This window comes from Prionailurus bengalensis, chromosome B1 (assembly GCF_016509475.1).
Source record: "Prionailurus bengalensis isolate Pbe53 chromosome B1, Fcat_Pben_1.1_paternal_pri, whole genome shotgun sequence".
Classification (NCBI taxonomy): Eukaryota; Metazoa; Chordata; class Mammalia; order Carnivora; family Felidae; genus Prionailurus; species Prionailurus bengalensis.
Genome location: NC_057344.1, coordinates 115,798,025 through 115,942,203, shown reverse-complemented (window position 1 = coordinate 115,942,203; position 144,179 = coordinate 115,798,025). Strand labels below are relative to the sequence as shown.

The window sequence follows — 144,179 nt, the reverse complement described above, 5'->3', positions numbered from 1 at the left end:
CTTCACTCTGCAAGAAGCTGTTGCATTTATTCTATCTGAAAAGCTGATTTTGAGGAAGAAGAGTTTGGTGAGTTCATTAATTCGTCTTTTCTCTTACCTAGGCATCTTTGCCGTTCAGATCCTTCCTGCATGCTGAAGTAGTTTCTATCTCTGATAATGACAGCATCACAACCCATGTGGCATACAGACATGGTCACCTTCTGCTTCAAGGACAGAGGGCAAGAGATGAAGAAAGCATTTCACAGGCCCTGGACCCTGAGTCATGCTGTAACTGCACTGAGCTCCAGAACTCGGGGGGCAGAGGTGCCCAGCCACTTTTAAATAAATCTACTTTGTGTGTGTGCATTTATGGTAAACAGGGTCTTCCAGAGCATGAGGTTTAGTCCAGCGTCCCCTTTTGCTCTCATCCCCTACATGTTCCTCGTCTCTTTCAACTCAGTCAAGTTTGGCCAGAGGACAGTGCTCATGAGTAAATACCAAAGCCATTGGAGTTTGCAGAACACTTGTAAAAATCAGAGAAATTTCCCAGAGCAAAGAAAACATATCGGGATTTGAGGGCTGAAACTAGAAGTCTGCAGAAAGAGGAACAGGGATGAGATAGACAGAGAGAGAGCAAGAGGGTGGAGAGGGGTGCTCAAAGGGATTACTCTTCTACTGAATGCCTAAATCTGTAGGCCTTGGTGGCACAGGGGTGATCAGTAAGTTATAGGCTTGCCTCACTCTTCTCTGCACCACTGTTTTTGAGGTACAGCTGACCTGTTAGTAAAATCACTACGCTCACATCAGTCAAATAGAGATTTGCTCCTGAAAACCTGCAAGAAATGCTGTTCAGTGCCAGTTCTTCACTTCATCCTTGGTCCTTATAGTTACATGCTCAGTTCTCCCTACATACGCACAGGTGAGTACAAGTAACAAAATCTCGGGATGCACTATTCTTATTCTGGGCTAGGCTGGAGGACCCTGGACATTAAGGAAAACAGAAATAGAAATGGAACTCACACCCTTATGAAATGGCACCTGCAGGTCTGCAAGGTAAAATGGCTATTCCTATAGACCTCTCAATGATAGTAAACATTCAAAGGTCAGAACATAACTGATTAATAACTCTGCAATTAAGGGGGCGCCTGGCTGGCTCAGTCAGTTAAGCATCCGACTTCAGCTCAGGTCATAATCTCACAGTCCGTGAGTTTGAGCCCTGTATGGGGCTCTGTGCTAACAGGTCAGAGCCTGGAGCCTGCTTCGGATTCTGTGTCTCCCTTTCTCTCTGCCCCTCCCCCACTCACTCTCTGTCTCTCTCACTCTCAAAACTGAATACATGTTTTAAAAAAAATTTTTTTAAATAGAGTCTTGTACAGTCATATGCCACAGAACATCTCCCTAGCTAATGTTTTACGGTGGAACATCTTTTGGTTCTCAATACGTAACTCATGGAACACATATATATACCTCTCAGCACAACTCATTTTGGCTGGTGTTTACGTAAAAAAGATTTATATTTGTATCTCTAAAACTAATTGTATTTGGGTTCTTCATAGAAAGAGAACCAATAGGATATATATAGATGTACATAAGAGGAAATTTATTCTCAGATTGGCTCATAAGATTATGGCAGGCCAGAAATCAGCTGATCTGCTGGCTGCCTGCTGGAGGCCCAGGAAAGCTGGTGGTGTCCAGTCTGAGTCTGGAAGCCCAAGAACCAGGGAAACCAATGGTGTAAGTCCCAGTCCAAAGACTCAAGAATCAGGATCACTGATGTCAGAGGGCAGGAGAAGATGGATGTCTCAGCTCAAACGGCAAATTTGCCCTTCCTCTGCCTTTTTGTTCTATTCAGGCCCTCAAGGGATTGGACGATGCCCAGTTGCATTGGTGGGGTCGATCTTCTTTACTCAGTCCACCAACTCAAATGCTAATTTCTTCCAGAAATGTGCTCACAGGCACACCCAGAAATAATGTTTTGCCAGCTATCTGGGCATCCCTTAGCCCAGTCAAGTTGACACATAAAATTAACCATCACATTCATTACAACATATTAAACAAAATGATGTATAGGAAAATTCTGCAATTCCAAATACAACTAACTGTTAAAATGTCAGACTCTATACAAATGTTTTTAAAAGGTGAAGAATACTCACACAGGGGAAACTCGACATGTTGCAGCATGCAAAGCGATTATTTATCAATGACTATTTTTGTTGTTTGGTGATGAGGACACAATACGGTAAGCATTTATTACTTATACACATAAGTAATATATATAATTACTGGTTTAGTTCCACTTAAGGAAATTGGTGGAGAGGGAGTGGTATATCATACTTATATTTCCTATTTAAAGTGATAAGAAGTGAGCTCCAAGTCAGCATTTGTTGTACAGAATATCAGAGTTTCAAAAATGATTTTCTGATTTTAACACCAGCTTTTTTTTAACAAAAGTTACATTTCATTTTATTTCAGTAACTCGGGTGGCAAGGAGGACTCATTGGTCACCCTGTCTTAGGGGAACATAAAGTACCCATGTCCATTCTTTTTTTTTCTAAGTTTTAGTTATTATTTATTTTGAGAGAAAGGGAGCATGCATGAACAAGCATGAACAGGTGAGGAGCAGAGAGAGAGAGGAAGAGAGAGAATCCCAAGAAGCCTCCACGCTGTCAGCACAGAACCCGACATGGGGCTCAAACCCACAAACTGTGAGATCATGACCTGAGCCCAAATCAAGAGTCGGAGGCTTAATTGACTGAGCCACTGGGGCACCCCACCATGTCCATTCTTACACCCTGAGAAATTAGCAAGCTTTAACTGCTTCTCATTTTGGGACGTGTTCATTGGATAAACAAGGTCAGAAGATTGCTTTTCCTCTCCATGTCAGCAAATACCATGGTGGCAAGAAGGCCTTTGTAATGTTGCAAAAGCTATCAAAGGTTGTGGATGCTGTAACAAATGCTGTTTGCACAGGCACTGGCTACCAGAATTCAGTAGCCTAGAGTAACACCATCCAAATATTTCCTGAGGGCTCTCCATGTACCGAGATTATGTTAATTGTTTAAACACAGGTAACAAATGGAAAGTCCTAATTCATCTTCCCTTGGAGTCAAAAATGAACACACGAAAGTGCTAAGGCAGCTTTTCACAAGTGGACGCGGTAGCCGATGAAGAGCCTGCAAGACCTTTGTTTCACTACAAAAGGCATATCCACAACTCCGTGACTGAGTAAGTTCACTTTGGTGAACCGTGAGCTGGAAATGTGCTCAGAGTTGCTGGGACCTCGTGTTGTGACCCCTCCGATTTAGACCTTAGTGCTGTCAAAGATACAAAAAATCATTCTTCATAAATAATGAGAGAATGATAACAGAGGTGCTGTTGTTTCTGAAACCCCATCGTGTCTTCAGTTGCAAACGTATGAGCCAAATTCTATTTTTAAACGAATCAGTATATAAAGATGGGTCTGCTCAAGGCATGTACAAGACAAGGAGGTCATCCGCTTCAAAAATCTCTGTACTTTATAAATGTGAAAGCTCTGTGTGTCTCTGTTTTTAACTCAAATATATACAATTGGATGAATTTTATCAAGGAAAGATCATAACTTTTGGTCTAAGCTTGTAACAAAGCAAATTCCTATTAATACTACAAGTATATTGGGACGCCTGGGTGGCTCAGTCGGTTGAGCGTCCGACTTCAGCTCAGGTCATGATCTCGCGGTTCGTGGGTTCGAGACCCGCGTGGGGCTCTGTGCTGACAGCTCAGAGCCTGGAGCCTGCTTCGGATTCTGTGTCTCCCTCTCTCTCTGCCCCTCCCCTGCTCATGCTGTGTCTGTATCTGTCTCTCAACAATAAACAAATGTTTAAAAAAAAAAATACTACAAGTATATTAAGGTATCTAAATACAGAAATATTCATCACACTTTCAAAAGGGGCTGACAATCAACTTCTGAAAAAAACATTTTTTTCTTTCCACGCACAAAAAAGAGGTTTTCTCTTTTTTTAAGTTTATTTATATATTTCGAGAGAGAGAGAGAATGCATGCGTCAAGTGGGGGAGGGGCAGAGAGAGAGAGAGAGAGAAAGAGAGGAGAGGAGAGAGAGAGAATCCCAAGCAGTCTCCACACGGTCCATGTAGAGCCCAATGTGGGGCTCAAATTTATGAATCACGAGATTATGACTTGCACCAAAGTCGGTCGGATGCTTAACTGACTGAGCCACCCAGGTGCCCCCAAAAAAGAGGTTTTCATAGATACTCAAGTAAATGCACACACACATGCATGTATGATTTTGTGTTTTCAAACTAAGGAGCAAGTATTTGGATCCGAGATTATCTTTCACGTGTTGTATATTAGTTATGTCCCTTATTGAACACTCCCCAAATAAAAACTGAAGCGCAAATACGTAACATTCGCTCTCTTCTCCCACAAACATTCAGATTTATGGTGTCTAACCTAAAGTAGATACTCAAATTTTTGTTTTCTTTCCTTTCTTTATAAAGAAATACAAAAATATAAAATCACTTCAGGTATTGTAATGGGATGAGGGTAGACCTCAGCTCATAATTGTGACCCAGACTGGGAGACTTTACGGCAATGAAAATAAATAACTTAACCAGCTACAGGTAAAAACCAGGATGAATTTCACAAACACAAAAGCAAGCATTAGACTCCAGACAAAAGAAGGCATACCATATGACAGCATATATATACAGTTTTTAAAAAGCAGGCAAACCAAACTCGGATACTTAGGGATGATAAAACTATAAATAAAAGCAAGGAAGTGACCTCCCAAAAAAGAATGTGGTTTGCTTTGTGAAGGAAGGAGAAATAATGACTGGAAGGGGGCATTCAGGGCATTTCTGGAGCAATGGCAACATAAGTTTCAGGGAGTTCATGAAATCTATGAAGCCTATCCATATACCCCTGGTTTTAAACATGAACATGAATTCCAGAGGGCAATAGTATCTGAGTATCTGACTGGCAGGAAAAGATACAGCTTAATTACACAAAAAGGAGCCAGAACAAATTTTTTTCTCCTCAAGCTTCAGTAAAACTCTATAATGTAGACGGTAGAAATTGCACCATTGATCGTCCACTACGAAATTTTCAAGTATAGCATCTCTTACTTTTTCTTTTTTTTTCTCTCTTATTCTTTCTCATATCCAGAAAAATGGCAGTCTTATGAAGAACTCAAGACTAATACATAATCCTGACTTCCCCTCTAAATTGTTAAAAAGAGAAGCTAAAGGCTTTCTTTGCAATTACTTCTTCCCTGTGTATAGTCCTGACCCAGATGGATGAAAATAGAAATGTAGTAAAGCAAAGCTGATGAGACAGCTCCAGGCATGGGACCAACCTCTCTCGCTCAGCTCTTCCCTGGCAAATGGATCTGAGACACTTGAACAAGAAAGAGAACAAAGAAGACCCTCAGAGCTCTGACATGCTCCATGCTGTGCTTGCCAGGAAGCCCCCACCACATCACACTGAACCAGATCATCATTCATAGATATATGGCCATATTCTCTCATCTTAGCTCCTCATCCCAAAATATACTCATCGGATTATAACTATAAGCCTATTTATGCCGCCCCCTAACCCACCATTCTTTCCCCCACTCCCACAAGACTGAAAGGCTCACTTAAAACTTGATGATTTTTAAGGTTATAAATACAAATATCTGGAATCCCACACGTCACAAAACAAGCTGGCTACTACGTGCTGTAGCACAGAGTTGGAGGAGCAGGTTTGAGTGCTTAAACTGGTGTTTGTTCCCTCTGCCTCCATGTCCTCATTGCCCACCCAAGTGCCACATCAGAGAGGGAGGCAGGCTCTGCCTAGAAAATATGGGAAGACCAAAATAAAATACAGAATGAAAATTTATGAATCCCTTATTATGTGCCAAGAACTTTGAGTTAGCCACTTTCAAATATTTTAGCTTATCAACCCCAAAATTCCTGTGAGATTTTCATGTTATAGGTGAGAAAACTGAGGCTCAGAGAAGTGAAGTAACTTCCCCAAAGACATACTTGGCTTTGACTCTTGTCAGAGAAAGAAAACATTTGGCTCAGAGTCATATTGAAATAACTGTTTAACCGTAGCCAACCGTGAGCTACAATCAAGGACACGGTCAGTTTATGAGCTTAAAATCACGATCCCTCAACAATACTTTGCTAAGGATCCCTTCCAGGGCCACCTTCAATCTGTCTTGGGAACTTAAACATTGTGACAATTCCTTGCATGACAATCTTACCTAAGGCTTCTATGCCTCCATTTTATATGAAATGGGGAAGTTGCAATAACTGACTCTTTCCTACTTCCTAGGCAAATATCAAGAGCCAAAACAGGTTCTGTGGGTGGGGCTAATTAAACAGAACTTCCATTTTGATGCCTCGTTTTGCTCAGGCACAGGGACATTGATCTGGAGTATGAATTCTAAGCAGGTACAATGAAGGACGGAAAAGCAACTTTGGTTGTACGATAAATAAGGAAAAGGAATTCAAGCTCATAAAATACAAATGCCAGTACAAGATATCTCTCACTTTCATTTTCTCATTGTGCTAATTTTCTCACCCAGTTATTATTTTATCATGTTTTCCCATATGAATACTCATCATATATCTTAAGTATTTTTAGAAAAAAAAATCAAGAAAAAATTTAATGTCCATCCAAACTACCCAAAGCGATCTACAAATTCAACGCACTTCCTATCAAAATATCAATAGCATTTCTCACAGAGCTAGGACAAATAATACTAAAATTTGTATGGAATCACAAAATACCCCAAATCCTCAAAGAAATCTTTAAAAAGAAGAACAAGGCTGGAGGTGTCACAATCCCAAATTTCAAGATCTGCTACCAAGCTGTAGTAATCAAACCAGTATGCTACTGGCAGAAAAACATACACATAGATCAATGGAACAGAATAGAAAGCCCAGAAATAAGTCCACTTTTATACGGTCAGTCAATCTATGACAGAGGAGGCAGGAATATACAATGGGGGAAAATAGTCTCTTCCATAAATGGCACTGGGAAAACTGGACAGCTACGTGCAAAAGAATGACAATAGACCACTTTCTCACACTACACACAATCATAAACTCAAAATGGATTCAAGATCTAAATGTGAGATCTGAAACCATAAAACTCCTAGAAGAAAACATAGACAATAATTTTTTGATATTGGCCATAGCAACATTTTTCTAGATATGTCTCATAAGGCAAGAGAAACAAAAGCAAAACCAAACTATTAGGACTACATCAAAATAAAAAGTTTTGCACAGCAAAACAAAATAAATCAACAAAATGAAAAGGCAACCTACTCAATGAGAAAAGATGTTTGCAAATGATATATCTAATAAGGGGTTAATATCCAAAATATATAAAGAATTTCTACAACTCAACACCAAAAAAATAATAATAGTAATAATTTGATTAAAAAATGAGCATAGGACCTGAATAGACATTTTTCCAAAGAAGACACACAGATGGCCAACAGACACATGAAAAGATGTTCAGCATCACTAATCATCAGAGAAATGCAAATCAAAACCACAGTAAAATATCACGTTACACCTGTCAGAATGGCTAGAATCAAAAAGACAAGAAACAAGTGTTGACAAGGATGTAGAGAAAAAGGAACGCTTGTGCACCATTGGTGGGAATGGAAATTGGTATAACCACTGTATAAAACAGTATAAAATCTCCTCAAAATATTAAAAATAGAAGTATCATATGATCCAGTAATTCCACTACTGGGTATTTACCCACAGGTAATGAAACACTAATTTAAAAAGATATGTGCCCCCTGTGTTTATTGTAGCATAATTTACAATAGCTACAAGTGTCCATCAATAAATAAATGGATAAACAAGATGTGGTATATATATACAATGGAATATTACTCAGCCATAAAAATAATGAGATCTTGCCATTTGCAACAATGGATGGACCTAGACAGTATTATGTTAAGTGAAATAAGTCAGGACAGAGAAAGACAAATACCGTATCATTTCACTTATACGTGGAATCTGAAAAACAAAACAAATGAACAAAAAGCAGAATCAGACACATAAATACAGAGGACAAACTGATGGTTGCCAGAGGGAAGGGTATAGGGGATGGCTACAATGGGTGAAGGAGAGTAGGAGACACGGCTTCCAGTTATGGAATGAATAAGTCACAGGAATAAAAGGCACATCATTAGGAATATCATCAATGGTATTGTGATAATGTTACATGGTGACAGATGGTAGCTACACTTACGATGAACATAGCATAATGTATAGACTTATCAAATCACTACATTATACACCTGAAAGCTAATGTAACACTGTGTGTCAACTATGCTTCAAAAGAAAAAAAAAGAGAGAGAAGTTTTTTTAAGTTGTGACAGATACTAGCTAAATGCTCAATAATCTCTTTAATTATGCCCAGGAATTCAGGGAAATACATTTCCTTAAATTTGGAATGACGTGACCAATCCTGAACAGTAGAATGTAGAAAGGAAGCCATAAAGACCCCTTTCAGGCTTAGCCCTAAAACCTTTGCACGATCATCTCTGCTCTGCTCTTCCACAGTGACCAAGGAAATCACACATTGAAAGCAACAGTGTCAAAAAATATAATGATATACATGTTACCTGCAGACTGTGTTAAGTGCAAGCAAGAAACTGTTTTTGTATTAAGTACCAAGATTTTGAGATTGATATACCAGTTAGTATTGCTTATTGTGATTATGTGTTAAGTAAGCTCCTATTGTTCTACCTTTCAATACTGGCAAAACAAAAGGTAGAAAAAAATAATTTTTGAAGCCCTAGCAAAGAATTATACAAACTCATTATAGATCATGAAGCTCCAGGATCTATTTCAGGTTCTAGCAGAATTCCTGACATGACCCTCTGTTACTCATTTTCTTGTTCCATACATTTAGCTCTTTCTTTTCAGAAGCTGCCACATCATGTTAATATCTTGAGATTTTTAGTTGGTTGAATGGGAACTATTTCTCACCCCACACCCCAAGAAAGGCATGTTCACAACCTATTCCTCAGAGACTGTGAATGTGAACTTATGCAGAAAAGGGGTCTTTGCCGATATCATTAAATTAAAGATCTTAGGATAAGATTTCTCTGGATTACCCAAATGGATCCTAAATCCAATGGCAAGGATGCTTATGAAATGTAAAAGACACAAACACACAGGAGAAGGCCATGTGAAGTGGGAGGTAGAGATTGGAGTTGTGCATCTGTAAACCAAGGAACACCTGGAGCCACCAGAAACAGGAGGAGGCAAGGAAGGATTGTCTGCTGGAGACTGCAGCAGGAGCATGGTCCTACCAGCACCTTGATTTCAGACTTCTGGCCTCCACGATTATGAAAGGACAATATTTTGCTGTTTTAATTTTTTTTTAATGTTTATTTATTTTTGGCAGAGAGAGAGAGAGACAGAGCATGAGCCGGGGAGGGGCAGAGAGAGAGGGAGACACAGAATCTGAAACAGGCTCCAGGCTCTGAACTGTCAGCACAGAGCCCGACGCGGATCTCAAACTCACAGACCGCGAGATCATGACCTGAGCCGAAGTCAGATGCTCAACCGACTGAGCCACCCAGGTGCCCCAATATTTTGCCGTTTTAAAGTGCCATTTGTAGTAATTTGTGATGCCAGCCTTAGAAAATGAATACAGGCTTCACCTTCCCTACAGATTGACCAAAGAGTATGATGCAGGGCCCCCAGTTGCCCCAACCTTCTTCTAAGGAAAATATCATGGGCTCCATTGTCCAAATGGATTTTTACTGTTCATTACTATTGGAAATAAGCCAGCGATGACCAAAGTAGTAACTTGGAGAAATTACAAAGAAATCTTTAAAAAGCTTTTTTGGTGACTATTCAACTCTGTGCTCTTGACATCCCTGATTGTATGACACCCAGAAGCCAGGGTGAACCTCTGCTCTCTACATTTATTTATAAGAGTCAAGCTCACCAAGCTCACCAAACAGCCCCTTCCCTCAGCGATCTCCAATTTCTTTTTTTTTTTTTTTTAATCGTACGTTTGTAGTTACTGGTAGTTTTTGAACACACACCCCCATAAATGTGTATCTTTTTTATATTTTTGTGATGAAACACATAACATAAATTTTACCATCTTAACTATCTTTAAGTGTACAATGGGGTGACATTAAGTACATTCACAATGTTGTGCAACAACTTCCAGAATGTTCTCATCATCCCAAAGGGAAATTCTATAGCTATTAAGCAATAACTCCCCATTCTCCGTTCCACTCAGCCTCTGGTAACTTCTATTATACTTTCTGCCTCTGCACTTGTCTGTTCTAGGTACCGCATATAGGTGGGGTCATACAATATTTGTCCTTTTGTATCTGGCATATTACTCAGCATGTTTTCCCGGTTCATCCCTATCGTAGCATGTTTTTGAGGAACCGTCATGCTATTTTCCACCGCTGTGGTCTCACTTTACATTCCCACCAGCATTGCACAGGTTGCAGTTTCTCTACAACCTCACCAACACTTATTTTCTGTTTTTTGGATAACAGCCAACCTAATGGATGTGGTCATTTATTTTTAATGCATGTATCCATTTTACTATAAGTCTTTGTTATTTATGAAATATAAAACTAGAAAATCTGAATTTTAAACTTGAAGAAGATAAATATAATCTATAGTTTTAAACAAATTTAAATTTTATTTCTTAATGCTTCTTAGAACATTGTTCATACTTCAAACTTAACATTCATATTAATGATTTTACTGTACACAGGTGATTAAATATAACTTGTTCTATTTTTTAGACCTCAGTTCAACATTGTGTGATATCACTAAGTTTTAATGGCTATCATCTGAAAAAAAGCCCCCTATGCAGATATTTATACCCACATGGAAAAACTATATAATTGGTTATAAACCCAGAAGTTTAATTTTCAATGTTTTCCTGTTAAAATGCCACTGATGTTAGTCTGTTTCTTTGTAAATTAATCTGAAAATATTGCATTTTCTTATTATTATCAAATAGTTTCAAAACTCGCTAACACTCTCTATTTTGAAGGATGTTTTTCAACAGAAAAATTGGATTCCAATTTTCCAAGTTTGAGAGAAGAAAATTTGTATGTGACACATTTACATTGTTTTTGACAATAAAATCACATAACAGTGGGAACATTTCCAAACATCCAATTTCAATATGCTTTGTTCATAGCAGGAGTTTCTTTTGAAAAGCAATTACTTTCTTTTTCATTGTTAAAACATCACTTTAAACTTGGAGGATAGATTAAGTATGTTTATATTTTCAAAAAACGTCTGCTGGGTAGCATACTATTGACCAACACTTGTCAGCACAGAAAAGGACAGCAAATTTAGAACACTTGTCTTTTTGTTTAAAAAAAAATGCAAAATTCATCTTTAAGTTAAACAACTCTTTAGTGTTTTGCCATGAGAAATGTAGTACAACTGTTAGGATACAAAAGGATTTCCACAGCCTCTCTCCACCTCATTACAAAAGCCACTATTTTATTTTGTTTCTGTAAAACTAAGTGTACCAGTATTCTCTGTATCATGGAAAAGGCAATGCTTCAGGACAGGATTATTGCAAATGAAAGAGTGAGGGGGCCAAGTCAAGCTCACTACTTGGTGGGATTTGTGCTTAATAGTCCAAAACTATCTCCCTCCTAGCCCCATAATGTGGCCTTGCAATTTAACTTTGCAGCTCCTTTCATCAAGAGACAGAGACTACAAGGGTGCCTGGGTGGCTCAGTAGGTTGGGCGACCGACTTCGGCTCAGTTCTTGATCTCACAGCTCCTGAGCTCAAGCCCCACGTCAGGGTCTATGCTGTCAGCTCCGAGCCTGGAGCCTGCTTCGGATTCTGTGTCTCCCTCTCTCTGTCACACACTGTCCCTCTCTGTCTCTCTCAAAAATAAATATATATATATACATATATATGTATATATAAAGAGATAGAGACTACAGGGGACCCTCAAACAACATGGAGGTTAGGCATGCCCGCCCACCCCCTGCCCACCAGCCAAAACTCCACTTACAACTTTGGACTCACCCAGAACTTAACCAGTAATAGCCTTGCTGTTGACTAGAAGCCTTACTGATAACATAAAAGAGATGATTAACACATATGTTGTATATGTATTATATACTGTATTCTTAAAACAAAGTAAGCTAGGGAGAAAATGTTATTAAGAAAATCATTAGGAAAAGGGGTGCCTGAGTGGCTCAGTCAATTGAGCATCCGATTTAGGCTCAGGTCATGATTTCACAGTTCGTGAGTTTGAGCCCCACGTTGGGTTCTGTGCTGATAGCGTGGAGCCTGGAGCCTGCTTCAGATTCTGTGTCTCCATCTCTCTCTGCCCCTCCCCCACTTGTGCTCTCTCACTCTCTCTCTCAAAACTAAATACACACTTAAAAAATTTAAAAAAAGAAAAAAATCATAAGGAAGAGAAAATACATTTACGGTACTTTAGTGTATTTATCAAAAAAAAAAAAAACACTTGCATAGCTCAAACCCATGTTGTTCAAGGGTCAACTGTATTTCCCCTCCCCTTGGATCTGGGCATCCTTGTGACTTGTTTTGGCCAATGGACTATGGCAGGAACACCAGAGGGCAAGTTTCAAGTATGGGTCCCTAGACACCGAGTGCTTCTGCTCTTGCTCTTGGAATTCAGCTACGAGGTGATCAAGTAGAGGCTTCTTAGAAATGCAAATCTCTCAGCCTTTTCCCCCAGAGATTCTGCTTCAGTGGGTCTAAGGATACACATTTAAAAAAAATTTTTTTTAATGTTTATTTATTTTTGAGAAAGAGACAGAGCATGAACAGGGGAGGGGAAGAGAGAAAGGGAGACACAGAATCCGAAGTAGGCTCCAGGCTCTGAGCTGCCAGCACAGAACCCCATGCGGGGCTTGAACCCACCAACCCTGAGATCATGACCTGAGCCGAAGTCGGACGTTCAACCAACTGAGCCACCCAGACGCCCCTAAGGGTACACATTTTTATCAAGCATCAGAAGCAATTCTGATTCAGGAAGTCTTCAGATAACACTTCAGAAAACCTGTGGATCTTGATTGTGGAACTGAAGTCTAAGCATATTATAAGAACCAGAAAATACATAAGAACTCACAAGGCTCACTTAGAGCCTAAAATGTGTGCCAACTTTGCAAAATTCTTGAGCTGGAATCTAGTCCTGACTTTGCATTTTACTAGCTCCCTGATCTTCAATAATTTCCCTAACCTCTTTAAGCTTCAGTTTTCCTAAATATAAAATGGGAATTTTATTTAGCTCTTAAGTCTATTGCAAGAATGAAATGAGATAAGCACTCAACACATAACCTGGTGCACAGATGTTTAACTATTTATTATTCTTGTCTCATTCTTATACTGCTACCTTTAAATAGCTACTCCTCAGGGCGCCTGGGTGGCTCAGTCAGTTAAGCATCCAACTTCAGCTCAGATTATGATCTCACAGTTCATGGGTTCAAGCCCCACGTCAGGCTCTGTGCTGACAGCTCAGGACCTGAAGCCTACTTCAGATTCTGTCTCTGCACTTCCCCCACTCATGCTCTGCCTCTCTCTCCTTCAAAATAAATAAACATCAAAAGAAATTTAAAAATATAAATAAATAAATAAATAAATAAATAAATGGCTAGCTTCTCCTCTCAAAGGGCTAATTTGCATTTCTAGACACCTTCAAACCCCTCAACAGAAACCCTGTGTCACACAAAGTTAGGCTCTGGAATCAGTCATACCCTGGTTCCTGTTCCAAACCCCACATCTATTAGCATGTGACGACTTAACCCAAGTGTCAGTTTTTGCATCTGTGAAACGGGAACAAGGGTATGACCTTACACCACAGGGTTGTAAAGATTAGAAGAGTTAATGTATGAAGATGGCGGCTTAGGAGGACGCTGGGCTCACCGCACGTCCTGCTGATCACTTAGATTCCATCTACACCTGCCTAAATAACCCAGAAAACCGCCAGAGGATTAGCAGAACAGAGTCGCCGGAGCCAAACGCAGATGAGAGGCCCACGGAAGAGGGTAGGAAGGGCGGCGAGGCGGTGCGCGCTCCACGGACTGGCGGGAGGGAGCCGGGGCGGAGGGGCGGCTCGCTGGCCAAGCAGAGCCCGCGAGTCGGGCTTGCAAAAGCGGAGGGGCCGGGCGGACTGTGTTCCGACAGCAAGCGCGACTTAGCGTCTGGGAGGTCAGAAATTAACAGCTCTGCTCGGAAAGCGGGAAGGCTGGAGGACAAAGGGAGGGAGAGCTGCTGAGCCCCCTGACAACAGAGCTCAGTTTGGTGGGGAACAAAGGCGTTCGCCAGCGCCATTTCCCCCGCCCATCCCCCAGCCAAAATCCCAAAGGGAACTGGTTCCTGCCAGGGAACTTGCTCGCTCCACGCAAACACCCAACTCTGCGCTTCGGCGGAGCCAAACCTCCGGCAGCGGATCTGACTCCCTCCCGCTGCCACAGGGCCCCTCCTGAAGTGGATCACCTAAGGAGAAGCGATCTAAGCCTGCCCCTCCTGCCCCCGAGCACCTTGCCTACCCACCCCAGCTAATACGCCAGATCCCCAGCATCACAAGCCTGGCAGGGTGCAAGTAGCCCAGACGAGCCACACCACCCCACAGTGAATCCCGCCCCTAGGAGAGGGGAAGAGAAGGCACACACCAGTCTGACTGTGGCCCCAGCGGTGGGCTGGGGGCAGACATCAGGTCTGACTGCGGCCCCGCCCACCAACTCCAGGTATACACCACAGCACAGGGGAAGTGCCCTGCAGGTCCTCACCACGCCAGGGACTATCCAAAATGACCAAGCGGAAGAACTCCCCTCAGAAGAATCTCCAGGAAATAACAACAGCTAATGAGCTGATCAAAAAGGATTTAAATAATATAACAGAAAGTGAATTTAGAATAATAGTCATAAAATTAATCGCTGGGCTTGAAAACAGTATACAGGACAGCAGAGAATCTCTTGCTACAGAGATCAAGGGACTAAGGAACAGTCACGAGGAGCTGAAAAACGCTTTAAACGAAATGCATAACAAAATGGAAACCACCACAGCTCGGCTTGAAGAGGCAGAGGAGAGAATAGGTGAACTAGAAGATAAAGTTATGGAAAAAGAGGAAGCTGAGAAAAAGAGAGATAAAAAAATCCAGGAGTATGAGGGGAAAATTAGAGAATTAAGTGATACACTAAAAAGAAATAATATACGCATAATTGGTATCCCAGAGGAGGAAGAGAGAGGGAAAGGTGCTGAAGGGGTACTTGAAGAAATCATAGCTGAGAACTTCCCTGAACTGGGGAAGGAAAAAGGCATTGAAATCCAAGAGGCACAGAGAACTCCCTTCAGACGTAACTTGAATCGATCTTCTGCACGACATATCATAGTGAAACTGGCAAAATACAAGGATAAAGAGAAAATTCTGAAAGCAGCAAGGGGTAAACGTGCCCTCACATATAAAGGGAGACCTATAAGACTCGTGACTGATCTCTCTTTTGAAACTTGGCAGGCCAGAAAGAATTGGCAAGAGATTTTCAGGGTGCTAGACAGAAAAAATATGCAGCCAAGAATCCTTTATCCAGCAAGTCTGTCATTTAGAATAGAAGGAGAGATAAAGGTCTTCCCAAACAAACAAAAACTGAAGGAATTTGTCACCACTAAACCAGCCCTACAAGAGATCCTAAGGGGGACCCTGTGAGACAAAGTCCCAGAGACATCACTATAAGCATAAAACATACAGACATCACAATGACTCTAAACCCGTATCTTTCTATAATAACACTGAATGTAAATGGATTAAATGCGCCAACCAAAAGACATAGGGTATCAGAATGGATAAAAAAACAAGACCCATCTATTTGCTGTCTACAAGAGACTCATTTTAGACCTGAGGACACCTTTAGATTGAGAGTGAGGGGATGGAGAACTATTTATCATGCGACTGGAAGCCAAAAGAAAGCTGGAGTAGCCATACTTATATCAGACAAACTAGACTTTAAATTAAAGGCTGTAACAAGAGATGAAGAAGGACATTATATAATAGTTACAGGGTCTATCCATCAGGAAGAGCTAACAATTATCAATGTCTATGCACCGAATACCGGAGCCCCCAAATATATAAAACAATTACTCATAAACATAAGCAACCTTATTGAGAAGAATGTGGTAATTGCAGGGGACTTTAATACACCACTTACAGAAATGGATAGATCATCTAGACACACGGTCAATAAAGAAACAAGGGCCCTGAATGAGACATTGGATGAGATGGACTTGACAGATATATTTAGAACTCTGCATCCCAAAGCAACAGAATATACTTTCTTCTCGAGTGCACATGGAACATTCTCCAAGATAGATCATATACTGGGTCACAAAACAGCCCTTCATAAGTTTACAAGAATTGAAATTATACCATGCTTACTTTCAGACCACAATGCCATGAAGCTTGAAATCAACCACAGGAAAAAGTCTGGAAAACCTCCAAAAGCATGGAGGTTAAAGAACACCCTACTAACGAATGAGTGGGTCAACCAGGCAATTAGAGAAGAAATTAAAAAATATATGGAAACAAACGAAAATGAAAATACAACAATCCAAACGCTTTGGGACGCAGCAAAGGCAGTCCTGAGAGGAAAATACATTGCAATCCAGGCCTATCTCAAGAAACAAGAAAAATCCCAAATACAAAATCTAACAGCACACCTAAAGGAACTAGAAGCAGAACAGCAAAGGCAGCCTAAGCCCAGCAGAAGAAGAGAAATAATAAAGATCAGAGCAGAAATAAACAATATAGAAACTAAAAAAACTGTAGAGCAGATCAACGAAACCAAGAGTTGGTTTTTTGAAAAAATAAACAAAATTGACAAACCTCTAGCCAGGCTTCTCAAAAAGAAAAGGGAGATGACCCAAATAGATAAAATCATGAATGAAAATGGAATTATTACAACCAATCCCTCAGAGATACAAACAATTATCAGGGAATACTATGAAAACTTATATGCCAACAAATTGGACAACCTGGAAGAAATGGACGAATTCCTGAACACCCACACGCTTCCAAAACTCAATCAGGAGGAAATAGAAAGCTTGAACAGACCCATAACCAGCGAAGAAATTGAATCGGTTATCAAAAATCTCCCAACAAATAAGAGTCCAGGACCAGATGGCTTCCCAGGGGAGTTCTACCAGACGTTTAAAGCAGAGATAATACCTATCCTTCTCAAGCTATTCCAAGAAATAGAAAGGGAAGGAAAACTTCCAGACTCATTCTATGAAGCCAGTATTACTTTGATTCCTAAACCAGACAGAGACCCAGTAAAAAAAGAGAACTACAGGCCAATATCCCTGATGAATATGGATGCAAAAATTCTCAATAAGATACTAGCAAATCGAATTCAACGGCATATAAAAAGAATTATTCACCATGATCAAGTGGGATTCATTCCTGGGATGCAGGGCTGGTTCAACATTCGCAAATCAATCAACGTGATACATCACATTAACAAAAAAAGAGAGAAGAACCATATGATCCTGTCAATCGATGCAGAAAAGGCCTTTGACAAAATCCAGCACCCTTTCTTAATAAAAACCCTTGAGAAAGTCGGGATAGAAGGAACATACTTAAAGATCATAAAAGCCATTTATGAAAAGCCCACAGCTAACATCATCCTCAACGGGGAAAAACTGAGAGCTTTTTCCCTGAGATCAGGAACACGACAAGGATGCCCACTCTCACCGCTGCTGTTTAACATAGTGCTGGAAGTTCTAGCATCAGCAATCAGACAACAAAAGGAAATCAAAGGCATCAAAATTGGCAAAGATGAAGTCAAGCTTTCGCTTTTTGCAGATGACATGATATTATACATGGAAAATCCGATAGACTCCACCAAAAGTCTGCTAGAACTGATACAGGAATTCAGCAAAGTTGCAGGATACAAAATCAATGTACAGAAATCAGTTGCATTCTTATACACTAACAATGAAGCAACAGAAAGACAAATAAAGAAACTGATCCCATTCACAATTGCACCAAGAAGCATAAAATACCTAGGAATAAATCTAACCAAAGATGTAAAGGATCTGTATGCTGAAAACTATAGAAAGCTTCTGAAGGAAATTGAAGAAGATTTAAAGAAATGGAAAGACATTCCCTGCTCATGGATTGGAAAAATAAATATTGTCAAAATGTCAATACTACCCAAAGCTATCTACACATTCAATGCAATCCCAATCAAAATTGCACCAGCATTCTTCTCGAAACTAGAACAAGCAATCCTAAAATTCATATGGAACCACAAAAGGCCCCGAATAGCCAAAGGAATTTTGAAGAAGAAGACCAAAGCAGGAGGCATCACAATCCCAGACTTTAGCCTCTACTACAAAGCTGTCATCATCAAGACAGCATGGTATTGGCACCAAAACAGACACATAGACCAATGGAATAGAATAGAAACCCCAGAACTAGACCCACAAACGTATGGCCAACTCATCTTTGACAAAGCAGGAAAGAACATCCAATGGAAAAAAGACAGCCTCTTTAACAAATGGTGCTGGGAGAACTGGACAGCAACATGCAGAAGGTTGAAACTAGACCACTTTCTCACACCATTCACAAAAATAAACTCAAAATGGATAAAGGACCTCAATGTGAGACAGGAAACCATCAAAACCTTAGAGGAGAAAGCAGGAAAAGACCTCTCTGACCTCAGCCGTAGCAATCTCTTACTCGACACATCCCCAAAGGCAAGGGAATTAAAAGCAAAAGTGAATTACTGGGACCTTATGAAGATAAAAAGCTTCTGCACAGCAAAGGAAACAACCAACAAAACTAAAAGGCAACCAACGGAATGGGAAAAGATATTCGCAAATGACATATCGGACAAAGGGCTAGTATCCAAAATCTATAAAGAGCTCACCAAACTCCACACCCGAAAAACAAATAACCCAGTGAAGAAATGGGCAGAAAACATGAATAGACACTTCTCTAAAGAAGACATCCGGATGGCCAACAGGCACATGAAAAGATGTTCAGCGTCGCTCCTTATCAGGGAAATACAAATCAAAACCACACTCAGGTATCACCTCACGCCAGTCAGAGTGGCCAAAATGAACAAATCAGGAGACTATAGATACTGGAGAGGATGTGGAGAAACGGGAACCCTCTTGCACGGTTGGTGGGAATGCAAATTGGTGCAGCCGCTCTGGAAAGCAGTGTGGAGGTTCCTCAGAAAATTAAAAATAGACCTACCCTATGACCCAGGAATAGCACTGCTAGGAATTTATCCAAGGGATACAGGAGCACTGATGCATAGGGCCACTTGTACCCCAATGTTCATAGCAGCACTCTCAACAATAGCCAAATTATGGAAAGAGCCTAAATGTCCATCAACTGATGAATGGATAAAGAAATTGTGGTTTATATACACAATGGAATATTACATGGCAATGAGAAAAAATGAAATATGGCCTTTTGTAGCAACGTGGATGGAACTGGAGAGTGTGATGCTAAGTGAAATAAGCCATACAGAGAAAGACAGATACCATATGGTCTCACTCTTATGTGGATCCTGAGAAACTGAACAGGAACCCATGGGGGAGGGGAAGGAAAAAAAAAAAAAAGAGGTTAGAATGGGAGAGAGCCAAAGCATAAGAGACTGTTAAAAACTGAGAACAAACTGAGGGTTGATGGGGGGTGGGAGGGAGGAGAGGGTGGGTGATGGGTATTGAGGAGGGCACCTTTTGGGATGAGCACTGGGTGTTGTATGGAAACCAATTTGTCAATAAATTTCAGAAAAAAAAAAATAAATATAAAAAAAAAAAAAAAAAAAAGAAGAGTTAATGTATGAAAAGCCCTTCACCCATTGCTTAGCACGTTGTAAACCAGAGCAAATATTGCCTATTAGCTTTATTTCCTCAAGGCTCATCCTCACACACCCTGAAATTTCAATCAAGAAAAGAACACCTGCAGTTTTCCAAGAAACAACCTAGAAATTCAATGGTAAGGCTGCATCACAAGTGTTCTTAGAATTTGGTGGGATTATCCTGTCACATGACAGTGTTAATAGAACGATTAGAGGCAGGACCACTGGAGGAAAGGAAAAAGAGGACCCTTCCCTAGAGGTTTTGCTGAGGCACCAACTCTCAAAGCAGACACATCTAGTATTTGGAGCTGCACCAAAAGGAACAAACTTAGTTTTGCTGGCCTTGCATTGCCCAAAGCTCGCCTGTGAGAACACTGAATGCAAAGCATTTGTGGCCACCGCAGACCAGGTCAGAGCTGCGAGGCCCAGGGAGTTATTTGGGTTAATGGTAGAGGCATCCTCTCTTCTCCATGACTTCTTTCAAACCTAAGCCAGGCCCTCCAAGCCTGCCATCTGAAAAAGCTCTTTACCGGGTCCTTCTGCCCCTTGTTCTTCAGTCCCTCCTCTCCACTCAGCTCAGCGTGGCACAGTTATTTACCAAACCCTGCTTGCCTCCTTTTACACTTGTGGGTAAAAAGCTATAGTGGCTGCTCCTATTGGGTCTGATATAAATGTATCATTCTTACTGCAGTAGGCTTTATCCCTCCACATGTATGAAATTCCTCTCAGACACAACATCAGCAATTCCCCGACTACCAGAGGTGTGTGAAGGTGGTGCTCTCTCGAACATGCAGGTGGCCCAAGTAGACGACTTGGAGTCCAGCAAAACTTCCCCATGCCCTGACACCTGACATCTTATCTCATTGCATTCTAGCCAGAAGATAACAAGATCCTTTAGGTTGTTTTATTTTTTATTTTTTTTTTAATTTTTTTTTTTAACGTTTATTTATTTTTGGGACAGAGAGAGACAGAGCATGAACGGGGGAGGGGCAGAGAGAGAGGGAGACACAGAATCGGAAACAGGCTCCAGGCTCTGAGCCATCAGCCCAGAGCCCGACGCAGGGCTCGAACTCACGGACTGCGAGATCGTGACCTGGCTGAAGTCGGACGCTTAACCGACTGCGCCACCCAGGCGCCCCCCTTTAGGTTGTTTTAATATGCATTAATAATAAATCTAGCATATCCAATCATTTTCCAATTTTTTGGTTTTCTCACTGCTTACATTTTATTACTTTTTGTGGCAAGATATTCTCTCTCTCTCCCTTTCTCTCTCTCTCTCTCTCTCTCTCTATATATATATATATATATGTATGTATTTAATGTTTATTTATTTTTGAGAGAGGAAGACAGAGTGTGAGTGGGGGAGGGGCAGAGAGAGAAGGAGACACAGAACCCAAAGCAGGCTCCAAGTTCTGAGCTGTCAGCACAGAGCCTGATGCAGGGATCGAACCCATGAACCGTGAGATCATGACTTGAGCCAAAGTTGGACACTTAACCAACTGAGCCACCCAGGTGACCTCAATTTTCTCTATTTTAAATCAATTTCAGCTTTTAAGTATGTTCCCCTGGTTATTGCAAAAAGTCACTTGCTTGGATAGATTCTCCCATAATCATGTCCTGTGTCTTACTTCAGGATTATAGGGTGGGAATCCTCCACAAGTGATCCTTGGCAGTGAGCTGTCTCTAATGGTAAGGGGATGCCCAGGCTCCATGAAGTGTGACAAAGTCGCCTTGCATTTCTCAGAGCATGAAGAAAACTCAAAACAACAACAGCAACAAACAAACAAATAACAACAACAACAAAACTAAAAAGACATAACTATAAACACTGAAAAGCTTGCCTACTGGCCTTTGGTGCTGAGTATTTTTCTGAGAATTATTTACGGGCAAGCAAATATGTTTTAACCTTTTAGCAAAGGAGAAAGACTTCTCAAAGCCTTGGTTCAGGAGAGGATCCAGGTTCCACCTCTGGCTCTAGCTGAAAATATGAAAGTTTCTTTCTTTTTTTTAATGTTTATTTTATTTTGGAGAGAGGGAGAGACAGCATAAGCAGGGGAGGGGCAGAGAGAGAGGAAGACACAGAATCTGAAGCAGGCTCCAGGCTCTGAGCTGTCAGGACAAAGGCTGATGCAGGGCTTGAACTCACGAGCTGTGAGATCGGGACCTGAGCCTAAATAGCACGCTCAACCAACTGAGCCACCCAGGTGCCCCATAAGTTTCTTTCAACTCAAATATTTCTCAACGTGTCCAAAGAGCCAGGGTTTTATTATGTGATTCTAAACAATATTTTCTCCATAAACCACACTTCTGAAGCTGATAATCAATTCCAACGCTTAATAAAGCCTTTAATTAGAATACATACCCACGTCAAAATATATAACCTTTTAAACAAACCAATTCAAAAGAACTATCCTCCTCAACTTATTGAATCCAGATATCAAAGTGTAGGGTACACAAGAATGACACAAAACACATATTCAAAATTCATTTTCTGGGGCACCTGAGTGACTCAGTTGGTTAAGCATCCAAGTCTTAATTTCAGCTCTGGTCATGATCTCATGGTCATTGAGTTCAAGCCCCATGCAAGGCTCTGTGCTGACAGTGTGGAGACTCTCTTTCTCTCTCTCTTTCTCTCCCTCTCTCTCCCTCTCTGCCCCTCCCCTGCTCATACTCTCTCTTGCTCTCACTCTCACTCTCTCTCTCTCAAAATAAATAAACATTATAAAATAAAATAAAAATAAAATGTGTTTTTCCAGCTTCAAACCAGAAATATTAACCTAGGTGACTTTAATACAGATGAGTCAAGGCTACAATTTGAAAAACATTTCTTTAGACGTTAGACAACTGAACAGAAATTGCTAAATACCATCCATCCTATCTTGTTATGGAGCTTGCCAAGGAAGCTTTCCTGTCTGCTTACCAGACAGGAAAGAAAAAAAAAGAAATTTTGTGTGGCTAGCTGTGTCCTCTCTCTTATGAGGCAAGCAAAGCCCCCACCCCAGCAGAACTTCTCTTATGGCTCCTTGGCCCAAATTTGGTCCTTGTGGCAATGATAGCTACAAGGGAGTCTAAGAAGCCTAGCAACAAGACTGTCAATGATCATTCTAGGTGCTTCATGACCCGTCCTCTAGGGCTTAGCACATTGCCACCCTCAATACAATCAGAACCCTGTCTGAAAAGAAGATGGAATGAAGATTAAACGACTCATAGTGTCTACCTCAAAAGGGAAGGAAGCAAACATGTTGAATACCTACTACATGGAAAGTTCTGGAATAAGTACTTAGACTTTTTTAAAAAAATATCATTGAGGAGGGGCTGGGATGGCAGAACAGCATGAAAGTTTCTTTTTGCATCTCTCATCCCTGAAATGTAGCCAGATCAACATTAAACCATCTTGCACACCTAGAAAACTGATTTGAGGATTAACACAACAACCTGCACAATCTGAACCAGAGAACTGGGCAGGCACATGGCATGGAAAGGTGAACTGGGAGAGAGAGGGTAGAGAGCTGTTTTTGCTTGTGGAGAGAGGATGGAGATGGAGGGAGAGTACAGGAAAGCACCCCACACACACAAAGCAGCTAGAGAGAAAAGAAAGAGTAAGCAAGGGACTGAAAAAAAAAAAAGGGAGAAAGGAGAAAGAGGAGAGTTTAAATTCCATTAAGACTCTATAACATGGGGAGCACAGAGTCTGAAACTCCACAGCCTGATACCTGGCAGTGCTGTGGTGGGAAGGGCGAATCCCCAGGAGCAGAGAGTGAGGTCCAAGGGGTCCTCTGGCCACACGGGGAGAGGTGGTTCCCCTGCTGGAAGAACATTTGGTATAGGCTGTGCGGCCCCCGGCCCCCCCCCCACAGGCAAAGGTCCCAGCAGACCCTAAAGAACAACCACATTTGCTGGTGTTGGAACAGGGACGTTAAGGTGGAACTGATACCAGACGTTTGTTGAGATCTTCCATAATCCCTGAAATGCTGCTGCTTTACAATCACGTGAACTTTTTCTGGAGCAAGCTGGCACCCAGCCGCAGTCTCTGGGCAACGGCAACAACACGGTCCCACGAACATTCCTGGGTGCAGCCAGCACCTGGACATGGCTTGGTGAGACCCTCTCCCAGAAAGTCTGAGTGGAACAAAGCACAGTCTGTCAGAAGTGAGGGGTTGGGAAACAGCCGCATCTGAGATAAAACTTAGGAGGGACGTGCCACTTGGCAACTTGTTGGCTTGGTCATGGACAGAGTAAAAGTGGGAAGTGGATGGAAGCCGGAGACAAAGGAGGGGTGCTTGTTGCCATTCAGGGAGAGCACAGAGTTCTGATACTAAGACTGGGTAGCTAGGTGACACCATTTTCACCCCTCCCATGCATGTGCATACATGCCTACAGGTGCCACAGCAATCCATGCAAGTAAGCTAAGCAACACCACGTAGTGGAGAACAGAGCCATTCCACTGCGCCCTGCCCAACTGGGCCAACCTTGCTCTTCAGGAACACCACAAGTCTCTCCACCTGCTTAGTTTATGGACTATAAAGCACTTCATAGTGTGACTTCTAAGGGAAACCAATGTAATTTCAATTGTATTAAAGTCTCTTCTCTCATTCACCTTTTCAATTTTTTTTTCTTTTCTTATTCTTGAATACAGAAAGAGAAAAACCATTTTTTTATTTTCTACTTTTACTAAAAATATTTTTCATTACTTTTTTCTACAATATTTTTACTTTTTTGTAAAAATTTTAAATTGTATTTTACTTCCATCCTTTCATCTTATTCGATTTTATTGTATTCATTTTTTCAAATTGTCAAGTTTTCCTTCTTTTTTTTTTCTTTTCTTGTCTTTCCATTTTTTCCCCTAATCTATCAAGCTCCTTTCAACAACCAGACCAAACACACCTAAGATCTAGTATATTTTATTTGAATTTTGTGGTGTTTTTTCATTTTTTAATTTTAATTTTTACCTTAATAATCCCTTTTCTTCCTTCAAAATGACAAAATGAAGGAATTCACCCCAAAAGAAAGAGCAGGAAGAAATGACAGCCAGGGACCTACTCAACACACATAGAAGCAAGACGTCTGAACCAGAATTTAGAATCATGATAACAAGAGTACTAGCTGGGATTGAAGATAGAAGAATCGCTCTCTGCAGAGATAAAAGAAGTAAAAGCTAGTCAGGATGAAATAAAAAATGCTATAACTGAGATGCAATCTCAAATGGATGCCACAGCAGCAAAGATGGATGATGCAAAGCAGCAGAATCAGTGATATAGAGGAAAAACTTACAGAGAACAGTGAAGCAGAAGAAAAGAGGGAAACTAAGGCAAAAGAGCATGATTTAAGAATTAGAGAAATCAGTGACTCATTAAAAAGGAACGACATTAAAATCATAGAGGAGTCTCAGAAGATGAAGAGAGAGAAAAAGGGGTAGAAGGTTTATGTGAGCAAATCATAGCAGAAAACCTTCCTAACTTGGGGAAAGACAGACATCAAAATCCAGGAAGCACATAGGACTCCCATTAGATTCAACAAAAACCAACCATCAACAAGGCATATCATAGTCAAATTCGCAAAATACTCAGGCAAGGAAAGAATCATGAAAGCAGCAAGGGAAAAGAAGTCCTTAACCTACAAGGGAAGACAGATCAGGTTTGTAGCAGACCTATTCACAGAAACATGGCAGGCTAGAAAGGAGTGGCAGGATATATTCAATGTACTGAACTGGCAAAATATGCAGCCAAGAATTCTTTATCCAGCAAGGCTGCCACTCAAAATAGAAGGAGAGATTAAAAGTTTCCCAGAAAAACAAAAATTAAAGGAGTTCATAACCACTAAACCAGTCCTGCAAGAAATTTAAAGGGGGACTCTCTGAAGGGAGAAAAGATGAGAAAAAACAAATAAACAAAAAAGACCAAAAGCAACAAAGACTAGAAAGGACCAGAGAATACCACCAGAAACTCCAACTTTACAGGCAACATAATGGCAATAAATTCATATCTTTCAGTACTCCCGCTAAATGTCAATGGACTAAATGCTCTAATCAAAAGACATAGGGTAACAGAATGGATAAGAAAACAAGATCCATCTATATGCTAGAGTTTACAAGAGACCCAGTTTAGATGTAAAGACACCTTCAGATTGAAAGTAAGGGGATGGAAAACCATCTATCATGCTAATGGTCAACAAAAGAAAGCCGGAGTAGCCATACTTATATCAGACAATCTAGACTTTAAAATAAAGACTGTAACAAGAGATGAAGATGGGCATTATGTCATAATTGAGGGGTCCATCCACCAAGAATATCTAACAATTGTAAACATTTATGCTCCAAATGTGAGAGCACCCAAATATATAAATCAATTAATCACAAACATAAAGAAACTCATTAATAATAATACCATACTAGTAGGGGACTTCAACACCCCACTCACAGCAATGGACAGATCATCTAAACAGGAATCAACAAGGAAACAATGGCTTTGAATGACACACTGGGCTGGATGGACTTAACAGATGTATTCAGAACATTTCATTCTAAAGCAGCAGAACACACATTCTTCTCCAGTCCACCTGGAACATTCTCCACAACAGATTACATACTGGGACACAAATCAGCCCTCAGTAAGTACAAAAAGATCAAGATTATACCATGCATACTTTCAGACCACAACGGTATGAAACACGAAATCAACCACAAGAAAAAAAGAAGTTAAAGAGGAAAGTAAAAAGTACAAGGAAGCCAATGAAAATAACACCACAGCGCAAAACCTCTGGGACGCAGCAAAGGTGGTCATAGGAGGGAAATACATAGCAATCCAGGCCTTTCTAAAGAAGGAAGAAAGGTCTCAGATACACAACCTAATCTTACACCTTAAAGACCTGGAAAAAGAACAGCAAATAAAACCCCAAAACAGCAGAAGACAGAAATCAATAAATATTAGAGCAGAAATCAATGCTATCAAAACCAAAACCAAACCAAACCAAAACAAAACAAAACAGTAGAACAGATCAATGACACCAGAAGCTTGTTCTTTGAAAGAATTAACAAAACTCATAAACCCCTCGACAGTTTGATCAAAAAGAAAAAGGAAAGGACCCAAATAAATAAAATCAAGAATGAAAGAGGAGAGGTCACAACCAACACAGCAGAAATACAAACAATAATAAGAGAATATTATGAGCAATTATACGCCAGTAAAATGGGCAATCTGGAAGAAATGGACAAATCCCTGGAGACATATACACTACCAAAACTGAAACAGGAAGAAATAGAAAATTTGAACAGACCCATAACCACTAAAGAAATCAAATTAGTAATCAAGCATCTCACAAAAAACAAGAGTCCAGGGCCAGATGGCTTTCCGGGGGAATTCTACCAAACATTTAAAGAAGAATAAACACCTATTCCTTTGAAGCTGTTCCAAAATACAGAAATAGAAGGAAAACTTCCAAACTCTTTCTATGAAGCCAGTATTAACTTGATTCCAAAACAAGACAAAGACCCCACTAAAAAGGAGAACTACAGACCAATTTCCCTGATCAACATGGATGTAATAACCCTCAACAAGATATTAGCCAACTGGATCCAACAATACATTAAGAAAATTATTCACCACGACCAAGTGGGATTTATACTGGGGAGGCAGGTCTGGTTCAATATCCACGAAACAAACAATGTGATTCATCACATCAATAAAAGAAAGGACAAGAACCATATGATCCTCTCAATAGATGCAGAGACAACATTTGACAAAATACAGTATCATTTCTTGATAAAAGCCCTCAAGAAAGTAAGGATAGAAGGATCATGCCTTGAGATCATAAAAGCCATATACGAAAGACCCACCATTAATATCATCCTCAATGGGGAAAACCTGAGAGCTTTCCCCCTAAGCTCAGGAACAAGACAGGGATGTCCACTCTCACCACTGCTATTCAACATAGTATTGGAAGTCTTAGCCTCAGCAATCAGACAACACAAAGAAATAAAAGGCATCCCAATAGGTCAGGAGGAGGTCAAACTTTCAATCTTCACAGATGACATAATACTCTATACGGAAAAGCCTAAAGATTCCACAAAAAAACTGCTAGAACTGATTCATGAATTCAGCAAAATTGCAGGATATAAAATCAATGCACAGAAATCAGTTGCATTCCTATACACCAACAATGAAGCAACAGAAAGAGAAATCAAGGAATCAATCCCATTTACAATTGCACCAAAACCCATAAAATACCTACGAATAAATCTAACCAAAGAGGTGAAAAGTTTATATACTGAAAACGATAGAAAGCTTATGAAAGAAATTGAAGAAGACACAAAAAAATGGAAAAATATTCCAAGCTCCTGGATAGGAAGAAAAAGTTTGTTAAAATGTCAATATTACCCAAAGCAATCTATATATTCAATGCAATACCTGTCAAAATAACACCAGCATTCTTCACAGAGCTAGAACAAACAATTCTAAAATTTGTATGGAACCAGAAAAGACCCCGAATAGCCAAAGCAATCTTGAAAAAGAAAACCAAAGCTGGAGGCATCACAATCCCAGACTTCAAACTGTATTACAAAGCTGTAATCATCAAGACAGCATGGTACGGGCACAAAAACAGACAGATCAATGGAACAGAGAACCCAGAAATGGACCCACAAACGTATGGCCAAGTAATCTTTCAGAAAGCAGGAAAGAATATCCAATGGAATAAAGACAGTCTCTTCAGCAAATGGTGCTGGGAAAACTGGACAGTGACATGCAGAAAAATGAACCTGGAGCACTTTCTTACACCATACACAAAAATGAACTCAAAATGGATGAAAGACCTAAACATAAGACAGGAAGGTTTCAAAATCCCAGAGGAGAAAGCAGGCAAAAACCTCTTTGACCTTGGCTGCAACAACTTCTTACTCAACACATCTCCAGAGGCAAGGGAAACAAAAGCAAAAATGAACTATTGGGACATCATCAAAATGAAAATCTTCTGCACAGCGAAGGAAACAATCAGCAAAACTAAAAGGCAACCAACAGAATGGGAGAAGGTAGTTGCAAATGATATATTAGATAAAGGGTTAATATCCAAAATCTATAAAGATCTCATCAAACTCAACACCCAAAAAACAAATAATCCACTGAAGAAATGGGCAAAAGACATGAATAGACACTTCTCCAAAGAAGACATCCAGATGGCCAACTGACACATGAAAAAATGCTCAACATCACTCATCATCAGGGAAATACAAATCAAAACCACAATGAGATACCACCTTACCCCTGTCAGAATGGCTAACATTAACAACTCAGGCAACAACAGATGTTGGCAAGGATGCGGAGAAAGAGGATCTCTTTTGCATTGTTGGTGGAAATGCAAGCTGGTGCAGCCACTTTGGAAAACAGTATGGAGGTTCCTCAAAAAATTAAGAATAGAACTACCCTACAACCCAGCAACTGCACTACTAGGTATTATCCAAGGAATACAGGTATGCTGTTTCAAAGGGACACATGTACCCCAATGTTTATAGCAATGCTATTGACAATAGCCAAAGTATGGAAAGAGCCCAAATTTCCATCATTGGATGAATGGATAAAGAAGATCTGGTACATATATACAATGGAGTATTACTTGGCAATCAAAAAGAATGAAATCTTGCCATTTGCAACTACATGGATGGAACTGGAGGGTATTATGCTGAACAAAATTAAAGAAAAACAAGTATCATATGATGCCACTCATTTGAGGAATTTTAGATACAGAACAGGTGAATATAAGGGAAGAGAAGCAAAAATGATATAAAAACAGGGAGGGGGACAAAACAAGAGATTCTTAAATATAGAGAACAAACAAGGTTGCTAGAGGTGTTGTGGGAGGGGGGATGGGCTAAATGGGTAAGGGGCATCAAGTAATCTACTCCTGAAATCATTGTTGCACTATATGCTAACTTGGATGTAAATTTAAAAAATAATAAATTATAAAAAAATCTCATTTAATGTAATACCCCCAACTCCCCTATAAATGAAGCTCTTTGCTTTTACCATATCACCTCTGCTCTCTTTCAGAGTTACCCAAGTATAAGTCCTCACTCTAGAGCCCTTTCTAAAAAGATTGCCTTTTAAAACTTTCCATTTAATATAATTTTAATCAGTCAAAATGGAGTTTTCAAGTTTGTCTCTAAGCTATATTTTCTTTTATTGAAGTTCTTTGTTCTCTTTTATTTATCTCTGGTAGTAATAGAAAACTTTTCATGAAAACCTTGAGCACAATATTTTTAATCCATTAGAGATATGAATAAAAGGAACCAAATCCCTTCCCTATTGTTCCAAAGATGTAAAAATATAAAGAACTTAAGACCCCCAGTACAGCCATTATTCACTATATGGTGACTGCCTTGAGAGATTGGGACATTAAAATTTTTCTTTTGTTCTCATTTTTTATAAGGAAACTAAATGCAAAGAAAAGTGTTAATACAATGCACAGGATACAGATTAAAACATCAAAGTCAGGAAATGCAGAGGTGAATGATTTCATAGGAAACTTAGCTCGTGTCCACTGACCACAGGCATAATAATCATCTGTCAGCCCTACTCATCTGGTGTTTCTGCTGCTAAGTTGACCTTCTGGCCACCAACCTTTATGAATCTGTATTTTCCTAGGCAGTTGTTATAAGTACAGAAGTGAACAAACTACTATTGGAATTATTGCTTATTAAAATTCATATTTATTTTTACTCTCTGCAATTTATCTACTTTAAAAATTTAATTATTTGTAATCACAAATTTTTAGTTTCTATGACCAGAAGAAATGTTGCTGAATCAACAAGATGCTAAAAACTCTGGTCTATTCAGTAAACAGTTCAGTTAACATAGCGCTGAACTGAGTCAGATTGAATGTCTGACAGTTGAATTATTTGGACATTTAAGTGTCATAAACAACCAATCTCACTCCCGTAATAGGAAACAATTGAACATACATCACCCTGATTTATTTGACTTTGTGGGGTTAAATCTGCTGAAGGTCTTGGATGCCCTCCCCTTAGCCATCTCCCCCTACCTTCCTATTCCCCTCCAAGTCAGAGAAGGGAATGGAAAGGTGAGAGATAGAGACTAAATATGGTGTGGATTGCTCCATTTCCCAAGCCTGTCCCCTCTTCTAGTAGAAACTCTGCCATCAGAACCCCATCAGTCTAGAGCAGAGGTTGGCAAACTCCTTCCAAATAAGGGCCAGCAAATATATTCAGCTTTTCAAGCCAAAATGTATCTGATTCAACTACTCAACTCTGCTTTTAGAGCACAAGAGCAGCCACAGACAATAAACAAACGTGTGTAGCTATGTTCCAGCACAACTTTATTTACAAACACAGGCAGTGAGCCAGGTCATAGTTTGCCATCTCCTGATCTGGGGAACTAGGCTTATCTGTTTCATTTTGGTGTTTTTTTCATATTTTATCAAGACTATGGTCCATTTTATAGCTCGGTAACTCAACTTTTTTTTTTTTTTTACTATATATACACTGTTGCCTAATTCTATTTTATATCTTGTCACCACTATTCAAATTGATTCTATCATTTATCCTCATCATAAAGTTTCTAACCCCTAGTCCAGATGCCTTTATTTCTCTTTACCTTTAACCACAACTCCAATTTCCCCAGCCATTGTCCACTGGGGAGTACAATTGAGTCAGGATACTTGAGCTGTAATACTTGTATTAATCAGTGATTTCTGGAGGTGTCTGGGTGTCTCAGTCAGTTGAGTTTCAGATTCTTGGTTTTCGGCTCAGGTCATGATCTCATGGTTCGTGGAGTAGGCTCTGCCTAGGATTCTCTCTCTTCCTCCCCCTCTACCCCTGCCCACTCTCACACACACTCACTCTGTCCCAAAATAAATAAACTTTTTTTAAAAATTAGTGGTTGCTATTTAACAAAGCACCCCAAAACTCAGTGGCTTAAAACAATCACTTATTTTTCATGAGTCTCTGGGTGAGCTGCTGAGTTACGTCTACCCTCACTTCTCCTAATTTTCTCACTTATTCCTGGTATTATTCCAAATGAACTGATAAAACTATTTCATCTAACTCACCCCTCAAAAATTCATTGAGGTTTTAATTGCCTCAAACACTTAATTGTGAGAAGATTAACATTTCTATGATATTACTACGATATAACATACTACGATACTAGTACCATAGTATACCGCTCCCATTTTTTAAGGTCCTGCTTCATAGCTTTTCATAACATTTTATAGTTTTATTCAACTAGACCTGTTTCTTTTCTTTTTAATTTTGTTGCCAAGTATTTTACAGGTTATGTGGCTACCATCTGGGACAGGTTACGTGGCTATCATCTGGGACTGGGACATTTTGGGTTCACAAACTTGAGAATTTCCCTGTGAAATGTGAAACCGGCCCCCATATCCGGAGGGCAAGGAGAGAGGGAAGAAAGAGACTAGGCACTCTACATTGGGAGGTGGCAAGCTTAAGAAGCAAGGGAACTTACCTAGGAAGCTTCTCTTTGGCAGCCGGAGGACGAGATCTCCCCCATCAGCCCACCGAAATTTGAAAAGATTACATAACAGCCTTAACAGGATTCATTCACACATACTGTCCAGGTGGTCCCCCTAACACATAGCTCTCCCAGGTCCGCAACCGTGGAAACGCGAAGCGCAGGGGAGGGGTGAGGAGCCTCCAGCTGCTGGCCCGCCCACGGTCAGTTCCTGGGTCATTTGGCGGTCACGCTCACCCGATGACCTCCTCCGACAGACATTTTCATTTGTAGTCAAGTATTATTAATACAGAAATTTTTGGTTTTGCACATTTTGGGTGATTTCGGCTTTTGCACATTTATCTTACACCCAACCTCTTTACCAAAGTTAACTTTTAAATTCTCGTCTAGCAAAATCATGTTATACTCAATTTTTATTTCAATTCTCATTTTTAAACTTTTGTTTTCCCCTTCTCCTTTCTTAATATTCTTTACTATGTCAGTTACTGTTATAAGCATTAAACAAAATAATACATGTAAAGCACTTAGCAGTTTCTTGAAAATAAAATAGTAAGTACTCAGGGGTGTCTGGGTGGTTCAATTGGCTAAGCATCCGACTCCGGCTCAGGTCGTGATCTCGAGGTTTGTGGATTTCAGCCGTGCTTCAGGCTCTGTGCTGACAGCTGAGAGTTCTGGAGACTGCTTCAGATTGTGTCTCCCTCTCTCTCTGCCCCTCTCCTGCTAGTGCACTCTCTCTCTCTCAAAATAAGTAAAAATATTTTAAAAAAAAATAGTAAGCACTCAGTAAACATTAGCTATTAAGATTTCAATGATTTAAATTTTTTGCTATTCTTTATTCATCACCCTACTCTTAGCTATGAGATCTTTTGACTATGAGCAGGAAAAGAATCCCTATGTGGAAAAGTCTGGGCAACAGTATATAATTTTGTACCTCATATTCCTAATACCATAATACCTGTTATATCCCCAGGAGATGCAAATAATTAGCTAGTAAATGACACACCACTTACATAGTTCAATTCTAAAAGTCAAATATATTTAAGATTTTATGCTTTAATCAAAGGTGTCAAACAAGCTGAACTCAGCTTTTATCTGAAGTGTAATGCTTGTAAAATGCAGCTTTAATATAACTGATGTTAATTAAAGCAGACCTTCCTCATTAAACTTAATGGTGAGAATAAACTTTCTTTCTAATCCTGATCTACCACTCCTCATATTTTAAAATATATTTCATTGATCTCATTTTTCAAAGTGCCACCATTTTTTCAACGATTCCTTTCTTTTGCATTTGAATTAGTCTATGCTTGTTTTAGACAAATGTGTGTATTTTTCTGCATTTTCCCCTTGCAAAAATGTACTTGTTTTCTTAATCTAGAAAACACAGAAGTTAGACACAAGGAAAATGCAAGGGAAAAAAGCATGGCTGAACCAGGAATAGTGTTTGGATAGTCTTAGATTTGTTGGTTGCTTTTTTTTTTTTTTTTTAACGGTTATTTATTTCTGAGAGAGACAGACAGGCGGAGAGACAGGGAAACAGAGGAACTGAAGCAGGCTCTGAGCTGACAGCACTGAGCCCAGTGTGGGGCTTGCACTCACAAACCTTGATATCATGACCTAAGGTGAAATTGGACCCTTAACCAACTGAGCTACCCAGGTGTCCCTTAGATTTGTTATCTAACATGTATCTGTATTTAGTCACTTTGTGAAGTGGGCTAGAGAACAGTGTTACTATGCACATATTACAAGGTCTTGTCTCAAAGATATTGGTATCACTGTATTTCTTGGCCAAAAGACTACATCTTTAAATATGATGATAAAGGATTACTTTACACACACTGCCTCATAATTCCTGACTATGACCTTCACAGGTAAGGAAACAGGCTTCATGAAGCTGCAGGTCACAACCAACAAGGAATTGGTCAAATTTTATTTCCAAGCCTGAATTCTTAAATCACAAAACTGTACTCTCTCTTAAGCTTGTTCCTTGGCTTAAGCCAAAACATCTAAATATCTAAGCTTTTAACTTTTTTCTTACTCAAATTTCTATAACGGCTGTATGAGTAGCTCATTGGAATTAGCCCACAACATGTCGAAAATCAAATTTCTATTTCTGCACCTATGTAGAACACTTATATATGCATGCCCCTAGATCACACAAGATGACACTAACCACACTGAAGATGAAAGTCTTGTAGGGCAAACTCTGGGCAGCCAGGCAGTGAATCCAGACATGTTGACATTAACTCCTCTTGCTTGAAGCGGCTGTTTTCTTGGGGAACTGATTGCGCAGCAAGGCCTCAGTATGCTTACTTTTAACAGATGCCTATGTTCTTTTGGGCAATTGGAGTGGTTGTGCTGCTGGGGAAAACAAACACTTTTCAAAGAGTTTAAGCCAGAGCTGTTGTGAGGAATGCAGTGAGGGAGCTCATATTCTAATTCACTTCAATGCAGAGAAGACAGATCATTACAGATGCTCAGTGCTGGTGCAGGTCTGGGAGATAGAGGTCCGTGATGAAATTTTCCATGTTTCATATTTCCTCAAATCTAGGCCCTCAATTCTTGTGCCATTTTCCTTGGGAATTTGGGGAAGCAGGAAGTCAGGATAAGAAGGAGGCTTCAATCTTAACACACCCCTGCTTAGTCACTCCTCAAGTACATATCTTTAGGGAAGCCAGCTTTTTACCTCAGTCCAGAAAACACTCGCTCGGAGTTAAGTGGGCAGGATGTTCCTTGTGCCATTTTTATATAATTATATTCAAGACAATAATGTGTGGATCAGGGAATGGAATCCAGCAGAAATATAACCCAAGAGGTTTGCAGGCCCTCCAAGAAATATACCACACACAGAAAAGAGGCCCAGTGGCCAAATACTTCCTTACTTTGTGAGCCAACCAACCCCTGGATACATATGTGCTAATAAAAATAGACCATGTGTAAGAACCATGACTTCCGAATTTTTCTTGATAAAGTATCTGAATGCTGACTTCCAAGAGACAGACATAATTGCTCCCCTCTTAAATGAAAATAAAACTCAAATATGTGGTCTGGATTACCAGAGTAGAACAGACAATTGACAGATTTAAAACATTTTAGCCAAGATGATTGCACTTTCTTTTCCTCCTTTCTTTAAAAAGGAGTATTTTTCCATTCTCTTTTCAAGCTGATGGATAAAAAAAATGGCACTGAGATTTCCAAGACCACTTGGCAGGAGAGGTTGAATGTAAAAAGGTTGAATGTTTTAAAGATTGGTTTGGGCTCATTTTTATGGACTGGGAAGAGGAAAAATTAAATTTGTGTGTATCAGATTTTTTGATTAAAGATACACATACCAACATGTGAACTAGTGGAAATCATTGGGTGCTTCTATTTTCTTCCCCATTTCTCTGCAACACACAAGTGGGTGGCCAATCCCAAGGGCCCAGGGGCATAGAATTACGTTTTCATCATGTCTCTCTTTGGCAGGCTGGAGGCCAGGGGGTACAGTGGGGACCAGATTCAGGAAAGGACAATTACAGATAGAATAGAAATCTACTTTTTAGAACACATTTCATCCTAATGCTATTAATCGTAACTTCTTTTCTTCATGATCTCATCTTGATTTTATGAGTATAAAGGACAAGTTTCCTAAGTGCCAAGTTTTTAAAGATGTTTTTCTTCTGTATTTTTAACTCTTAAATACACAGCTGACAGTAAAAATCATCTTGAAATTTAGCAGTATCAAGATTTTTATGTGAAATACACATTTTCCTCACATGCTTATGTTATGATCAGGGAGCTTGATGGCAAACAAGAGAAACTCCAGATAATTTTGGTAGCAAAGAAATTTATAGGAAGACTATTGGGTATCTTCAAGAATTGATGGAAAATGCAAGAGAATGAGGCTCAGAAAATGGTATGGAATGAAATGAAGCTGATGTGGAGGACTGACCCAAGGTCACACCAGTGGAATGTTGTAGACGGGATACTACTTCTGCACAGGAGACCCCATCCCCACGGGCTCCATTTCCACTTGACATCACAGTCCCCAGAATCTCAACTCTACCGCTGCCACCATGAATCCATGATTCGTTTTGTCTCTATATCTTTGCATCACTTCCTACACATTTTCAACACTTTAGGTAGGAGTTTCTAAATTAGCTGAGGTGCTATGTTATACCTTAGCTGTTTGCAGTTGGAGAGGGAAAATCTATGGTGCCCTTCAACCTATGTAGACTTATATAAAGGAGTTCTCCCTTAAAAAAGAGATCTAGAATATGTGGCACCAAAATAATACCAACTGTCACTTCTAATTGTTCCCGTAAACATATCCATCCATATAACTCTCTACATCACCTAATGAATATTTTTATTCAGTATTCATGAGTGAATAAATCTATCCACTAGAAAATATCTACTCATAGCCTCCATTTTTTTCTATTTACCAACTTTCTCACTGATTCCTTCCATAATCCAATTTTACTGTTTTTGCATTTTTCCTTCTATCTCTTTGCCTAGTGATATTTTATCCTCATTTACCTTAATGACAATACACTATCTCCATGTATACTCTGCCATCTCATTTTAATGCTAAATTTTTAAAGAGTAGATCATGATTATTTCACAGAAAGTATGCTTGCAAATCAAAAATGCTGGCATCTCAACCAAAATTGTATATCCAGCTCCTAAATAAACATCTCCACTTGAATAGTCTACTTGAGGATATCCTACAAAAGCAAACTGGATACGATGCCCCCTCCCCAAATGGACCATCATCTCCCTAGCTCTATGGCTAGTACCACCACCTTAGGGTGTTTAAGAATATTAGAGACATTTGGGGAATCTGGTTGAATTTTTGGACAGGATGCATTATCATTTTTCCATTTAAAAATTCACTACGAAAAACAGGAGCTAATTATTAGATTCAAGGAACGGAAAGATGCCTGTATTTTCCCTCCTCTGTCAGAAACTTTTCACAAGAAGGAAAGGTTAAGTGTAAACAAAACAAAACACATCATATAAATAAGAAGCCAAAAAGTTTAATGTTATTGAATAGATCGAAAGTTCATTCAGGGCTTACACAGATCATAAGAATAGATTATAACAGCTAAGAGATCAATAGCTTCCTGGAAGGAAGGAAGGAAGCAGTTTATATTTTTCAATGTAGAAAAAGAAAACCTAATTGCTACAGATGTCTTGTAAAATTCCCCAAACGAAGTCTAGCCAAGTTTATTGTTTAGTGGACGTTTTCTTTTTCCAAGGGATGAAAAATGAGATTCAATGTGTATACTATTGGTTACAACTAATATAACAGCTTGAAAAAATCATAAGACAGAAGCATAAATATAATATAAAAAGACAAGATTTTAAAATTGCACTGTAAGAATATTAACTATAATAAGTGGAAAAGATACATTAAAACCAGCAGTGTATTACACTAGTTCAAAACAAAACTCGTAAGGCAGACCAAAACTGACGCTAGTTAAGGAAAGTGGTCTGTGTTGAGGAAGCGTGTCCAGACAGACACCACCACAAAGAAATGCCAACAGGAACTACGTGGTCCCCTCGTTACTCAGTTAAGTGTCAAAGGTGGAGTGACAGGGTCAACAGCTTAAGCTTTCTCCAAGGATTTGTAGTATTCCATCAGCACAGTCCAGGCTTTGGGAGCCATAAAGCCTTCCGGAGGTTTCTGGCCTTCTCGGGCAAGTTTGCGCATTCGTGTTCCTGAGATAAATTCAAAGTCTTCATGGCTGAAACAGGAAAAAAAAAAAAAAAAAAAAAAAAAAAAAAGAAAGAAAGAAAGAAAATTACATCCCATTTCTAGAATCTTAGGGATAGTGAAACTTAAAAATTTTTTTTTCATGTTTATTTAATTTTTTTGAGAGTGAGGGAGACAGTGCAAGCAGGGGAAGGGCAGAGAGAGAAAGAGAGAGAGAGAGAGAGAGAGAGAGAGAGAGAGAGAACGAATGAATATCCAAAGCAGGCTCCAGTCTCTGAGCTGTCAGCGCAGAGCCCAACACAGGGCTTGAATCCACAAACCTCAAGAATGCCCTGAGCCAAAAAGTCAGACTCTCAACTGATGAACCACCCAGGTGCCCCAGTGACACTGCAATTTTAAAAAGCATTTCTCGGGGCGCCTGGGTGGCGCAGTCGGTTGAGCGTCCGACTTCAGCCAGGTCACGATCTCGCGGTCCGTGAGTTCGAGCCCCGCGTCGGGCTCTGGGCTGATGGCTCAGAGCCTGGAGCCTGTTTCCGATTCTGTGTCTCCCTCTCTCTCTGCCCCTCCCCCGTTCGTGCTCTGTCTCTCTCTGTCCCAAAAATAAATAAACGTTGGAAAAAAAAATTAAAAAAAAAAAAAAAAAAAAGCATTTCTTCTTCTGTTCATGGTAGATAAGCTTAATGGAAACAAAAAGATCTGGATAAAACATAGTACTGTACTTGTAAATGAATGCTCAATCTGATTTCAAATCTGTCATTGAACAAAAACCACCATACTATCAAAATACCCATTTTTAGAACTAGGAAACAAATTTTAATTGAAATATCTACTGAGATCACTGAAGATTCACATGTAATTGTAAGATATAATACAGCAAGCTCTCATCTATCCTTTATCCAGTTTTCCCCAATGGTAGCATCTTGCCAAACTATAGCATAATATCACAATCAGGTTATCAGTATGAATACAATTTACCAATCTTATTCAGATTTCCCCAGTTTTACTTGTACTCAATTCTCTGTGTATTTAGTTCTGTACAATTAAAAAAATTTTTTTTAATGTTTTTATTTATTTTTGAGAGAGAGACAGAGCATGAGCAGGGGAGGGGCAGAGAGAGGGGGAGACACAGAATCCGAAGCAAGCTCCAGGCTCCAAGCTGTCAGCACAGAGCCTGACACAGAGCTTGAACTCACGGACTGTGAGATCATGACTTGAGCCAAAGTCGGATGCTCAACCAACTGAGCCACCCAGGCACCCCTAGTTCTGTACAATTTTATCACATATGTAGGTTCACGTATCCACCACAGTTAAGATGCATTAACAGTTCCAAAACCTTGAAGATCCCTTGGGGTGTCCTTTTATAGCCATACCCATCTCCCTCCCTCACTTCTTCTTCCTCAGCCCATGGGAACTACTAATTTAGAACTAGAAATTAAAAACAAACAAACAGGGGCACCCGGGTGGTTCAGTCGGTTGAACGTCCGACTTTGGCCCAGGTCATGATCTCACAGTTCGTGAGTTTGAGCCCCGCGTCGGGCTCTGTGCTGACAGCTCAGAGCCCGGAGCCTGCTTCAGATTCTGTGTCTTCCTCTCTCTCTGCCCCATCCCCACTCGTGCTCTGTCTCTCTCTGTCTTAAAAATAAATAAAACATTAAAAAAAATGAAAAACAAACAAACAAAAAACCCATTAAATCCAATTTAGTTATGCAGGCAGAAAGCTCTTTAGGAAGTCTGACTCTGAAAGGTTAAATGTATACTGGAACATTAAAAGAAAACTAATTTTTTAATAGCAAAAACAGGTAAGTAGCAATAAATGATACTCTTCCACTGATACCACCAAAGTATTGTTAGTTTTTCTCATCTTCTTATATTCAAAAACACACAAAGGCCCTTAAACCATTAAGCACTGAGCATGTATGGCTATGGCACAGATGGTCCACTAGTAATTTTATCCTCTTCCCCCAAACAAAAAGAACCAACCTAGATAGCAGACCAGGACCCAGCAAGAGCTCTGGATGACTCGGGTCACCAGATCACAGGCTATGTTTGCTCCTAGCTAACAGCTGTATGTTCCCTCCCACTTCATTATTTGTGGAACATAAATCATAAACTGCCACGTGCTTCTAGAGGGATGCCAAGTATATTTTCTAACCAATAATTACACTTCTAGGAACCTATGTTAAGGAAAAAATCAGATGCACACAACATCTATGCACAACATCTTTATGTTATGCATAAAGATAGCTAAGTGGAAGTTGTTTTAGGATAGTAAAATACTGTAAATGACCTGAAGGTTAAAGTTTCTAAATAAATTATGGTTTAGCCCTGAGTAAAAGAATCAGGACACAAAACTTTCTATGCAATACAACTACAATTCTGTTAAAAATACAGAGGGTGTGGAGAGAAGGCTATTAACAAATATACCCAAGGGGCGCCTGGGTGGCTCGGTAAGCTGTCCAACTGTTGATTTAAGCTCAGGTCATGATCTCAGCTGTGAGCTTGAGTCCTGTGTTTGGCTCTGCTCTGAGTGTGGAGGCTGCTTCCGATTCTCTTTCTCCCTCTTCCTCTGCCCCTTCCCCACTCAAGCTCTTGCTCTCTCTCTCAAAGTGGGGAAGGAGGGAAGGAACGAAGGAACTAAGGAACGAAGGAACAAAGGAAGGAGAAATATATGCAAACTGTTTTGTTTTGGAGAGAGAGACAGAGAAAGAGAGCTCCAGCAGAGGAATGGAGCAGAGGGGAAGGGGGGAAGACAGAAGGAGGGAGAGAATATCTTAAGTAGGTTCCATGCTCAGTGCAGAGCCCAACGCAGAACTTAATCCCACGACCCTGGGATCACGACCTGAACTGAAATCAAGAGTTGAAAGTTCAACCAACTGAACCACCCAGGCGCCCCTACCTAAATATTACAGTGGTTATCTCCATACAGTATTACCACAGTGCTATTAATTTTGCTCATGTTTTCTGTAGTTTTCTAAAAATGGTTTTTATCAATTATCAAAATCAAAAAATATCAAATAATTTTTATAACGAGTTAAAAGTTTATTTAAAATAATCTCCAGCCATTTGATTTTAAGTAATTTTTAAAAATTTAACCTTAAATTAACCTGAAACCTCAATACTGCCCCTGATGAAAGCAGATAAATAAGGTCCTGCTATACCATTATGCTTCCTATATTGGTCTCAAAGTAGTTATAATGGCTATTAACTCACACTTATGTACCAGGCATTAACAGTAAAGAGTGTATCTGGATGGTGCTAGCTACACAGAACACATTCAAAACTATTTCTAATTAGGAACTCAATAAATATTTGGTGAAATATAAAAGAATGCAAAAGTGTATGCATAGAAAAATTTTACTGGTTCAATATAGAACGGTGCATATCTGGTCTTAAATGAGTCCCTACTCTTCATCTTCTGGCAAAAAAAAGGGAAATGTAGGATTTCTGATTGCTGTGGTTAATTTAAGCTACTTGTATATTCCCTTTTATCTAGTTGTTCCCACTAGAAATTTCTCCATAACTTTCACAACAATCTCTTCCATAATCATCTGCACATCTACCTTCTCTCTGACCTTGCTCACCTCCACTTCAGACAGGGGAACCCACATACACCTTCCTAACCTGGCTCACTGTCTACCTATGAGCCCTCAGATTGTGGACTCTAGACCAAGAAAGAAATACTGTGATTTCCTCATGATCCAAACTGTGCATTGGTTTCTGGTCTCTCCTTCTGCTTTTCTGATTCTGTCTGCGTGCTCAATGACCCCACTGCTCACTGGGCTTCTAAACCTTGGAACTGGTTTTATCACCACCAGGCTCTGTGCACCTCTTTCATCTGGCCTGGCTCTATGCCTGATCACAACTGTTAGTTCCTAAGATCAACATGACTCTTGGTCCTGAATCTAGTTTTACCTCTTAGGATTTGCTGCTGGCCCCAGTTCTGGCCTTTCCAACTCCAGACTGAGATACTCAGACTTTAGTAATTGCCCCAACCCCCTTTGAAACATATCTAAGAATTTTACTGTGGAATATTATACATATAGGACATCAATACAAAATAGTATGACTCGGGCATCTGGGTGGCTCAGTCGGTTGAGCGTCTGACTTCAGCTCAGGTCATGATCTCGCGGTCTGTGAGTTTGAGCCCCGCATCGTGCTCTGTGCTGACAGCCCAGAGCCTGGAGCCTGCTTCAGATTCTGTATCTCCTTCTCTCCCTACCTCTTGCCCAATCACATTCTATCTCTCTCTCTCACTCTCAAAAATAAACATTAAAAAAAAACACAACAACCATTCAAAATAGTGTGACTCATTTCATCAGTCATAGGAAAAGCATCTCTAACTATTAGGCAGAAAGGCACTACTTTAATTCAGGCATGCAACATCTTCCCCTAGTCACCCTGTGTGCTCTACCTATTCCCTCAACTACAAGAAAGACAGGAAGATATACCTATGCATTCAACTCAATATATAAAGAGCTCTCATCTGCTTAGGTAAAACATATTTTAAAAGTCTATATAAATTTTCAGAGATGATCAATAAAAATGAAAGGCTAACAGACATTGCTTAAAAGATGGATTCAAACTAGTTTAAATTTAGGGGTCTCTCTCACTTCTATCATCTGTTCAATGTGTCAGACAAGTCAGATCTACTATAATAAACTGGCCCATGCAGATGGGCTGGTTACCACAGGGAAATAAGCCAACCCCTTTCTCTCATACACATGACAACCTGAGGGGAGAAAAGAAATTGACTGCATGTGAGATGGGCCTAGACAAGAAGCAAGACTGGGAGACAAGATTCCAAAAAATTCAGTAAGGTTGGGGTTAGAAACATAATTTGTAAATTTATCAACACTAAAATGAAGACTGTGTTAGAGAAAACAGGTAAGTAAGCTCTCCAAAAAAAGATGACTCAGCAAAAGGAAAAGCATTTGTCAAAGGAGTAGGAAGAAAACCAAGATGATATGGAGGTCACAGGAGAAGAGAAATCCTAATGTGTTAAGGCCACAGAGAGGCTGAGAAAAGGACCATGAGGGGAAAAAAATAACTACTGGATTTACAAATTGGAATTTAAATCTTCTTAACTGAAGAGTTTTAGTAGATGGCGAAGGAAAGAGATGTGGTGGTAAGCTGGCAGAGATACAGAGTGGAAAAAGAGATGAGATTTTTTTTTTTTTAAAGGAAATGGGAGGTTTCAGCAAGTGTATAGGTGGAAGAAAATAAACGGCAAGACTGAGAAAAGGAAGGAAGATGAAAGCCAGGAGAAAAATGAAACATGAAGAAGAAAAGTCTAACATGAAGAACACAGGAAGTGGGGCTTTGACACGGAGGAGCAGCAGGAGTGAAGGAAGGTAGAAACAGGGATGGTTTGGGGTGAGAAAAAGACGAGGCAGTCAATGCAGCACACTCCCAACCTTCTCAATAAAGATGTTGAGACTGCCCTCAAGAAGAACAAGAAGCTGTGTGAGAATGGATTAATAATAGAATCCATCAACACTATGGACTTTCTCTCCAGGCCAGCCTGAGGTCAGAGAGGAAGCCAAGAGGGTGGAGGGGTCCAGAGAGCTTTCCAATTGTATCTAAACATCCTCACTCCAATCTGATGTAAAATCAGTTAGTTTAGCTAGAATCTACCCAACAAAACACTGGTTGAATGTTGCAGGTCCTCAGAAGGTTCACTGATCAGCTCCCTATATAAGCTTCACTAAGGAAAATTATGACCCTGGAGATTTATGGCCACGTAAATCTTAAACTTTGATTTCAACAAAGGAAATCTTGTGCCCCATGCATCAAGTGCTTGCTCGTGATGGCAATGAGAACGAAGTGAGAGCACAGCTTTCTGGATGACTGTCTTGACTATTTGATTAAAGGAAAAACGCCAGACCAATTACAGCCCTTTCTTTCCCCTAGAATGCCAAACTGTCTGGAATCCAGAAGTCTGCTTGCATTCTTTCTGAAATTGCGTTTTAAAACCAAGGTCCCTGGGTACCTCTTTTCCTGACTCTATTTCACACTCCATCTGCCCCGCATGCCACAAGCATTTCTTCATCACATGAAATGGGAGTTTCTGTTCCCACATGGTGGCGGTTCCACTCCACCCTGGCTACAGAAAACACATTTATTTTCCTCTGCCTCATACTTGTACTGTCACATAAGGATTTTACTTTTTATAAGAAGTCAGGTGCAAGGACTTCGTACAAGAGTCACATTATCTAGAATCAAATCATATTTTTCACAATTCATCTTTAATTAGACATGACCTTACAGAAATAACTGAGTCAAGTAAAAACTCAGGCATTTGGGGAATAATCTAAATTTAGCTCTCAACTTTACCTGGGAGTAATCAGGAATCTGCCACAACAGAAAGGCTACCAAATAAATGACCCTGAGGGCTTTCACTACAAAGCAATTCTAATAAGCCATCTAATTACACTAGTTAACCCATCTCCCATGGTGCCTGGAAAAACAACAACAACAACAACAACACACAAACACACAACTATGTTTGATTTTTTTTCCTTCTCAAAACCACTTGGTCATAGCTTCTTACAGTCCACATCTCTTAAAGAAAGAAAAGGGATGGAATGGCAGGGAGAAGGAAAAACACGCCATCTAGCAAGCTATGCGGGGACCCTGTGGACCAGCATCCTGTCCCACGTGGGATATACTAACTACATGTGGCCAGCATCTTGACTAACTCCGAAGTACAATGACTCTTGGCCACTTGTTGAAGATTTTAAATCTTTACAACCATCTGCTGTCTCTTAGTCCACATATGTGGTCATCAGAGCCACCAGCAGCATGAGTTGTTCAAATGGACAAGAGCTAGGGTCAACAGATGGCCCATCAAGTGTACCTTTTGAGGGTTCGTTATTCAATTAGTATGGGCTTTGTAAAAAAAGGTAACTAGATGATAAGCAAGCAGAGGAGCAAAGGGGAATTTCTTCTCTGATGGAACTAAAAATCATAGTGGTAATTTCTAAGTGAATCAAATGAACTATTTGGGGTCTAACTTTTCATCCAACTTGAAAGAAGCTCATATATGACACTGTGTAGATCAAAACACTAAGAATTCTTAGGCGTGAGGTCAAAAAGTCACCTCTCCAAAACCAGATAAACAGTTATTTATGGATTTCTTTCTCAGAACCAAAAAAACCACTGGCTGGCAATGTACGTGACAAATTTAACAATGTTTAGTTTCAAACCAAAGACCAACTGAAATACACAAAAAATTCAACTATCTAGAACCTACCTAACCAAAATCCTTAATTCATCATACTTCCCTCCCAACACCCCAATCTTTTAAGTAAAAGCTAGAGAACAGTTCCTATCAAACACTCAGACAGGTAACAAATTTCTAGGGGTGCCTGGGTGGCTCAGTTGGTTAAGCATCTTGACATGGGCTCAGGTCATGATCTCACAGCTATGAGTTCAAGCCCTGTGTCAGATTCTCCCTCTCAGCACAGAGCTCACTTCAGATCCTCTGTCTCCCTCCCTCTCTGTCCTTCCCCCACTCTCGCACACGCTTTCTCTCAAAAATAAACATTAAAAAAAAAAAAAACCAACAAATTTCAAGGACCGTCCTGAAGTGCACTGCAGTCAAGTCAATTTTCTTTACCAAAAAGAGTCATGAAGACCAAAATCTACCACAGTGTAGACAAACAGAGGTTTTGAACTGAGTGCCAATGGACAGGTTTCAAAAGGATCCATAAATACCTTAATGGCCAAAATGGGGCTTCTGTGCTGGGAAAGAGCATATCAACTTTCACCTGGTTCTGAAAGAAGCCTCTGATTACTCAAGAGTGGATGGTGGATCTCAATTTTTTGAAAGCTGAACTCAGAAGCTCTCAGGTGCCCATCATCCAAATAAAATTGTCTGGTATGAGGTACATGGCTGAAATCCCATTGTATGAAAACTTCCTCTCAGCAGACTGTAGTGACCTCTTCTGAGCACACGCTGATGTCCCTGAGTGCTGCTCTCTGTATACAGCCTGTTTAGTTGCAGTAGGTTATAGAGACCGAAATAATACATTTTCAAAGGGTTTTCAAAATTAGTAACTCAAGCAGCTTAAGCATCCATGAGTTAACCAGAAAATTAGGTAAACCCAGGACACTGCTAGATGGCAAGGACACTGCTTTGACTACATTAAATAATTTCCTTTATATCTGTCACCAGGATTTCTTCATCTTGTTATTTGCTTTCTACTTTTAAGAAACATGTGAATATCCTCATTTACTTAGAAACCAGGATATCTATTACTCTCAAAACATCTAGATCAGCTCCAAATACAAAAGTAAAAAGAAGTCTCTGGAGTAAAAAACAAAAACAAAAACAAACCCATATTTTTGACTTGTGACTAATGACAAAATAATTAAAGTGAAAATAAGTACCCAAACATGCCAATATTGTTACAAACCTCTGATTCTCAAGAGAGGTGATTTTGCAACCTCACTTCCTCCTCCCCAGGGCACACATTCTAGAATGCCCCGGATGGCACCCCTTCCCAACCAATTATCTGGTCCCAATGTCAATAATGCCAAGGTTGAGAAAGCCTGTCTGCTAAATGGCATGTTGTTAAGAAAGAAATTGATTTGATATTGTTATACTAAGTAAATCCCAGTCATACCCCAAAAGGGCAGAAAGCATAAGAAAAATGAGGAGACCCCAAAAGTCACGGGAAAAAAGCAAAGCAGAGAGAAAACAAAAAATCAAGACATCAGACATGATGATTTGTGGCTCTTTCCTCCTGGAACTCTTTGTTTGCAGTAAGACCAGTGACAACACAGCACAGCTCCACAGTCTGAGGAGAGATCACGACCAGGTCTCAGTAGAGCAGCATTTGAAAGTACAGATATGGAAAAACTCTGTTCCATGTGTGCGAGACAACAGGGTAAAAGGGGTGGGACCAGATATGACAAGCAGATGCTACCTGCCCTCGGTGATACCTAAGGACACAAGTTGTGTGAGGAAGCCTCTCAGCCAGTCTTGTTCCGCAGCACAGAGGGAACCTTCCCAAGCTTCCTCACTCGGCCCTGTGCTGCACACACACCATCGGGACTTGTGGCACGGTACGGTACCAGAACGAATAATAGAATGTATACAGAGAGCTTACAATAAATACATGCTTACGTGAGCTTAACATGGAAAGATGCTCATGAAAAGTAAATAATTAAAAGCAGGGTAAAAAAAAACCTATTATAAACTCAACTATGTTAAATCAACGTACAGAAAAAGAATAAAACTCAAAGCACACACATAAAATAGGTGACTGCCTGAGTGTTATTTTTCTTTTAAATGTTTCCATAATGATTTTATTGGTTGACCACTGGAAGAATGCATCCTATTCATCTGTTACCCCAAATTGCATCAAAATCGGGGTACCCCACTCACCCAGAAAGGAACTTTCTAGGAACAAAGGTTTATGACTAAGGCCTATTTTCCTTCCACCAGGTTGGAGTGTTAAGATCACCTTGGATTCCTCTCTGGGGAGACCCAGATTATTCTCCCCTAAGCTCTGTGGGAACTCTTTCCCAAGAACTGTCTCATTTGCTCTTTCTACTTTTCCCCTATCACATATGTCCGTTTATCTCATAAGAGTAGTCAAAACTGGTCAGGGCTCTGAGGTGGAGGGAAGGAGCAGATCTTTGGCCTTCTTTGGTTCAACGCTTCTTTGGCGTCCTTGGCATTAAAAAAATAAGTCTTCCATATAGTCTATTCCAGCACAATAGAGTTGTGATTGGGACCTTTATATTGGTTACCCTCCCCCCCACCAATGTCTTCTCTCTTTCAGATGTTGTAACTGATTTAAAAAGGCAGGACAGGAGTACTACTGGGTTTTATAATGAAAATACCACAACATCTCCTTAGGATGTCCTATTTATTATTCCTAATATTAACCTCCAGAGAAAAAAGTTACTTTTATTTTACTTCTAGAAAACTTAACTTTCTCACTTCTCTAGAATGTCTGCAAAAGAGGGGTCTATGAAAGAATGAAGACAAATAATGTTACTACCACTATAGGTCATTTGTATGGCAAAATAGTGAAATTACCTGGGTCTAACCTAAATTACTGGAGCCCTTTAAAAGCAAAGACTTTTCTCAAATAATAGAAGGGAAAATCAGGGAGATTTGGAGTGGAAGAAGGATTCACCATGAAGGAGATTCTGTTGCTGGGATGGAGGTGTCTAGAAGAAAGGATCTAAAATGGTTTCTAGGATCAGAGAGCAATCCTTAGCCAACAGCCAGCAAGAAAATGGGGACCTCAGCCCCACAACTGCAAGGAACTGAATTCTGCCAACAAGGGTCACCTTGGAAATGGGATTCTTTCCAGAACTTTCAAATGAGAGCCCAGCCTGGGCAGAGAATCCAATGCAGTCCACCCAGACTTCTGACCCCAAAAACTGTGAGACAGTAAGGATTGTTTTAAGCCACTAAATTTGTAGTCATGTGTTAGCACTAGAAAACTAACACAATTAGCAACTTGGAAACAATGAAGTATAGCTTTAAGTCATTGCACAGAAACCACTAGAAAAGATGAGCTTTCCTGTGGAAAGCACATAAAAGAAGGGAAAGCTATATGAAAAAGTGTCTATAATTAGAATATTTTTTAAATGACACTAACAGTATGTGAATTAACATCAACTTCAACATTAAAGCTATGAAAACACTCTACTGATAATATGGAAATAACCAGACTGGAACATTTTCGTCCACCTGTCCCTTCATATACCCATTTCCACAAGGCACTCTCATTCATGTGTGCTCTTTTTGTTAAGTTGCCATTTCAATAATCTGAACCATAACTTTGAATTTTTTTACCCAAATACGAAGAAGATCTGCATAAAGGAGAAAACATTACAAATAACTGAGAATTCTAAAAGTTGGTTTGCAATATCTGAAAGAATGGAGTTCAGTCTTATAGTCCTAAAACTAAATTTCCTTGAGTCACTATTATAGCAAATACGAGCCTACTTGAGCTTCCTAAGTATAAACAGATGATTTTTATCATAATTCCTATCAATATCTTACTTGAAATCTTCATAAAGTTTGTTTTTGTTCTCCCTAAGCCTTGTCTTACACTAGTATTTAATTAAATCAAAAGCTGCAAAATCATTAATTACATAAAAGCTGGCATTGAATAACATCCATTAATCAAACATAAGACAACCTCATATGTGCATAATTAATAACTGTGTTTTCTCACTACATCAAAGACTATCGCCTTTCCACAAAATTTTAATCACTTTCCAACATGTTCCCATCAACTTAATTATATGTGAACACAAATATAAAAAAATCAGAAAACTAAGGCAGTTTTAAGGCTTCCCAAGTTACAATTTATTAAGATTTGGTAAACTCAAAAAAATTCCAAGAAAATGAGCCACTCATGCAACTAATATAGAATTCATCACTGGAAAATCTTATGAGAACTGATGTAATTATTTAGCTTTTGAATGATTAAAAGAGAGACTTAAAGCAATACTACACAGATTTAACAAAACGTGAAAGTTATCAAGGGCTTCCCCCAGCACGTCTGTCAACTACATACAGATGGGTTCTAGGTCCTGCGGGTGATTAAATCACCTGATCATGCATGCAAAGAAACCACAGTAATGAAACATCAGTAAAGGAGAAGTGAAAAAGAAAAGCCCAACTCTATTTAGTTTTGTTTCCTTAACTCACGGACATGGAAACTCACCTAAGTTTTAACCATGTGGCCACGGGCAGAATGATTCTATTTCTCTCTCCTCACTCTGTAAGTGACTGTTACTTTCAGAACAAGATTATGTTCATAACGTCTTGTACACAAACTAAACAAACAACTGCATGCTGGATCAGAAGTAAAGGGTTTCCCAGCCCAGCATTCTGTCTCTGACACTGTATGTTTTACAAATATGTAGAAAGCAATGCTACCCTCCATGAGTCACACTGAAGGGTCTGCAGCTGGGGAGCTTACAAAAGAACTGCTGGGGTGTAGGCCTCTCCCCGAAATAAGTAAATTAGAATCTCTAATGGAGGCACTAGATAATTTTAGCCACAAAAAGACAGGACTGTATTGGAAACTTTTTACTTTCCTTAACATTTAATTTATATTTTCAGTTTCAATCACCTTTTGTGGCAATATAGTTCAAGGTTTACTCAAATTGTTTTTATTTTTTTAATTCTTTTTTTAAATTTTTTTGCCAGCACAGAGCCTGATGCGGGGCTAGAACCCACAAACCATGAGATCATGACCTGAGCCGAAATCAAGAGTCGAATGCTCAACCGACTGAGCCACCCAGGTGCCCCTTTACTTAAAATTCTCTTGTTAAAGCTTCTGAGGCATCCCTTTGGAAGAGAAGGGCCCATTTGCGACTCTCAGCACACCCCTCTTATAGATGCCCTGTTTGTGAGACAGTGACATTGCTCTGTGTGCACATACATTATGTAAGTGTATGTACACATGCATACATATATAAATAGACATACAAACAACATACACAGGCCTATGTATTTTTAGGCCGGAACAAAACAAAACATGCCACGATTTAAAACTATTTCTATATGTTGGCAAATCCTGATCTTTTATAAAAGTAAAAATGGTCTGGATTATTGCAAATTCTTCTCTTGGTTTGGTTCAGAAGTATACTAGAATCTGGATCACATTTCAGATTTTCAGAAAATAATAGTCTAGAATAGCTCCTGTCTTGAATTCCACACCTAGGCCCCAAAGTGTACTTAGGAGTTCTTTTACACTTGCCTGTATCAGTTATATAAGCCCTTTCTGTTCACTGACTCATAAAATTTTCCTGCATTTTAGCTCCAGTTCATCACTCAGAAAAGCCTATCATCTAAAATTATGCATTTTTTCTCCAGCAGTATTTATGCCTTAAGTGAAAAGCCAATAAATCTCTCAAACTCTACTGTAAATAGCAGTATTTCTTTACCCAATTTACCGTTTATCACAAAGAAATTAAATGACACCAAACTTCATGTCACTTATAGAGACAAGAGAATGTTTTGATCTTTAAAAGGTTTCTTTTTCTTTCTTGTCCATCCCCATTATTACAAAATGGGCTACACCAAATGAGGACACAGGGTCAGGATCAGTGTTCTCTGTTCCTGAACACAGAATTAACTATAAAGTATCATGGAAAAAAGGATGAGCACTCTCAGATTAAAGGTTATTAGACCATGGACAATTTTCAATTAGTACCTATCAGTAAAGATAAATGTAAGAAAACATAAATAAAAAAGTACTTCTCCATTCTACTTGCTGTACATGAATTGTAATTTGTACTAAAAAAGCATCAATCAACAAAACAAGTATCTGCTAAAAATGTAAAAATAACTAGATGCTACAGATCATGGGAAGAACTACAGATTTTGAACTAAGATGGAATCAACTCATCTACTGCCATCATTTTAGAGATGAAGAAACAAGGCTAGTCACACAGCAAAGAAAGAGCTAGAACCCATAACTTCCTATTCTAGAGCCCTAACGTGTCACTCTAAATTTAGAATGTACTAACAATTGGGGCCCCTGGGTGGCTCCATCAGTTCAGTGTCCGACTTCAGCTCAGGTCATGATCTCATGGTTTGTGGGTTCGAGCCCCATGTCAGGGTCTATGCTGACAGTTCAGAGCCTGCAGCCTGCTTCGAATTCTGTGTCTCCCTCTCTCTCTGTCCCTCCCTCACTTGTGCTCTCTCTCAAAAATAAATGTTTAAAAATAAATTTAGAATGTACTAACAATTGTTATATATAAATAAAAATTAATACAATTTTTCATTAAAGGGACACAGATACATGTTCAACACTACCAATAATTTGTACTAAAAGCTTGTTAGTGTTTTGCGCCTCCTAAGATCTTTGAAGAAAGAAGTTACACTCTTCGTGGTCAAGAGCAAAGGCTCTGGAGTCACACTGCTTGGGTTCAACTGCTGGGCTGCCATTTACTGCTCTGGGCCTTATAAAAGTTATTCGAACTTTGTATGCCTCAGCTTACTACTAATTTATAAAATCGGGATAATAGCACCATGGGATTGTTGTAGGGATTAATTTAATGCCTATAAAGCAATTAGGACAGTGTCTATCACATAAGTGATTGCATAGTTATTAAATTCTCTCAATACTAAGATTTTTGGGGCTTACCAGAGTAATCATCTCTACTACATGCTCCATAACATACAGTAGATATGGCAGAAACAGTCACGTCAATACTGCCCTTATGCACTCTACAACAAAAAAACTGAACCACTACATGCCATTTATATATGAACCTGAAGCATGAAACCAGATTCAATTTTTACTTCTACTTCTAACTGCTGGAATACTGAGAAATTAGTTTCCTTGGTTTGGCCTTTCTCTGAAATGTGTACAACAACGTTTGTACAACAAAGTGAAGTTATTATAAAACTGAGACAATACTTTAAAGCCCTGGGAGCAGCTTAGAGCACAAGGCGTTTCATAGATTTGTGACAATAAAACTTACTGTTCAGAGTCATAGTAGTCCATACGCTTCTTTTTCTTGTTGTAGGCTGCAACTCGAAAGGGAACTATTTCCAAGGTGATGAGCCCAGGGGCCATTGTCAGCACTTTGGCACCATGAGTTGGCTCATAAAGATCCTTCCCTGTTTCGGGATGAGGCATGCCAGCGGGGTCTCGTCCGACAATGTAAAAATTGGCTCCTGCAACCATCCGTGCTCTGCAATGCCACTGGACCTAGAATAAAAGTTTTCATACTTGAAACTATGCTTTTATGCCCATACTTAGAAGTAGTAAATGGGTAATAAATGTGTGCATACAGATGGTCTCAAACTTACAGTCCCTGACTTTATGATGGTTCAAAAGTAATATGCATGCAGTAGAAACCACACCTTTAACTTTGAATTCTGATCTTTCCCCAGGCTGGCGATAGGCAGTAGGATCCTCTCTCAGGATGCTGGGCTCACCAGCCACCAGTAGGCCATGCAATCAACCCACACACTTACCTATACCCATAGAACCATTCTGTTTTTCACTTTCAGTACAGCATTCAATAAATTATATGAGAGAGTCAACACTTCATTATAAAATAGGCTCTGTGTTAGATGATTTTGCCCAACTGTGCTCATGTAAGTGTTCTGAGCACATTTAAAGTAGGCTGGGCTAACCTAGGATGTTCAGTAGGTTAGGTGTATTAATTGCATTTTTGACTTAATGGTATTTTCAACTTATGGGTTTATCAGGACATAACACCATCATAAGTTGGGGAGGACTCGGACTACTTATACAATCAATATCAGCAGGAAATCTCAACAAATTTAAATATTGTCCTCTTGGGAAGCCAAAAACGAAATTGGCAAGCCCTCCCCGCAAAATCTAAAAGTATGAATGTGTACAGACGTTTATGTACATGTATTTATAAATATTTTTGACTTAAGAAACAAGTAAATGTATATGCATATATATGTATGATTTTAAAAACCACTACCTGCCATTTATATATAGTTTAAAACCTAATCTATTGCAACTCAGGGTAGCGGTTGACCCTTCGAGGGAAGAAACTGGAAGGGGCTTCTGGGATAATGATAATTTTTTTTCCCAGTTTTACTGAGTATAATTGACAAATAAAATGGTATATATTTAAAGCATTCAACATGATTTGATATACATATATACTGCCAAATACTGACCACAACCAAGTTAATGGACACATCTATCACCTCGGAGTGTGTGTGTGATGAAAACAATTAAGATATACTCTCATCAAATTTCATATATACAGCACGGTATTATCAACTATAGTCACTGAGCTGTATATTCCAAATTCAGAGCTTGTAAGGTACACACTCTTCTTTGTTACACTTGAATAGGTTTTTAAAAAGCTATTGGATTTCAATTATATGAATACTTACATAAACTGGTACTGAGAAACCCTACAGCCAAGTGACTACTACCGAAGATGCTAGGTAAGAATAATAGCAAGGGCTGGTTGTGACCACACAGTCATGCTGCATCCAAAACCAGCTCTGAAGCTCTGATGCATTCACAGTAGTGCTTGTTTAAAAACAAAATTAGTTTAACACCCAGAAACATGGAACTTTAGAAGCTGAAGTAATTTTAAGAACCATTTTAGCCATGTAAGAGATCATCATTCTCACTAACATTTGAAGAAATGAGTGCCCAAAGGTTAAGTGACTTATCAAGAAAGTGCAGAGGAAACCCAGTCTAGAAATCTGTTCTCAGCTCCTGGGCACTTGAGTGGCTCAGCTGGTTGAGTGTCTGACTCCTGATTTTGGCTCAGGTCACGATCTCACAGTTGTGGATTGATCAAGACCTGCGTCGGGCTCCATGCTGGGCGTGGAGGCTGCTTGGGATTCTTTCTGCCCCCTCCCTCTGCCTGTCTCCCACGTGCACACGCACACACACATGCACACTCTCTCTCATAAACAAACAAACAAACAAACAAATAAGAAAAAGAAAAAGGAAAAGAAAAAAGAAATCTGGCCTTGGCTCCCTTTCAGTGTTAGGCTCCACTACTTAATGATTTACAAAACCATTTCTGCTGTATCTGAAAATAAGATAAAAATGATGACCACCCACACATCATTGTCCTTTGATCTCTCAATACTTTGATACCAAGACATACTTTTATTGAAACAGTTTAGGAAGTGCAATAGCACAAGGACAATCCCAGACCCCGTACCTGAAATGATCACCCCAAGGAGTTCCAGCTTTTTAAGCTTACTGATATTTACCTCTGTGTTTCTAAGGTTTCATTTTTAAGTAATCTCTACACCCAACACTGGGCTCAAACTCCTAACCCCGAGATCAAGAGTTGCATGCTCCAAGCCAGCCAGGAGCCCCTACCTCTGTGTTTCTAAATGGCATGTGTATACTGCTGATCTATTTAATTTTAGATATTATATTACTTCTATGTTATTTCTATTTCCTACTGTGATGATGCTTGACTCACTCCATTGTCCTTATTCCCTACCCCATTTATCCAATAAATATGGTGATATCATCACTGTTGGTGAAATTCATTTGTAAAATGGTAATTACAACTGTATTTATCTCAGAGTTTCTAAGAAAAGTAATATGGGGAAATGTAAAAACTTAGAATAGTACCTGGTATAAAGTACACAGTAAATGTCACCCATTATCATCTTTATTTCATCCCCCTCCTTGTACAACTGTTTGTTTTTTCTATAGTAAAAACTGTCTTGATTTTTTTTCACTCACTTATTTTCCCAACTACCTGTATTTCTATGTACCTTATACTATCCTTCCTGAGCACATAGTTTAATATAACCCTCAGTATATCTTGCAGTGTGCCCATGTGGCAGAGACTTGGTCCAAAAAATAAGAGCCAGGGTACCTGGGTGGCTCAGTCGGTTAAGCGTCTGGCTCTTGATTTCAGCTCAGGTCATGATCTCACAGTTCATGAGTTCAAGACCTACATCGGGCTCTGCGCTGAGAATACAGAGCTTACTTGGGATTCTCTCTCCCTCTCTCTCTCTCTCTCTCAAAAGATATAAACTTAAAAAAAAAAAAAAAAAAAAAAAAAAAAAAAACAACCAAGAGACCCAGAGTGATGTGTACCACTTCCAAACAAGGACCATTCAAAAGCTGCCTGTGCACTATTCTAGTTCTCTTTCCCCATATGCTAGCTAAATAAAGAGGACCCCAAGGTCCTATATCTCTTCTACTATTCAGCATTACTACAGTTTGCAACAAGCTGTAATAGTTCTGTACGAACAAGATGACAAAACACAACGATAGAATACTTGTGTTTCTCATAGACACCACCTCCTCCTCCAACCACCCTGATTCAGTCCTTCATGAAAATACTGCTCACTCCTCTCTGCCCCTTCACTGTAGATGCGACTAGTTCAGACTCAGAATTTTTATCAAAGGGTCAGTCAGAATCAAATCATCAATGAACCATTTTGCAACTTCAGTTAAATGGAAAATCATTTCAGCCTCATGCAAATTAGCTACTGCTTACAGAGTTAAATTAAAAGACCAATCTACATTCTCTGAATTTAGGTGAATTTACTTTGCTCATTAAATGTTTATGTCTAGATACCTGAATCATTCAGGTACCAAATGGTTTATGAACAAGGAATGTATAGCTTAATTTTAATATGTAAGGAAGCTCAGATCATTTAATCCAACCCCCTCTGCCCCTTTAAAAGGAGAGGAAACCAAACCCAGAAAAATCAGTACCTTACTGAATCACAAAGCATATTGGTGGCAGTGGCCAGTTCTAATTTTGTCTTATAAAATAACCAGAAAATTGAATTGCCTCTTCGAGTTCTTCTAGAGATTAAATGAGTAAATTAAATGTAAATACAACAAGCATGGACAGAGTCAACACTATCCTGCAAATAACTTGAATGATTTCAATTTATATTCTAGTGAATGGTTTCCCTATGAGAATACTTTTAGCATTATAACAACCAGGAATGAGCAAATCACATGTAACACTTCCAAGAATGACTGGTGTGAATCAATTTACAACCCACTGAAAAGGTACAATATTTTTCAGTCAAGAGAATCCAAGTCCGCCCACAGCCATCCTATATCCGGTTTAGGAACACAGGCTTTAGAATCAGGCTGTCCTAGATTTAAACCATAGTTTTGCCTCTTAACGATGCAATGTCCTTAGTTGATTTCCTAATAGAAGCCTCAATTTCCATTTATAAAAATGAGAGGGTCGCTGGGGGACTCAGTTAGTTAAGCATCTGACTTGGGCTCAGGTCACGATCTCACTCATGAGTGAAAGCCCCGCGCTGGCCCCTGTGCTGACAGCTCAGAGCCTGGAGCCTGCTTCAGATTCTGTGTCTCCCTCACTCTCTCTGACCCTTCCCCATTCACGCTATCTCAAAAAAAAAAAAAAAAAAAAGTATAAAAATGGGAAAGATAATGTTTAACACATAAATTGATGGGAGATTTGAAAGCACTCAAGATAGCACCTGACCCTCAACAGAGGACAATTGCAAACACAGCTGCTGCTAACTATTACTCTGTGAAATAGTCCATGACAATCCCAGTTGCAGTTGCATTTAATTGCTTCCTAACCAGTTTCTAAAGAAAATTCATTTGCTCTCTGACAAAGAGGACATGCTGCCTAGAAGGTAGTCACTAAAACCCAGTGAGAGCTGCCTGGGTCTCTCTCCAGCACACCGAGGTCAAAGTGTATTATTGTGTTCTTATGCCCAGTGGCAAGCATGTTTGGAATACTGAATGCATACCAAGGAAGGAATATAAGATGAGGTCTACAGGTTTCCTACGGAGCCTTCTAAGGATCCATAAATGGCCAACCTAACAGCAAATGACTTATTTTCTGCTTTACTTGCATCCGTGTGCCAAACACAGATTGGCTTTTTTCCTGATTACAAAAGTAATTTAACACCTATGTGGCAAATAGTGCTGGTTGCCTATACAATAACTGATTTCTCTTTGCCCTTATCTATTTCTTGATGACAAAAACCTCACTCTAGAAGATGAAAACGCCAGGCCCTTCCTTGCCATACAGCGTGGGCATCTGAGCATATAATGCAACCTCTGGGGAAGTCCGCTGGAAGACTTCTGAAAAACTTTTTCCAAATAAAATCCTCAACTCTTACCTGAAAATATCTTTACTTCATCTTTATTTTTGTTTGAATACAGAATCCTATAGATTAACAGGCTTTCTGTGTTTCTCTTAAAGACGTCACTGCATTGTTTCTACTTCGTATCGCTCCTGAGAAGTCAGACCTCCTTGCCCCCATCACTTTGCTTTTAAGGCTCCTCTTTATATCATTAATTTTCAGCAGGTTGACTGCCTGTGCCTAAGTGTGGTTTTCTTTGGATTTATCCTAAGATTTATTAGTCTTCTTGAATTTGTAGGCTGATGTTTTCCATCAATTTTGGAAAACTTTTAACCATTTTTTCAAAAACCTTTTCTGCCACAGGCACCCAGGTGGCTCAGTCGGTTAAGCATCTGGACTCTTGATCTCGGCTAGGTCTTGAACTCAGAGTGAGGTCCAGCCCAGCAGTGGGCATGAAGCCTACTTTAAACAACAACAACAACAACAACAACAACAACAACAACAACACAAAAAAACCTCACACCTTTTCTGCCACATTTTTTTCTCTCTCTCCTCTTTTCAGAACTCCAATTACACATTTGTAAGATGGCTGGATACTGCCCACAAGTCACATAGGCTCTGCTCATTTTTTTCCCCATCTAATTCCCTTTTTCTTTTCTCAGGTAACTTTGAGTGACTTCCAGCTCATTGACCTTTTATTCTGCCACCTCTAGTCTGCATTTAACTCCATACAACAAATGTTTTCATTTCATATCTACTTCAGTCTTTGAATTTCCATTTGATCCTTTTTTTTTTATAGTTTCCTTTTTTTTTTTTTTTTGAGATTTCTTATCCGTTAGACCATATTTGCTTTAAGAAGTTTTAATGCTCTTAACTGCTAATTCTTACATCAGCATCATCTCAAGGTATGTTTCTAGTGACAGTTTTATTCTGAATTATAGATCACCCCTTTCTGCTTCTTCATATTTTAAACAATTTGTTACTGCAAGCTGGACTAGCACATGATTTCTTCTAAGGAGTCTGAATTGTGTGGTTTTCCTTTAAAGTGTCAATAGCTTCATTCTAGCCCACAGGTAATTTACTGGCACTTCTCATTTTTTTGAGGCTTTTTTTTAACGTTCATTTATTTTGAGAGAGTGAAAGAGAGTGCACAAGCTGGGGAGGGACAGACAGAGAGGGAGAGAGAGAATCCTCAGCAGGGTCTCACTGTCAGCGCAGAGCCCAATGCAGGACTTGGATCCCATGAATTGTGAGATCATGACTGGAGCTGAAATTAAGAGTCGGATGCTTAACCAACTGAGCCACCCAGGAGCCCCTTCTGAAGTTTGTTTTTAATGTTTTTGGGCATGTCACTCTAGGTTTTTGTGCCAATTATCAATCAGTTGTCTCTCAACTCCAAATTCACCCTTCAGTCCTTGTTCTGAGACAACAGATTGAACTCTTTTAACACTATGCTCACTGTAAAGAAGAAATGCTTAGTTTTATCAGTAGAGGGTATCAGAGACATTGTAGTAGGAAGGGGTTGTCCAAGCGGCCTGTGTATGGAGGATATGGGTGGCACTCGGGCCCATGGGCAAGCCCAAAGTACACAAGCCTTCAACGACCTCAAGCCCTAGCCTGAGCCCAATGAACACCTCACTGCTGCCCTCCTAGTGCAGACACTGGTGCATTCCAAGCCTCTCAGCAGCAGTAGCTTTCTGAGTCCTGCCATTCACCCACCCACCAGCCTGTGCTCACCCGTGCCCCAGAAAGTTATTTCCTGCATCCACCTCAACACAGCTATCACACTCTGTGCACTGCTCTGGCAGCAAGAGGGCCCCCTCCCAAAGTCCTGACACACTCAGCACTGGTCTGTCAGCCTCAGCTAGCCTGTTCATCAGAGGGTTGTTTCCTGCTTTCTGGTTTCTGTGAACCAGTTATGGTCCAGACAGTCCACTGAATTTCTCCACCATGTGGTGGGATGAAACCATGCTTTCTCTTTACTTATTTATGGGGGCTGGGGGGCAGAGAGAGAGGGATAGAGAATCCCAAGCAGGCTCTGTGCTGTCAGCGTGGATCCCAACGCGGGGCTCAATCCCACGAACCGGGAGATCATGACCTGTGCCAAAACCACAAGTTGGACACTCAACCAACTGAGCCACCCAGGCACCCCTAAACCATGCCTTTTTCAATGAGGTCTGAAGCCCAGCTTTAGGGAGGGGGATTTCTTTTCTAAGTTTATCTCTACTTTTGTAATCTCCCTCAACCCTAGGGTACCCTTCAGAGTTCACTTTACATTTTTATAATTACTCTTCTATTGAAGTCTAATAATTCTTTAAACTTCCCCTGTTCAAATTCCACCTAATATTGAGGTCCAACAATTATCTCACTTCACTTTCAAATAAGGTTTGAGAAGTGTCTTATCAAAATTTTACACAGACTATGGGCTAGTTAGAATCAATAACTGTAGGTAAAATAGATATTTGCTTAGAATTTCCTCCCAAAGTACATTGTGGGGGCTAAGGTTTATTCAAATCTTTAATTTCTATATTGTAATCCAAGTCAGAATTAATTAAGTTTTGCTGTTCAATAGTGTGAATAGGGAAGTAGTTCATAATTCAAATTATAATTGACTCAAATTACATTTATCTATGCAAATATTAATCCTATAATGCCTGCTCCTTGCCACCCTCATAGATTTATTAAGATATCGTGTGACTAATGAACCAAAAGATTATTGATGGACACAAACCCACATTATATATCTCCATACACACTATTTCTATTTAGGCAGATGCGGGTGGAATCTAAGTGATCAGCAGGACGCGGTGAGCCCAGCGTCCTCGTACTCCGCCATCTTCTCTCTCTCCCATACACAATATTTATAATGTAAATATCTTAGAATTGCTCTTGTCCCATACTGCTCATCCCAATATGTCCATCTTACCCAGAAAAGTGTCACATATCCATTTATTTTTCTCTTACCTATTTTTAATTGGCATCCCTTTTGACAAACATAAAGTCCATTTGTTCCCTGACTCCATTAGAAAAATAGCAGCCATCACCTATCCCCCTACTCTCAAACCTGGCAAAGATTTTGGTAAATTTTATTTTCAGGAGTTTCTGAAACAAAAAATGAACAAACTTTCCAAATTTAAAATTATATTATCGGGGTGCCTGAATGGCTCTGTCGGTTGAGCATCCAGCTTCAGCTCAGATCATGATCTCATGGCTCGTGGGTTTGAGCCCCACATCGGGCTCGGAGCTGACAGCTCTGCTTTGGATTCTGAGTCTCCCTCTCTCTCTCTCTGTCCCTCCCCTGCTCGCTCGCTCTTGCTCTCTCTCAAAAATAAACATTTAAAAAATAATAAAAAAATAAAATTACATTATAAAAATATATAACTAGAAATATCACCTCTTATAATACCACAACTCCTACCTACACCATCCTCTCCTGCCCCAGTTGAGAAATCCCACTATCCCAGAAGCCTAGCAGATTAAGTATATATGTTCAACTTTTCTTATTAAGAATATTGAGAATAAGTAGAACAATATATGGCCAACTTAAGTGACCTATTTCTTTATATATTTATACCGACATTTGCTTTTAGAAAAGTGTAATAAATTTTATCAAAGTCAACATTCCATATAGCAAAACTCAAATACTCAACTGGTTTATAAAAGAACATTAGGCACAGAAATGATTTTCTTACATAAATGTGCAAATTTTCTTTTCCAGACTATCAAAAATGTACTTATTTTAATAGTACACAAAAATTCTTTAGAAAGTCAAATCCATGATCTACTTTTGTTGGGTAAAAAGACTACCTTCATTCATCTCATGAATTGCATGTTAAAATACCCCTCTCTTCTTTGTACGTTAATCACTCAAATATTAATCTATTTTCTTGAAATTCCCAAATCATAGTGGCTTGCCTCCTGATTTCTCAGCAGTAGGCATCATTTTAAACTCTTCAAGTGACTGGAAAATCTAGAGAGACAAATGAAAAAGGAGGTTCATCCTTCCCATCATTAGATTCTGGTTCTAATGGCTTTCTATCTCAATGGTGCAACTAGTACTCTAAATGCTTCTACCAATATCTATTACTCTGTATGGTATTCAGTCCTGACAAGAGTCACATTTCTGATGTACAATGCAAAAATTACAAATTCTACTTAGATGTTTCATTCTCCAACTTGTAATTATACACAACTTAGAATTACTCTCACACAATCCTCAGAGTTGAAAGGGAGTTTTGACTGTGGAATCCAAATCCTTCCTTCTGCAAATCAAGAAACTGAGATCTGACATTCAAATTACAAGTTTTTCCAAAGGTCCCCTTTTTCACAAGGAATCTCAGCTGAGTCTTCGAACTAATACAACTCAAATGTAAGAGATGTATTTGTTCAGAAACATAAGCAACCAAACTAATTTTATTTATAAATAATGCTGTCCTGGTTGAGCCTAGCCTTGCCGAGTGGGAGGATTGGGGAGGGGAAACTCTCCCATGGTGGGTGGGAGTAAATCCACCGTGGCCCAGATTGCCCCTCTTGCTCCTGCCTGTCAAGCCCAGGGTCTTAAAATTTGCTTTTAAAAAGAGACCAAAGAGCTTGATTTGCTTCTGCCTCTTCACTCTCTCAGCAAGTATTATTTTAAGGAACCAAAGGTGGTAAGGCACTGGAAAACATTTCATGAAGTCCTTTACCAGGGTCAGAGAAGATCAAAACAGGTACCAATTACTGAGCTCTTCCTAATATGCTAGTCACTGCACAAAGTGTTTTATAAATATTATCCCATTTTATATATACAGCACATTGATCAGTTACTATTCCTGTTTTATAAATAAGTACACTGGTAACTTAGAGAGTTTTAGTAACATGTCCAAGGCTGCAAAATGAACAACTCAGAGATCAAGTATTATTCCTGGGCATCTCCAGCCCCCAAATCCATGCATACCTATTCTTACTGAGCCCTTATACCGTGTCAGGCCCTACAGTAAGATGGAACACCAGCAGAAAAAAATTCTGGTTAGCACTGTATTTAGGAAAGAAACAGTGTAGATTACACAATTGCAGGAAACCTCGGAAGACCAGACTAACAGACAATATTAGAACATGATGCTGCTTTAGTAAGAAACCAGAACAGATGCTGAGCAGAGAATCTATAGAAAAATCAGGAGAAAAAAGGGATTATTTTCCACCATGAAAAGCATCCTAAAACACTTATAAAATTTAATGTCTCTGAATTAAATTAGTAACTTCAGTTATCAAGAAACTATATATAAGCTAAAAATATATAAAATATCAGACTATACAGATCCTCAAAATTATTATTATTTTTTTAGGTTTATTTACTTTTGAGGGAGAGAGAGCACACACAAGCGGGGAAGGAGCAGAGGGTGGGGAGTGGGGGACAGAAGATCCAAAGCAGGCTCTGCGGTGACAACAGCAAACTGAATGTGGGACTTGAACTCATGAACCACGAGATCATGACCTGAGCCAAAAGCACATGCCCAACCAACTGAACCACCCACATGCCCCTCAAAATTACTTTCAAAATAAAAATACATCAACAGATTCTAAATGTTTTTGTGCAACAGACCCCACATCTGCTTAGCCAAAAACCTGAAATCCAATTTTTCCCAGCTTTATTAAGATATAATTGACATATGACACTGTGTGAGTTTAAGGTATACAACAGGATATATGTACATTTTGTGAAATTACAATTAGGTAACACATCCTTGTGAAAAATCAAAAACCCCAAACGCCGAGCTTTTAAAACTAATTTAGTCATAAAACCCGATCAAAACTGACATGAAATTAGTTACGGGCTCTACTGATCCCACTCGGTGTGAAGAGTCATTCACTACAGAAATATTAATGTGCTTTATATCCCAGGGGAATTAGGTAATACATGACCCCAAAGATTCTGGATAAGAGACTGTAAGCCTGTGTTGCACTACTCTAAAAACATGAATAATATAAATGAGAAGACAAAATTATCAAAGACCCCAGAGAGGATCAAAGTTTATAATTAAAATTTGGGAGTCTATGGCTCCTATAATTAGGCTCAGATCTCAAGAAGTAATGTCCCTTTAGGTTGTTGGAACTCTTAGAAGTGCTTAGAGGGAGAACAGATGTATATCCTAACAGACATCCTACTTACACTGCAGATCCTGGTGCGAAGCACCGACTAATTAAATAAACACACTGGCATCCAGGTGGCAATATGCTCCTACTGTCCCCCACGTAGGGCATCTGCTCATTTACACAGAAACAGTTTCTATTAAGGAGTCATTTACTCATGCATGGATAACTTCCACAGCAAAGAGAAATCGCTACCTCCAACTGTATGTTTCCTCCGAAATTCGACTGGTTAACCTCATCCAAATGTCTTAAACCAAGGATGTAGCTATTAGCTGCACACATTCACATTCCATAATACATGGGACTTTCAGCACTCTCATGCATTTATTTATCCTTCACAAAAATGGATTTAGTATTTTGTGAGATAGGACAACCACAATTTCCTACAGTCAATGGATACCTCACAAAAATGAAAATGCACGCACATAACACCTTTTCAGCATTAGAAAAGTAACTCTCGCTCCACATGCCTCCCCCACCCACCCAATTCCTAAAATGGAATTTAGGAATCAAGCCATTAAATCTTTACAGACTGGAAAATCAGGGACATCCTGTTGATAACCAAACAGGCTTAACAGCTGCTCATTGCTCTAAAAAGCATTTGTGCTAGGGAAACAAATCTGGTACCAATGCCTTCTAAATGACCTACAGAAAATGATTAAAGGAAGAGTCATTGTTTTTATTTTTTTATTATTATTAGTTGGCAAATAAGCATTACTGGCAGACTTTTTCCTGATGTCACTGGAAAAGCTACAAAAAAATGAGTGTTTTTTTAATTACAGAAAAATTTTTCACTTAAGGCTGTGAATAAGCCAAATAAGTCAAACACTCAAGGGCGGGGGTGGGGGGAGGTGCACTTGAGATAAAGAAATAGTTTTCTTAAGTCACCCAATCTAACAGTTTACACCCTGCCAGGTCGTAAACAGTAAAACATTTAAGGGGTTTAAAATACAAAGGTGTTTACTAGAACTTCTAGTTTGTTCTTTAAAAGTTCAGAAGTTAAAAACTGCCCCTTGCTCAGGTACCAGATCAGTGCTTCCTGACAAGAGCCACACCCCTTAGCTTATAACTAATACTCCAGATAGAGATCTACAAGGCAGACACAACTTTAAGGTGCTTTTATACTCTTCTAGAAAACGTGAGACCTCTGTGCAGGCACCTGACTTCTTTGCCCTCCCACCCACTGGCAAAGCACAGGCCCCTTAGGGACTTCCGGGCAGCAAGGAGCTCTGGAGAAGAGAACAGCAGGCCATGGAATCAGGCCACAGTTTCAGCACCACTCTGCAGTCATGCTGGTGAAAGATCTGACTTGCTTTTTGACCTAACTTTAGAGAGGCTCCTCTAAGCCCTCAGTGTCCTTCCATGTACAGCTCGTGTGACCCAGCTTTAGCAAAATTCTTGCCAAGTCAGGTTAGCCAAAACTCTCCATCCTCGACATGTGATCAAATTCTTCTTCCTCACCTGCACCCCCCAACCAAGTGATACTGGATCAGGTGGCCTACTTTCAGCAAGAATCCTGCGACGTCTGCTTAACTGGAATCATCCCTTGCTCATAACTTCTGATGTTTCCTCTTGGTAATTGTCTATCCACTGACCAGCCCCCTCCCAACCACCTCCCCACCCTTTCCCCACTACCACCCACTCTGCCCTTTGGCTGTCAATCCCCACTTTAGCAGTATTCAGAAGTGAGCACAGTTTTATACGGGACTCTTTTCCCTATCGCAATAGTTCCTGAATAAAATCTGCTTTTACCACTTTACTGTCCCACTCTTGATGTTCTCTGATGGACCACCATTGCTACTTGGCCTCTCTGAGCTTCAGTAACCTCATCTGCAAAATGAGAACAAAGCTGTCTCATTGAGTTGTTGTGGGGATGAGGTTATACAATGTAGGCAAAGAATCTATTCAGTGTGACAGACACACACCCAGGCACTCAAAAAGTGGTTATTTTCATTGTCTTTTTATTATTTACTTTCATGTTCTTTATATCAAACCAAAGGACATGAAGTCTGTTCCAGAGGAGGTCACCCCTCCGAAGCTGAAATTCTAGGACTTCACACAGATTGACAAGTGCCCTGAGGTATAGGCAGCTCCCATGATGTGGGGACAGAATCCTAGGGGTGTTGAGAACTTGCAGCAAAGCAGTTTGTTACTGTTTTTAGTAAAGACGGTTGATATTATTATCATGTGCTGTCACCAACCAGGCAATGTATTAAATGATTTACATCATCCTATCCACTCCTAACAAAAACAACAACAAAAAGATAGGCAGATATTACTAATACCATGAGGCAGGTATCATAAGAATACAAAGAGCAAGAATACAGATGGACAAAAATATCTCACAACCCACAATTCTAGGCTGTGATGAACAAAAAATAAGTTTGAAAGCCACTGTGTACAAGTTCCTCTTCCAATGAACACCAGACAGGGCCATCTGACCTCACTGTTTTGGGACTCTTATAGGATGATTTAAGAATTTATTTCCAAACTCTTTTTCAAAACATATGTGGCCACTTATTTCAAAACACATTTTGGGGTGCCTAGGTGGCTCAGTCAGTTAAGCATCCGATTCTTGGTTTCAGCTCAAGTCATAATCTCATGGTTCATGAGCTCGAGCCCTCCACGGAGCCTGCTTGGGATTTCCTCTCTTTCTTTCTCCAAGTAAATATTTAAAAATATATATTTTAACAATATACCACAAAACTAAAAAAAAAAAGATGTTGTGGAAGTTATAGTACATGGCCCTGGACCCAGACTATCTATAGACTACTCTGTGATCTAGAAAAGTTTATTAACAGCTCTACCTCAGTTTCCTCATCTGTAAACTTAGAATAATCATACCTACCCTCTTAGTGTTACTAGAAAGAATAAGTTAGCTACTACACATAAAATCCCTGAATGTTGCCAGACAAATACAGTAAAAACTCAATGAAAATGAGCTATTATTATATTCCATTTCTCAATCATTGTATATAAATACAACTCATTTCCCACTTCTCCATTTCCTCTCCAGTAAAACTGGCTCAATGAAAACATTTTTGAGGTTGGCTAAGAAGTAGTAAAGTATTACAAAATGTGAGGCTAAATAGGCTAAAGGAACAAACTGGCTAAAATGGAAGAGAAGAGATAATCATGTATAGTGAGGACATAACTTATTTTCTCACTTGGGAGAGTAGAATGGTACAACCACAAGGGAAAACTGATGGACAGCATGTGCTAAAGCTCAACAAATGCATACCCTATGACCCACCAATGCTAGCCCTAGGAATATACCAACACAAATGTCCATGAAAAGACATGCACTTAAAATCCTCATACTGGCACTATTTTTTTTTTTTTTTATGTTTGGTTATTTTTGAGAGAGAGCCAGGGGAAGGGGCAGAAAGAGAGGAGGACAGAGAATCTCAAGCAGGCTCCACACCATCAGGGCTCGAACTCACAATCTGTGAGATCATGACCTGAGCCAAAATCAAGAGTTGGATGCTTAATCAACTGAGCCACCTCCAGGATTATTCTTTTTTTTTTTTTTTTTATGAAATGTATTGTCAAATTGGTTTCCATACAACACCCAATTGTTTTTCCAGCATTATTCTTAATAGCAAAGCACTGGCGACTGCTCAAATGCTCACCAACAGAATTGGGTGCAGTCACACACAAGTACAGTAGTACTTAGTGACTGTACTAAGAATAACCACACACGATGTGAGTTTCAGAAACACAATGTAAAGTGAAAGAAACCAGACACAAAAAAAGTATATACTGCAGGATTTCAGTTATAAAAAGGCTGGACTGGATGTTGTGATGCAACACTTGGGTCCCCCCAGGAAAAGAGGACTCTTTCCTAGCTTCTGGGAGAGGGGCCAACACACACCCAGCAGCGGTCAGCCTTCTTCAGAAACTGCCTCTGCAGAAAAGAGCAACAGTGGCCAAGGGCATGCCCCTTCCCTGGGGAGCCAATCACTGGTCAACACAGGGGCGTCAGTGACTATTTCTTCTGCAACATGGAACATCTCTGAGGGCCTTTCCATGACTCCATAGGGTCAAATCAGGCTTCCGCTAAGACTGAATCACAGCTCAACTTTTCCCTCTACCCAACCCCACTCCCTTCCTCTCTCTCCTCTTCCATGAGCATTGATCCCAAGGGCTCTCCCTAATAAATTTCCTGAACTCTAACCTTGCTCTCAGAGTCTGCTTCCCAGGGTATCCACACTTTGGCACAAGCAAATTGGACCCACGATGTAAGAAGTGAGGATAGCAATGACCACCTGGGGGAAAACAGGGAGGGAACAGAAGGACAGGAAGGACAGCATCTAGGGTGCAGATTAATAGTCTTTGTTTTTTAAAGTCTGGATGCTGGCCGTATAACTGTTCAAATGGGAGAAATTCATTGAACCATACATCTGTAAAACGTGCGCTGCTTCCTACGTATGCTACACTTAAACATGAGGTTCAAATAAAATAAGACAAACTAGAAAACGACCTGGAACAGACCCTTTAAAGAACATTTAGTCCGACCTCCCTGTGCACCAGTTAAATAATCATTTATTGTGCATTTAAATGTAACCCAGAGAAGTCCAAAGAAGCCTAACCTGAGATTACAAACCAACCGGTGGCAAACCACAACCATGCCTGGACCCCCCGGCAGCAGGCTTGTAGTGTCTTCACCAGACAATGCCCCGACGGGTAGCCACAGGAGTCAAATCTGAGGCCAAGGAAGGGCTTGCTGCAGCCAGCTCACCAACAAGTCAGCTATGCTTGCCAAAAACTCAACCCTTAGATAAGCCAAAATGCTAGCTTGCATCCCAAATGTACCTTTACATACCTTCACCTTTGAATCTTCCATAAGAAACAGCCCAGGTTCTGAAATCAGAAGATGTAAAAACCTTTCCGATGTAGACAAAACAGCATGCTTCCATCCTCTGTTGTGTTCTCTCAAGAAAGCATAATCTGTTTTTACCATAGCTGGCTGTTTTTACTACTTATCCTCTCAGCCTCCCCTTTTTAAAAGCAATTTTTGGTTTATTTAAAATGTCATCTCTCTACCCCTTTTACATAAGGACAAAGAAACGAAACACAAAGAGGACAAAATATATCCTGAATTGGGATGGTAAAGCCCTTCCCTTTCCTAGGTAGCCTATTCCTGACGCTGGTCGCTTGGGTCACTCCCATGTTCAAAACCACTCATCCAAACTCCGCAGAATTTCAGACCAAATGACTCCTTTAAACTGATGATGAAGACAGCACCAAAGGAAAGGGTGTGGAACTACTGGAACAAAATTCGTTACTTTTTCTCAAAAACAATTTAATCACTCTTTGAGATATAAGAACTAAAGGTCGCAGTGGTCTCTAGGAAACTTAAAGGGTGATCACTGCCCCATTTTCATGAACGTTTGATACCAACAAAGAGAGAAGAATATGAGGAGTTTTATCTACTGAAGTTCCAATGCATTATTTACATTGGATCTAAGAAGAGAATCAAATACATTTTAATCTTTCAGCTTTTTTGTTATGATTGTTTTATCTTTGTAGGTTTTTCTTGGATAAAGAGTAAGAGTGTACAACCCCACAACTAAGTTCCAATGAAAATTTTTAGGCTTGAGCCTAAACAGCCAAACACGCTTGGATTTCCCAAACGTTTTTGGAGGAAGACATCACAGAATATACACAAATTATTTAGATCTTTTTTAAAAGGGTTTGCCTCCCAAGTAAATATAAATAAATTGATCTTTCAAGGGCTGAAAAACAGTGCAACAATAATGTGCACTTCATCTTGAAAATTCAACAAGAAGCTAGCTAGGAATTTGCCACATACTGTTTCTTAGGTCATTCATTGATTTTTTCATCCATTCAACAAAATTTTTTTTGAATGCCTATTCTGCCTTGAAGCAAAAACCTGATTAAGTGCTCTTCTATATGTATGCTCATAAAAAGATCTCAAAACATTCTTTTTGCCCACTAAAGAGAACTCCAGAACCCTCCTCCCACCAAATCAAGAAGTAATTTTGGGGCGCCTGGATAGCTCAGTCAGTTAAGTGTCTGACTCTTGCTTTGGCTCAGGTCATGATCTCACAGTTTAGGAGTTCAAGCCCTGCATCAGGCTCTGCGCTGTCAGTGCAGAGCCTGGTTTGGATTCTGTCTCTCCCTCTCTCTCTGCCCCTCCCTGGCTCATTCTCTCACTCTCTCTCACAATAAATAAATAAACTTAAAATAGTTTTTTTTTAAAAAGTAATTTACTTCCTGACTCTATTCTGTTCCAGTCTTTTATAAACAGATGAAGAATGTTTTCTGAGAATTTTTTAAAAGGTACCATGCTTACCTTCCCACTAAAATACCTGTGGCCCTTCCAAAATTTAGAAGCTACAAAAATCAGACCAAATCTGTTTCCAGGGAAGAATGACAGTACTTTGTTAAAGGACTAAGATGGGTATTATCAGAGCTAGCCAACAGTTTTAAGGGGTACCTCTGTCACACCTTCCCAAGCTCACTGAGCCATCTGTCTGCAGGGAAAGTTCCCTCCTTCACAAAACTGGGACCAAAAGCCAAGTCTCTGTCTTCTTGTTCACAAAAAGGCTGCTTTTCTGGGGCCACCTCTAAAGAACATTCCCAACAGAGCATAAGAGTACTCCAGGCAATGACTGGAGCAGACCAACAGATCAAAGAAATATCCACTCTAGCTGTATTAGTAAATGTGATTTCAACTTGCTGCAGTTCAAATCTTAAAAGCAGTCTACCTCAGTTGGCCCAGCATACATCATGGGAGATGGGAAGATGGCCACCACTGTTGTTTCTGGATTCAGGACTCCTTCTTCCAGTACTGCAGCATGCTGCTTCATACGCCACATCAAAGGGACATCATCATCCTTGGTCCAACCCCCAAGAGGGTGAAGGAGAAGGACAGGGCGCCGATAGCCCCTCTCTAGAAGTTGTTTATGGGTATCCTGCATTAACAGAGCATGTCCATTGTGCACTGGGTTGCGTAATTGAAATGCAAAGACAGCATCTGAAAAGAGAATTTCCAGAGTCAAGAATAGTACTTTTCTAACAGATTACCTTCCAAAGGATAAGCAATTCTTCCTAACGCTTGATGCTTAGGATTAAACAAACATACATGCCCACAATCAGAGACTGGTGAAAAACATATACTGCTTTGACCTTTTACTCCAAGGCAACTTGACCTCTACTTCTGCTATGTTTTTACTTTACAAATTTTACATGTCTGAGGATGTGTAATAGAATGGTCATGGATTTACAACAATTGCTTTCTGCATTCATGGGAAACGAGAATAATCACCAGACTTTCTAGTCCCAACATCCTGGTTCAGCTGCTCACAATGGATATAATTTCTTGGCCTGTGCCTTAATTACCCACCAGGTCAATCCCTCCATAGTACCTAAGACACTGCATTATTAAAAGGAGACAGGAAGGTAGAAAAATTTATAGTTTAAAAAAGTTACTTACTATCCAAATGTGCTCATATACACTGATTTTAACTTTGCTTGACTAGAACCCTATGTTGTTTTGTGATGCCAGGTCTAGACTTTGTATTATAGTTTTTATCAACAACACTATCCCTCACAAGAGCCATTGCTATTACCCAAGCAATGAAAACTCCTAGACTAATTCTGCTTACAACCCTGGCTTTACTCCCACATGGAGCTTGCTAACAGGCAATGTTCTTAGAAAGCATGGTTCTTTGGAGTCATAGAGAAATTTCACAGAACAGAGTGGTGAACCCAGTTAGAAGAGCTGTGTGTTTTACTGCCCTCACAACATGTGGTAGAGCATCAAGCCATGTTGGTCGAAGCCTGACTCAGAAGAATATCTTCCCCTCTTCTAACAACTGTAAGCCAAATCATACAATGTCTTCCCCAATCTGTTCTGAATTCTGTCTTCTATCATGATGACAAAAGGCCACAGGAGGAAATTTGTGGCACCTTATTTGACCAGCAGTTTGGGTTTTTTTTGAGCGCGGGGGGGGCATACATCCTGCGATATTCCAAGATTTACAGCATTACTGTTATGCTTTGAAGTTGTTAGGTTACCTTTTATACATGAACAAGGTTGGTTTTCACCCATGAAATAGACTTTCACCCAAGAATAAGAAAGTCTTGATACAAATATATGAGCATTTCAAACTATTCTGCCTTAAGGAGATGGGAAGAGGGTACACACCTGAAAGTTTTTCTATCCTGAATTCACTTCAAATTTTGTTTTATATATGGATATAAAAAGATCCCCAAACATCCCTTTGACCATTAAGTAAAACTCCAGAATTCCTCCTACTCTGGGAGTAAGAAGCAATTTTGCCTCCTGACTCTATTGCATATACTCTAGTCCTTCATAAAAGGACAAATGAAGAATGTATATATTTCCCCACTTAGGAGATTACTGCCTGACCTTACCCACTCTGATTCCGGCCTAAGTCTGGTCACTCACCTCTCTCCCCTTCACTTTATGCTGCCCATTCTTTATAAACAGCCTGATCTCAACAAACACACTTAGTAAGCATCAGTGAATCCTCCTCCTGGGCCAATGGGAGTCACTGCACTGATAGGGAGCGGGGGGGAGACTCCAGACTCACACCTCAGGGAGTGGGGAGGACTCTGGGCCAGCACAAGCCTGCAGGACCATGGCCCAGGAGACCACCTGTTTGGGAGACTGCTTATATACAGCAAGGGAGGGCAAATACGTAAATATAGTAAGGATAATGGGAGCCAGGATTCTCAACTGTAGGAGATGGTGGCGCCTGGGTGGCTCAGTTGGTTGAGAGTCTGACTTTGGCTCAGATCATGATCTCACAGTTTGTGGGTTTAAGTCTGCATCAGGCTCGCTGCCTGATGGCTTGTCAGCCCAGAGCCTGCTTCGGAACCTCTGTCTCCCTCCCTCTCTCTGCCCCTCCCTGAGTATTAAATTAAAAACATTAAAACAAAAAACTGTCGGAGATGGAAGGCATAAATACGGAAAGGAGAAAGGCTAGAATAGACTATGTGGTACTGAATTAGGACTGAAAGTATCGGCATGAGCTCATGGTCTTCACCTATAAATGTGTGGGGTTATTTGTGTGTGTGTGTGTGCATATACATATACACACCTCTTAGTTCTGTCCACTGAAAGGTCCTGCAAGCAACCACTACCCAAGGACAATGAGCAAAACAAAAGCACAAATTTTCTATTCTAAATACCACTGGCAAAATGGCTGATTCTAGGGCTAGGGCAAGGCAAGCACAACATGAGCTGGAACATCTTGTGTGTCATAAAGAAAAGAAGTGCTCAGAAAATGAGTGGGTCAACCAGTATGACCCAATGACTAACCCCAATGGCCAACCCAGGACAAGTTAAACACCAACGTAAATAATAATGCTAATGATGGTAATGAATTGTAACCTACTGAGTAAAACAGGAATATGTGAGTCCATAAAGAATAAAATAAACAAGGGGCACCGGGTGGCTCAGTCAGTTAAGCATCTGACTTCGGCTCAGGTCATGATCTCGCGGTCTGTGAGTTCGAGCCCTGAATCAGGCTCTGTGCTGACAACTTAGAGCCTGGAGCCTGCTTCAGATTCTGTGTCTCCCTCTCTCTCTACTGCTCCCCCGCTCATCCTCCCTCTCTCAAAAATAAATAAACATTAAAAAAAATTTAAGACTAAAATAAATGAATAAACCAATGGGAGAGAATGGAATACTCTACCTTATGGCAGAAGGTCAACAAACAAATGTAGGAAGAATGACAATTAGAAAACTCACCACTTGGCAGTATCTGGTTTTTGTTTGTTTGTTTTGTTACTTTCTATAATTTATTTATTTTTTATAATTTACATCCAAATTAGTTAGCACATGGTGCAACAATGATTTCAGGAGTAGATTCCTTAAGCCCCTTACCCATTTAGCCCGTCCTCCTCCCCCCCCACAACCCCTCCAGCAACCCTCTGTTTATTCTCTGTATTTAAGAGTCTCTTAATGTTTTATGCCCCTCCATGCTTTTATATTATTTTTGCTTCCCTTAAAACTAGTGGGTAAAAGTTTGATAATAGGATATTTATAGTTTCAAAATCTCTCTCCAAAAATACTTCTTAGTAAGTACAAAATTTGTTAACTTTACAGCAGGAAAACCTGGCAAACACAATCTTAAACAAGAGAGAAGTGTAAATTTTTTTAAAAAGTTAATGTTAAAAAAAAGTTTAGGACAAATCAAAATTGGGAGCCACCAAATATGATGCACTGAGAACTCACAAATGCTTCCAGTAGGATCTCTGACAAAATTGTATAACCTGAATCTAATTGTGAGGAAACAGCAGATAAATCCAAACGACAGACATTCCACAAAATAAATGATAGGTACTCTTTAAAAATGTCAAGGTCATAACAGACACAATTCCAGACTGAAGTAGACTAAAGAGACATGACTGAGTCCTGAACCAGAAAGGAAAGGTGGCAAAGAAAAAACGTGATTGCTGTTGTTGGTTTTGCTCTAAAGGACCTTCTTAAGACAATGGCAGCATTTGAACAGAGTATATGGGTTTGACAGTGTTACATCAATATTCTTTGCCAGAGTGTGACAAGCATGCTATGGTTAGGCAGGAGATTGGAATTTTTAGGAAAGGCATGTAGACATACTAAGGGATAATGAGGCATCCCCTCATGTCTACAACTTTCAGACAGATTGAGAACAAAGCAAATAAAGTATAATGTTAGTAGCTGTGGATTCTGGCTGAATGTACGGGAATTTCTGATACTATTTTTGTAATTTCTTATACACCTAAAATTTCAAAACAAAAAGTTAAAAAACGTAAAAAATTATGACAAGAGACATATGAAGTAAATACAATGTGTGGACCTTATTTACATTCCGATTCAAACAAACTATTAAAAAAAGTGACTACAAGGAGGGGCACTGGGTGGCTCCATCAGTTAAACACTAGACTCTTTTTGGGGGGGATTTTATTTATTTTGAGAGAGACAGATACAACGCAAGTAGGGGAGGAGCAGAGAGAGGCAGAAAGAGCGAATCCCAAGCAGGTCCTGACCTGGGGCTCATACTCACAAAACTGTGAGACCATGACCTGAGCGAAAACCAAGAGTAAGACGCTTAACTGACTAAGCCACCCAGGCGCCCTAAACATCTGACTCTGGATTTCGGCTCAGGTCATGATCTCACAGTTTGTGAGGTCAAGCCCCATGCTGGGCGCAGTGCATAGCCCCAGAGCCTGCTTGGGATTCTCTCTGCCCCTCCCCCACCTGCACACACACACACACTCTTTGTCTCCCAAAATAAATGAACTTTAAAAAAAATTTCAAATTTGGGGTGCCTGAGTGGCTCAGTCGGTTGAGCGTCCAACTTCAGCTCAGGTCATGACCTCACAGCATGAGTTCAAGTCCCAAGTCAGGCTCTGTGCTGACAGCTCAGAGCCTGAAGCCTGCTTCAGATTCTGTCTCCGTCTCTCTTTGCCCCTCCCCCACTTGCGCTTGCTCTAATATAAATAAACATTAAAAAAAAAAAAAAACCTTTGGGGGCACCTGGGTGGCTCAATCGGTTAAGTGTCTGACTTCAGCTCAGGTCATGATCTCATGGTTTGTGAGTTCGAGTCGTGCGTCAGACTTTGTGCTGTCAGTTCAGAGCCTGGAGCCTGCTTCGGATTCTGTGTCTCCCTGTGTCTCTGCCCCTCCCCCGTTCACTGTCTCTGTCTCTCAAAAAATGAATAAACGTTAAAAAAATTTTTTTAATTAAAAAAAAACCTTTTAATTAATATTTAAATAAATAAATAAATAAATATTCCTGGCAAGAAACTAAACCCACTGTTCTACTGGTGGCTCAAGGGTCCACACCAACATAAACTCACACTGTCAGATGGTGTTTGCAAGATGAGGGTGCGTTAGCACTGTGCTCATTAGCTTCTGTCCTCCTTAATCAGGAACAGGCATCTATCTTTGAATAGGGCCCCTGGGTGATATATCTCAGGTACGACCACTACATGCCTAGACTTCAATCAGATCAAATCTGATTTTGTAAAATCACCATTTGGCAGGATTATTTATACGACAGGATGTGCAAAAGGAAACATATAGAATAAATGGTCTCAAAGACACATATTTCACAGATCCTTGTAATTTATTATCTATGCAGGCTTTCTTTCCAAAAAGAATTAATCTAGCTCCACACTGAACATTTAACAGATAAAGTTAAGACAGATGACTCAGTAAAAATGCGTTAGCGGCATATGAAGGACTTTACTGCCAACATTTCTTCCAGGTAGAATTATTTCCTTACTATCCACTCCTCAGAAATCTATCTGCCCATTTTTTCTTGCCAATATTACCAGGTCTTTCCTAAACTTCTAGTCAATCTCTTCTAACTATTTATCAATGAATTACACAAATGGCTTTAGCTGTTAGTCGCAGGCTGTATTTTCATCCCTACCATCTGGTTTGTCCACTAGAGAACTTACCTGGATGAACAATATAATAGGAATACCTGATCCATTGGAAGCTGACACCCCAGGATATTGTCTCAACTAACACAACCCCAATGCATCACTATTAAATTTTCCTCCATCAATTTTCCATCAAGGATGGAAAAAAAAATTATGAGCCACTATGGACCTGGGGCCACTAATACTTATAGCAACTGTCATTATTGCCTCACATCCTCATCCTCATTTTCTAAAGGACAATGATTTTCCTAACTGTCACACACAATGAGTGTCAAATATTTGCCTTTCTACTTGTAATTCTTTATGGCTTAGTTTAAGACTGTTTTAACCGTGTTTGAAAATGGGAGATGATCTACCAGATGACTAAAATTTAATATTTATACTTCTGATTTCCATCTCTTTCTAGACCTCTGTCTCCATGTTCCTGGAAAAAGACCAGGAATTCTATAATCTTGACTTCTAGAAAGTACACTGTGAAGCTGCTGACACCACGCATGAAAGCAAACTTTTTCTGTAAAAAGCCAGAGTGAATCGTTTAGGCTTCACAGGCCATGGGGGATTCTGCTGTAACTATGCCAACCCTGCCAAAGTGGTGCAAAAACAGCCACAGACAATGGATAACCAGTGAGTATGGCTGTTTTCCAATAAAACTTTATTTACAAAAACTGGCAGCAGGCCAGATTTGGCCCACAGACTGTTGTTGACTGACCTCCGACAGACAAATGCAACGTGGCTGAGAAGTCTACAGAGCACCACAACCAAGCTGACTGGTGTGAGCCAAAGTGTTAAGACAGGAAAGCAGAGATGTGTCTGGGGAACAGAGAATCATTCACTTTGCCAAAGGTGGATATAAAACCTGGCACAAGATTATTACGTAGAATTTCGAATGCCAGGTTAGGAAGGATGCAGCGTACTCAACAGGGGCTGTGACTCAATCAGTCATGTTTTATAGAAAATGGGTCTCCACAGGACTGTGCGGGATTGACGTCGGAGAAGGTACAGCAAGAAGAGAGACCACAAAATTAGAAGACTGCTGCTGAGGAGCATGTTCCCACACTTCCATGTAAAATAAAACTTCCACCAACTCTTCCTCATGCTTCATTTACTCCTCCCCCAGGATTCTGACAGGCTCGTCTGACAGACACAACCTACGTGCTGGGGAATGGAGTCACACTGTGGCAACAGTGAAGGCAGGCGAACCCCTTCCCTCAGGCCTCTCCCCATCCCGCGCCCCCCATGCCTGAGGTCACCGAGCGCTCCATGTCGGTGGCTCCTGAATCTGCATCCTCTGACTACAACTCTCCCCTGAGCTCCAGACGGTCTCCCCAGCTGCCTCCTAGCACTCCACAGGCACCGGAGTCTCCACTCCTGCCGACCTCCCTGCAGGCTCTGTTCCCGCCCTCCTACACCACGTGCAGCCAACCAGTGAATCACGCTGTCCCCAGATCTCACCTCCACTTGCTCCATTACAGCTGCACACATCAGCCTTCACTGCCCCTTCACCAGACGCGCCTACGAACTGGTCCCCCTCCCCCATCCAGACTCCGTGCACCTGCCAGGGCAGCGAGAGGCAGGGAAGAAACCAGTTTGGGGACAGGACAGAAATTCTGTTTTAGATATGCCTTCCTGAGGTAACAATGGTGAAACTGGTCCTACCCCCAGGAGCTTACAATCTAGTCAGAGGAGGAGAAGCAAACATTCACTAATCAGAGGAGAAGTGTATGATAAAAGGAATACAGGTCCTTCAACTCCAAAAGGACATGATTATATCTTTGTCTTCAGAAGATACACCTGGTGACAGTGTGAAAGGTCAAGCGATGGAAGAAAAGAATGGGACCGCATTCATTTACTTAACCAATTCTTTCCCGTTGTTACTTAGTGAATACGAAACTCCTGCCAAATCCAATAGGCACTTTCTTGTTTTAAAGGGTCCTGATCTGGGGCGCCTGGGTGGCGCAGTCGGTTGAGCGTCCGACTTCAGCCAGGTCACGATCTTGCGGTCCGTGAGTTCGAGCCCCGCGTCAGGCTCTGGGCTGATGGCTCAGAGCCTGGAGCCTGTTTCCGATTCTGTGTCTCCCTCTCTCTCTGCCCCTCCCCCGTTCATGCTCTGTCTCTCTCTGTCCCAAAAATAAATAAAAACGTTGAAAAAAAAAATTTTTTTTTTAAAAAATAAAAAAATAAAGGGTCCTGATCTGGGGTGCCTAGGTGGCTCAGTGGGTTCGGCTCAGGTCATGCTCTCACATTCATGAGTTTGAGCCCCGTGTCAGGCTCTGTGCTGACATCTCAGAGCCTGGAGCCTGCTTCAGAGTGTGTGAGTGTGTGAGTGTGTGTGTGTGTGTGTGTGTGTCTATCTCTCTCTCTCTCTCTCTCTCTCTCTCTCTCTGCCCCTCCCTTGCTCATGGTCTGTCTGTCTCTCTCTCAAAAATAAACATTAAATTTTTTAAATAAATAAATAAATAATAAAGTGTCCCAACCTCTCCACTGCTTCTGACAAAAAACACCGACCCCACGGCCTTCACAGTCTCAGGGCCTGCCAACCATGGCACCAAACTTTTCTACTTCATCTTCCCCTTGACCCTTTTAAGTAAAAACCATGAAACACTAAGGACATTTGGGGGGGAAAACTGCCTACAAATGCACTATCCTAACATAGCTGTTTTTGGTTGTTTTGCACAATCCCCTAGTTTTCTCTCTATACATACATTTTTTTTTTTTTTTTTTTTACAAAGTTGTAATCAGATGTGTATGTTTTATATTCTGTGTGGCCATTTCGGGCTGATCACTTGTTTCTGACATCCTGTAGTCCTCTCAGAGCAATAGGTTCATTGCTGTGTCTTATGAAGTGCTTTCTTTGCATACTCATTCAGGAAACTCACCCCTTCGCCTGGATTCAATTACTGTGTGCACACAGATGGCTTCTGTTAGCTGCATCTCTAATTCTGACCATCCAATTCATCAGTTATAGAGACTTATTACTGAAAGCATTTCAATACATAATGTTCACTGCTGTCCCCTCTCCTGTCAATCCTTCCACCTTCACTATTACTCAAGCCAAACACAGGTCTGGCTCCCAAAACCTATTCCTTCTTATTTGATGTCTACATAAAGGGACAACCCAGTAAAGCAAGTTCTCTCCCCTTCCCTCTAGTCCAGGAGCCAACACACTAGGAAACAAGTACAGTCTGATCCCTTTCCTTCCAGCAGGTGGGAGGGGAGGAACACAGGAAAAGGTTCTCCTCAGCACGTGCTGACTTGTGACAGGGAAAGGAAATGGCAACCACTAGTTCCTCCTGGTGGTGGGAAGAGCATGAACACTGACCCCCGGATTCATGTAGGAGGACGCCGGGTTGCAAATGCCACTGGGCGCAAAGAACCTGGCTCCGACCCTGCTCTGTGGCTTCTTAGCCCAGTGCCCACAGACAACTTCAGTTCTGGCAGCAAGGCTGTTCCGAGCCAACAGATGAGGTGAGGAGCGTGAAGTGCTCCTGACTCCCAGTCACCCTTCCCCCAGATCTCTCCAAACAGTGTTCGCTGCCCAGCCCACAGTCAGAGCCTTGGTATGCATCCCAACCACTAAACCCAGAATTACAACATCTTCCTGCTTCCCTCCTTTCAACTTCTTCTCTGTAAAACTGTCCTACATGCAGCACTAATTAATAAGTCTCTCCCAGTCCCACTCAAGCTTTATTATCGGCCACTTTACCCCAAAGCTCTAATAATAGGCATTTCTGATTTTCCCTAAGTCAATATAGCAGCTAAACAAGAGTACAGACAGTAGTTCTAGAGTTATTAGGGAAGGTTGTGTGTTTAATGTTTGTTTTTGTGGGAGCTTTTTTGAAGAGAGTTGCAAGTAAGAAAGAGTTTGGTTTTTCTTCCTTCCTCTGGACCATCATAAATTACTGATCTTTCTTTCACTTAAGCTGCTTAGAAGGGGGAAAAAGAATCAATAAGACAGGGCACTTGAGTAAACGTGAACATATTAGTTAGCATTCTTCACAAAGTGATAATCTTATACCCCAAAGTATGGCAGCAATAAATTGTTTTCCATTCTCAAGCCTAGAAATGCTTTCAAATTATAGTAAAAAAAAAAAAAAATTGAATGTATTGCCAATTGGGCTCTGTCCTACTTGTTCTCCATTCTCCTTCCTGCCTAGTCTGTTGTGTGTCTGTGTGTGTATCTGTGTGTCAGGCCATGGGGGCTGTACTCCTGCCTCCGTGATGTCGGAGACATTAACAGACAACCAGAGAAAGTTTGTGGGGGGCTCTTACCCCAGCACCATTCTGCCTCAGCACCGTGATTCTGGCCTCCGTCCCCATACAACCGGGGGGAGAGTAAAGGGATTCTGGCGAGAGCCCCTCCTCACAGCTCAGTTCCTTTCACCCAGCTTCAGAAACACAGTCCCCTTCCAGTGTCCTCAGGAGGGGTAACACTACACCAAGCTGCTAATCCCTGGAGGCCTCAAGATTCCTCCTGGGTTCCCTTAACCCTGACCACCCTTCTTCAAATACTCACTTTGTTAAATTATGTTGACAGCCTCATCTGAGTGTGCCTTGACCTGACTGACAGAGGCTCCCTGCACCCAACTTCGAATCATGGTATCTCCAGTTCACTGTCATTTATGGTCCAGAAAGTCTAGTGCCTTCACAGGCAAACTACCTGCTTCTGCGTCAGCCTTCTCATGTATTGTTCCCAATTTTGCGTAAAATATCCACCTGCCGTCTCCATCCATTCCAGTTTGTAGTTCAACAACTCTGCAAAGCTTTCCCAGATTTCTTCAACACTGTGATACTATACTAGCCTGGAAGGAGTTATGTCAACTTTTTCTTATTGGTAATCCAATAAGAGAACAATATTCTGTGTGTAATAAATACTAACTGGCTCTCACTTAGGTTAAGTGAAATCCATTCTTCCTTTCCAAGACAGTGATCAACCATCAGTGACTCAAAGAACCTGCCCTCTGGGACTGTGTCACCTTGCAATCACTGATGTGGTTATTAAAGACTTCTCAATCCTTCCAAGCCACAGAACAGTCTCAAAGAAGCAGAAGTGATAATAATAATGAGCACAAGACAACACCCCACCATCAGGTAATCAAAATTCTTCTTCTAAGATGCAGGAAGGAGAAAGAGGGAGAGGTAGGAAAACAAACCCCAAGTAGAAGAAAAAATAAAGATTGCGTTTTTCTCTCCTTGAACTATGTAGGAGATACAGGCACATCAGCAGAGGAGTTGTTAATGGCCTCCTAAAAGAGGGAACAAGAATTACAAAAGAAACTCCTGGTCTGTTGCTTGTCTTAGTCTAAAATGGAAAAGTAAACAAAATAATACTCCACAATCTTTGTTGTCTGATGTAAGGATAATTGGCTCTCAGCTACTTTAAACAAAGTTGCAATCACTCATTATGCAACAAATTCTCTAAATGACCTAAAATGTTTGGCTCGAAAAGAAGAGCATAAAACAGATGTAATATTAAAGACTCCAATTATGAATAATTCCTTGATAAGACCCCTCATCAGTGCCAACAATTAATTTACTAACATGAATTACAGTTATGAATTCAAATTTTGGCAAAAAATTAAAGTAAATATGGTGTGGTCTCAGCACGCTTTCCATTAAACATGTTCTTGTTTACCAGGGAAAAAAAAGCAAAGGCCTATATGTCTTAAACCATCAGATGATTATGGCTGCATATGAAATAAGATCCAATTCGAAGTGTCTTAAATAATTCACGCATTCAGTCTTTGAATAAGAAATCTGTATATAAAGGACTCCAGGACTAGACCAGAAACTCAGTGTAAGGTTCTCATGGATTCTCACAGATACAAAATAGCTACCTGAGCTGCAAACACTGTATCCTTCCATGACAGCATCCAAAGCAGGAAGAAAAAATATAGGAAAAGAGGACTTTTTGTCCTAAGCCCGTTTCTTCTCAGGAAGAAAACCTTTCCCAGAAGCCCCTCTCTCTTACATTTCAATGCCAGAACGGACTTACACAAGGACCCTTAAATTGCTGACTGAAGAGAATGAGGTGCCATCACTGACCTACAGCAATCACGACACATTCCCCTACGACTGGCCCAAAGCATGTTAGCAAAAAAGAAGAAAATATCTTATCGTACAGGCAGGCACCAAGTCTAGCATCCAGAAAAACATCTGCACACATAGTTTCAGTCATGCTTCAAATTCAGAGATGAGTGAAGTTAAGGAGGGGTGGGGGCAGGGGCCCTAGGCTCAGATACCCTACACGGGCCAAGCAGAAACTGTGAACAAATGAGGCAGGCTGGGTGGGAACTGCACAGCTCTGAACAGTGTGTGGCCTCCAGTTCTCCACTTATTTTACACTCTTATCTCAAATATCAGTGAAGTACAGTAGAGTTTAAGAATAAACAGATATTCGGGGCACCTGGGTGGCTCAGTCAGTTGAGCATCAGACTTCGGCTCAGGTCACATCGTCATTCTCACAGTTCGTGAGTTCAAGCCCCGCATAGGGCTCTCTGTGGTCAGTACAGAGCCCACTTCAGATCTTCTGTCTCCCTCTCTCTCTGCCCCCCTCCCGTGCATGCACGCATTATCTCTCTCTCTCAAAAACAAACATTTAAGAAAAAAAAGAATGAAAAGATATTCTTTCTCTAACCTTTACACAAATAGGTAAGACTAGCTTCAGACTCAGAAATTATGACACATTAACCTGTTACCATGTACCCTTTACAGTGCCGTAAGCAACTTATTTCACTTTTTAAAATAAAGTGTTGTTAGGTATCACCTGTCCTCATTTTTACAAGTGAGGGAAGTGAGCCTTAGAGAGGAAAGTAATTTCTCAACAACCACATGACTTCTGGGTGGTGAAGCAGGGAACAGCACGACTACCAGGACCTGGAGTTCACAGAAGCTAAACACGACTCATGAAACGAGTGCTCTTGCCCAGGTTCTGTAGTCACTTGAGAAGGAGGCTCCGGGTTAACAAATATGGCTCAGTGGCCAGCTAGTTCCTTACAAAAAGCAACCATTTTCACCGGACTTTTCTCAGCCGTGTCCACTCCATTTCTACACAGAAAATATTTTAAAAGGCAGCAGCAATGCTTAGGGCTTAACCACTTCGGTAATGGGTGAGAATTCACTGGTAGCATGATTGCAGCAATCTTCAGATCTTAAAAATGCCTCCCAGGGGCGCCTGGGTGGCGCAGTCGGTTAAGCGTCCGACTTCAGCCAGGTCACGATCTCGCGGTCTGTGAGTTCGAGCCCCGCGTCGGGCTCTGGGCTGATGGCTCAGAGCCTGGAGCCTGTTTCCGATTCTGTGTCTCCCTCTCTCTCTCTGCCCCTCCCCCGTTCATGCTCTGTCTCTCTCTGTCCCAAAAAAATAAACGTTGAAAAAAATAAATAAATAAATAAATAAATAAATAAATAAATAAAAATGCCTCCCAAACTCTACAGTGAATGCTGGTCCCTGACATGGAAGCTTGAATTTGTGAGTGTGGGTGCACCAGTGTAAACACATCATTTACCTACCTCTGTGTGAAAGACCTACTATTCACAAACTGTCAGATAAGAAAATCCCTGCCCCAGATAAGATAGGGTCATAAAGAGCAACGGGGCGCCTGGGTGGCTCAGTCGGTTAAGTGTCCGACTTTGGCTCAGGTCATGATCTTGCGGTTCACAGGTTCGAGCCCCACATCAGGCCCTGTGCTGACAGCTCAGAGCCTGGAGCCTGCTTCGGATTCTGTGTCTCCCTCTCTCACTGCCCCTCTCCCACTCGCAATTTCTCTCCCAAAAATAAACATTAAAAATAATAATAAAGAGCAGCATCTATGGAGTCTACTCATACTAGTCCATTTCACCCTAATCCAGAAATCTGAAACCATTATTAACCTACTTTTCAACAACTTTTCCTGTTATCTCCTTTACATCTCTCTCTTATACACCATATACTCCAGTCTTATTTATTAATGGATCCTCAGCACTTGGCACCTGGTATGAAGGTGCACAATAAACATTTGTTGAATGAACAGCAAACATGATATTGTTTATGCAGTGATATGTTAGACTCATAAGATATTCCAATATATAAAGCACATTGATAAGAGTGAATTACTGAATTTCTCTTCCATAGCTGTATTCAGCTTTAGCATATGAGTTTTATAAGACACAAATAAAAGGTCAATCTGTAATTGGCAAAACCAGCTTCCAAATTACACCAATCTAACAGAACTACATAGGTTGGATTAGATCAACTACCTCTCCCAACACATTCCATTCTACATTTACTCATCATTCTCTTTCACACTTCAGTAAGTGTTGGAAAAAATAGAACATTCCCATCAAGCAGAAACTCCAGGCTAAGTACCATGTTAGATAATCAGATCCATGTCTTACCAGCATTCATATCTTTAAACTTCTGCTTTAGCTCAGTAGGAGTGAAACGATACTGATCAAGACCATCATTCCAGCGAATTCGGTCCAAGACTTGAAGATCTCCTCCAATCAGCCAATCTCCTTGTTCCATAACCATCTAATGGGAAGAAAAAAAAAATTTTTTTAAAGAAAACAAGATCAAAATAAGGAAGAACATTTCCCTCACATGAGCTACATATAGTTGTAAACTAATCTTAAGGCCAATGGTAAACATGTTTGGCTTATCAACTGAACTGGGATTAGAGACACATTAAAATTAGAATGTATTTGGGGCACCTGGATGGCTCAGTCAGTTGAGCGTCTGACTCTTGATTTCAGCTCAGGTCATGATCTCATGATTATGAGACTAAGCCCCACATCGGGCTCCGTGCTGAGCATGGACCCTTCTTGGGATTCTCTCATTCTCGCGCTCTCTCGCGCGCTCTCTCTCTCTCTCTCTCTCCCCCTCCCTCTTCCCCGCCCATGCTCACTCGCTCTCTCAAATAAAATTAAAAAACAAAACAAACAAAAATTAGAATATATTTTATAATTTCTCAGAGGTCTTGTGACACAACTAGGATATTTACATAGTAAAGGCAAACAACGTCAAAGTAAGTAATTATGACTTGTTATGTAACAAAACATTGTCTTCATTGTTGTTGTACACTGTTGTAAAGAAACCTTTGTAACCCTGAGTGAGCCCACCCCTCCTCTGTGTTCTCCAATCCTAAACTTTTGACTATTTAAAGCAATGCTGATGGAGCTGGACGCAAATTCATACCTTCTGATCTCCACATCACCTCTAATTTCTCACAACTTCACTCATGTTCCTTCCCTGCATCTGAGAGTAGGGATGTGACCTCTGGGACCTGTCCACTTCCACAGCACAGCTGAAACTCACCCTTCCCTCCCTGGCTTCAGCTTAGGTACTAATAATATACCCAGACCACTATAGTCCCTTCCTACGGGGTCTATAAAGTCCCTCCCCATCCATCAAACCCTTCATTCGATAAATATTTACCAAGTAACTGGTACATGCCAGGGCCTTTGCTGGGCACCGGGAAATGCAGGAGAAAATGGGAGAAAGATCGAAGAGACCTTACGTTCTAGTGGGACACTAAACAGAAGCCAGACAGGTAGTGGCTAGTGACGAGTGCCACAGAGAAAATAACTGGGGCAATGGAACACGGTGCCCAGGAAGCAGAGTGAACGACATGTAAGAGCAAGGGGTCAATAAAGGTCTCTCTGAGGAGCGTGGCACTGAACCCGAGATGACTGAAAGGAACCAGCCACGGAGGTAAAGTATTTCAGGCAGAGGAAGAACAAGTAAAAAGTGCTGGAGCAGAAACAAAAGCCTGGAGCATCTGTCCTTGAGAAGCAGCCCAGGGCCAGGAAAGTCAGAGCAGGGATAGGAGCAGAGGTAGAGAGAAAGAGAGAGAAAGAGAGAGAAAGAGAGAGAAAGAGAGAGAGAGAGAGAGAGAGAGAGAGAGAGACACAGACCATGAGTTAGAAGGTCAGGGCCGGACCTTGTCGGGACTTGGGTTTTATTCTATTGACAACGAGCAGCCCCTGGAGAGTTTCAGAGGATAGAGTGCTATGCTCAGATTTATATTTTTGAAGGCTCACTCCAGCTGCTCCAAGAACAGAAAGGCAGTGGGCATAAGGAAGCGGGATTCCAGCCAGAGCACAGCGGATGGTGTAGGCTGGAGACCTGGAGAGCTCGGACAGTACCAGTGCAAGTGGTGGTGGGATGGGGATATCCTGCACAAGACCACCAGGCCAAGCTTCTTAAAGTGCCACTTTGTTTGTGACGGTCTCATGCTCCCAGGCTGCCTGTGACCTCCACTCCTAGCAAGGCAGAGCAGCACAAAAGACCCACGACAGACTCTAATCCTGACTCCTAACTGGTGCCTCTGCAGGTCTGGGCAAGCCAAACCCAAAAGAAGACTCCTCAAGTTAAAGAAAACTAGTCTACCTCCAAGGATCATTGTAAGGACTAAACGACAGAAAGGCAGTTTGAAAAGCATAAAGCATAAATATATGTAAACCATGTGATGACTGAACATTTTAACATCTCAGGGTAGAATGCTAAACCTTCTCTCTTCCCAAGGTCCTCTCTCCCGCTTAATAACCAGCCATTTCTCAAACACATGGGGTCTTTGCTCCTCCTGATCCCTAAAACTGGAATTGTGTTTCTCACCGTTCCTTATCGAAATCCTGCTGGTTCCTCAAGGTTGCATCCTAACAAGTTGTGCAGATTACTCTAAATAGAAGCAGCACATGCATCAGTAATTACTCTCTGCTATAGATTATGGAAGATGGCTCTGAAGCCCCAAAGTCCTTAATTCATTTTTTTTTAATTTTTAATGTTTACTTTTATTTTTGACGGGGGGGGGGGAGGGAGAGAGAGGGGGAGGGAGAGAGGGGGGAGGGAGAGAGAGGGGGAGGGAGAGAGAGGGGGAGGGAGAGAGAGGGGGAGGGGGGGAGAGGGGGAGGGGGGGGGAGAGAGAGAGAGAGAGAGAGAGAGAGAGAGAGAGAACGAGAACGTGAGTGGGGGAAGGGCAAAAGAGAGGGAGACACAGAATCTGAAGCAGGCTCCAGGCTCTGAGCTGTCAGCACAGAGCCTAATTCAGAGCTTGAACTCACGAACCAAGAGATCACGACCTGAAGTTGGACACTGAACGGACTGAGCCACCCAGGCCCCCCGCAAAATCTTTAATTCAAATCAGACCCTCATTCCACTTATTAGCTCTATAATTTTGCTCAAGACATCTATCCCCTGTAGGTCTCAATTTCTCCCTGTGTAGGATAGAAATGCCACCCATCCTATAGGTTTGCTATGCGGTTTGAAGAATTTACATAAGCATGTTTTGTAAACCATTAATAACTGTAGAATTATGGAGTACCTGAGTGGCTCAGTCGGTTGAACATCTGACTTCGGCTCAGGTCATGATCTCACAGCTCCTCAGTTTGAGCCCCGTGTCAGGCTCTGTGCTGACAGCTCAGAGCCTGGAGCCTGCTTCGGATTCTGTGTCTCCCTCTCTCTCTGCCCCTCCCTCACTTAGAGCCTGGAGTCTCTCTCTCTCTCTCTCTCTCTCTCTCTCTCTCTCTCTCTCTCTGCCCCCACCCCAACCCTGCTCATGCACTGTCTCTCTCTCTGTCTCTCCCTCAAATAAACATTAAAAAAAAATTTTTTTAATAACGGCAGAATTTTAACTTTGAAGAAACATCTGACACCATCACTAGTTCAAATTCCTTATTTTCTAAAACAATATATCTCCCTATTTTAAAAAGTGTATCACTTCTTATCCTTCATGGGATGAGATTTAGGACATTGTCAGGATCTAAACAGACGTCATAAAAAATTTTCTAGATAAAACTACTAAAATTTCACTTAATTTCTTTTAAAGCTCATAGTGTACTTTAAAACAACTGACAGGAATTTTACTTCAATAACATTTCACACATAATACATAAAATACACGAGGCCCTCTGGAAAGACTAAGTGGATTTCACTATTTTCGTATCGGAAACAACGTTCAACTGGAAGTCCAGACTAGATAAAATCACCCTGCCACGGGCTCCCATAGCACCCTGTCTTCAGAGCCGACCTGTAGGCACATGATGTCTGCTCCACCACCAGCCAGTAAGCTCCAAGCCTATAAAGAACGTGCCTGCCGTGTACATCAGCCATATATCCCCAGAACTAGCACCAAGCTCAGTGCCTAATGCAAAAAAGATTTACTGAACAATTATTTATCTGCACCAAAATGACAAGATCATGGTTCATCACACTAATCTAAGATCCAGTGTCCTTTCTGCAAAATAATTTTTTTTTTTTGAGAGAGAGAGAGAGCACCCGCATGCACAAACAGGGGAGGAGCAGAGGGAGAAGGTGAGAGAATCTGAGGCAGTCTCCACGCCCAGCGTGGATTCGATCTCACAACTGTGAGATCGTGACCTGAGCCGAGAAATCAAGAATCAGACGCTTAATTGACTAAGCCATCCAGGCGCCCCCCCATTCTGCAAAATATGAACAATTCCAACAGCAGAGTCAACATACGGGTGATGCCCGCACTGCGGCACAAACACTATTGGCAAATCAAGATACAAGGCAGCAAGGTTTGCTCAGGACCTTGATGTAGGGATGGTTCTTGCACGTTGTTCCCCACTGTCTGGCACAGCGCTCCTCCTTCCTGTGCTCAAAAAACTCTGGGTTGCGAAGAATAGCCACACGGCAGCCCTCATACATCAGAGCAAATGCGGTGCAGCCGTCCAGCCTCTCTTTGTCTTCATGAGTAGCCGGCAGAACTATAGGTACTGACAAGTTAATGACACCCCCTGCAGGACACAAGAGAACATGAAGCACACAGCTTGGGTTACTCAACAGGCCATATATCCACCTTCCACTTCAGGGGATGCTCTTCAAATAATACAAGATTTATGGGTCAGTGACAGTACCTGGCACAGAAAATCAGGAGAGAGAACAACCCCCCACCGCAAACAGGTTTTTAAAAAAAAAAAAAAAACCAGCAAAACATTAAGAGCGTCAACACCGTGTAGCAATGTACTTCCCACACTTCCCACAACAATTCATGAAACTGTCATTGGGAAGAAAAAAAGTGGTATAAAATCAGAGACATAGAAGAAACAGTTTAACAAGGAAGAATCAACTGGTTAAGCCTGGTGTCATCAAAATATACTGAGCACCTCCAATATATGAATTAGACAAAAAATGTTTTCAGGGCCTTTCTAGGAAAATGTAAATCCGTTCTGATAACTATACTTTGAGTGGCAAGTATACTTGAGTCTGCTGCGGATACTTGGGTTTCCTTGAGAGAGGAAGACAAAAACACCCAAAAGATTTTTTGATTTCTTTGTTTTTAATCAGAACTAAACCAATACCAGTGATTATTGGCCAAGAAACAAAGGAAGCAAGTGTGTCTATTTCAATCCAAATATGTTGTCTGTGAGACAATAAGCACATCCTCAGTTTCCAACCTTTCAAGTTCTAAAAGGTTTTTTTTTTTTCCTACTCATCATGCCCAGGTTAGAAAAATAAAATGCACTCTCAAATTCATATGTGGATCTTATTTACAGACCAGATAAAAGCATACTTTCTTGGAAATCATGGCTTGCCTTCCTTGGACAAAAGAGGTCAACAAAAATCAGTGATAACTGCTTGGCTGCTTTAAAGTTACCACCACTAGGTACAGTTTAAAGGGGAAAATTAATAGGTAGATTTGCAGCAAACACAAGGCTAAATCATTCCGAAGGAGGCAGTCCACAAAGATTCTGCCATTGGTTCCAAAGAAGAAAAATCAAAAAGCAGTATTTAACACTTACATTTTTGTGATACAAGTTTCTTGAGAAGAATGACTAGGAGTTACAATTTCTGGTATCAATTTCATTCCTTAGTTAAAAGTCATAACACAGAAAAACGTGCTGGCTATTTTATAGGCTTAGTGACATTTAAAAATATTTTATTTAATGTAACAAATTAATCTTACCAACAGTATACAAAGTTCTGGGTAGCTGAATTTTCAGTAAAATATATTAAACATCAATGCCTTTGACAATTTTTTTTTTTTTAGTGCTTTAAAAGAGGAAGAAGAACCATCACTTTAACCATCTATTTCAGGACTTCTTTGTTTTGTTTTTAAGATTTTATTTTAAGGAAACTCTACACCCAACTTGGGGCTCAAACTCACAACCCTGAGATTAAGAGTTACATGCTCCACCAACTGAGAGGCAGCCAGGTGCCCCTATTTCAGGACTCCTTAACTTGGCCTTGCTGATTCCTTATTAGAACACTCAAGCAAGCAGGGGCACCTGGGTGGCTCCATCGGTTGGGCTTCCGACTTCAGCCCAGGTCATGATCTAACGGCTCATGGGTTCAAGCCCCACGTCGGGCTCTGTTCTGACAGCTCAGAGCCCGGAGCCTGCTTTGAATTGTGTCTCCCTCTCTCTCTCTCTGCCCCTTCCCTACTCACACTCTGTCTCCCTCTGTCTCTCAAAAATAAATAAACATTGAAAAAAAAATTCAAAAAAAAACACACAAGCATGGATTTCAGGACAGCAAAATTCAGGATATATGTGCACTTTTTCAGAGAAAGGCCTTCCATGATGATCAGGTGGATACAGCAGAGGGAAATTCTATTTGTTTCTTAAATCCATTTTCAGCCCTTATGCCCAGGGAAACCTACATATATAAACCTGCGTATCTCCCTCTGCAATAAATCACAATCCAGAAAACAAAACAAAACAAAAAGATCTCACAGTTCACTTCAAACATTCAGTACCGATATAACTTGGTCTTAAAATACTATCTTCCGGGGCGCTTGGGTGGCTCAGTTGGTTAAGCATCCGACTTCACCTCAGGTCATGATCTCATGGTTCGTGGGTTCGAGCCCCGGGTTGGGCTCTGTGCTGACAGCTCAGAGCCTAGAGCCTGCTTTGGATTCTGTGTCTCCCTCTCTCTCTGCCCCTCCCCCACTTGCACTCACTCTCAAAAATAAATAAAACACTTAAAATGCTACCTCCATTAAGACATCACCACTACTTTTTAGAGGCAGTGATGAATTGCTGCCCCTGTGTAATTTCTCTTCCATATTCAATGTACAGTTGAATGCAGAAGCTCTTACCATCCAGAAGACAATCAAAATGAAGGCACTGCAAGTACTCCCTCTCTCTCATAAAGCCATTCAGGGGGGTTGCCCAACCTTCTGCCAGAACCTGTACCCACTGCATATCCACCTAGTAAATGAGACAGTAAAGGAAAATGCTCTACTTCATATACTTATGAACAAAAGCAGTAATAACCTTTAAGAGTTTAATTTGGAAAGCAATGGAAAGAAACACCTCAAGAATGATTATAGATTATACAAATCTAATAAAGATTAAGGGCACTAGGAAAATGTGCATCTCTCCTAATAAATGTGCATAACATTAGTCTTCAAAGCATTTCTAATAAGGATGGCATCTCCTAAACTAGTGGCTCTCAAACTTTAATATGCTAGAAGAAACCCTGGGAAGGCCTTTATTAAAATAGAGATTGTTCCACCTCCACAGATTCTACTTCAATCGCTTTGGTGTGGGGCCCAAGAATTTGTATTTTTAATAGGTTCCCAGAAAATGCTAAATGATAGTCTGCAAGTTATACTGTGACAACTAATGCTTTAAACTAAAACAAACTTTACATAAAAATATTTACCAGAACAAGTGCCTGACCAATGACAGGGCACCCTTTATTTTATAAAGATTATGTTACGTCTTGACTTTTAAGATTTCTAACCTATCCTACCAGAACATTAAGGAATTGATGGACTACATACCATTAACAGAAGCTGGATATGCTCATTTTTTAACTGTGCGTGTGTGCAGCAGTGGCTCTCAAATGAGAAAAGATAAAGCACCTGGCCAACTGGGTGCAGTAAAATGTAGCTTACCATTTATTCCCAAAGTATGTGGGCCAATGTATTCCCCTCCTGTAAGTCACAGGATAAATTATATACATAGACCAAATTGTTTCACTTACTTTCAAGTTTTCCTCTTACCAATTATTTCTAAACGTTGGACAGTGGCCACTATTTGTCTCTACTGGAATTCAATTCTAGATGGTATGTGTTATGGACTGAATGTCTGTGTCCCCCCTCAAATTCATATGTTGAAGCCCCAATCCCCAATGTGACTGTATTTGGAGATGTGGCCTATGAGGAGGTGACAAGGTTAAATGAGGTCATAAGGGTGGGGCCCTAATCCAACAGGTCTGGTACCCTCACAGGAAGAGGGACACCAGAGCTCACAGCTATCAGCAAGCCAGAAAGAGTCTCACCAAGAACCAAAATCAGCCAGCACCTTGATCTTACACTTTTCAATCTCCAGATCCACAAGAGGGGCAATTTTTGCTGTTTAATCCATCTAGTCTACGGTATTTGCTCTGGCCCCCCAAGTTAATACACTATCCGACTTAAGATGGATTTTTTTAGTTAATTACTTTTCATAACTGCCATGCAAAGAACAAGCCACTACATTAAAAGAGCTACTGTGTTTCTGTGTTGGAGAGCTCTGCTGACCTGGATTCACAATCATTCATCCTCATTCTGTGTGTATATATGTATGTTCACTCCATGCAAAGTATGTCAATGACAACATCTGTTCCTTTGCAACGGCCACCTTCCTACGTGGCTCTGTTCTCCGGCTCTCCCTTTCTGCTCCCTCAGAATGTCCTGGCTTCTGGTCAGAGACCCAATCCCATAAAGCACATCAAATAATCTACTTCTAATCAGGGATTTGAATAATTACTTAAAGAGGCCTTCTCTAAGCCCAGAAATTTGTTGGTGCTTAAAGATTTGGTGCTTCCCTGGGTGTTCTGGATTTTTAGTAACTAAATGAAAGGCTGGGAAATTCAACTTCTGGTCCAGCTTCTTATTCATCTCTCAATTTTAAAAGTGCATCTAAAGGATATAATTTAAAATTCTCTAATATTTGAAAATGATAAATTATAGTTTCCAATGTTGTTGTATCTAGTTTACCTCAGTAGGTTTTTTTTGGCGGGGAGAACACTTAATGAGAGCTAAGACATGCACATAATGACTCTTACCAAAATAAGAGATTCAAGGTTTTGGCAGAGGATTATGAAACATGTTTGGAGGGAAAAATTGTTCATTTTAATTACTATATAGTACTTTGAAGCCTTAAGAACTCATTCCTTCTGATAAACCTAAAACTTTTACACAATCTTTGATCTTTGCTATTTCAAAATAGATAAACCTTATGACATTAAATACATTAAATACATTTCCAAATCCTGGAAATTGTGACATAAACTACAACTAACCCCCAGCCACCAGTACCCATGCCCTCAAACATAGCTAAAAAACAAAGTATACAGATAATGAGTATATATTAAGGCTAAATCACTAGGTACGAAGACCAACAAAGCACTTACTTTATTAATTTTCAGTGCTGGCAATGTTTCTGCATCTGTTTTTGCCAGATGGAGTTTGTTTTCTGGCACATACAGTTCTTTTACTTCGTAAGAGGCATCCACAGGTACGATATCCTATACAACAACAAAAGTACAATTAGATGTTTGCCTCAACAATTTAAAGTTCTCCAAAGGGTGTCTTGATGAAGAACATTAACATTTCAAAGTGAGACTTTATAAAAAAAGCATAAAAGAGGGCTCTGACTGCGGTGCCCCCTCCCCAATTTTCCTCATGTCAGCTCTCTCAACAGAGAATATCCCACATACAAGAAGTCACTGAGTATCATGTCCCATTGCCTAGTGAAAAGAATGAATTCCGAGAATGTGCCACATATGTAAAACCCAGCAACTGCAAAGAAGAGGTGACCTCAACTAAGAGGTAACAATAGAAAGAACTTGGAAGTAAATACAGTGACTCTGAATACAATCATTATTATCTTTAACATGTCACCAAACCATTTTATTCCAGCCTTTGTATGCATCTTTATCACTAGCGATCACCTTCTCAGTCCTGCCACATGAAACCCAAGAGTATGTCAGCTTTACTCCCACTCTGGCAGTTTGGGGAACAGCACTTTTTGGTCCCATATGAAATGCAGTCTGGAAATTTTATCTGAACTCCAAGTATGCGTTTAACACAACATTGGGGCAATGCTTGTCTCTCAGAATATACAAGAATGTATTTGTGATTACCACAACATAGCTCTTGAGCTGATCTTTACAAGGCTTGTTCGCAACACTTATCATACCCCAAGGAATAATTACTAAATGTGTTTAATTACTTCAACTTTCTTTTAAGCCAAATCTATTAGGTAACCTTTATAAGCATACAAAATTGTCAATGATTAAGGACTTTTCATACATGTATTTTGTCCAAGCAATACTTTGTTATTCAAAATAGAGTAATACTCAAGAGAATGAGAAGATAAGCCACAGACTGAGAAAAAATATTTGCAAAAAGCATATCTGAAAAAGGACTGTTATCTAAGATACAGAAAGAACACTTAACATTCAACAATAAGAGGGGCGCCTGGGTGGCTCAGTCGGTTGAGCGTCCAACTTCGGCTCAGGTCATGACCTCACAGTTCGTTGAGTTTGAGCCCCGTATTGGGGTTCTGTGGTGACAGCTCAGAGCCTGGCTTCAGATTCTGTGTCTCCCCCTCTCTCTGCTCCTCCCCTGCTCATGCTCTGTCTCTCTCTCAAAAGTAAATAAATATTTAAAAAAAATTTTTTTTTAATTCAACAATAGAAAAACAACAGCCCAATATTTAAAAAATGGGCCAAAGATCTGAACAGAAACCTTACCAGAGAAGATCTACAAATGACCAAGAAACAAATGAAATGATACCTTACATCACGTCAGCAGGGAAAGGCAAATTAAAACAAACAAGAAACCACCACACAGCTATGAGAATGGCCAATATCCAAAATACTGACAAAAACCAAACGCAGGTGAGGATGTGGAGTAACAGGAATTCTCATGCACTGCTGGTAGCAATGCGAATGGTACAGACATTTTGGAAGACAGGCTGGCAGTTTCTTACGAAACTAAACACTCAGGGCGCCTGGGGGCTCCATCAGTTAAGTGTCCGACTTTGGCTCAGGTCATGACCTTGTGGTTTGTCAGTTGGAGCCCTGCATCAGGCTCTGTGCTGACAGCTCAGAGCCTGGAGCCTGCTTTGGATTCTGTGTGTCTCTCTCTGCCCCTCCGTCCCCCTCTCAAAAATAAACAAACATTAAAAAAAAAACAAAACCTAAACACACTCAATTGTGCTCCTTGGTATTTATCCAAATGAGTTGAAAACCTATGTCCACACAAAAACCTGCACAGATGTTTCCATCAGCTTTACTCATAATTGCAGGACTTGGAAATAATCATAATGTCCCTCAGAAGACAAATGGATAAACTGGGACATCCAGACAACGAGTGCAGTAGAGGAAACAAATTATCAAGCTACAAAAAAGACACTACAGAACTTTATACTACACATTACTAAGTAAAAGGAGCCAATCTGAAAAGGCTCCATACTGTAAGATACCAACTATATGACATTCTGGAAAAGTCAAAACTATGGAGACACTAAAAACATCAGTGTTGCCAGGAATTATGGGCCAAGGGGTGGGGGTAAGCAGATGAAGAACCAGAGAAGAGGGCATTTTTAGGGCAATGAAATGATACTACGACAGTAGATAGTGTCATTATACATTTGTCAAAACCCACAGAATTTACAACCCCAGTGTAAACTATGAATTTTGGATGACGATGTTACACTAGGTATATCAATTGTAACAAATGTACTACTCTGGTGAAGGGTATTGAAAGGATAGGCTTATGGGGGAAGAGGGCAGGGGGTATATGGGAACTCACTGTACTTTCCACTCAGTTTTGCTATCAACCTAAAACTACTCTTAAAAATAGTCAATGGGGGTGGGGAGGGGTTGGCACCTGGGTAGCTCATTTGGTTGAGCATCTAACTCTTGATTTCAGCTCAGGTCATGATCCCAGGGTTGTGGGATCAAGCCCCTTGTCAGGCTCCAAGTGGAGCACAAAGCCTGCTTCAGATTCTCTCTCTCCCTCAGCCCCTCTCCCACAAATGCTCTCTAAAACAAAAGTTAAAATAATAAAAATTAGTCCATTAAAAAATGCAGAACAACAAAAGTAATTCAAAGTATCAATGGTGAGGGCCCCTGGGTGGCTCAGTCAATAAAGTATCCAACTTCGGCTCAGGTCATGTAAGTTGAGCTCTGTGCTGACAGCTTGGACCCTGGAGCCTGCTTCAGATTCTGTGTGTCTCTCCCTCTCTGCCCCTCCCTTGCTCAGGTTCTGTCTTTCTCTCTCTCTCAATAATAAAATAAACATTAAAATAGTTACTTTAATTAAAAAAATAAATAAATAATAAAATAAATACCAATAGAAGAATCAGATTTTTGAAGACATACTCTATTTTCCTGAGGAGTAAGTGTGGGAAGAAACTTCCAACTTATATTTGGACTTATATTAATATCTTCAGTAGAGGAAAAAAGCAATTAGATATGTATATCAAAGCTAGCTGATCTCATAGAAGACCTAGTGCTACTATTCAAGTAGCCCCTATGGATTCTGAAAATCTAGAAAGATTTATTCTCAGGGCGCCTGGGTGGCTCAGTCGGTTAAGCATCTGTCTTTGGCTCAGGTCATGATCTCACAGTTCCAGTTCATGGGTTCGAGCCCTGTGTCCGCCTGCTTCAGATTGTGTCTCCCTCTCTCTCTCTCTGCCCCTCCCCACCCCATCAAAACTAAATAAAAACATTAGAAAGATTTACTCTCCCACATTTCTCCTCAAATTTGAAACAAAAGAGACAGTTTGGCATCAGCTAATCATATGCCAAAATCAGTCTCCTCCTACTGGTAAATTCAAGTCCTCTGATCTTTCTCATGATAAAACCAAGGATAAAGAGAGTAAACATGATGGAAAAGAGAAACTAAGTAATAAAATTTCAACACAGGAAAGAAATTTAAAAAAAAACACCACTTGCTACGATACCAAGTTTAGCTAATTGCTCTGGTGTGCAGACATGAAAGGTATTTTTGTCCCTTGAGCATCCCACTGCTCAGAGGAGGAGGCAAGTGGAAAAGTGAGTGTGTAAAACATAAGCCATGCACACAGCCCAGGGTACTTCATATACCTTCCAGAACTTCTGCAATGAAGCAGCCAGCAGGCATCCACAGCTGCAGGCTATTCATTGTACTACGTGAGGACATTAAAGACAACAGTGAAGGAAGAATGACAGCTTCCACCACCTGCCTCTATTTTCTCTTCTCTTTGTAGGTTTCAATACTATACAACCTGTATTAATGAGGCAGACAGTAGGGCGCCTGGGTGGCTCAGTCAGTTAAGTGGCCGACTTCGGTTCAGGTGATGATCTCGCGGTCCGTGAGTTCGAGCCCCGCGTCGGGCTCTGTGCTGACCACTCAGAGCCTGGAGCCTGTTTCAGATTCTGTGTCTCCCTCTCTCTGACCCTCCCCCGTTCATGCTCTGTCTCTCTCTGTCTCAAAAATAAATAAACATTAAAAAAAAAAAATGAGGCACATTGTTTGTTTGTTTTTTTTATTTTGAGAGAGAGAGAACAGGTGAGAGGGGAAGGGGCAGAAAGAAAGGGAGGAAGAAAATCCCAAGCAGGCTCTGTCAGCACAGAGCCCAATGTGGGGCTCAAACTCAGGAACTGTGAGATCATAACCTGAGCCGAAATCAAGAGTTGGACATTCAACTGACTCAGCCACCCAGGTGCCCCAAGGCAAATTATTTCTAATGATGCCAAGCAAAAGAGGGCATGTCTTAAAGTTTGCCATTGGGGTCTAAGTGGTAAGTATACATTCACAATTTATATATAATACTTGATTTCACTGTGTACCTGAAGAGGAAATCACATATAGCGAAGTCGCTTGTTTTTCTGGTATGTCAATTATATCTCAATAAAACTGGATGAAAGATGACTCTTCTTATAATCTAGCAAAAGAAATAACTTATGGTCGTCCATTCTGTGCATTCTAATTCCAGGAATTCCTGTTAGTATATTTAGTTTAAATTATAAAAGAGCAGTGAAGAGAATTTGGAATTGAGAAAACAAATCACCCCACATACAGTTATCATTGTCATTTTCATATATTCCCTTCCCATTACAGGGCACTGGTAGTTTCAGAAGTCTGTACAAAACCTATTATTTCATCAACTAGAAAATAAAAATTCAGGATCAACTTTTCCTGCACAAACAACATGACATGCATTAGGAGAACTGCACACACCCTACCATGTTCAATTAGCTTCTTAGAAATGCAAAAGCTCTCAGAGGTCTTGAGACACACCCATTTTTCCAGCTGCAAGATAAAGACCAGAAATCCTCCACACTAGGAACAAATGCTAAAATGACATTACACAAAAAGTCAGGCATTCATTAACAGGAAGACCATGATAAAAGTTCACAAAACAGACTTGAAACCAGAAACATTAGAGACACAGTATCTTCAAAACCAAAGATGTTAGCATCTGTGAACCTGTCTCCTCCTCAACTGTTTAAAATAGATATATATGCATATATGGTACAGGCCTGTTGTGAAATTCAGTAATTTTAAATCTCTGAAGTGCAGTGGCGCCTGGGTGGCTCAGGCGGTTAAGCATCTGACTTCGGTCAATGATCTCTCGGTCTGTGAGTTTGAGCCCCGCCCGCATCAGGCTCTGTGCTGACAGCCCAGAGCCTGGAGCCTGCTTCGGATTCTGTGTCTCCGTCTCTCTCTCTGCCCCTCCCAGCTCATGCTCTCTCTCTCCCAAAAATAAACAAACATTAAAAAAATGTTTTTAATAAAAATAAAAATAAAATACCTGAAGTACAGGGACTAACATTAATGCCCACTACCATTCCAGCATTGTCCTAAGGGCATATGAATGAATCCACTTAATCTTCATGCAATCCTACCTATGAAGATAGAAACATTCTCCTTTAACAGATTTGGAAACTGAGGCTCAGAAGAGGTTAATAACTGGCCCCCAGTTCCTGCCATACTATCTGCCAATGCACTTAACACAAAAAAAAAATTCAATAAATATAATGTGCTTGCTACGTTCCAGGAGCTGCTCTAAGCACTCTGCATATACTAACTCATATAGACTCCTCGGTACAATTCTAAGACAGGTATGGTAATTCTCATTGAACAAACAAGGGAACTGAAGTCACAGAAATTAGGTATTTTATGTAGTTAATTGATAAATATTACAACTGGGATTCCAACTAAGGTCCTAATATTATCCCCCCTCCCCCCAGAAAAACCAACAACAACAAACCTTTACTGTCTCTCTCATGAAAACTAAGTTATGAGACATTCTGTCACACATATTGTTCTTAGTTTATCTTCTTAGTTCATAATTTCCCAGGAATTCTGGTCTGCATGTGATCTTCACAAGTTGATAAAGTTCTAGACAAAAACTAAAAATACTCAACATTTCAATTAGTCCTCATCACTTCCATGAAGGTTAAGTGAGGGATTTTCAACCAACTTTTTTCAAAACCCAGAATCCACAGTCAGGCAACAACTGACATAGGGAACCCAGGGAAGAGAAGAATTTCACGGACACAAACAACTCTACATAAAGTTTTCTTTGCCATTTCCGAAAGTTACATTATTGTAAGAGTGGGAGATCTTTTTTACGTTGTAGGCGTTGACTATTCTGCTCTGCCACCGCATTTACCGCTGAAAACTGTCAACAGTTTTGGAGGGCCACAGGACAGCATCCAACAGACTAATCTTTTTTACCCTTGTTGGATGCAACAGGGCATGCTGAGCTGGTTCCCAAGACCGGCATCACTAGATTCGGCTCACAAATAGTGACAAACAGCAGCGGCACGCACTGTCCACCGTGATGCTCCAGGCACGTGGCTGGGTGCATGCACCTTGCTTCCACCCTGGAAACACCCCTCTCCAGAACCACACTGGACACTGGGGAACGTGAACCCACTCCCGCTGAAGAGACACTCAAAGTAAGAACTGAGAACAAATATTTCTATGTATCACGTCTTCCTTCCAACCACACCCTAGGTTAAGAGAACAAATATACAAATAATTTGTGAGAAAATCTAAGTGTCTCCAAGGAATTTGTTTGAACATCAAAGAGTAGTATCAATACTATGAGCTCAAATTATTTTTTTAATGTTTTGTGTACTCATGCAACCATGAGCACATTTGGGATGAATACATTTTTAGTAACTTGCTACATTATATGCATGGACATGGAGGCTATAATAATCACTTTCCTTTCAAGAAAGGGGAATTTTTTTTCATTTTGAATCAAAATCATTTTTTTCATCACAAGCATTACCCATAACTGTTCCCTTTTCAAAATTCACATCCAGCAATATTTTTAAATGAATTTAGCCTCCCAACTTAAGTACAAAATTCTTCCAATGCTTAACTAAAGTCAAAAAAAATTCAAGAGGTTGCTACCGTTTTTCCCTTCCAAAATAAAAAAAAAAATACATCAAGTGAATATTTTTTGAATCAGCACAAACATAACAGCACGAATCAAAAGAAACATGGAACATTTGCTCAAAGAATGCAAGTTCTATATAGATTCTATGTGTAGAGAGAAGAGAACACTCTACGAGGAATACAAAAAGAATTTTTTAAATGTAGACACAGCCAGTTTCTAGCACATTCTACTGACAAATCTTTTCAGTTTCCAAAACCACTGCCAAACATCTAAAAGGAGCAAAACCACCTCAAAGTGAGACAAGATATCTGGACAACATAACGTGAAGTCCCAGCCACATGAGCTATCCATTCTATTTGGGATTCATTAGGATTTCCAGAAACACAGTCAGCTGTTAGGAAACAATGTGTTCTTCTTCGCCTCGTACACAGAAAACTTTTTATTTCAGGGAATTTCCTCTAAAACAAAAATAGACCACAAGCCAGGCCACGAGCAAGAGTTTATATACCTAAACCCCTCGCGTCCAGTCTTAAGAGCACCACAGTCACCCAGCTTTTAAGGATAAAGGGAATACAGGGGAAGCTCTTCAGTACGGGATCATTAATTCACATGCTACCAGGAATCACCTAGATCTAGAAATATTGAAATATTATGAATGTCTAAATATTAACTTAATTCTAAACTGTTATATGGGTATTCAAAAGTGGTTTTTTTTTTTTTTTTGCTTGACTAAACACAATCTAAGAGCTAACACACTGTATCTGTAACCTTTGTTCAAAAGAACAATTGTTTGCTTTTATCTGGAAACTGGCAGACAGAACATTCACTACCTGAAAATAGTAGTAATCTTGCCTTCTCTTTTTAATCTTCCTAAAGAACTGTGAACACGTTAATAAACATTGTGATTCCACATTCTAAGTTTTGCCTTTAAGTATTTTCTGCACTTTTTTCTTCAGCCAAATCTGCTCAACAGATTTGAACACTACAGCTCATTCATATTTTATGTAACTATTAAATTTCTATTATCTAAACTACATGCATCCAAAGCATGAACACCAAACAACATTCTGGCAACACTTTAAAACTGAGCTGTGAAGTCAGGTTTTTATGTGCAGTATAAAATCCATTTACAGCACTAAACCACCATTTCATAAAAAGACAAACCTTTAAATAATTTATAGCACTAGTAAATCTAGAGTTCCTAGCAGATTTAAAAACAGTATTTAAAATATCACTTTAGATTAAAACCAGCAGCAAGAATACTACTTCCTTATGTCATAACACACCAAGTTAAATGCAATCCCAGCAGGCCATCTAGTGACCATTCAAGGGTTTGGGGAAGAAACTTAAATCCAAAATCCTCAGCATTTTTCAGTGCCTTCTACTTTCTTGAATAAAATGTGAAGATACACCAACAGAAGCACATTAAGAAAATAAAGATGCTCTGACCAAACACTTGAGAAATGAAGTATTCATATAAACGAACACATTTCCTTATTCCAATTATAGTACAAAGACCAGACAGAAAGAGAAATAAGACAATCCAGGGACGACTGGGAATATACAACATTATGCTGATCAAAATACCCATCATCCTAAAATAGCCCTTGTACAGAACATTAAAAACAAATTTTTCTTGGACAGTAAAACCAGTGCCATATCTCAAAGAACGTTAAAGAAACAATACCTGGTAGAATTCATTTCGGGAGAGTCTCTCCAAAGCATTACCAAGCATCAGATAGAAAAATTCCTTTGCTAGCTATCATGGAGACAGCACTTCTCAAACAGCTGGATCGTCTAGGAAGCCGCAACCATGCTATCCCTCTCTGCTCCAATAAAAAGTCTGCCATGGGGGCGCCTGGGTGGCTCAGTCAGTTGAGCATCCGACTTTGGCTCAGGTCATGGTCATGATCTCACAGTCCGTGAGTTCAAGCCCCGTGTCAAGCTCTGTGCTGACAGCTCAGAGCCTGAAACCTGCTTTGGATTCCGTCTCTCTCTCTCTCTCTCTCTCTCTCTCTCTCTGCACCTCCCCCACTCATGCTCTGTCTCCCCCTCTCTCTCAAAAAATAAACATTAAAAAAAAAAAGTCTGCCATATATTACAATGGGAACTATATATTTGGTCTTTGTCCCTGGTTCCTGACACAGAGTCCTTAAAATTGATGGAATCTCCTAACTGGAAAGTGTGTTTGATATGATAATGTGATGATTCCAGGCTAAGGGGGTCCTCAAAAAAGACCACACCATACTTAGATTAGAGCATTGGAACTTTCAATTCTGTCCCCAGAACTCTGGGCTGGGGAAGAGGCTGGAAACTGAGTTCAGTCACCAGTGGCCAAAGACTTAATCACAGCTATGTGATGGAACCTCCATAAAAGCCCTAACGGTTAGATTCAGAGAGGTTCTGAGTTTGTGACAACATGCCCACAAAGGGCATGGAAGCACCACAGCTCTCCCTGCCCCATATCCTGCCCTATACATCTCTTCCATTTGGCTCTTCCTGAGTTGTATCCTTTATAATAAACTGGTAATGGTAAGTAAAGTGCTTTCCTAAGTTCTGTGAGCTGAATTATTCAACCAGGGGATAGGGGGTCTGGGTAACCCCTGAATGTACAGTCCGTCAGGCAGAAATGTAGGTGTCTGTTTGCAGCTGGCATCTGAAGTGAAGGCAGTCTTGTGAGACGGAGCCCTTCACCTGCAGTGTCCAAACTAACTCTGGACAGTTAGTGTGAGAACAGAATCGAATTGCTAGACACCCAGTTGGTGTCAGAGAATTCGACAATTAGTTGGTAAGAGAATAAGACAAACCAACCTCAAAAATCTAACAAACTGAGGAACCCGAAAAAGAAACAAAATGTACTTAGCTTTATTATTTTAGAAGTAAGATTTTCTTCTATGGCTTAATAACCCAAGCCACTCATTTACTATTTAGATTTAGGTGTCAGTACATAAGTAAATTGTAATTCATCTGGCATGATGTGCCCCAGCTTTGCAAGTTAAATTAGGTAACCGACAATCACTTGTTATTTCACACTACATAGAATACACATTTCACACTAATCAGAGACAGGCACAAGCAATTTACTTCTTTACAAGGTCAACATTCCTTCCAATTCAGACAGTGCTGCCTCTGATCTGCTCTGAAGTACTCTGAAGGTAGGCTAAAAAATATGAACTCCTTCTAAGACCCAATACTCTCAAGTTCTCATTCCCAACTATGCTTAGGAAAAAAAAAATGGTCAAGGAATGTGAAAAAGACCCACAGAAAAGACTGATACTTCAGACACAAACAAGAAATGGAAAGAATCTAGATAAAAGGCAAGGCAGTTGGGAGAAGAATGGGCTCTTGGATCGCAGAATCCAACACACCGTGTTCAAATCTGACTCTACCCCCCGCCCCACCCTCCCCCCCGCCCCGTCCTGGGACAAACAGCTTCACTTCTCTGACTTGTTTCCGCATCAGTAAAATGAGGATAATTATAACTTACTTCTCAGAGTTTTGATATAACATTACATGTATTTTTTTTAATTTTATTTATTTTGAGAGAGGAAGAGACAGCATGAGTGGGGGGAGGAACAGAGAGAAGGGGAGAGAGAGAATCCCAACTAGGCTCCATGCTGCCAGCTCAAAGCCAATGCAGGGGCTCGAACCCAAGAACTGTGAGATCATGACCTTAGCCAAAACCAAGAGTCAGATGCTTAAGTGACTGAGCCACCCAGGCGCCCCCAACATCAAATGTATTAATGCTACCAGAACAACTACTGAAGGCCTTGCCTATGTGGGAATTCTCTTGGACTTCTATCTTTGCCTGCCACTTTCCCTTCTAGTGCACACAATTCTATTCATACGAATAATGCTGGTTAGTGCACAACCTCTAACTTCATATACTCACTCCTTGCTCTCAGCACTGCACTCGACATTGTCATCCCCTTCACTTCCCAGTCTAGATTTGTGCAACCAGCTCTACCCTGACCTCCCATGAGCCACCTCTGGAAAACCCCACAAATGCCTCTGTGATGACAATGAGGTTGTGCTGCATGTGCCACCCTGGACCACCAGGGAGGATCTGCTTCTTCGGAAGGTGCAGACCACACGGAGTTCCCTTGCCTTCAGGGTGCAGCAGGCAAATGGACTCCTTGCATCACCAACCATCAACTCCAAGCTGAACATCAGGTGCTTACTGGTTTACCCATGTGCCCTAATGTTCGTCTGAGGTTCAACTTTGTGGAAAAAAAAAAAAAAAAAAAAAAACAATCAAAGGAGAATAAATGTCAGAACAGAAGTAGTCATGTACGGGTGTGTATTTCTTCCCTCAACTACATTCATAAATTCTACATCATGCTAATAAAAGAAAAAATGAATTTATACGTTCTAGTCTACAACTATAAATAATGGTAATTAAAACCAAAAATTAAGATCCATGAGGCAGAATTTTTACCGTTTAATACAATGCCACATCCCCAGTGCTTTACAACAGTACCTACTACGTAAGACACTAAGTATATGTTAAATTAACTAACAGGATCGGGGTGCCTGGGTGGCTCCATCGGTTAAGCATCCGACTCTTGATTTCAGGTCAGGTCATGATCTTGTGGTTTGTGAGTTCAAGCCCCATATGGAAGGACAGTGCAGAGCCTGCTTGGGATACTTTCTCTCCCTTTCTCTGTCCCTCCCCATGTGTGCTCTCTGTCTCTCAAAAAGAAACAAACATTAAAAAAAATTTAAATTAACTAACAGGTTCAACCAAGTAAAACACAGAAATACATACTTTTAATGAGAAGTGAAGTCCTATCTTTTCCCCAAATGAGGGTGATACCAAAAGAAAGCAATTGCATTAAGAAGCCATTTGCATTTCTTCTGTCACCACTGAGCTTTAGGATAAAAATAAAAATTTTTTCATGGGGCACCTGGGTGGCTCAGTCAGTTGGGCATCTGACTTTTGATTTCAGCTCAGGTCAAGCCCTGCATCGAGCCCTGCACTGAGCATGGAGCCTGCTTGGGATTCTCTCTCTCCCTCTCCCTCTCTCTCCCCCCCCCCCCCTCTCTCTCTCTCTCTCCCCTCCCCATCCTTGGCCCCTCCCTTCTTGCATACTTGCATACTCCCTACTTGCATACTCCCTTCTCTCTCTAAAAAATAACAAATAGGGGCGCCTGGGTGGCGCAGTCGGTTAAGCGTCCGACTTCAGCCAGGTCACGATCTCGCGGTCTGTGAGTTCGAGCCCCGCATCAGGCTCTGGGCTGATGGCTCAGAGCCTGGAGCCTGCTTCCGATTCTGTGTCTCCCTCTCTCTCTGCCCCTCCCCCGTTCATGCTCTCTCTCTCTCTCTGTCCCAAAAATAAATAAAAGTTGAAAAAAAAATTAAAAAAAAAAAATTAAAAAAAAAATAACAAATAAATAATTTTTCAAGAGAAAATTTCCCCATCTTAAACTAATATAACCAGAACACTTTTCTGGTTATAGATTTAATTACACTGCACTTTAGGTATGATGAGAACACTGTTGAAAGTAAAAGCCAGAGGCAAATGGAAATGAATCCTAGGAATTCATACACCCAAAATCCTAGGTATAAAATACAATATGTCCATAAGCGAATTACTTAGTATCTCTAAAACACCTCAGGGTTTACTGTATTGAATAAAACCAGAGTACTTACACAAAATACTCAGCACAAAGACCACTTGGGAAACTGTCACATCACAGTCAAGTGAGAAGGAGCTGAAAGCTGAACTAGGAGAAAGGTCACTTCCACCCAGATTCTAACAATCAAAACAAATATTTTAAAAGATACAAAGCAGGGTGCCTGGGTGGCTCAGTAGGTCAAGCTTCTGACTTCAGCTCAGGTCATGATCTCATGGTTCGTGAGTTATAGCCCCAAATAGGGCTCTCTGCTGTCAGCACAAAGCCCGCTTCAGATCCTCTGTCCCCTCTCTCTCTGCCCCTCCCCTGCATGAAAGCGTGTGTGCACTAATATAAACATTTAAATATATTAATAAATAAAATACACAAAGTCCCACACATATGACCCTTAGATACTCAGTAAATGTTAGTTTTTTTTATCTAGACAGAATGAAACTATCCAATCATCGACTGTCTAGCAGGTACAACATAAACTACCATCTATAAAGAAGAACAATTAGTATAATTATTGATTAGGGGCAAACACATTGGAAGCAAGGCTTTAATTAAAGCCACAGACACTAAAGCAAGCAACAGCACCAAGAAAAAAACAGTAATAATACTGTGGCAGAATAAATACATAAGGACAATAATAAGAAAATACGTAGCTTGGAACCAAACTGTGGAGAACCTAGAACACAGATCACCTTAATTCTATAAACCATGGCAAAATCAGTAAATTCTTTAGAGTAAAAAAACAAAACAAAACAAAACCTAGACTACACTTTAGAAAGATGACTCTGTGAACGATACAGGATGGAAGAGAAGGCACATCAGGGGCGCCTGGGTGGCTCAGTTGGTTGGGTGTCTGACTTCAGCTCAGGTCATGATCTCGCAGTTCATGAGTTCAAGACCCGCATCAGGCTCCCTACTGTCTGTTCGGAGCCTGCTTCGGATCCTCTGTCGCCCTCTCTCTGCCCCTACCCCACTCACACAAGCTCACTCTCTCTCTCTCTCTCTCAAAAATAAACATTAGAAAAAAAATTTTTTTTTAATCTTTAAAAGGCATATCAAACTGGAGATGGGGTGACCAGTTAAGGAAATATCAGGTAGTACAAGCTGAAAATCATACGGGGGCAGTTTACCCTCAATTTTTAACCACTGGGGACGGAGAAACTGCAAAAGTCCTGGGCATGACAGGCACTACCTGAAGTCTGTGTTTTCATTTCACAGAATCATGGTTAAAACCCAATTTAACACTAAACACAGGGTGAGATCCTGGATCAAATCCTAGTACAGGACAGGACCTTAGTGGAAAAACCTGTGAAATACAAGTAAATTTGTCATGTAGTTTACAGTATCTTACCAGGGTCAATTTCTTAGTTTTGAGAAATGTTCTATAGTCATGTAAGGTATTAAAATAATAGGAAGCTGGGTGAAGGATATAAGGAACTCTCTGTACTCTTTTACATTTACAGAAAAGTTGTAAAATTTTCTCAAAATAGTTTTAAAAAACAACAAAATCACCCACTCACTACAAAAGAAGAAAAAAAAAAGCCTCTATGTAGATGAAGGGTCAAACCCAAAGGATGCTATTCTATATAGGGCCTCAAAGAAGTGGTTAGGAATGAAAGTAAAGACAGAAGGGAGATGACACAGCATCCATCACACGCTAAGTTTAATAGCGCCATATAAGTATCTGAACTACCTGGTTTTAACTGGAGTCCCTAAAATGGCTTCAGAGATTCATGAGCCCCCGACATTATATATGAGAGTATCAATGTGTACTTCCCTGAGGTTCTATAAAACAATTCAGAATCACTGACTAGAGGGACACCTCAGTGGCTCTGTCTGTCAAGCATCTGATGCTTGATTTCAGCTCAGGTCATGATCTCACAGTTCACGGGATCAAGCTCTGCTCTGTGCTGAGCATAGAGCCTGTTTAAGATTCTCTCTCTCCCTCTGCCCCTCTCCCCCACTCGTTTGCTCTAAAATAAAAAAATTTAAAAAGAGCCAAATTATGATATAATTTCTGTAATGATTATCGAAGTTTAATAATTCTAAGTGTCAATATACTGGATACAACAGAGGAATGACTAAACTTGAAAGTAAGAGAGTAAAAATTATTAAAGCTGACAAATTAACATAAAAAGAATGAAAGCACAGAGCACATAAACGCTGTGGGACAGTATTACATTGCCTAACATATGTCTAACTGGAATCCCAGGAAAAAGAGAAAGAATAGGGCAAAAGAAATATTTGAAGAGATAGTGGCCAAAAAGAGTTTTCAGAAAGTAATAAAAGAACAAGTCAGGGGCGCCTGGGTGGCTCAATTGGTTGAGCGTCCGACTTTGGCTCAGGTCATGATCTCACAGCTCGTGAGTTCGAGCCCCACGTCGGGCTCTGTGCTGACCGCTCAGAGCTTGGAGCCTGCTTCTGCTTCTGTGTCTCCCTCTCTCTCTGCCCCTAACCCACTCACATTCTGTCTCTGTCTCTCTCAATAATAAATAAACATTAAAAAAAAAATTAAAAAAAAAAAAAAGAACAAGTCAAAGAACTCTAAACTGAAAGGAAAAAAACCTAAAACTGCTGAAAGACCCAGACATACCATACTCAAACTGCTAAAAACGAAGGAGTAAGAGAAAAATCTTGAATTCAGGTGGAAATAAAAGGAAACATTACAAGGAGAGGAGCCAAGAAATGAACTTCTCATCAGAAGCAATGCAGAGGACCACAGAACATAGAACATCATCTTTAAAGTACTAAAAGGGACAAAACCCGTCAACTCAGAATACTATGCCCAGTGAAAGTATCTTTTATTTTTTTTAATGTTTATTTTTGAGAGAGAGAGCGTGAGCAGGAGAGAGAGAGAGGCAGAGAGGGGAGGAGACAGAGGATCCGAAGCAGCTCTGTGCTGACAGCAGTGAGCCCAATGAAGGGCTCAAATTCACAAACCATGAGACCATGACCTGAGCCGAAGTTGGGTGCTCAACCAACTGAGCCACCCAGGCACCCAAAAAAATCTTTTAAAAACGAACAGGTGAGAAAGATCTGGAATAAAGCCTTTCCAAACTCATTCTTCTGTGCCTCCCAGAATGCTCTGTGCACACTGAAACCATGTTTCTAACACATCTCTAGCAGCTGCACCCTCTTATCCCCCCTTCCATCACCGACAGTGTAAATCCCTCAAGGACAGAGACATGGCTGATTAATCTTTGTATTGCCAGTGCTCAGGACTGTGACAAAATAAGTAGTGAGCTTCTGACAGACGTCTGACTGCTGACGATGAAAGAATGGATAATGAGGAGGGAAGCCAGAGGCACAGCAGCAGGACCAGCAGCAGAGCTCAGAAGCCGATTAACAGGAAACCCAGACAGCAGAAAGACGAAGCACAGAAAACCTCCCAGGATGGGGTCTCGTGAGCCTGCAGACTGTACGCCAATACATACGGAGAAAAACATCGGAGCAGTGCCATTACACATTCACATTATTTCTACTCATTTGGCGAAAACGTTTAGGGAAATACATTCGGGAGTTCCAGGTAAATTATCTGGCAGATACTTTATAATGTGAAAACAATTCTAAGGCCAAACATCTATAATATATCCAGACACAGGTAATGTTTTTAAGTTGATGTCTAATACATCCAGTAAGAAATACTAGATGACAGAGGATTATGGTAATAAGATCTGAAACATCAAGAGGGGGTTCAGATGCCCCAGGCCACAGTTAAAACAGAATGGGGCACAATGATGCATTGTTGTCTATGTACCACTAAACAGGAGTTCCTGCACAGCACTAGGCAGCAAAGGTGGGGACACCATGACTAGGAGAAAGAGTAACAACTGACGCCCACCCAAAGGCCAGGTCCTCCCTAACTGAGTTAAGTGCATGACCCTCCACTGGGCCCATGGAAGTGTGAAGAAAGGAGCAGGGAAAGAAAGAAAAAGAATTTCTAGGGGGCACCTGGTTGGCTCAGTCAGTTGAGCATCTGACTCTTAGTTTCAACTCAGGTCATGATCTTACCATTTCATGGGTTCAAGCCCACCATCGGGCTCTGCTCTGGCAGTGCAGAACCTGTTTGGGATCCCCTCTCTCTGTCTTTCCCTCCCCCGCTCACTCTGTCTCTGTCTCTCTCAAATAAATTAAAATAAAAAAGAATTACAAAAAAAAGAATTAAAAAAAAAGAATTTCTAACTATGGAGACTGCACTAAACTCTGAGAGAATCATGTATCTAATAAATGGCTTGAGTCCTTGGGAAAATAGCCAGCCTCTTTATGCTTCTACATGCTCCAGAACCAAAGAAAGATCTTTATGTCCTGGAACCTTTCCCTTCCTAAAACTCAACCGTAAGGATATCATCATGTTGCACAGGCTAAGATCTGGGTACTCTCTAAATGTCTAGGAAAAGTTACCTGCATTATGTACAATAATGTCGGGGCGCCTGAGTGGCTCAGTCAGTTGTGCATCCAACTTCAGCTCAGGTCATGATCTCATGGTTTGTGGGTCCGAGCCCCACATCAGGCTCTGTGCTGACAGCTCAGAGCCTAGAGCCTGCTTCGGATTCTGTGCCTCCCTCTCTCTGCCCCTCCCCCACTCACACGTTGTCTCTGTCTCTCAAAAACGAATAAACATTAAATAAAAAAAAAAAAATACAATAATACCAAGTTGTAGAGCTATATAATCAAGGCTGAATATTCTCTATTAGGTATTTGTGTGGTAAAACTACTGGTAAAATAAAAGATTTTTTGGCTCCCAAGCCTCCTATGGTTCATGTTGACCAACGTATTTCATACTGTATACACTGGGGCCCCCACAACACCTAACACAGGGACGCACACTCTCAGAAAACTGTCAGCACCATATGCTACATATTAGCATCACCTGGTTTTTTTGTTTTGTTTTGTTTTTGGTGGGGGAAGATCACGAGATGAATATTATTTATTCTGATGATTCTCTCTTTGACCTTCCCTTACCCGTTCCTGTAGAAGTTCCACAACCTGCTGGACACAGTCGTTCACATCACAGGAGTCTGTTTTCAGCACCAATTCTGGAGCCTCTGGTTTTTCATACTCAGAATCGATTCCAGTGAAACCTACAAAAGGTACCAGAGCATTGAAGGGGGTAGAAATTAAAACAGGCTTGTTTCTTTGGTGCAAGTCTCTGCTATGTTGAAGTTCGTATTTACACTAACCCTTCTGAGTTACAAGGTTATAGTATTGAAACTTCTTCCTTGGGAGAAGACTTCTGATTAAACTTTTGTTTCTCCTTTAAACATGTACAGGTAATTCTCACTCACAGTTCAACAAAGTTGCCACGGACACTAAGTGAGTGACTACTGAAACCACTGGCCCCTAGGGGAAACATGGGGTCAGCTTCCTGCAAGGCTCAGTCATCACCAGATTCTTTTTGACACTTCTTTACAGTACAAAAGCTAAAACAGGAAGGCTGGGTGTCACTTTGTTCAACTTCAGCTGGGAACGTGTACTCAGGTGGGAGGACTAAAATTTTTGCCACTTTGTGTGTGTCCACAAGTGACTGCCTAAGCACCATGAGTACTCATGTGGGGGGTTAAAAATTTTAGCAGGTAGGAAAACTTGCAAATATGGAATCCTCAAATAATGAGGATTGACTATAACTTCTTCTGTCACCTTTTTTAACTAAATGCCCAAACTGCCTATGAATAAATAGGAATAAATACCAAGTGGTCCAGGGCACCTCAATGTCTCCACAGGAAGACAGAATACAGTACTTAAACCCTAGTCATAAACCAAACTAGATGAGGTTTTTTTTTTCCTCTCAATGCAAACACTGACACCAAGTTAATCTGTTCATTATATTCACAAGGATTATCTACAGCCAAACTGAAGCTCTGAAGGCTGCTTCTGCTACCAGGATTAAGTGTTCAAGACAAAGTAACCACTATTAGCTTAAGCAAAACGTAACTAAGGGAGCTAATCCTGTCACATCACAAAATACATTCTACAATCAAACATAATCAGTTTATGTGTCAACCACTATTTAGATTTCCCCTTTAAATATGTTACCATGTAATTGCCAAAGAGAAAGAATACAGGATGATTCCCAAGAATGGGCTGGCTGAGCTGAAGATATGTTGTTCCTATCTTACACCCTTGACATGACCCCCTACAGAAGTCATTTAAGGCTTGTCTGCCTTGAAGTGCTTAGGTCAACCTTGGGGTTAAAATGGTAAACATTACTTTAAAATCATTACTATTGGGGCACCTGGGTGGCTCAGTCAGTTGAGCATCCGACTTCGGCTCAGGTCATGATCTCACAGCTCGTGAGTTTGAGCCTCGCGTCAGGTTCTGTGCTGACTGCTCAGAGCCTGGAACCTGCTTCGGATTCTGTGTCTCCCTCTCTCTCTGCCCCTCCCCCGTTCATGCTCTGTCTCTCTCTCACAAAAATAAACAAACATTAAAAAAAAAAAAAGTTAAAATCATTACTATTGACAGCCTCTTCTCTGCTGTCATGCCAACCACCCCATTGTGGCATATTCAATAAACCTCTATCTCCTTAAAAAAAATAACTAAAATAAAATATAAACTAAAATAAAACAAAATAAAATAAAATAAATTACTATTAAGAGGTGCAGTCACCAAAAGAGTTCTAAAATGTAATAGACAAGTCTACAGCCCACTTGTTTTCTTCTATTTCATGTTTCTAAGTATCACACGAAGACCTGAATCCAAGAAGAGATTTCTGCATTACCAATATTCCTAGTAGTATTTAGTGGTGAGTCACAATAGACTAGCTAGGGAAAAATAATTCTGGTTAAAACACTAGTTCTTAAGCTCTAATTCTCAAATGCAGCTAAACAATGCCATCGCCAGGTCCCACCTGCATTAGATTCTGATTTGGGCTTGGCATAGGATTTTTAAAAGTTCACTCAAATAATGCTATTGTGCAGCAAAGCCTGAAAACCACTGTGTTAGAAGATTTGGCTTATTTTAAAAGCCCAGGAATTCTCTTTCTAGCTAATTTATCCCATAAATGATTATAATAAATGTATGCTTAAGCAAAGCATTTATATTTAAGTAAATAGCAACTACTTGAGCAGTAATCATGAAAATAATCATTAGAATGGCTGACACAGGGATAGTTATAGTGTCACAAAAAGCCCTCTAAAAGCCTGAGGTCTGCTGAATGTATACAATCTCTTCTGTCCTTGAACATTTACCATCACAACTCTGAAACAGCATTTACCATTCTGACAATGAGTAAACGGTTTTTAATTTTTTTTTTTAACGTTTATTTATTTTTGAGACAGAGCATGAACGGGGGAGGGTCAGAGAGAGGGAGACACAGAATCTGAAACAGGCTCCAGGCTCTGAGCTGTCAGCACAGAGCCCGACGCGGGGCTTGAACTCACAAACTGTGTGATCGTGACCTGAGCCGAAGTCGGACGCTTAACTGACTGAGCCACCCAGGCGCCCCAGTACACGGTTTTTAAATACTAACAACTCCAGGGGTGCCCGGGTGGCTTGGTTGGTTGATCATCCACCTCTTAATTTCAGCTCAGGTCATGATCTCAGAGTCACAGGATGGAGCCCCATGCCAGGCTCCACGCCGAACATGGAGGCTGAGATTCTCTCTCTCTCTCTCTCTCTCCCCCTCTCCCCCACTCATGCGTGGGGCTCTAAATAAATACATACATACATGTGTACATACATACAACTCTACAATCGGGGACTCTAACACATATATTTTAATCTAAGGAACATTTTAATGTCTACCGAGAGGAATAGACAGAAAACAGTCAAGAAAGTAAATAAGTAACACAGACAAAACTAAGCTACTACAAACACACTCCCAAATATAGAATGCAAATTACAAATAACTCAAGGTATTTTGCATGTGGTCTTACTCATCTTTGCATCTCAGCAGCAAACACACAGCTTGCAAACAGGTAGCACTGATCAATGTGTGTTGAACATCCAATTTCCACTCCATCTTCTAATCTATCCAATAAGCATTTACTATGTGTGTAATTCTAATGATACAAAAATATTCAAGATGTTATCCCTGTTCAAAAGTAGCTTACTCCAGCCAGAGACAAATCTACCTCCCTCACCAATCCATCCTTGCAAAAACAAAGCCAACTAAAATTAAAATAAGATTTAGATTTCAAGATCCCAGACACATCATTTTGCTTCTCTTTGCCAAATCTGTATTTTGAGAAACCGAAGTGAAAAGTGGCCATCGACAGAGACAGGCGGACACAGATGATGAAGAGCTGAACTGGTTTCCCTCCTAATGTCAGTTATTCAGGTCAGGCAACCTGTTCTCTTTGAGTCAAGAAAACACAGGCTTCATGGGTGAAACTGAGTTTCCCTGGTGGCACAACTGAATGCCAGCCTTGCCTAAGGAACCAGGTTTCACCACAGCAGGTGGAACTTGCCCCACACTTGCCCCAACTGGTTAAGCATCCCCAGGTCCAAATGTAGAAAAGCCCAGAATAACAGCATAGTCCTTCCTGTTCCACCTTTTGCTATGCAGAACCAGAAGCTGAGTGACAAAATCTTGAATTCACAGAGCTCCTGTGATAGTCCCAGGCTATTACTCTCCCTATTGGGAAGGCAGCAGTTACCTGCATGAATCATTGATCCCTACACAGCGCTGAATAATCAATCCCTGGCACGTCCTCTGTTGTTAACAATAATAGAACAGAACTAATGTTAAATGATACCTAGAAGATTAATATAATTGGTATCAAAGGTCACATCAGACAGGTTCTAAATGTCTCCTATGTCCAAATGTTCATCGTAGTTGTAACTTTAGGAGCAAAGCATAAAAATTTTTAAAATCAAGGTATCTTCATTTTGATGGAATCAGAGATATATTAATTCAACCTAATTAAACAAATGTACACCGAACGAATAAGGGACCATTCCACACCATGATATAAATAAGAACAAGGCACTGGTTTTGCTTTCAAAATGTTTACAATTCCCATGATCTATGGAATTTCCTTCATTTTCACCGGAACAAAAAGCAGAAGTGGCAGCAGCTAGCAATTGCTATGCAGTCTAATGCACCTAATTATACCAAGTAGGTTTCCAACAGCCCCAGAAGTCCCAACCTTCTAAAACACTGTCTTGGGAGCAGGATTCCAATCTGACCAACCATTCCCACTGAGTATTACACACGGTGCCAGGTACTGCTGGTAGGCTTCAGAGACACAAGAGCATAGTATTAAGACCCACTTTTTCTTCTCAAGGAGCTCCAAGTTGTTTGAATATTCCCAATCTCTCAGCAAAGATGATCAGTCTCAGATATGGCAAGATAAAGTATGCAAAGGGGCACCTGGCTGGCTCAGTCAGTAGAACATACAGCCCTTGATCTCGGGGTTGCATGTGAACCCCACACTGGGTGTAGAGATTATTTAAAAATAAAGTCTTAAGAAAAATGCAAGCAAAGGGAAACTTACCTTTAATTTCTCCAGCCCGTGCTTTTTTGTAGAGTCCTTTAACATCCCTCTGTTCACAAACATGCAGAGGAGCATCAACAAATACTTCAAAAAATGGTAAACTTGCACCCTCATGAATTTGCCTTGCATTGTTGCGATCCTTAGAAAAAAGATGTAGAGAAACATAATAAAAGGTGCTCATACGAATCAAAGGTACTATAAATGATCAAGGATGAGTAAAAGGGCTTTATCAGCTGAGGCAGTGGAAAATTAAATATTAGACAAAACTTTATATTTTAAAATATAAACAAAAAAAATTTAACCCAAAAAACTATTTCTTCATAACGATTTTAAAATCTGATATTCTAAAAATCCAAGATATTGGGGAGTTCCAGGAGGGAAAACAACAGATGCCCTGTAAAAACTTTCACCTAAATTTTACAGGGAACCACAGTCAAAGCCCAGCCTGAATGCAGGTGCCATCAGGCCTCTCATAACATGTTCAATCTTAGCCTGAGCCTGAGTCCATTCAGAGTCCTCAAGGTGGTTTATCTCCTTTCCAAATACAAGGTCCTACGACCACTTCTCATCTCTAGCACTCCCAAAACTTTACTTTTCTGTCCTGCCCCGAACCCCCCAACTCTCGGGTAATCACCTTCACTGCTCCACCCTGTCCTCCGGAACGGTTTCCTAAGTCAACCTCTTCTTTCTGTCTAAGCTAAAACTTTTTCCCCCTTAAGATCCACTCATCTTTCCATACTCAAGGCCAACTCCACATTCATATTCTGGACACAAGCAGTGCCAACATTTCCAAAGCCAGCCCTGCAACTCCCACCACTCTATCCCCACACAGCTCATTTTACCATTCACATTTCTTATGGCCCCTACTTCCACTGTCACTACTCTCTTCCGCATTTCAAAATGAAGATCCGCAGGCACGAATGCTCTCAATCTCCCCTCAGCCATATAAATGTATCCACATGGCCAGCAACCTCTGTCTCCCTCACTCCTGCTACCCCTTCCTCCCTTTGAATTCCAGAGCCACCCTCTAATGGACCTTCCTCAATCCATTTCTCTCCTCCATCTGAAATCCTCTTCCTTCTCTGCCAGCTTTTTCCCCTGGCAACAAGTCACTTATCCATTAAAAACAAGTGAACTGCGGGGGCATCCGGGTGGCACAGTCAGTTGAGCGTCCAACTTCGGCACAAGTCATGATCTCACAGTTGGGTGTTCAAGCCCCACATCCGGCTTGCTGCTGTTAGCAGGGAGCCTGCTTCAGAACCTCTCTCCTCCTCCTCTCTCTCTGCCCCTTCCCTGCTTGGGCTCTCTTGTGCATGTGCGCACACGCTCTCTCTCATATAAACGTTTTTAAAAAAAGTGAACTAGGGCGCCTGGGTGGCTCAGTAGGTTGAGTGTTTGACTCTTGATTTCAGCTCAGGTCATGAGCTCACAGTTTGTGGGTTCAAGCCCCGCATCCAGCTCTGCGCTGACAGCCAGAAACCTGCTTAAGAGTCTCTCTCTGCCCCTCCCCCACTCTTGAACACGCTTATACTCTTTCAAAATACATCAACATTAAAAAAAACAGTGAACTAACAAATCACAAAAATCCCTTAATCATAAGTACTCTTCAGCCTTTGAATTACAGGACTTTCTGCTGCTGTTCACACTAGTAACTCTATATATTCCAGTGACGCTATTTCCTAATCATTCCTATGCAGGCTCCCATGGCTCCTCCTACTTCCCCATCCCTTCGACACTGGTGTTGCCCACAGCCCATTAGGAGCCCACTGCTCACATGAAGTCAGTCCTTGAGCACTTTCCTCAGCAGCCTTCACAGTGTCGACTACAACATATACACTAATGCTTCAGCCTGAGCCCTACCCTCTCTCCTGGAAGTAAACACACCTTTCCAACCTCCTCCTAAATATACCCACCTGGAGATCTCACGGGCACCTCAAACTTAGTATGTCCATAATGGCATCCACCCTCTTTTCTCCCCAGCTGACATCCCTGCCTATACTGCCCAAATCAAGGATGACAGCACTATTCACCCAGAATCCCAAGAGTTGTTCTGGTTCCTTCCCTTAGTTCCACACCCCACCCCCTCTGCCTTCTGCCACGAAGTCCTTCAGATTTTGCCTCTATTACACCAACCCAGTCTGCACGTCTTCCCTACTCCCGAGTTCAACCTCATTCCTGGTCAACTGCAACAACATGCTGTTAATCAGTCTGCTGGCTTTTATCTTTGATCTGCTCAAAGCCATACCCTAACACTGTCCCTAGAATAGCAGAGGATGCAAATTCAACCATGTGGCTAACTTTTCAGAGATTCCCTACCGCCATCAGGGTAAAACCCAGGCTTCTCAGGGAGAGGCATCAGGTGTTCTATACCTGGCCCCACCCTTCTCAGTCTTACACTAGATATTCTATTAATAATTCACACCTGGCTGTTACCAGGTGTTTGGACCTTAGGCCTTAGCCACCCTCCCTGCTCAAAACCCTCCACCCCTCTCTTCTGGCTAAAGCACGTTCTCCTCATAGCACAGTTCTGTGCTGACATCCTCCAGGAAGCCCAACCTACATGCCCAGGCTGACAGAGGGCCCTTGCTTCCTCTGGCTTCTCAGAATACCTGCTATATACCTATCGTAGATCTTATTCTGATATATCTTCCATTAGCTATAATAACCACAGCATGTGGTAGAATGATTAAGGTGTGACCTTAACTGATCCCAACTGTCCTTTTATATGAATGTATTTCCAAGTTTCTGTCCACGGCTCTCTTCTCATTCTATACAACTCTTCTATATACTCTGTATATACTCAACTTCGACTGGGTTTTAATTAACAAAGTTAGTGATTCCTAAATCTATCTCAATTCTACACAGCTTTTCTGAGAACCAATTTTCCAATGACCTGCTTACTCTACTAGGATTTCAAACCTAACCCACCTAAAATGAAAGTCATCTCCTCCCTTCCACTCCTGTATTTCCTAACTCAAACATACCATCTTCTATTCAGAAAGAACCATCATTCGTGCTCACCCCAAATTCAACAATCAAGCAGGCACCAAGTCCTACCGATGCTACAGGCTTAAGAGCCCTCAAATAGGCCCCATCTTTTCCATTCCCATTGTTGCTGTTTGAATTCACTCTGAAAGCCTCCTCACCAGTCTATCTCCAGACCACTCTCATTCCAAGCTTCAAAGGTGACCTTACTAAAATGCAAACCCTGAGACAGCGTTCCTTAGAACAATCTCAAACTGTCAAGTTTTGCCCTATGGGGCAAAGTCCTGAGCAGTCAAGGTTCATCATCGAACCTCTGCGAATAGCTCTAGCTTCATCTCCCCTCACATTCACCCTGCACGGCAGTCGTAACAAAGTACCTACAGTTCCCCCAAAAGACCAGACTCCCTCACATTTCCATGCTGCTGCAAACACTGTACTATGTCTCTGTTAAAATAGCTTTCTCCCTCTGGTCTCAATAGTATGCTCTGATTCATCCTCCATCACTCATTTCAGGCATCATCTCCTCTGCGATTCTTCCACAGCACCTCTTATATACATTTGCCTAATCACCTACTTCAACATCTCTAAGATCCCATCTCTAAGAGTTCACATCTCTAAGATCCCACCAGACTGGCTAGGAACTATCAGGTTTATTTTCAGAACCAAGATGCCCAAGTTCAATGGTGACATAGAATAATACACATATCCTGTATCATATGGTTTGATGCAAACATCACAGATTTTGACATGACCTAAGCACAGTCCAAACCTCACTCTCTGTGCTTTTAGAAGTGAGAGCAACAAATTTCGCTCCGTACTATGGAAACAAGGGGGCCAAAAAGCAGATCAGTACATACTTTTAGAAATCCAGCTGACAGCTCTCCAAATCATGTTACTTTCTCCTCTTCTAAGAGTTGCAAAGATTTCCAGAATGTGCAAGAATATCAGTTGTTACATTACGATGAAACTGTTTATATCAAGGATTCAAGAACTCAAACAATTATCATTGTCTTACACACTTCATGATCCAGTATACTTTAAACGGATGTATTGATGCTGATCCCAATGCTTCAGGCAAATGAAAAGTACTTAGTCCTCACAGGACCCTTTAGGACTCCTGCCATGGTTCAGTTAAGTGAATCTTTACAATTAACATTCCATCTGATACTTACCTGTAACTCTTACAGTTCATGTTTTATTTTGGTTTTAAAAAAAAAAGTCTATGTAACCATCCAAATTCATGATACAACACTAGAATTGTGCTATTATTTATATTTACTCAGTACACACCAGGCACCATGCTGAAAGCTTTGAACGCATGATTTACCTAATCCTCAGAACAACACTGGGAGGTAGGCATTATCTGAGCTTAGGAAGGTCAACTCAACCAGCCAAGGTCATAACAGGCAGAGGTGAGATTCCAACCCATTGTTTCTGGCTCCAAAGTCCCTGCTTTTAACCACATAGTAATTCACCTGCTCTTTCACATCTGTACTATGCTGTCATTTAACAAACACTAAATATCTACTGTATTCCAGAAGCTGGGCTTGGCATCAAGATTATAAAGATAAATAAGATGTAGTTTCAGCCTTCAAGGAACCAGTGGGGGTTAGAGGCAATAAAGCATGGTAAGAATATGGATTCCAATGACATTGTCTGGGTGCCTTGCTCTACCATGTACAGTGACCCTGGGTAATTTACACCTTTTACCTCATCTCTGCCTTCTTCATTGGGTGATAAGAACTACGTGAGTTCATTCATGGTATACAGCTGGCATTTAATAAATGTTAGCTATTATTTTCATTACTACTCTGCCTTCTTCATTGGGTGATAAGAACTATGTGAGTTCATTCATGGTATACAGCTGGCGTTTAATAAATGTTAGCTGCTATTATTTTCATTACTACCACCACCACCACCAGGACTGCTGCCACTATTACCACCACCAACCAATGAACTAGCATTTGTAATAAAACAAAGGGTTAGGGCACAATAACAAGGGCACCAAAGGTACCCCACAAAGGCTGAGGGAGAAAGGGAAGGCACTCAGGAGGAGATGCCTAACCTGAGCCTGAAAGCACGAACAGGAGTCAACTGATGGCGAGAAGAGAAGGATCGATCGAAGGAGAAGAGTGCCTTCCAGGTGGGGAAACAAAAATCTCACGTGAGAAATGACATGATTTTTTAAGAGAACTACAAAACAGTGAATTAGTGCTAAAATAAGAGGAGGAATGTGATGAAAGAGGAGAGTGCTTCTGTCTGTGAGCAAAGAAGCCATGGTCAGGCACATGTTAAGAAACTTAAGACTTTCCCTGGGTGTCTGACACACATTGAGTATTCATTATACATTTATTGAGTTGAAAAGTCAAGCTTGAAATAATGTGGCCACTGGCTTGAGGTCAACAAGTTTGGTTATACTTTGGGAGGCAGGGGCAGTCATAACAGGTTTTATTAAAATGGAATTTACTCAGAAAGTCCCAGCACAAAAGTGTTGTAGGTTAATTATTTTAATTTGAATTTAGCTTCCAAGCATACGTGAGCGTTTCAATCACTTGTTTTGCCTGAGGCCATCTCACTCGATGATGTCAGAACAGCAATGGTACAAAAGCCACATACCTGAGTATAAGGGGATATAAAACTTGTGATGCACACTAAGCCAGCATCTGCAAACAGCTTAGCAACTTCTGCAATGCGTCGAACATTCTCTTCTCTGTCTTCAGGACTAAAGCCAAGATTTTTATTGAGGCCTTGACGGATGTTGTCACCATCCAAAGTGTAGCATGGGATACCGTGGCAAACCAAGTACTCCTCCAGAGCCATGCTCACTGTGGTCTTTCCTGCTCCAGACAAGCCTAAAATTGAATAGTCCAAGCACATTTCATATGCAATGTTAGGAGACCACTTAGTAACAAAGAATTTAAATCACTGGCCTCATAACACTCATTACACGTAGCAATCCCTCAGTAACATTTATCCCACATTTCTCTACAAGATTTAGATCTTAGCTAGAAAAACATCTATAGTTCAAATAAAGTAAGCATTTATGTTTTTTAAATAAATAGACATTCACGTAAAGTAGTACATTTGCAGTTCAAATAGTTCTAAATTGTACACTTAAGGTTTACCCAACTTCTTTGTTTTTTGGGTTTTTTTTTTTAACTTTTTTTAATGTTTTATTTATTCTTGAGAGACAGGGACAAAGCGTGAGCAGGGGAAGGTCAGAGAGAGAGGGAGACTCAGAATCCGAAGCAGGCTCCAAGCTCCGAACTGTCAGCACAGAGCCTGACATGGGGCTCGAACTCACGAACTATAAGACCATGACCTGAGCTGAAATCAGACACTTAACCGACTGAGCCACCCAGGTGCCCCTGGTTTATCCAACTCCTAAAAAATGTTTCAGGGCAGCTACAACCACCAACTTAAACTCCGCGATTATTTCTTTGCCCATTCTTCTCTTTTCTTTCCCAAATAACTTCTTTCAGATATGGTGCAAAGTAAAATTCATCCTGCTCATATTTTGTCCACTGCTCTTTAGGCAAGATACGCAGCCTTATGGTCAGGTCCACTGCTCTCTGAATGCAAAACAAGCTGTCGTTATACAGGTTCTCAGGAAGCTTTATGGCCTCTTTCACATCATCATGTTCATAAATGGTAACACCTCGCATTAACCCCAGTTTATTGAACCCTGCAGCACTGTAACACCATTTTCAAATACCCTCTGGCCACCGGCCTGACGCGCAACAGCAGGCCTGCTGGCCATTTTACCCAAGACTGCAGCGCTGTATACTCAAGTATTTGTTTTTAATAATTCCTGTCTGTGCCCAAAGGCATCCTAGAAATCACTCCGTTTCAGATATGCACTTTGTCCTCCTGTTAACACTACTCCAGAGCTGCATGCCAACTTAAAAACTGAGTTACATGCCCAAATTATTCCTGGTGAGGGAAGAAAAAGGACAAATGAAGCTATCTCTATATCCTAGGATCAATACCTCTCAGAGACAACCATAGATAAAAGTATCTGGGAGTCCAATTTAAATTAACCTTGAAAGAATATCCTCATTTCAACTCACCTTCCTGTACCAATGATGTTTATTCACTAAACAAGAAGGAAAAGGAAAGCATACATTCATGCAGAAACACGTGCCATCTTGCTGAGTATGTAATTACAGAATTCATAACTAAGGTGGTTACGAGGCAAGAGATAATCATGTATGGATTCCCCTGAAAGACATTATGAAGGTACAATTGATATGTTAAGAGAATCAATGGTGTTGAGGCACCTGGGTGGCTCAGACGGTTAAGTGTCTGACTTCAGCTCAGGTTATGATTTCACGGTTCATGAGTCGGGCTCTGTGCTGACAGCTCAAAGCCTGGACCCTGCCTGGGATTCTTTCTTTGCCCTTCTCTCACATGTGCGCCCATGCATGTGGTCTCTCTCTCTCTCAACATAAATAAATAAACTAAAAAAAAAAAAAAAAAAAAGGAGGATTAATAGCATTAGTTGCTTTATACATTAAAAACCTGTATTAGTTTTATATTAAAAAATTGTATTAAATAAAATAAATAATATTAAATATTAAAATTAAATATTAAAAATTAAATATTATTAAATAAATAAAATTAAATTAAAATTGTATTAATGAGCATAGCAGATATTTTCCAAAGATGCCCACAAGAGAATTTCCGACCCTGCAAACTATTTGACAATGTGACATCGCCACTGTCACGTCAATAGGCAGAGTCTAATTCTCTACTCTTGAATCTCGGCTAGCCTTAGGACTCACCTGTTGCCAAAAGGATGTAGTGAAAACGACAATGTGTGACTTCTGAGGCTGGGTCAGAAAATGCTACCTGGACACTCCATTTGAGAGAAGCCCACTATTAATACCCTGAGGCCACCGTGCTCAAGAGATCACTAGCCAGTGTTTCAGCCAGCTAAGCTCCCGGCTGACAAGCGGCATCAAGTGAGTTCGTGATCACGGACGCCAGCCAGGTGAGCCTTCAGAGAACTGCAACCAAGCCAGACATCAGGGCAAACCGCCCAGCTGAGCCCTCCGGAAGTCCTTACCCACAAAATGGGAAGTGAATTTAAATGGCTGTTTTACACCACTAGATCTTGGCTAATCTCTTACACAGAGACAATAACTAGAAAAAAGAGATGGAGACGGGGAGGAACAGGAAAAACAGTTTTCTGTTTTTTATTGTTTTTAACCACCAGTTGGACACTAAGCATAAGAAAAAAAATAACGCTGAAACCGGAAATCTTAGACTTTTTACACAAAACAACCTAAATCATAATAAAAGTACCTATTTATACACACATATATATATTATATATATATATATAATATATATATACACACACACACATACATACATATACATAGTTTGAAACAAAGTAAGAATAGACTACTGAAAATTTTAGTTACTGACACAGGAAGTTTCGTTGAGATTACAGTGAACACAGACAAAAAGACAAAAAGCTAAAGCAGTTAGAGAAAATTAGCAGATAATTACAAGACAGATAATCCAAAACTTAGATAAGGAAAATGTGTATACCCGAAGAAAAGAAACTAAATGTATGAGATTGAATAATCCCCCACCTCCAATTCATACACATCTGGAACCTCAGAATGGGACCTTAGTGGTAAATAGGGTTTTTGTGGATGTAATTAAATTAAAACGAGGTCATACAGTACCAGGATGGGCACTAAATCCAGCGACTGGTGTCACTGTGACAGGGCCATGTGAAGACGAAAGCAGGAGACAGAGCACTGCATCTACAAACCAAAAAAGGCCAAGGACTGCCAGCAACCTCCAGCAGCTAGGAGAGAGGCCTGCAGCAGACTCTCCCTCAGGGTCTCCAGAAGGAACCAACCCTACCAAAACATTCATCTCAGACTCCCAGCCTCCAGAATGGTGAGAGAATAAATTTCCACTGTTGGAAGCCTCCCTGTTGTTTTGATGTGATTTGTTAGAACTAGGATGGAGAGAATTAGGGCTAAGACCCCTCCTAGGTTATTGGAGATGGATCCGAGAATTGCGTATGCGAACAGGAAACATCACTCAGGCTTAATGTGTGGTGGAGTACTTAGGAGGTTGGCAGAGGTGTAGTTGTCTGGGTCTCCTAGTACACTAGCCCTGGTAAACTAGTACGCCAACCAACGTAGAAATATAAAAGAAAGCTTATCTGGAGTACAATCTGAGAAAAAGAAAACTATGTTCCAGGAAAATGACAACCCACTCAATACCCCAACAGATCCTGATTAAGCTACTGAATTGTGAGAAAAAGAAAGAAATCTTTACTTCCGGGGCACCTGGGTGGCTCAGTCGGTTTTAGCAGCCAACTTTGGCTCAGGTCATGATCTTGGGGTTCTTGAGTTCGAGCCCCACGCTGGGCTCGCTGCTGTCAGCACAGTGCCGCTTCAAATCCCGTCCCCCTCTCTACCTGCCCCTCCCCCGCTGTGCACTTTCTCAAAAAGAAAAAAAAAAAAACAGAAAAAGAAATCTTTACTTCCATTTCCAAAAATATTGTCAAAAAAAAAAAAAACAGCAAAGCTCTATAGAAGATTTAACAACATAATTAACAAGCTTGATCTAATGAGCATATCTAAAAACACTGCACGTATCAGGGGAATAGGTGTTCTTTTCAAAAAAATTTTTTTAAGTTTACTTATTTTTGAGACACAGGGAGAGACAGGGCATGAGCAGAGGAGGAGCAGAGAGAGAGGGAGGCACAGAATCTGAAGCAGGCTCCAGGCTCTGAGCTGTCAGCACAGAGCCTGACATGGGGCTCAAACTCAGACTGTGAGATCACGACCTGAGCCGAAGTTGGACACTTAACCAACTTAGCCACACAGGCACCCTGATGTTCTCTTCAAATATATATTTATGAAAACTGATTACATACTAGACCATAAAGCAAGCACCAAAAAATCTGAAGAACAGTATTTATAAGCATCATTAGTGGTAAGATAAATGGAATATACCACACTCAAGAGAAGGATTACCCAATATTCTAAAGATCAATTTTCCCCAAATTGACTTTTAGATACAATGGAATCCCAAACTAAATCCCTATCAAATTTTAGAGTTAAACCAATCACAAAGTTTATACAATAAAGCAAAGAGCCCCCCTGCCCCACCACCAAAAAACAGTCAAGATCGTCCTGATGAAGAATAAGGTAAGAGGACTTATTCCACTGGATTTCAAGACTTATAAATATATAGTAAGATAATGTGGCAATCACAGAGGAACAGACCAGAAGAACAGATCAGAGAGCCCAGAAACAAATTCACACCTAGGTGGAAACCTGACATAACACAGTTGGCACTGAGGGGAAAAAAAAAAAAGGATGCCCCTTCATCAATGTATGCTGTTGAGACAACTGATTATCCGCATGGAAAAAAAAGAAAATAGACCGCTCCCTCATATACACACAAAAATCAACTATAGATGGATAAAGGGCCTAAATGAGAAAGGCAAAACTGCTAAAAGAAAATATAGGAAAAGAAACAATTTTTCAGGCTTCCAGATGAAAAAGGAAACCGCCTAAAAAGAAAAAAAAAAAAAAAAATCAAAGTAGTCTCACACTTCTTCACATCATTTAATACCAGATTAAAATGGAGTAATGCTTTAAGAATTCCAAAACATAGTATGAACCAAATATATATTTTATCTAGCCAAATCATCGTAAAAGACAGGCAGACATTCTCAAACATAAAAAGTCAGGAAATTCAGGGCTGCCTGGGTGGCTAGTCACTTAAGCATCTGACTTCGGCTCAGGTCATGATCTCATGGTTCCAGAGTTTGAGCCCAATGTCCGGCTCTGCACTGACAGCTCGGAGCCTGCTTCAGATTGTCTCTCTCCCTCTCTCTGCCCCTCCCCCACTCACACATGTGCGCACACTCTCTCCTCCTCTCTCAAAAATAAACATTAAAAAAAGAAATCTCAGGGAATTCAAAATCCAATGGAGGACTATCTTATAGAAACAACAACAGAACACAAACACTTAAAACTAGACCCAAAGAGAGAGCTCATGAGTGGACACACCATAATAAAAGGACTGATGATGAACTGGTGGATACAGAATCAACTTACAGAGCTCAAACAAAAAACAATCATGAAAATTTAAGATTTGAGAACAGAATGTGTTATGAACGTAGACAATGGAAAAGTAACAATTTAACAACAACCTAAACTTAAGAATGAGGAGATGAGAAGAATGTGAGGACAGGTCTTCTTTCCTACAGAAACAATCAGACTTGTCTACAATTGAAGCATATAATTAAAAACACACACACAGGGGGCGCCTGGGTGGCTCAGTAGGTTGAGCATCCCACTTCGGCTCAGGTCATGATGTCGCAGTTCGTGGGTTCGAGCCCCACATCGGGCTCTGTGCTCAGAGCCTGGAGCCTGGTTCAGATTCTGTGTCTCCCTCTCTCTCTGCCCCTCCCCTGCTCATGCTCGCTCTCTCTCTCTCTCTCTCTCAAAAATAAATAAACATGAAAAAAAATTTTTAAAAAACGCATACACACAGAAAATAGGAATGCTGCTTTTCACCCATCAGCAAAAATTTTAAGGATTGGTAATATCCATGTTGATGAAAAGACACTTGGAAATGGACCCTCTCCCACACTGTTGGTAGGGGAGTAAATAGGTATAAAATTTTGGTGGTTAATTTTAAATACAATTAAATATTTTTAAATTAAATTTAATTTACAATTAAATACAAAATTTTAAATACAATTACTAGAAGTGAAAGAATCCGTCATTCTTATATGTTTATTTTTGAGATAGAACAAGTAGGGGAGGGGCAGACAGAAAGGGACAGAGGATCTGAAGGAGGCTCAGTGCTGACAGCAGTGAGCCCAATGTGGGGCTTGAACTCACGAACCACAAGATCATGACCCGAGCCTAAGTTAGGTGCTCAACCGACTGAGCCACCCAGGTGCCCCAAGAATCCATCATTCGTAAAGCCACCTCCAAAATCTAGATCAACTGACCCTCTCACCAGCCCGCGCTGGCTGACCCGAAGGGATACTCTGGGAGAACCAATGAAAAAAACAATCAGAGGCCAAAGCAAAAATTCTTTTTTGTGAAATTCTTTATCACTGTTTCTCTTCATATCGTTTACATCATTAGCTTCTTGAAGGCAGAATCCAGGTCTTGGTGCATACAAAAATTTATAGAATATAACATAGCTATTAACTAGAAAGTAGTTTGTTTTTTTTTTTTTTAATTTTTTTTTTTCAACGTTTATTTATTTTTGGGACAGAGAGAGACAGAGCATGAACGGGGGAGGGGCAGAGAGAGAGGGAGACACAGAATCGGAAACAGGCTCCAGGCTCCGAGCCATCAGCCCAGAGCCTGACGCGGGGCTCGAACTCACGGACCACGAGATCGTGACCTGGCTGAAGTCGGACGCTTAACCGACTGCGCCACCCAGGCGCCCCTAGAAAGTAGTTTTAAGATGCATTCTGGTTTCCCCCTTTACTTCAATAGCAATTCTGTAAAGAACAAAAGGAATTACCAAAAGGAAATAGGTTATAATTAAGCAACGCTGCCAGGTACATGCAGTGATGTTCCAGACACACAAATAGCTCAAAATTTAAATAAATACCCTTAATCCTTGTTCAAGACTGTCTATAAACACTGCTTTTGAAATTAACTGGTTTATTTCTCTTGATCTTACCTGTCAGCCAAACTGTGCAGCCACGAAAACCACCTCTGGTCCCCACGACCTGACCTCTCTTGTTCCTGCTGACATGGTGAGCTTGATAGGTTACATTAGTTGCTCTCTGCATCCCCTGGAAAAAATTAAAAAAAAAAAAAAAAGAATTCTGATTTACCTCAGTCCTTTAAAAAGTAAATACATATTCCTTGCTGTCACTATTCTATGTAACATGCCAAAAGCAAGGAAAAAGATTAAAACTAACAGTTTTCTTTACAGTACCTAAGCATGGTGTTCAGTGTTTTGCCAATTAATTTAATTAATAATTTAATCAACTCAGCTAGTTTAATATTTGATTTAATTAATTTAACCCTCTGAGTCACCCAGGAACGCAAAAACTCTTAGTCCTGTGTTTTCACAAATGAAGATGTTAAACCTGAGAAAAGCTAAACAACTTGCCCAAGTGCCAGTTAACAAGGGAGCAGTGGACTCCATAACCCAGTCTTCCACTCACTTAGGCCCTACTAGTATACCATGTGAACTAAACAGGGTCCCTACCCTCACTGAGCTTGCATCACACTGGGGGAGACAAAGCAGTAAAACTTGGTCGTATCAGAGCATGACAAGTGCGACTGTAAAAAATAAAACATGGTAAGCTGAAAAGAGACATCAGGGATGAGTACCTCTCTAGCCAGGACGATCAAGAAAGGCCTTGGGGCGCCTGGGTGGCGCAGTCGGTTAAGCGTCTGACTTCAACCAGGTCACGATCTCGCGGTCCGTGAGTTCGAGCCCCGCGTCGGGCTCTGGGCTGATGGCTCGGAGCCTGGAGCCTGTTTCCGATTCTGTGTCTCCCTCTCTCTCTGCCCCTCCCCCGTTCATGCTCTGTCTCTCTCTGTCCCAAAAATAAATAAACGTTGAAAAAAAAAATTTAAAAAGAAAGGCCTCTAAGAAGGTAGCATAGAAGCAGACTCCTAAACAAAGTGTGGAAGGAATGTCTGTAGGCATCATGAAATGCACAGTAGTAAGAGCTTTTGCGTTCCTGGGTGGCTCAGAGGGTTAAATTAATTAAATCAAATATTAAACTAGCTGGATTAATTAAATTATTAATTAAATTAATTGGCAAAACATGAAATTCATTGCTTATTTCCACAAAAAAAAAAAAAAAGGAATGCAATCATTTTCCCAAATATTCTTCAACAAAAATGGCATAAATTTATACAGGTTTCAAAGTATCCAAATGGACATTTCTCCAAGCAAAAAATACAAATGGCAAAAAAAGCAGATTAAAAGACGTTCGATATCATTAGCCACCAGAAAAATGCACAGCAAATCAAAACCACAAAGAGATACGTATATGATCCACCAGGAGGGCTATAATCAAAAAGACAGTATCAAGTGCTAGTGAGAATACAGAGAAATTAGAATCCTCATACATTTGTGGTGAAAATGTAAAATACTACAGCCACTTTGGCAAACAGCAGTTCTGAAAATGTTAAATATAGTTACCACGTGACCAAATAATTAAACTCCCAGATACTCACAAGAAAACATGTCCACACAAAACATACATACCTAAGTTCCTAGCAGCTTTATTGATAAAAGCCAAAAAGTGGAAACCCAATTGTCCACCAGTTGATAATTAGATAAAATATTTTAAAATTTACACGATATACCCACTCAATGGATGATCGGGCAACAAAAAGGAATGAAGTACTCAAACACGTTACAACTTGGATGAACCTCAAAAACATTAGGCTAAGAAGCCAGTCACAAATACCCATGTATGGTATAATTCCATTTATTGAACTGTCCAACACGAGAAAAGCTAGAGAGACAGAAAGCAGATTAGTGACTGCCTCAGGCTGGGAGACTGGAGGGCAGGGAGAGTGACTGGTAACGTGTAGAAGGATCTTTTGGGATTATTAAAATGCTCTAAAATTGATTGTGATCATGGCTGCAAAACTGAAAAATATTAAAAGCTATTTATGCATTTTAAACAGATAAATTGAATGGTATGCATATTATATCAATAATGTTGTTTTCTATACAAAACAAAATGAATTAGAGTCTCTATTTTCTCTCCCTATGGAGCAAAACCATAATTAAGGTTCTTTTTAATAGCATGCCTTTACAAAATAGGTACGTGACAGCATCCTTTTTTGATAGGATGTTTGTATTTGATACTGCTTATAAACTCTTACTTTTTAAGGCAGTTTTATTCATCATTCATTCAAAACTATTTACTGAATACATACTACATGCTTGACATTCCTCTAGGAATGAAACAGTTTACAGTACCAATAAAAAATCTCTTTCCTCTTGGGACTTTTATCTGGTCCTCACTCCTAGTGCAGTGGTTCTCAAAGTGTGACCCCAGAAGAGCAGAATCAGCGTATCCTGGGAACTGTTAGAAATGCAAATTATTAGATCCTGCCTCCAGGCCAACTGAATCCGAAACTCTGGGGCAGGGCCCAAACAATCTGTATTTTAAAGCCCTCCAGGTGATGATGATACAAGTTAGTGCCTGAAAGCCACTGGACTAGGGATGCCTAGGTGGCTCCTGTCCATAGAGTATCAGACTCTTGATCTGGGCTCAGGTCATGATTCCAGGGTCATTGGATGGAGCCCTGCAATGCTGAGCCTAGAACCTCCTTAAGATTCTCTCTCTCTGCCCTCTCCCAGCCCCCCTGCCACTCCCCAACTCAAGATTCTTTTCCCCTTCCCCTGCATATTCTCTTTAAAAAAAAAAAAAAAAAGTCACTGGTCAATGGAAGAGACAACAGGGGGGAAGAAAGACCAAAATGATTAAGTAAATGATATAAGTTATGCAGGAATAAATATCAGAAAGGAGAAAAGTAAATAAAGCAAAATTGTGAAGAAATATCAGAGAAGTGATGTCCAGACAGAGTGGCTTCACCAAAAAGAGGACACTTAAGACCTGTGATGAGCTGGGGCGGTGGGGGGGAGGTGAAGCACCTCCAGACAGAAGGAAGAGTGAGAACGCAGAAAAGTGAAAATGTGGACGAGGGAAATCTAGAGTGGTTGGCAGGCAGTCTGAACAACTCCTATGAAGCCAACACTCATAAATTCAAAGCAATACCAGTCACTAGGACAGTGTTTTCCGCAGCCACATCAGGGGGACACAGGTTGAGGCATGTAACAGTCAGAGTAGATCCAACCAGGGCTGTGGTTTGGCCCAGAGGTCTTCAAAATGGGGAACAAACACCCTTGGAGGCATAGAAGCATGACCTTTGTAAAGGAATGCATTTCTATCCAGATCTTCAACTTCCAGATGCACTCTCTTCTAAAAACGGTCTGCCCGAGGCGCCAGGTCTCTCTCCCCACTTCCCTGCCGACGGTGCAGGTACTCCTAGTGCACCAGACAAAGGCATCTCTGCCCTTCTGGGTCCTACCATCACTCATTGTGGAAAATCCTCTGAGGCCAAAGGGACAATCTGCCAATTCTTTTTAATAAGTACACCGCAAGAGTCACACCCCTCACCCACTAATCGTCTCATTAACAGATGGATTTCCAATAAAATTATATTATACATGTTCAATAATCACTTATGAAAAATTATAATATGGGTCACCCGACTTATTTCTCTTCAATAAACTAATGAAGCAAACATAACTTTCCAGCTCCACATTTCCAAGATCTTAAACAAAAACAAGGTTCCCCACACAGATATCCTCATCTCTTGAGGAGGGACACCTCTACCCAGAGGTCACTAGTTTCAGCCCCCAGCCAGGCTGCCTGGGGAGAAGGGGGTAGGGTGGGGGGGTGCTACACAAGTCAGCTGCAAAACCTGTTTGACTCAGGTCATTTTGCTTTGGGATTTGTTCCAAGTTATTTCGGTTTGGGGCAAGAAGAAACATGTATCTAATGAATTTTAATTCATTCTGGCCCTGTAAAATACTTCCTGCTTTCTTTTTAAATTGAGTAGAATGTATAAAATTACCTGAGAAGCTATAAACCAACCACTGAGGATGTGGCTGGGAGAAAATATAGGATAAGCAGAGATTGTCTGTTTTAATCACTAGAAAAGAATGTTACCTCAGGGTTTCTTGCCTCCCACATTTAAAAAAATTCTGGCAGCAGGGACGGCAGTCTAAGGACGCTTATTGTTTATGGATGTTTGATCTTTCTCATATTACAAAACAATCTTAAAAAGAAAAAAAAGCTCTGCCACAATCTCCTACCTCCCAGTTTCTCAGAGTAAATTAAAGAACACTTTTCTTAAACTACTGGAATAGCAAGGAGGTGGAATTACGCCTGAACTTTACTAAGAACCTAAAGGCCACTCCCACATGCAATCTCCTAGTTCCCCTTCCCTTCTTTTCCACCCTCCCACTGGCCAAATCCTTCCCCCAATTACACCCACAAGAAATGACATTAGTGACTCACTAAGGGCCAAGAGTGAGTCGTTTCCTTCTGATTCTACATTCCTGCTCAGTCTTCAAGGGCCTAGCTTCTATCCACAGGACAGAGAAATCAGGTTTATGGTTTCCTTCCTAATCGTCTGGGTGGTTTGTAGAAATATTTATGTGGCCTGGTGTGTGCACCCAGGCAGTCCCTGTAACATTTACCGCCTATATGGTTTGCCTGTTCTTGAGGGACCGTTTTATACTTTCAGGTGTCTTTCTACATACATATGTTTTGACTTCCTTGGGTGGGTAGGTCAAGCGCAGGGAGCTGCAGTTCTTGGTATTTTCCCCAACGTTCCAACTCTTCTCTTGTGCCTAGTCAGTGCTCAGTAAAAGTTAGATATAAGGCACTTATTTTAAGGTATGATTTGTTTTCCCTGCCTAACGTGCCAATGAAGACCAACATTCAGCAATCTTAAGTCTAGCAGAACTGGGATGATTCAACAGAATTTATTCACTTTCAACACGTAGGGCTAAACAACTCTCAGTCCTGTTACCAGGCTAACTTCACATGGCCTCTGACAATTGTGGTGCACATTTTCTACACATTTGACACACTTCTGTCATGATGCACACAAGTGGCCCAGGGTGCCTTTTTGACCGTCCTTAATTTCCACATGGGCGGTTTTATTATTTTGTCCAATTCCCTATGGGACAAATGAACTTCTCCTATGATGCCATTTAGAGAATCTTATGCCTTATGAGTTTATCATGACTTTATGAGCAACTCTGCCTTTTTAAGTGGAATGTGTAAAAGCAATGAGCATACACCAAATAACAAGTATAATTCTGGACTCGACATCTATCATCCATCCCACCACCCGCCTTAAGCTGACTGCTAAACAGTGTATTCCTGAAAGGGTGTTACGGAAACTGGTCTGGATCACCCGGCAGAAGAACCAAGCGGCACTCGGAGATCTTGGAAGGCAGGAGGTTTATTTTAGACCAGTGGGCTCAGAGATCACCCTCCAGAGGTCTGAGCCCAGAGCATCAACAGAGGGGACAATTTATAGTCTGTTACTTCTGCATTCCTCATTAGTAGTAATTTGGTGCCAGTGGCAGCAAGCAGGGTGGGAAGAAGAACCCGGAAGGGGAGTCTTCAGGCTGGAGGGACTGGAGTTCCCCTATCAGTCCTGTCGGCCATCTTATAACAGATTTTTCCCTGTCAAGGGAATCTCTGAAATGGTAACAGTCATGTTTCTTTCATGTCTCAAGACATACTATGGAGAGATGGTAGCGTAACATGTGAATAAAGTGAAGACATGGCAGAGTACATACAAAAAAGAAGAAACCTTGGGGCGCCGTGTGGCTTGGTGGGTTAAGCATCCGACTTACACTCAGGTCATGATCTCATGGTTCGTGGGTTTGAGCCCCATATCGGGCTCTGTGCTGGCAGCTCAGAGCCTAGAGCCTACTTCAGATTCTGTGTCTCCCTCTCTCTCTGCCCCTCCCTCACTCATGCTCATGCTCTGTCTCCCCCTGTCTCTCAAAAATAAATGAACATTGAAAAATAACTTAAAAAAAAAAAAGAAGAAACCTTTAGTTCACAGTCACTGATAACTTAGTTTAGTTACTCACAAGTGGAATTAATCTTCTGAACATTAACAAGCCAAAGGCAAACAGCAAAAGTGAAGATCATACATTGCTGGAGGCTGAGAAAACTTGAAAATACTATACTTAACACCGTGAGATTCCAAAACATGCTGCACAGCAACACTGGAATGATGTTGCTCATCAGGAAGCGAATCTCAGGCTCTCACCCAGACCTCATGAATCAAAACTAAGTCCCTAGGAGGCTTATCTGATTGCCATCAACTACCATGCATGCACTCTGTATATACATCATAGGTACCCAACTAGTCTGTTTTAAAGATTAAGCAACATTTACATATTGAATCAAAATTTCAAAATGTCGGTACCTTTAATGGAAGGGCCCTAGGATGACCTCCAGGTAGAAAGCCCAGCTCTAAGATTCCTAGAAGTCAGAAACGAATCTAAGTCTATTTTAGTCATTGATCCCTTCTAGATACTGGGGTAAGATAACACTTCAGGTAAGGAGACAAACTGTAAATAAAGAAATCATTACGCCATGACAGACCCCTCCATCTCCCACCATAGTGACAGTGGGGCACTCCTAATACATACGAAGGGAGTTCAGAAGCTGGACAAAAATATACTAACGTCTACCTCAGATGTTGATATTAACTACTAAAACGATGCGAGAGTACACAAAAACCATGGACACAAATGTTCACAACAGCATCACCCATAAAAGCCAAAGAACAGAAACTCAAATGTCCATCACCTGATGAATGGATAAACCAAATGTGATATATATCCATAAAATGGAACATGATTCGACCACCTAAAGGAATGAAGTACCGATAACATGCTACAACATGGATGAACCTTGGAAACATTATACGAAGTTAAAGAAGCCAGATGCAGTAAGCCATATGTTGTAGGATTCCATTTATAGGAAAATTTGGAATAGGAAAATCCAGAGACAGAAAACATTATGGACTGTCAGGAGCTAGAGAGAAAGGAAGAGGTAGGAAGGGGAATGACTGCTCGTGGGTACACGATTTCTTTTTGAGGTGAAAAAATTGTTCTAAAATTAGACACTGGTGATGGTTGTACAACTCTGAATATACTAAAAAAAAAAACTTAAACATAGTTGTACAACTCTGAATATACTAAAAAAAACCTTAAACATACAAGAGATAAAGACACAGAGAAAGGATGCAAACATCAAGGAAACTAGAAAGAAGACACAGAACAATGGCTACATTCATTTAAATTGAAACTGGACTTCTATACATAATGTCTAACATTCCCACTATTTTTATTGGTCAAAACTCACTCAGTAAGGAATTATATCCTTAGAAAAGGACATTTCACAGAAATAATTACCACTTAGGTAAATACCAAAAAAGAAAAAAAGTTATTCTCTTCATTTACATTACTTAGTAACTTGCTTTCAAAACAATTCAGAGTTGGGAATTTTAAGCGTCCGACTTCAGCTCAGGTCATGATCCACGGTGAGTTCGAGCCCCATGCGGGGGCTCTGTGCTGACAGCTCAGAGCCTGGAACCTGCTTCAGAATCTGTGTCTCCCTCTCCCTCTGCCCTTCCCCCACTGGTGTGCGTGCACACGTGTGTGCTCTCTCAAAAATAAACATACAAAAAAAAAAGAGCAAAAGATGGTAACTTCCAAGCTGGTGAATAAGAAAATGTTATTATCAACTGGATCTTACTTTAAATTCCTAATTTTGCACATCAGAGCTATGCAATTTCCTTTCCCTTTTTCTTACCCAAAACAAAGCGGAGAAACAGGGTCTCTCAGCTTCAACAATAACGACTCCTTGAACCAGATAATTCTTTGTTGTGGGAGCCATTCTGTGCACTGTCAGATGTTTAGTAGCATCTCTGGCCTCTATCCAACAGATGCCAGAAGCACCCCCAGCACAGGCACACGCTAACAATCAAAAATGTCTCCAGATACTGCCAAACACCCCCTTGGAAGTGGCAAAATCTTATCTGGTTGAGAGCCACTAGAGTAGAGAACTACTTCTCAAAATTCAATGTAACAGAGCTCAGGCTGGGAAAGTTTCTTTCACAATTCACATGTAGAGACACAAGTATGCTGAGGGGGAAGCTAATACTGCCAGGTATCATGCCAGAAGCCAGGGCTACAGAATCACCCAGAACTAGGATTCCAAAGTAGCCACTAGCTCTCAAAATTTCTTGCCCTGGAAAGAGAGTAAAAATGAATACATGAATACATAAATACACAGAGAGTAGAAGAAATGCTGGCAGCCACCCCAAAGTTACTATCTAGACATGCCCTGTCAATACAACTTTCTGAGATGATGAAAATCTTCTATACCGTACTGTCCGATACACTGGCCACTAGGCAGTGGAGTGCCTGAAATGTGGCTAGTGCAGCTAAGGAAAAGAATCTCTTACTTAACTAATTTTAACTAAATTTAAGTTGCCACAGGTGGCTAGCAGCTATCAGATTCGACAACACAGATCCAGACCTTGTTATCGTTCTTGTTATTGTTGTTAGTCAACATTCGTAAGAGTACATTCTTGGTGGAAATCCAGCTTTCCTTCTTCTTTAGGCAATTTTTCCAGCAGCAGATCAATACCTGCCCCTGACCATGGCCAGGCCAATGCTCTGAAGAATGAAAGTATTGGCCTCTGCCTCGGCCCTTCATAAGCTGGGTGTTCTGCATGCATGTTTCTGTTCTGTTCCACCTCAGTCTCCTCCAAAATCCAGAATGAGGTACTGGCCTTCTGTGAAAGGCATCTAACAGTGTATGGGACAAACTGCTCAAAAAAGGTAGAACTGGTAAAAGGGAGAATTATCTCATTCATTTATTTGTTTGCTTTTTAATTAACTCTTTCCCAGGTAGAATACAATACCTTCTCTGTCTTTTTACTACTGCATCCCTAGCACCTAGAACAAAGGCACACACAGAGTAGGTGTTAAATATTTGATGAATAAATAATAACAAGGGGGCACCTGGGTGGCTCAGTCAGTTAAGCATCTGACTCTTGATTTCGGCTCAGGTCATGATCTCACGGTTGTGAGATCAAGCCCCACATGGGACTCCATACTGGGCGTGGAACCTGCTTAAGATTTTCTCTCTCTCTCTCTCTCTCTCTCTCTCTCTCTCTCTCTCCCTCCTCCCCCCCCCAAAAAAATAAAAAATTAATAATAAAAAATAAGAAGAACACCTTAAATATTGTTCATGTGCCAGGTATCACTATAGTATTTCAAATATACTGACTTACTTAAACCTCACTACAGCAGCACCTGGGTGGCACAGTTGGTTAGGCATCCAACTCTTGATCTTGGCTCAGGTTGCAATCTCACGGTTTGTTACATGGAGCCACCCCCACTCCCACCCCTACGGGGCTCTGTGCTGACAGCACAGACCCTGCTTAGGGTTCCCCCTCTGCCTCTCCCTCGCTCATGCGTGCATGTGCACACTCTCTCAAAATAAATAAACTTAAAAAAAAATTTTTTTATAATGTTTATTATTATTTTTGAAAGAGAGACAGAGAGCAAGCAGGGGAGGGGCAGAGAGAGAGGAAAACACAGAATCGGAAGCAGGCTCCAGGCTCTGAGCTGTCAGCACAGAGCTCGACGCAGGACTCAAACCCACAGACCACGAGATCATGACCTGAGCTGAAGTCAGCCACTTAGCCAACTGAGACATCCAGGCACCCCTTCAAAATAAATAAACTTAAAAAAATAAACCGCACTATAACCCTAGGAGATATGCACTATCTCCTAGTGGAGATATAGGTCCACCATAAGCTGTATCTTATTATTCACATTATTACCTTTGAGGATGAGGCACAAACGTATTACGGTAACATGCCCAAGATCACACAGGTGGTGACAAAACTATAATCTGAATCCTACCACATATGAAGCATATTCTCTAAAGCTGTGCAGAGATATTAATGTTATCTAAGGATTTTAATGTCTGAAGCACCCAAGCTTACTATGTACCATATTCCTTATCCCCATCTTGTTATATGAGAAGCTCAGTGTAGACACAAAACATCTGTAATGAAATATCACTACATAATACGTGATAGTGGCAGCATGCAACATAATACAGGGATGCATACCCAATTCAGCAATGTGTAAGAGGGTGCGCACACAGGAGGGAGGGCCACTGTATGATAAACAAGCCCACAGCTCTGCGAAGATTCTAGGAAGTGACAAAGGTTAACATGCAGCCCAGGCACAAGGAAAGGCTTGTGTAAAACCATGAGGATGAAAGGTACAGAAGAGAAGTTGGGGCTGGAGATATGGAGCTATGGAAATTTGGGGAGTAGCAGGAGATAGGAGTATGGAAAGGCAAACCAGAATGAGACTACAGGTTGCTTCTGAATGTCAGACCACTCCGTGGGCTGGAGGCTCCAACTCCCCAGTAAGGCAGGTCCAAGCAAGGAATTCAACCCAACATGATTCTACCAAATGGGTGAGTAACCCCTGGACCTGAACTGAGTGCCCCACATCTCCCTCAGCCCAACTCACACACTCCTAAGGGCAGATAAAAGCTAGTCCCACATTGGGGCGTCTGGGTGACTCAATCGGTTAAGTGTCCTCTTGGTTTCGGCTCAGGTCATGATCTCACAGTTACACGAATTCGAGCCCCATGTCAGACTCTGCACTGAGCGTGGAGCCTGCGTGGGATTCTCTCTCCCCCCCTCTGCCCCTCCCCCACTCACACTGTCTGTGTCTCTCTCAAAATAAACAAACCTAAAAAAAGAAAAAAAAAGAAAAAAGCTGGTTTCAGTATAGAAAGGTTCACTCAGCTGGAGAATGAAATGCATTTCATCTGATCCTTTGTCAGACTGAGGTATGAGGAAGCTAACGAAGCAAGTTTATTCCTGATTTCTCTTTAACCATTCTTGTAGATGTATGGAGACATCTCCCTCTAATACTAAATAATGCCCCCAATGCCAGAACATTATATTTTCCTAGGTCTTTCCTAGCTCTCATGAAGCCCCTTCTCTTACCTGTTCCTTCACAGGAGATACTACCCAAAGCTTAGGACTTAGTCTCTCATTTTTCTCTTCATTCTCTAACTCAAATTTAATCATCAAATCTTTATTTCCAATCTTAACCCACCTCGGTCCCTATCATGTTGTCCATGTGTCCCTACTGAGTATTCGAAATGAGGCTAGTTTGAATTGAGATGTGTAAGTGTAAAATACACCCTTAAGTAATATATCTTAGTAATTTTATGTTATGATAGTATTGAAGTTACATTTATGTTGAAATGATTGTTTTAAATATGTTGGGTTAAATAAAAGACATTAATCAAATTTACTTCAACCTGTTTCTTTTTTCTTCAATGGACCCTCTAGAAAATTTTCAACTACATTATGTGGCTCTCACTATATTCCTATGGAGAGCATATCTACTAAAAGCTGTCTCGCGTGTGCAGCATGCTTAAAATTGGATCCACCACTAAGAAACTCTATGACATCGCTGTGCCTCAGTTTCTTCATCTATAATATGGAAACACTACTTGTAATAAATGGGATAACTGTAAAAATAAGAACTATACACAACATTTACTATATGCCAGGCACTGTAAGCATTTCTCATATATTAGCTCCTTTAAATCTTCACAACATCCCAGTGAGACCAACGCTTCCATTTTACAGGTGAGCACAGGGAAATCAAGTGACTAGCCAAAGGTTATGTGGTTAGTAAAGAGCAGAGCCCAGATTTGAGCCCAGGCAGCTTTAAATGACTATCTCTCATGATATCCACTTCAGAAATGTTGCAAAAATTCAGTAAGTTAACTTAAGCAAGACATTTAAAACTGTGTTGGGCACACAGTAAATTCTCCTTCAGTGTTTAACTTTTATCAGCATTACCCCAGCCTCCAGCCTACTTCCCAATTTCCCAGCACAGCACAACTTTTCTCCCCATTTCTCAAGATTAAAACCTCAGGATCCAACTTTTAACACGCCTCCCTCTTTCATTCCCTAATTCTAGTTAGTCAGCTCCTTCTTACTCTTCTTGTGTGTTTTTAATGCATCTATTCTGCTATTCCCACAGGCGCTTTAACCCGGCCCTTTGCACCCTCGCATCGGATAAATCAATACCAAGAACAACTTAAACAGTGTTCATGTACCAGCACGCTCTAAATCTATTAATTCATTTAGACCTCACTATAACCCTATCTGTTTTCTAAGACTTCCACATCTAGGCTCTAACAGTATCTAATTTCCTCAGTAGCCCAACCTTCCTGGAAATCCAATTTCATCATGTGATGGAAACTTTAAAGGAGTATGGGTTCTTCACACTTGTGTGTATCAGCTGACTTCAGTATGTGAAAGGAAAATATGACGGATGTTCTCTATTGGGGCAAAAAAAGACTTATAAGGCCCAGAAAATTAAAAATTCTAGCCTCACCAAAAATCTCCCAAGGAATCAAGTCTTAACTGAGCTAACATTAACAACTGCATAACCTAGCCCCACCCTACCCATTCAAACTTCTCTCCACTCCTCGGTAAAAATTCTCCAGAGTGGTTAAACAAGGTTTCTTTGTTTCTATAAAAAATAGTATTATTATTAATTCTTATTTCCAGCCTTTATTCATACAGTTCCTCTCTGCCTCACAAATCTGGGCACATTTCTCCTCCATAAACTTTCCCCAAACATTTAGGATAAACTAATCTCCCTTCTAAACTGCGATAAAACATGTCTTGCACTAGTCACTGTGGTCTGAAATACTCATCACCTGGCAAATGCCACTTCCAACCCCAACCAGGCCATGAGCACCTGGCCGGAAAGCATGGAGTCCCTCATTTTTCATCTTCTCCATCAGTGGCAAAGGTCTCTACAAAGAATGAACACCTATTTGGCAAACAGTTAAAAAATAAATTATGGATGGTGTAAATGAAATCATCTGTAAATACCCTAATTTAGCCAACCTTATTTCACGAACTGAAAAACACCATGAGGTACAAGAGCCACACCAAGTTACACAGTAGTGGTTTCACTGTGCTTTCAAATTCATTATCTTCTTTGCTCCTCGAAACAACCTAGAGAAGTGCACACTATTACACCCTTAAGACAGCTAAGGGTTAAAGAAATAGAATGTTTTTCCTCAAGTTCACTCAGCTACTAAATGGCAAAGCTGGAACCAGAGACCAGGCCAGTAGTCCAGTGCTCTTTCCAATGTTCTAATTTACCTTTTATTCCTTTCCCTCCTTATCACATAAGATTAAATAATTAAAAGAAAAAAGGAATCAGGTGAGAATCTTAAGTAACAACAGATATGATAAACTCACATCAAATGAATATTTGCCTGAAATGGCTTTTTTTTAACTCATCAAGGTTAATGATGATTTACGAGGTTGCATTTAAAATTAAACCTCATGATCGGATTGTAGTGTGAAATAAAAACCCATCTAAACTTAAAACCAGCGCCTTTCCTGACTCCAAAGTTGGACACCACCTCCCCCTCCCCCACCTCAATCTGCTCTATACTTACAATATCTTAAGGCTGTTTCTCATCAAAGAAATAAGGAAGGAAACAACCTCCTGAGGACACAGCACTTAACCATCAAATCCAATTGGCAGTCCTTGCTAAACGTTATAAACCATTAGTCTACTCATACCTTACTGTCTCCAGGAATCGAGTCCTTAAAACTCCATGTTATTTGTCAAACATTCCGATTTAATACTGAGCCACAAAGAACCTCAGTTCAAAGCAGTCTCAACTCATGAATGGCCACATTGTTGGGTACTCTCCCTTCACACTGAAACTCGCAAATGGAAAGACGTGGCGATGGATCCAAACCTGGGATAAATGCACTGGCAGAGCCAAGGAAAACCACGAACGCAATGAAAATGCGCCCGCCTTCGCCTCCTCTGCAGACCTTCTGGCCACTCCAAGAGATGCGGGAAGCATCCCCTGTCGGGGGTGCACGCTTCCGTAGCCGTCAGCTCATTCCCGAAAGATTTTCTGCGAGGTCTCATCTGAGTCGAGGAGCACGGTAAGGGAGCATTCTTCCCACGAAGGGTGGGTCGGACCGCACACAGAGCCCAGCTCGAGACCCCCGCCGCGCCAGCCCGTCTGGCACCCCCCACCGCCCCAGCTGGAAGGCGCCGCGGGCCTCGGGTACCATCCCCCGGGCTCCAGGGAGGATGCAGAGGAGGCGGGAGGGAAGGAGCGGCTCCGGAACGAGCTGCAACCAGAGCCTCCCAGAGCCTCCTTCGCTTCTCTGCCCCGACTCACCCAGTTCTGTGCATTATTGCTCAGCTTGACTTTCTTGCACAGGCTCCCAGGTACCTCCATAGCTGCAGAGCGCGCGCGGGTGCCGGGATCCTAAACGCCAGGAGAGTAGCCGGAGGAGAGGCCGACGGGGGCGGGGCGGGACGAAAAGGCGGGGCCTCCTTGCGCCCGAGTCGGCGCGCGCTTACGTACGCACGGGCTCGTGCTCGTACCTCCTACTGCGTGGCGCGTTGGTTGCGCCTCCGAAATGGATCTGGAGCAGAGGTATGTGGGGAGGGGCAAAGCGGCGGGCCAGAACCTTAGGCAGGAGCTGGGGTGGGGCTTTGGCGCTTGCAACGGTGCGAGCGCGCACGACGCTCCTCCCTCTTGATTCTGAGGAAGGGGCGGGGCCTGGGAAGGTAGTCGTGGAAGTTTCCTGGCCTCTCCCGGGCTTGACGCCTTGTGCTGCGCAGGCGCTGAGGTTGGAGCCAAGTCCCAGGCGCGGGCCACCCACGGAAGGGCAAGGGAGGTTCTTGGCTCCCTGCAGCTGATGCTGGCTGGAAAGAGACATTGATGGAGTCTCCTGCCCCTCTGACTTTTCCTCCATAAGCGCGGCCACCAGTCTTCTGTATCCTTGTCACCCTGGCCACATTTAAAAAGGGATTTTCCAGCCTCGCAAAGGGAAGAAATGATTTACTGAACAGCTTATTTTCCACACGTTCCGCTTGGTGGCTTTAAAATTCTGCTCAACGCGTAACTTCAAGAAACAGTCAATGCCCCTTCCTTGGTCATCAATAATTAATATCTCGACTGGGATTAGCGGTCATCTGCAAGGTGCTTCCTTCCCCACTTGGAGACCTCGCTTCATGTCAGGAGATTTTTCTGTCCAGTAATTCTCAACCGCTAGGCCAAAAGGACCCCTATATTATTAGTTTTTCCGAAAAGTCTTAGAGGACTGAATTCCAGGCTTAGGGAGGGCTGCTGGTTACCAAAGGGTAGACTGCCCACCTGTGCAGGACATTCTCAAATTCACCTAATTATTATAGGACCAGTTCATAGGAAAATGGGGGCGGGGGGGAGGTCTTCTTCCACGAGTTACTCCCCCCCCCCTCCATTCTAAGGGCTTTTCCAAAGCTTGCTACAGGCACAGAAATAGTACTCTGCACCTGCCCCCTCCCACACGCCGCCCACCACATCATCTTTAATCACTAAGACCTGAGGGTACTGCTTCTCAATAAGTAGCAAATCAGTCTTTCCCCCACTGTTACTGTCGTTTGTTAGGCCTTCCCCCTATCCAAGATGAATCACAACTAATCCCCTTAACTGAGCACCCTCCACCTGTGCGGCTGCTGCTCACACGCATGTTACTCCATTTTTGAATTGCTGTCAGAGTGGTACTTATAAAATTTTAAATCCAACCTTGTTTACTTGACCATATAAAATGTCAATTCATTGGTTCCCTGTAGCTTTTTCTAAGGGGTGTTTAATTTGAAGTCTGTATATAGAATTGAATTTCGATATAATTCTCAATTCTCAAAGAGCGGGGCAGGGACAGAGACAGAAAATCTTAAAGCAGCCTCTGGGCTCACAGCGCATGCGTTACTCCAAATCCCTAAACCATGAGCTCATGACCTGAGACTGAGCCACTGAGGCGCCCCAGCCATTTCTTCAAGGAGTCCTAGGAAATGGTATTTAAAGGGAAATGGTATAAAGATATCACAGTCTGGGCTTTTAGTTGTACTCATTGCTTCTCAGTCCATATTTGTGAGCTTTTCCCAATGAA

The 144,179-nt window shown here is 40.8% G+C and overlaps 1 protein-coding gene and 1 pseudogene across 2 annotated transcripts; both read right to left on the bottom strand.

Annotated features, from left to right (window-relative positions):
* Positions 1-37,316: 37,316 nt before the first annotated feature.
* Positions 37,317-142,595, bottom strand: PAPSS1 (3'-phosphoadenosine 5'-phosphosulfate synthase 1). Of its 2 annotated transcripts, none has more exons than XM_043571041.1 (12): positions 142,421-142,595; positions 128,224-128,338; positions 121,144-121,379; positions 115,543-115,681; positions 111,068-111,186; positions 93,477-93,590; positions 91,171-91,282; positions 88,662-88,867; positions 84,509-84,644; positions 70,441-70,709; positions 52,489-52,718; positions 37,317-38,047 (listed from the first exon to the last, which is right to left on the bottom strand). In XM_043571041.1, exons 1-12 carry the CDS (start codon positions 142,478-142,480, stop codon positions 37,909-37,911), a joined length of 1,875 nt encoding a protein of 624 aa, XP_043426976.1. In that variant the 5' UTR covers positions 142,481-142,595; the 3' UTR covers positions 37,317-37,908. The 2 variants fall into 2 exon arrangements, with proteins under 2 accessions (XP_043426976.1, XP_043426985.1); XM_043571050.1 differs by lacking the exon at positions 142,421-142,595 and adding an exon at positions 141,801-141,911.
* LOC122477729 lies at positions 121,960-122,880 on the bottom strand (annotated as a pseudogene).
* Positions 142,596-144,179: the final 1,584 nt, after the last annotated feature.

Coding starts and splice junctions, on each gene's coding strand:
- PAPSS1 (XM_043571041.1), bottom strand. CDS start 142,480: ATGGAGGTACCTGGGAGCCTGTGCAAGAAAGTCAAGCTGAGCAATAAT. Junction 88,868..91,170: donor TTTTGATTGTCTTCTGGATG/GTAAGAGCTTCT, acceptor TGTGTCCTGCAG/GGGGTGTCATTAACTTGTCA. Junction 52,719..70,440: donor TGTATGCTGGGCCAACTGAG/GTAGACTGCTTT, acceptor CTTTTATTCTAG/GTCCAGTGGCATTGCAGAGC.